The 119,474-nt window shown below is 37.8% G+C and overlaps 1 protein-coding gene across 1 annotated transcript; it reads right to left on the bottom strand.

Annotated features, from left to right (window-relative positions):
* Positions 1-652: 652 nt before the first annotated feature.
* STK39 (serine/threonine kinase 39) lies at positions 653-86,506 on the bottom strand. Its single transcript, XM_030454288.1, has 17 exons — positions 86,183-86,506; positions 68,169-68,281; positions 63,158-63,266; positions 61,747-61,888; positions 59,497-59,552; positions 57,708-57,817; positions 57,515-57,616; positions 57,186-57,319; positions 54,154-54,202; positions 53,982-54,047; positions 38,049-38,171; positions 37,888-37,920; positions 34,913-34,980; positions 21,332-21,384; positions 19,296-19,364; positions 5,130-5,194; positions 653-1,107 (listed from the first exon to the last, which is right to left on the bottom strand). Exons 1-17 carry the CDS (start codon positions 86,295-86,297, stop codon positions 1,033-1,035), a joined length of 1,482 nt encoding a protein of 493 aa, XP_030310148.1. The 5' UTR covers positions 86,298-86,506; the 3' UTR covers positions 653-1,032.
* Between the last annotated feature and the right edge of the window lie 32,968 nt (positions 86,507-119,474).

Here is a 119,474-nt window from a genome sequence, read left to right on the forward strand (position 1 = left end):
ACAAGAGTTTTGCTTGATCATTGCACAAAGCCCTATTATTTTCACTCCACCTTGGTATTTTGCAGAACTTCAAGTAAAGCTTCAGTTTTGTTCTTCAAGTTTTATCACCTGTATGAAACCGGTTTCTATCATTAAGGATAAGTCAGACCAGAGACAGACACAGTAAGCAGCTTACCTTAATGACAACAGTTCAGAAACAGTTCTCATAGATTCCCCATTAAAGCATTGACGAAATACTCTTAACACCTTCACTACTGTATATCCTCTCCTTGCTCAGATAACTATATATATTCATATATATTGTACCATATGTGTGGTACTTCTAGAAAATGGAGATTACTTATTTAAGCAGCCTCAGGCACATTCTTGAAACATAAATATCTGCAAGGCACCTCCCACTCTGTTAACAATCAGTTTGTGGACTGGCATTTAGACACACAACCAACAAAACCTTGCTAATGCCTAGGTAATTAATTAATTTTAAAAAACCTCTAGGAGTTAAGATGAACTTGAAACTTTTTTAAATAATGGGAGATTAACTGCAAATAGCATATAATCAATTCAAATAATTTTCTTACTACTAGGATATGTAATGCATAAATATATGAAAAATAAACTTCACAGTTTTAAAACTAGAATTCAAGTTTGGCTAATAATTCTTATATATTTATGTTAATTTCTAAATGTAACAGAATAGAGGCAGTATCATCAACCACAAATACAGGTAAAATAGTATCACTCGAAGTTTATGAAATAAGTAAGCTTGATAGAAAATTCCTTTTGTAACCAATAAGTACAGCCACCTGAGTGCATTTCCACAGGCTTTTCACTTAGGGGGAATCCAAATCATCTGACATTTAGTAGCATTTTGAATATTAGCAGCAGTGGTGTAGCTGTGGGTTTTGCTGGTTCTGGCTTTGTGAATTGCTAGAGAATGAAGCAGAACTCAGTGTGTGGTGCATTAATTTTCCTTTGCATCTAAGCTGGCCTCTTCGCAATCTCACAAATCGGTTTGGGGTCAAGGGACAGACATCAGCTGACACTTAACTGAGCAAACCCAATCAGTTTCACTTCATCAGGAATCTCAGTGCCATCACAGCCAGAAGCCTGCAAGTACAAACAGAAACATTTAGTATCACACTGCACAAGAGAATCTGACAGCTGGGCAATGAATTTTCCCCAAATTGCCTAGTCAAACAGCTTACTTGAAGGAAAGCTTTCAGAATGCTTGGTGTATCCTCTGACAATGTCATCCAACTGCATCCTTCATTTTTGCAACCTCTTCTAATCAATATTATAATTTAAAAAAATACTGGGAAATGAACACTTAAAAGACCCAATTTCTTTAACCCAAGCTTTCCAGATTGGAGACAAATTTGCTTCTCATGTGAGTGTTCTGTTTTCACTCTAAAGAGCAAGCACCCTACATGTATGGAATCCACCATTTATTGTTGTTCTGCAGACACCAGAAGTCTCACAAGTTCAATTATCAAGTCTCTTTGTAATAACAATCCATTGAATTTTAAAACAAGACACTGAAGCAGTCTATGAAGAGTAAATTCTAGTATTTAAAAAGGACATCTCCTTTCTGACAGTAGAATGTAGTACTTAAGATTGTATCATTGAGATTCTTCAACTAAATATGGTCATGGTACAAATGGCCACAAGTAGTCAGTTCATTATTTTCAAATAACAGTAAGAATATAAAACTACCTTGCTCAGGACTGAACTGTTACTTTAGGTCTGCTATAAAAAAAGTTTACACATGCATTAGCCAAGATAGTTTTATATTTTGACTTCTAAATATAATAGTTGCTCCTGTAGGACAGAAGTGACTACATTTTAAATAAAGGTTCTAATGCATTCTTCATCTATGTGGTAGATAAAAACAAAATAACATTACAATTTTATGAACAGTGTGTAATGTTAAATTACTTAGATGCCTTCAGACTCTTTGGTATATTCCAAAAAAGCATCAGAACTATTGGTTCACCCTATAAAAGTGCTCTTGATCCTTTTATGCATTAGGTTCAGTTGAATCTTTCAGTAGAACTGACTAATAAGGAAGAGAGCTCCCAGACTGAGTACATAAAGTGCACTGAGTGACATTATCCATGGAGCTTCCATGATCAAAAATTACTTTCATCACTCACTCGATACTTGTGGAAGCATTGCATCAGGCTACCCATTCAAATTTACTTTGATCAGACAGAGAACAGAAGTTATCTCTTCTGAGAGGTCTTATTCCATCGAAGCAGCAAATTAAAGGTCTGAAATCATTACCATTGGTTTCTCTTACAATCTCATAATGTTTTGTGGGTTAGGAAATAACTAAATAAATGGAGTTTCAATTTTTTATTTAAAATATCATGGTAAAAAGCGCTAATATTAACATCATGCTATACTCTAGCTAGCTGTCATTTTTCTCAAAGCCAACCTAAGTAACATATCTAGATGCATCAGATTTTTAAATGCTTTCCTTATCAATAAAAATTGTCTAACATTTAAAGCACCTGGAACATATTAGCTTATATTTTGTGTTTAACAAAACTGTTATACAAGGTGCAACATACAAGACAAACTTTTAGTACTTGCAATTCATAATTTTTTTCATGAATGTTTTTTTTCTTTTTTCATATGAAAAATCCTTACTTAAAATGCCAATTATGCTGTGCAATAATTTTGTGTTTCCCTGAGTGTTGCCAAGATTACTTGTGTATTAAAGCAGCCTCCTTCCCAAAGCATAGACAGCTGGATCCTGCAGGTAAGTCATTATTCTGTGTTAGCCAAGACAATTAATGGAGGTTTAGTACTAATTACATTCCATAAAATGATACCACTGTAAGATCAAAGATGCACTGGTAAAAAAGTATGCAAGAAGGACATCCAACCTATCAGACACCTCAATTTTGTAACTTTCTTTACTATTTCAGCAATCATTAAATGTAATAATAATAAATACCTAAGCTGTTCTTTTTCCTCAGAGATGAAAATGCTTGCTATTTGAATAGAAACAAAACACCAGCAATCTGAAAGCAGTGAGATCCTAATCAGATTTCTTGTCCACAAATAGCAGTAACAATCCTAGACTCAAGAGCACTTTTCAGTTGAAATATCTGAATGGATATGGGATTAGTTACATTTAGACTTTGAATCTCTATGTAGTATTTCCCAACAAAATGCGTTTTAATCAAGTGGTATACAAGTATTCTCAAATTCCATGAGACCTTGCTTAGAGGTAACAAACATTCAGTAGAGTATACAAACAAATGGCAGGGTTCTCCTAGGTAACGATTTGCTTAGTAAATCTACTATATAATATAGAAACAGTCAGAAATAGAGCAGATATTAAATTAATCCAAAGATAAGAATTAATTAGGATACTTTTTGTGGTTATGTTCTTTTCCTGTGAAGTAGGGAAGTTATGTAGGAAACAGGTTAAAAATATCAGAAAAAAACCTTTAAATTAATCCTAGGAATTGTTACCTAGCCAATGGAACTTACCTTGAGAAAAGACAAAGTCATTGATTTCAGATTTTCTATTAATTTTGATTATAACAGCAAGATTATAACAGTAAGATTATAACAGCATTCAGTGACTGGAAGCTGAAATACTGTGTGATATTGATTGCACTCCTGCAATAAATCCAACTGAATCACAGGTATATGCCGACCTAAATTTTCAAGTAGATTTGTTTTCAATATATATGAACATAAACTGGATATGATGCGATATTACACTTTGGAATCTCAAGCCTCTATTATAAGTGTGTGAACTAGAAACTCAGACTTTGGCAGAGCTTTTGGAGTATCCTTACATCTCATTGCTTTTGGTGAGATGCCATTGACAATAAAGCCAAGTCAGATGTTTATACAGCAAGAAGACAGATCATCTGCAAACAGAGAAGCATCAGCCTTTAAGATATATTTAGATAGGAAGGGCCACAGAAACAAAACAATGTGAGTAAAAAAGGTCCTTATTCCCCAGCCTATTCTCAAAAGAATTCTTTAGGTTCTGGAGATTTTGCTGGAATCTAGAGAAAAATTAGTCCAAAGGATATGGCCAGTTAGAACTATTCAAATCTGTATTTCAAAAAATGGCATGTGAAGAACAATGCTGAATTAATGCATTATCATCAACTAGGTCACTTATACTCAAAAAATGGCTCATCTGAAGCAGGTGCTTTCATAAACAAAGCTGTGATTCTGGAGACCCACTTGTCTAACAGACATACAGGTTAGTTTTTCATACACAGCTGAGTCAGTCAGCAAGAGGGGCTGAAAGCTCATTGGTTAAGAGCTTAGTATTTACATAGCTACATATCAATAGCTATAGGTATGCAAAAATTTCAAGTTAATTTTTTATAAAATAAAAACAAATACAGCACATCAGCTGTGAGTTAAGTTTTTGCAGAGTAAAGTTATTAAATTAAATCTATCATTATAGCATCAAAATCAAGCAAAATTAGGACTTATGGCCCCAGGTGCAAAATGCAGAACAGAAAACAGCCCCAGGTCCAAAACCTGTGTCTGATTTTGTATAAATAGAACACAGAAAGAGGTGGGGAGGGAGAAACAGTAACAAAATACAGTGGGAGCAAGATTAACTTGCAAGTATGGATAGTCAGTTGAAACAAGGTTCAAGGAAAGAAATAAATAGAAGCAAGCAGTGGACAAGAAAACCTACATCTAAGAAATACAATAGCAGGTGCTGGAAAAAATAGGACTGGAAAAAAATGTCCATTAGCAGAAGACACTTCAGCCAGGGCAGAGATGAGGGAGTAAGGGTAATGGGGAGTTAACCTAAGTACTACAATTTTCTCTGCTTTACTTCCTTCTGCAATGCTTCCCAGGAGATTTCTCCCTGCAGTTTCTCACCTAAGCCTCCAGCTTCCTCAGAACAAGTGTAAATGAACTTCCTTTGCCCTGCACAGTTATGGAGCTCTGTGACTGTATATATCCCAAATGTTCTGTCAGAACGGGATTTAGGTTTTCTGCCTTCTATATGGCAATCTCAGTCATCTTACCCATAAACACATTTACTCAGCAAAATAGCTGTAAATGAGATAAAATCCAAACTCTGTGTGAATACTGACATAATTGTTTCTTCCCTTCATGCTTTTACTTACCAGTTTAAAAGTCAATGTTTTCAAGGCCTTTGGATCATCTACTATCTTCTGTAAGTTAGCAGCAACTGTAAAATAAAGTATAAAAAATTCAACAAGACATTGAGCCTTATGTTGAATTTTTACTTAATTCTACACACACATCTGTAAATTACTGCTTGAATCATTTAATCATTCTCTGGCTGTCATTTGAAAGTCAGAGGGTGGTTGAGTTGCCATAAGTCCTGCCACCTTTTCTTTGCAGTCACTGAGAATTTGTGACTATGCGAATTGATTCAGGGGAAAAATCTGCCTGAAAACCAAATGATTAAAAACAAACAAAAAAATTACTTTTCAGTTCAGTGTACTCCACAAATTTGCTTAACAATCACACAAATGCAGGTGCAAGGAAAATGGGAAAATCATGCAGCCACGCATAAGCTGGTGGTTGTAATGATTTTTATCACAGCACAAGTTTCTAGGAGAAGGCTGGGATCTCTGTCCCCTCTTGACTTCTGTTTTGCCTGGCTGTATGTGTCTTTTTTGGGCTGGCAGTAGTACCCACAAAGACTCTTAGTGATCTGTTACTTCTCACTGAACCAGAAGAAACATAAGCAAAATTAGAGACAATACAAAAGGAGCTGATCTTTAAAAATTAATCTGTCAATAGGCATGACTGATTTATGGTGTAACAGCAATAAGCAGTTTAACTAGATCCACAGAATTGGTGTCCAGAGAAGGAAGCTGTATGCCAGAACAGAAGTAGAAGGAAGGGAACAATTTATTGCTTGAAAATAAAACAGAAAGCAGGAAAAAAGAAAAAGCTTTTTCGATCAAAACTCCTAAGTCACACTTCTAATTGGTCAATTTTTTAACAATATTGCTGCCTTTTATCATCACCAAAAAATATGGCTGCTTTCAACTTTGTACTTTCGCTAAATTTGCTCCCCAGCTTTGCACAGTTATAGGTCCTGAGCTAACTCAGTACAAAACCTTGAGAGCCTTTGCTGAAGGCTGACTTATGACCACAAGATATCAACAGAACATCAGCAGGAGATACAGGCTCCATGCTTGGCAGAGCTGTTAAGATTTTTAAAAAGGAAATAAACAGTTATTAAATAGTAGACATTTCTTTGTTCATGGAATAGAGAAGTACCATAAAGCAGAGAAGCAACAAAAAAGACGTTCTCCGTAAGTAATAGTTTTCATAGACTTCACGAAGTGGATGATACACAACAAATAGTTGCATATTGAATGTCCCACCACTCCAAAATCAGGTTCCTACTTCATGTTCTACCATCATGAGGATAAAATTTTCATTCTTAATGTGCCTATCATATATAATTCACTGTGTAACAGAAATTGGCCTCACTGGGGAAATACAGCATTTTGCAAGGAAATTTAGAGAAGGAAAAAAATTGTGCCAAACTACCACTGTTAAATGCATATCAATTTAGAGGGGGAGCTGTCCTCATTTTCTTTATGATGCTGAAATAGCACTAAGGATTGTTTATACATACCTAAAAAACTTGACAAGGGATGAAAGGATGTATGAAACTAAAGCCTTAAAAGCAAGCAGAAGGCACATATTGTAGAGAATACCTTTTATAAAAAAAATTACCCTTCACAGTTAAATGAACTCCACTATAGGAACTACAAGAGAAAGTATTTCCATTTTAAAACGTTCATTATTCATATTCTTCTTTATTTTTATGATTACAATTTTTATTTTAAACATTCAACTCACTTCCACAATCAATAGGGCAATTTTATTGCAATAACTCCTACTTGATACATGCAAATGCAAGTCATGCTTTTAATTAATTAATTCTTAGAACTTCGTACATGGGCAAGTGCTCAGCCTCATAGCTCCTGAAGCCAGGATAGAAGCTCCTATATTTTATGTCTTAAAAAAAAAAAAGTCTATAAAATAGGATCATGCACTCAAAATCAGCTCCAGCTTATCCAAATCCCTGTCAAACATACAGTGGGGAAAAAAAAAAAAAAAAAAAGAAGAAAGAAAAGAAAAAAAAATCTCTGGCTAGCATTAGCTGGCTTCACTGAAATGGCTACACAGTGCTACAAAATTTATATCCAAAGATTTCTAACTTTGCCTATTACAGAAGTCACAAAAAAGTGATCTTCAAATGTACACTCATCCTAAGGAGGGGCAGCCTTTCATTCAATGTTGAGCAGCTGTTGAACAAGTAAGGAAAGTGAGCATGCTGCTTGGCTATTCCACCTGAATGCAGAGAATTCCAGCTGGCTCTAGGCAAATTTACTGTCAAAGTTACTATTTTAGCACTTGCAAACAGCAGCCTATTATCAGCAAGTGTTTTAATGAGCTATATCATACAGTGGATAGGAACACTGAGGATTTCACAAGCAGTTATCTTAAAATCTTAAAACCTCCTAACCTTCCTTTATGAGAGAAGAAATTAAAATTATCAAAGCAAAAATAGCAAAATATAAACTAACAATATATGCAAATAGTTAATTCTAATTACCTTTTTTGTTTGCTAAATAAACATCATAACAGAAAGAACTGATATTTCTGATGGATAACATTCTTCAGGAAAAAGCTTTTCAAAGAACAGAGCTCATTAAAATGCTACAGTGACACAGTTTTATTTGTTTACTTGTCTTTACTTGTAATATTAACAGAAGCCATTTTATGTATAAAATGCCAGAGAAACAACTGAAGCAACCATATGAAATACGTTTTATTTTTGCTTCTCTGATGGGCCATAAATAGGGTGGGACACGTTTAATCAAACAGATTAAGGATTTAAGGGAGTAATGCCAGATGTTTTCAGGCTACTCCTGAAAATGAATAGCAAACCTGCAAAGACTCCATAATATCAGAATACAAGTTTACATAAAAACCAGCCATATCTGCAGTTTCTTACAAAGAACTCTTGATTTCATTAATACACATTCAGTATTTCTTGAGTAAAACTAACATTTCATCTGTGACTTCTTATACTCTGTCTTTTAAATTTTCTGGTTTTCTGGCAATAAAAATGATTTTGCCAAGATAATGTCATTAAACCCACTCAGTCAAGCCCCTATGAATGTGAATTCCCCACAGAAGCCTGGTCTTTCTGCATTATTTGAAAGTGTAAGTAATAAATGCAACTAAGAATCAAATACATGCATGTAATTACCTAACAAAGCCATGCAGTCCCATTGGTACAATTTCATTTTTCCAACTCCTTGTTTTTAGTAGATGTTATCCTTTTTCAGACTGTGAGGCCAACAATTAGAGGTCTGAATTTGGATTCATTAGGTCTGCATTTCAGGAAACTACTTAAAAGGACTACTTACGACTACTACTAACCCTATACAATTTGGACGACTAAGTATTCAAAGTCTCCTGAAAAACACTGAGAAATTCATGCCAGATATATGCTCCCAACAGTAAACAATGTTCTCACATACAAGCAATTGCTGTATGTTCAGCCCTCTTCAGAATTACTGATCACATCAGGCAAGACAGAAAAACACTTACTCTTAAGTGGAACTGCTATTAGGCTTTACTGATGAACATCTCCTCCAGATACTGAAGTTAGGCTCTTTTCATGAAGGAAAATTACTTACTAGGTCAAGATTCACTAACCTTCTTAGTACAGTTCAAGTACAAAACTTCAGTTTGTCTTAAATACCAAAAATGAGCCTGAAGTTTCTTAGTGCAGTTGAATCCAACTACATCTGCAAAAACTAGGGAGGAAAATAATTATCCCACTCTTATCACTTCTCCCTCCCGTACACTCCCAACAATTCTTCCTCTGTAAGTCAGTGAACAAAGTCAATTCAATACAGTAATACTCTCCCTCAAGTTAAAAAGAGTTTCACATTAGGAGTTTTTAGAGAGGTAGGAATCATTCCACTGATAGTTAAATTATTTCAAAAAGTGAGAGAGTAGTTAAATATATGTCTCTGGAATCCACTTTACAACTTTTCTGTAAGATAAGTATACCACAGTTCCTATTGACAAAGCCATTTTTTTTTTAAAGTACTCTGAAGTCATGCCTTGCGTGTTGTACTTCTGAAATTCATAGCAGATTAGTTTGCCTGAAAGCAGCACTAATTGACAATTTCAAATCCTCTTGGAAATTCAGTTTCTACAAGGCCTGGCTATACTAGACTCAACTTTATTTTGTAATGTTTTCTCAAGATGTTATGGTCATGCTTATAAAAGTCAGAAGAAGAAACATGAACAAGGTAAGTGCAGAAAAAATTAAGTGGTGATGTAAAAAGCATTGCCAGCAGTAACATCAAGGAAATAGAGTACACTTCAAATCATGCTTTGGAGCAAATGCCCTCTCCAAATGTTAGCAGCAGTTAGCACAATAGGCTTTTTGTTGTTTACAAAGATAAATGAGGTGTTGGTCTGCTTTCTTCAGAAGGCTTCTGAAGGACATATAATCAACCTATGTATCACAAATCATTCCACGTTCCTTTGCAGGTTATGCAAAATGACAAATGGTTGTGCCACTCTGTCAAAGTAAGTGTCTGCACTTGCAGAACATGCAATTGGATAATAGGTCAAATCCAGCATATAAATATGCATAACTCAGGCTGATAATTGCAGATTTAATAAACCTCCGCACAGATAACTACAGTCCTCTAGCATACATATTTCTGTAGAATATACTATGAATCACTCTTTGCCTTATGACAGTTATGGCCAGGCATATCAGTTATAATTTTTAACTAGGGGATCAATATAAACAGGGGGTAACAGAAAAAAACAGACCATCTTCAAGATCATCCTTTGAGCAGTCTTAGATAGCTGTCCTCATCCCATAATGTGACAGAACCCTTCCTAGCTATTTAAAATACTTAACACAGCATGAAACCTAACCCTAATGTCTTCTGAATAGGGAAAACTTCTGGAAAAGTTAAAATTAATGAGATAGTAAATAAAGCTACATGGAGTACAGGAGAACTATTTCCAGTACAACGGCAACCCAGCCAACTGAGCTGGAGCCATCTGGAATAAACACAGACACAAACAGAATCTGAAGCTTGAGATGAAATTTCTGAGGTGCTCTCAAAAGAATAATGATTCATCTGCTTTTCCATTTTGAAAACAGTGGATGAGGAACTTTTAACAGTGTGCTTAGGTTCAACAGTTTGCAAAGCTATTGCACGGTGTAATTCAGTTATGAGGAAGGGAAAAATATTATTCAAGCACAAAATTACTGTCACAAAAACCCCTGATAAATTATAAGCTCTGTGAAAATGAAAAATATTTTTAATAAGTGAAAAGTGAAATAATTTTTATGTAGTTCAAAATTCAGTCTGTAAGAAATAGCGACCTTTGACTGCTCCCCACTTCATCAATGGTATTGCTGTTAGAGAGGCCAAATTCAAAGCTCCACAGATTTATTGGCTTTCATGCTGATTGTTTCAAATATTACCTTCCCCAACTGTAGGCAGTTATTTTGCCATTTTCATCTAATACATACAGTTCTACATAATTAACTGCCTTGGGAGTCTGCTGATTTGAGGATTAACGCTGTATTTTTCAGTACGAGTCTTAGGAAGCAGGATACCTGAGTGACAGGGAATACTTTGGAATGGAATTATCACTCCTGAAAATTCAGCTGCTGATAGGTCTTTCCTCCAAAGGGCTAAATTTATTATGCATGCTTCTGAGGTGGCTTCACATATCGGAGGAGGTTCATTGCAATGCATACATTCATTTATATTTCATACTGCACAGTGGTTTTTATGCATTCGCAAGTTCATTAAAAAATCCAAACTAAGTTTTAAAACCTAGCTAATACTGGGTTATAGTTTATTTTGCAAACAATAAGAGTAACCAACCTTCAGAGCTTTTGGTAACAATTCCTCCAGATCTCTTTCTTATCATTATCTAATATGAGCTAATCACTCACGAACCATCTGCATGAAAGATTAAAAGGCTTTTCCAAGAGAGGTCAAAAAGGTCTTTTAAGTGCAGAGAGATTCCATTAGTTAACCCAATAAGGATGGCAGTCATAGTCACTTTTGGTTATGTTGCTTAAGAGCAGTAGGAAGGGAAATATTAAAGCAATTTGAGATCTGTGATAGCTAACTAACAAGTGTTTACTGCTGGAAGGCTGCAGGTATGACTCTTACAGGAAAGAAAAAAAAACAAAACAGATGCACAGCAAGCCTGTCTTATCTTCTGAGGGAGCTATTGGACACTGATAAGGGAGAAACATTAAAAACATTTAGAAATTTATTATTTATGGCCAGAAAGGACAGGGCTCTGAGCAACCTGATCTAGAGGAAAGTGCCCCTGCCCATGGCAGGGGGGTTGGAACTACAGGACCTTAAAGGTCCCTTTCAACCCTGAAAATTCTACAGTTCTGATTCTATGATTTATGAAGAGGCTGTCATTAGGGATTTATTGAAGGAAGATTAAAGCTCACAAATTTGTCTGAATTCTCAAAGTACAGGGATGAATCGCTACATATAAAGACAATGGAGACTATCTCCATTTCAGCATTTGATGCAGTAGCCAACAGCTTCATTTGCAGCTTCACAATCAGAAAACACAGCCCGAAGAGGACAGCTACTGGACAACAGAAGGCCAAAGCAGTTTTCTCTTGAAAGGGACACTGAGAGACTGAAGCAGGTCTTCTATAGCATCTAATGAACAGGAATACTATTTCAAGCTGCAATTCCCACAGCTTAAAGTAACCATTAAAGCCACTTGAACCCTGTGGTTCATATGGGTTTAAAAGCATGGTGAAGCCAGGAATGTATGCTGATTCACATGTGCATGAAGTACCAGGCACAAGGAATACATAAAACCAACCTCACCTCCCAAAGCATGGCCTAACATACAGCAAGAGTAAATAAAGGAGGCAAGCAATACTTCAAATCATACAGAATACTTAGAAGCACAGGTTGTGCTACCATTAGTGAACACCAAATCTGTGCTGATTTAAGTTACTTATTAATTAATTTATTCTATGCAGAAAACCAAGGCTTAGGCTTGTTCACCTCTTTTTAGATATTTTTAAGGATATACACTAGTATCTTGGCATCAGGGTATGCTGTTCCAAAAAATAAAGTGAGAAGTGTGGCCGAGTGGGATGAAAACTTTAACAACAAACCAGTTATATGCTAGTCAAGAGTGGAACAGGTGAAGACATGGAAAAGAAATCACAACAACAGGGACATATATTTCTAAAGACCTTTCATATTTATTCTTGCTTGAATTGAAAAACTAAAAGAATAATGGAATAATAGTAGACCTCAAATATCTTCATATTAAGACCCATTGACATGAAACATTAATATCCAAAGGTCACAGAAAGAAATTGGAAAAGTAACAAATAAAGCAATAGATAAGATTTCACTTTTCTTTAGGTATCTGATGATGGAAACTTTACCACTCAACAGAACTAGTATATTTTATGAAACAGGAGCACTATATCAAAACAGAAAATGAAATATGTTTATGCTAGAAATATAAATATTTTAATTCTAGTAAAAAATTAACAAACTCCAAAATTCTCAATTATTTAGCATAGATATCTGATCCCAAAGTAAAGTTTTACATTCTACAATATGTGAGGAGGCAAAAAAAAGAAGACTGAAATTCTGATAACTTTTTATTGATTAAAATATCATTATAACTGTAAATTGTACCTTTTCCCAGAAACTTATGAAAAAATAGAAGGCTGATATTTCAAATTGATTTTTTTCTTTCCGCCAGAGTTTGTGGAGAACACTTAGGCTAAAAACCACACATTTGAAATAAAGTGTTATAGAAAGGTAAGTAGAATATATTTGGATCCTAAAATTATTGTCTATTTTAGACCTTAATTTTGCATGTGTCTGATGGGGCAGATTACCAGGAAGATGAGGGAGGAGTATATACAGATGTCATAATTTCCCCTTCATTTAGAGAAGATCATTCTGATGAAACCAAGCATTTTAAATCTCAGTCTAGTCCTGAATGAACATTTAAAATAAAAGTTCAGACCTGCTGCCCAACACTGCTAGTAGAGATATTTAACAAGCCTGAGATACTACAGTAAATTATGCTCATAAATGCTCTATACAAAAGTATTAGTCAGATTTCAAGGTTGAAAAAGCATTTGCCAGTGACTGAATATGGGTAGCAAATGCTAGCTTTCAGATAAAGGTTTTGACAACAGTTTCATACTCATTGAGATATTGAAGACAGCTCTAATTAATACCTTCATTGAGCTGGATTAAAGTTGAAATGTAGGTCTATGCAAAAATAAGGCAGGTCACATACTGCTATGCATGTTACTCCTTGGTTATCTCCTCTCCCCGTCACATCTTCACAACTCCTCCTGTCTCAATTTCCACTATGAATTATAGATACTGTTCTGACAAAACTATTAAGAAGATGAAATAGCATCCAGGCTACTTCAATACCCTATATCTGAAACTTGAAACAAGGGAAAATATATTTATAAAAGACTCCCTGATGTGCAGGAGTTAGGTTCTGAAATGGGTTACCTCCAGTTTGAACAACCTCAATAAATCTTTATTTTGACATACTAACCACTTGCAGAGAAGTGAATGCCAAGGAAACAAATAACAGCAACTAAATTACTATTGAAAAAGGAACATTACTCACATTGCTGTCTTTGCAATTTCTGATTAAAATTCACTGTTGTCTTTTTTTATTATTATTTTTTTTTTAACTAGAAAGGAAAGACCTCACCACTACAATTCAGAGCTGTAAGAACAGGGAGCACATTTCAGACCTAAGAGCACCTACTCTATAAAGCAAAACTCTAATCCACTAATAAGCAGATGTATTTTTTCCTCATTTACACACGGAACTGGTGTACTTCATTCAGGAAAAAGTAATTTCCTTAGAAGGCAACTGCCAATACCAGCCTTTTTTTTTCCTTAAAGTAACTAAAAATTATCTACTTGAACGTGGCTGTAAGACAAGCACATTCCTTATGATACACGAATAATTTGTGTGCTTGGAGAATTTCTTACACCCTATATTTATAGTTCTGCCACATCCACCATTACACCTAACAAAATACTGGGTTTTTTTCACCCTGAACCTCTAAGTTTCCACCACACTGAAAATTCAGCACGGTGGAAACTTGCATGAAACTTGTCAATTTCACACAGAATCCTTTCCCAAGTGCACCTTTCACATACAACGCATACAGCTAAAATAACTTTGATGGCAAAATTAGATGCAAAGCTTGATTACCTGTGAATGTACCTCAAGGTTCCATAACTCCTGGCAGTCTACTCATTATGAGTCACCCTTCAGTGGATTAGCTCTAAATGAGCCAGATGTGCTGAAATATTTAAGTCCTTAGTTAGACCCTGGGGATTTTAGAGATACTCTCCTATCTGTAATGCACATACAGACCTTACTAAATAGATACGCTACAGTTATGTGCACACGTTTAAGTTTCTGCAAAGTGCCTTAAACATGAAGTATTTAGTCTATTGTTTGAAATTAATTGTTAGAGTCTGTATGTCTGCACAGTCTCTCATTAGAAAGTTTATGGGTACATTGAGTTTTGGAACACATAAAAATGGGATACACTTAACTAAAAATTCTGTTATTTCACTCAGTTTAGACTACAAGAATAAACAAACACAAGAAAAAACAAAATTTCTAACAAATTCCTTCAAAGAATTTTTTGCATCTCAAAATATTTCTATTAAATGAAAAACCTACTCTGCCTTCATGTGGCAGTGCTATCAAAGTCACCTAACCATAGCACCATTATGTTGCCACCACAGCAACATTACTGCTCTTTGAGGGGATAAATTAATGCAGTATGTTTTTTACTCATGCAGCACTATCCCACTTTCTGATTACAATAAAATCATAAGTTGCAATTAGTTGAACAAAAGGCATAACTTCATTCCATTTCAAAGTTAATTACAAGACAGCCAAGTAAACTAGGTATAAGCAAATGAAGAGCAAAACTAAGAAAAAGCAAAAGGTTATTCACTGTGCAACTCTATGAATTGTATTATTGGTGCTGCTATGAGTTAAGATCTTACAGACAGTATGCTAACAAACGGGGCTTCTGCATTTGATCTTCCTATTTTAACATCAAAGTACCCTTAGCAACAGCAGACCTGATAATGTAAGACAGTCATCTGTTTCTGTTTCAAATGCCTTTTTAATATTGTGATTGATTGGGAATCATACATATTACTTCCTGTTAAACATCTGTTGAAATCATGTAATTCTGTATTTGGTCAGAAACATGTTCTCTCCACTTACTCATGAACAAATAACCTACCCACAGCCATGGGTTTTCTTATAAGTTTTTCAGAGGACAATTTCAATCGTGTCTACTCAGCACCATAACTGCACCAAATCAAAAGACTTATTTGCATTACACAAAAAATGTAAGAATACAGCAACCCCCAAACCTTTACTCAAACGATTATAGTGTATTCACACTTCTAAGAAAATATTCAAGACACTGATGAAAAAGCTTGCAATCTCATTTCAAAATACAATCTATTCAGTTTTCAGATGGTTCTTAACATGTCAGAACTTTCAGCAGAAAGCTCTTTTTTTGACTGACTAAGATACTCCTCTGGTTACTAGGTGTATGAATCTAGCTCCAACACCCAAGACAGGTGCTCATTTACTTGTAGTTAATATCTGCTCTATCTAAAAATGAAAGTACATCTTCCATTTTGGTCAAGGTATTCACAGATTTTTTTTTGACAAAAAAATAAACTAAAATAAAGGAACTTTAATTAATATAGTGGAGAGCAACTGCACACTTCTTGATGACTTGGAGAAGGGAAATATTTTTTTCGATATACACACTGCAATTTAATATCTGTAAATAAACCTTAATGTTCTAAAATTTAGGCAAGACATCTAGAGGATTAAATATAGCCTAAGGCTTTGCTGAAATTACATGAACATTATATACAATACTGAAATAGGATTGCAACTGTGATTTTCAACAGAACTGACTGTTGATATGATCTGAATTTCCTTAGTGTTATGAAAAATATAATAAAGCATTACTAGATGAGTATTTACTAGCTAATGTACACGCATTGCATGCACACAGAGACATATTTCATCTCCAAATGTATTTTGAAAATATTCCATATTTGTATATGATTTAACATAGCAATCTCAGTGCTGCATAAAAATACCTCATCAGCTAGATCCCAATGCATACATATAAGCTCCAAGCCTCACTACCCTCTCCAAACACAAATTCAAGTCTACTTTTAAACAAAATTCTCTCCACTGATTCCCTTCATCTAGGGACCTCCTGTGAAACAATGCTACTGCCAATAAAAGTAAAAACCAGTCAATTGTAGCCAGAACTGAACATGCAAGAGGGGATTTTTCCTTTTCTACCGAACAGGTAGCTGAACTTATTGCTTATCAGAATGGAAACCTTCCTGGGAAGCCTGTGTTAAGTGAAGTGAATCCACCAAGTCTCAAAAGGTGAAGAGTTTAGATGCTTAGCAACAAATTCCGTAGACCTTGCACATCAGCTGGTGCCCACAGAAGCTTCAGCTCACATAGGCCATGGCCTTATTTTCCTCAACAGCTTTTGCTGACTCCTGTTCAAATGTCCTTTCAGAATATCAGCTAATATGCCAACAAATTGTGGACTTCAACAGAGGCACAGGTATTTTCACCTTATTTTTTTCTCCAGCCTCTACACTTTAGAATAGCCACTAAAAGAAACTACAGGATCAACTTTTATGAGACTATCTCAGAACTTTGTTTTCATTGATGTTATAGAGGCTGAATTTCTGCATGCTTCAGCTGAAAAGCGAAAGGTAATTTTTCAACTATTTTCAGTCTGAAAGCTAATGAAATCCGTTCTTCGGTGATAAAGGTTAACTAAGCTCTTCTATACTTTTCTCCTCTTCCTACATAGAAAGATTTTTAACCCTTTAATTTTGAATGAACAATGTGGCAAAATCATTTTACAGAAAAAAAAATACTTTTGTAAGTATTTTCAGCACCATCTGCTCTGTTATTTAACTTATTGCTTTAAAATAAAGAACTGTAGAATTTTCTTAGGTCTGCACTGCTACAGCGAAATCCTGAGATTTGCAATAATTTGCTTCCAGGCAAGTTGTTTAATTCCATGCCCATACACTTTTAGTCACTTTTACCAAAGGAAACCACAAACATATCCTAACTTAAGTCCAATTTTTTTTTTTTTTAATTAAAAGTAAAATCTCATTTAGCAGAATTTGTTTTTCAGTAACACATGAAATCAAAAGTCATTTTCTAGAAAGACAACAATGTCCAAACAAGTTTGAACACTTGAACAACTTTCCAGGTGAAGCAGACAAATGAAAATTGTAGTATAAGGTCATGGAGGAATTTGTGCCTCTGGAACTTGAGGTAAGTTACAACACACAGAAAAATGAACATATAAACTGTTCATAATTAATAAAGTTAGATTTATGTTGAATACATTCATTTTATACAAGTAATTTGATTTCCTTACTTTTTTTAAAGTGCCACAATAAAAAGATAAACAGGAAAGAACAGAAAGGACCATCATCATAGTGCTAAAAATACAAGTTTGACACAATTCAAGGCAGGAACTAAGCAAGGAAATAAAGTTCATTATTGACTAGACAGTGTTTCTAATCAAACCGGTAAGGAAAAACCTTATGTAAATATTTGTGTTTCTTAGACAGCCAAAGTCCCACCACTAAAGCTGTGAGGGACATTATCTTCATTTGCATTTCCCCCATCACTTTTCCTGCAAGATAATAACACATCTCATTTATGGTACCACTTCCATGGAAGTATTGGCACTTGGCACTGGAAGAGAATTTTGCAGCAAAAGGAAAAGGGGCCTTAGGGGGTTCCAGAAAGACTTGAACTGCAGCATCACCAATCATGATTCCGGCTTCTGTGCAACACAGTGTTAGCTAACTCCCCAGGAAGGAGGAATAGCCAACAGATAACAATCCTTCTCCTATCCAGGGAAAAATTATTTATTTAATATTTCTAAACTAAGTAAGGAATCTCATGGTAACAAAAATTCTAACAAAACCACGATGAGCAGCATGGTAATGACACTTTCCATATTGGATGTTTAAAATGCAACAAATTCAGGCCAATGGACCCCTCTCCTCTGAATCCTTATATTAAGAGAGCAGTAGAAGTGACTTTAAGAGAAGACTGCCTGCTGGCCTGGACCTTCTGCTAACTTCTCCTAAGTAGTTTTTCTTTAGAAATTAAAATAAAAGCATAGGTAAGGCTTGTGTTTCTCTTATCAGGTAGAATGAACCTGCATTCTAAGCATACAAAAGCAAAAAATATTGGCTTCTCTCTGATATACTTTAGCTAAATTTCAAACACACTGGAAATGTATTCAGACAACTTCCCAGGCAAATAACATGAAATTATGGATTAGTAAAACACTGTTCATATCATCAAGGAGTTTAGTAATGGTATCTGAACCAACTAATACAACCTCTTTGACCACAACACAAAGACTGATTTGCTACTATTCCTTTATTCAGTTCTCACACATTTAGCATCTACTCCCCTCTGATTTTGGTAGCAATATATTTACTGGTTTTGAGCAACCAGAAGAGAAGGAACTGCAGGGAAATAAGCAGGGAAATAATCACCTTTGCCAGGCACTGAATTTCATTTTAAAAAATAATTTAAAAAATACTAAAGCACAGAATAGAAAAATAGAGAAGTATCTTTCCTCTCCGCAGCCAGAAAACATCACTGATTGTCCTTTTTGACCATAAAAATAATATCTGTAGGTTGATTTCCATAAGATTATCAGCTCTCACTTGTTTCTACCCCAGCAGAATACTAGCTAGCTTCAGAGCTACCAACAAACACACACTTAGCAAAATTCTACTGACCATATTATTATTATTATTATTATTATTATAATACAAAAAAATTAAGTCATCACGAAAATGATCAGTCATTAAATTGTAAATAATCCTTCAGGAGATCTATATTATATCATTCCTTCCAAAGTACTAAACAGTTCTGACTTCCAAAAGCAATCCTTGGACTGATATCAATATTGGCTTTTTTTTTAAACTATACATACATGAAGGCAATATTAGGAAAAAAATGATTTTGCGAAAATCAGCATTAGAGAAAACATTTTTCGCATCCATTTAACACAAAATTGTCACAAGTGCATAATTTCAAACAAAAATGTAATTTACCTATAACTACATCATGGCCATCAACCAGGCCTGCAGAGAACAGCTCCTGAGAAACGCCATCTGCTGTGTCTGTCCAAAAGGTGAAATGAATAAGAGTGAGAGTTCACAAAAACAATAAAAAGTATCAGTCATCCAATGCAATTTTCCAAAATATATTTTAGTTCCAAAATACCCATGGAAACAGACTTGAATTCAAAATTATCTTTAATTAGGAAGAAAAAAGATAATTATCTTATCAGCCTCTGCAAAGCAAATCACAAGGGGATGATTTGACTCACTGCAAACCCTCTACAGACCTTTCCTGGCCACTAGCGTTTCTCCTCTATTATCTAATACCATACCCATACACAGTTTACAAGTTCAGTATCTTCACCATCAAGAAAACAGATGTTTTGGTGGTGTTTTCATTGTTTTCTTTATCCCTTCCATTGTTCTGCATTTCTACAGAAGTACTATGCAGGCTTTCTGGTTTGTTACAAGTGGGGTAAAGTAGTTACATAAACAGTTATTATTTTGAGTTCTAGGCTTAAATTATCTTTTAAGTACTGTAATTCAGGAAATTCAGAGGATTGGATCAATTTTGCACAAACTGCTATACCCAAGTGGGTTAATTCCTAAGTCTCTGTGACTAATATCTGCTACTAGATAATGACTTTATAAGGTTTAGAGGTAAGTAGGAAAAAGCAGGAACAAGCCTAAATTCTACCTAAATCTCACCTACACTATGGCCTCAACACCAAATACCTGTATGGAGCATAAGCTTTCAGGCAGTGACACAACTCTATCATCTCCTAAACAAACACAGACAGATGTAGAACAATAGAGCTGAGTGAGCTGCAACTTCTGGAGAGCTCTAAATATGAGACTGACAGTCACCTTCTGCCTGCCTCGAGTGACTGCTACAGTCATAGTGTACTTTACTATGTGGTATCATCCGTGTTTTGAACAAGTAAGAATTCTCAAATGCTTTATGCAACTGTTTAAGAGATATTTAAGTAATTTTTTTGACAAGTGGCTAAACCAGAATGTTCTCTGCCCAATTAAGTAAGAGATATCTTTCATTATTACCCATTCAATGAGAAATGCAGGCAGACAACAGGGAGTACATCCATACACAGACTCCTGCCCATGAAGGACACGATGATTTACAGGAAAAGAGAGAACTCTTCCAATATGGATTAATTTTTATGTGGAAGCTCTTCGAAGGCTACTCAAAATATAATATGAACTTCTAAATAATATGAAATGTGCTCATAGCTCAAAGGGTTGCTATTTAACAAGGATGATACCTTCTTACTCAATGTATCAGCCTCTTGGTTTTTTTATGCCAGTAATACTTGTTTTTCATATAAAATTAAGTTTTATGAGTTCTTACAAAACTTAGCACTGGAAAGTCAATCCAGTTCTACAAGCACAAAGTAGAGTTTCAGGTTTCAATTCCACATTTTCTTTCTGGTTATTATACCTAAACTAGAAATACAACTCAACTTACAGCCGAAGACGGCATTTGAAAAATGGTGTGCACTTCATACTTATTAACACAACTTATTTTAGTACAAAGGGGAGAGAAACTTAATTACCACCATCACCACATTACCACATCAACCACATATGCTTTCTATAGATACTATTTTCTATTTCCCACAATGTTTTCCAAATGTGAAAATGGAAATGTCAGTCATAAATATAGCTATGCTAAATCTTATGTACCACATAGATCATTTTATAAAGGCATTAAATTAATAACGTATACTGTGGATCAAGTCTTCTAATACATAAAACTATATATAGTATATACAACAATATAATACTATATACAATAATATATACTATACATATATTTTAATATATACATTATGCAACCTTGCCACTAGAATTTGCGTACATATGCTATTCTTATTCAAGCAGAGTTCAATATAAAGCTCAGCACAGCAGGAAACATTACAGAGAGGTAGTCTGTATTAATAGTAAGCAGTAATCACTTCTGAAATACCTTTTTGAGCAATAACAGAAGAATTCAATTGAAGGAGCCTTACCTCTGCCTGGAGTAAACTCAAACCGTATGTCATTAAGCTCTTTCCTGGAGTTCCTGAAAAACATTCCGTGTGCACATTGAAATGTAACAAAGAACAGAACAACCATACAGTTCCCATACCCCAAGAATATCTATTGCATTGACAGATGCATTTTTGTAGTGTGGATTTTTTCAACTTGAAAAAACACTGCTCTCCCAAAGCACACAGACAAGAGAGACTCAACTGCATTATCATAGCGGTATTTTGGGAAAAACTAACAGAAGGATATGCTTCACCTGAAAAACAACTTGAGTAAACTTAAGGATAAAATAAGGTCCTCTGATAAGTGTTTTCCTTTTCATCTTCAAAAGACACTCTGCTATGCTGACTCTTCTAGTTCAAAATAGTCTGAATTGTATGTATTACCCTCCTCCAAGAGTAACAAAATGCTCACTTGGACTTGCTAACATGTATGCAGAGATGCTCCTTTAAGAGACAAAGTATCTAGCAAACATTAAACACCTGAAAATCCAAGGAACTTCTTCCACTGACAACCACTGTCTCAGCAGTGGGGTTTCATCTACACATTAAATAAGCAGAATGTGAGAGTCAAAGGTTTGCCACTATTAGTGCTTTAACACAGTCACAAGGGACTTAATACCTGTGTTAAAGAATTCCTTTACAGTCTCATACTGTGCTCCAAACTTCCATTCCTTCTGCTCTCCAAACCTCCATTCCTTCCTTGCATATTCCCAGCTTCAGTTTTAGTTAATAATTTCTACCAACAATAAAGAATTAGCCTCTTTGTAAAATAGATGTCCATCACATTTTTGGAAATAGCAAACCCACTGAGCATAGGGATGAACTTAATTGCTGTAGCACACTCTTTTTCCAATGAATAGCTCAATCCATTTGAAAAACTAATAGAATGGTTTTTTGCAGTCCATTATTCTTCTCCTCAGCAAGGAAATTGTATGCAAGCCCATATTTCAGCATATCAGTCCATGAAGTCTTGCTGTGGGAAAATTACATCCAATACATGGGCATACTCAGCTGTGTTTTATAGCTATCACTTGCTAAATACTTAGAAAAATATTACAAAGTCAAAAAACAGCAACACACAGGAATACAAAACGTAAAATGATTTGCAGAACAGACAAAAGCAAAATATCAAACCCTGAAAAATAAGTCTGCCCCTTGCAGGGCTTAATATGAAAAACACTCACTTACTGAATGTTTCAAATGTTTACTGAATGCTTCAAAGGTGAAGGCATCTCAAGACCCCAAGATTCTATTCTAAACAATGGGAGTTTAAGATCACTAATACAAAGCTGCAGATAATGCACCTAGCCAGGTGCAGATTTACAAGGCTCATTTACTTTTATTGTAGAAATCTTCTGACATTAGATGGAATATTGCATTGTCTATTTTTATTGAACAGAGTTGTTATGAAACACAGTTCTTCTCTCTCTGTTCCCCCCCCTCCTTTTGCCTAGAAAAACCTGGATGGCTTTCCCTAAGGTAAGTGTAAGAGTGCAAAACCTATCTAGAAATTAATAATTATGCTCTCAGATTGTATCTTCCACAGATCTCTTGTAAGTAGAATATCCACCATATAAAAAGGCCCTAAATAATTATGAACTGTCATGAAAATTACTACCTTTACAAAAGCTTGATACAGCTATGTGAAAAGAGCAGCTCCACCTGATATACCCGTTTCTTAAGCAGGATGCAAAAGGGATATGGTTTACTTTGGCTCCAAATGGCAAAATGTCCCAAACAGAAAGGTAATGAGTCAAATTTGCTCACTTACGTGAGGTGGAAATTCAAGGAAGGATGGTATTTATTCAGCCATCCAACTTTGTTATCTGGAATTGTTACACTCTGAACCATTTGGAGCTTACTACACTGCTGCTACCTCTTTAATGGTACACTACCATTCAGGAAAGCAAAACAAAGGAAGTTTGGCAAAATTAATTTTCTAGAAGACTGTGAGTGCTTTTGCTTGCAGTTCCATTACCTTCCAGACATGTATTGATTTCCATAAATTATTTATTCCATTATATATTCCAACAAATAGAAGATGCACTCAAGTTCTCTAAAAGCACTACTCATTCTCTTCTCCGGTCTTCAGACTCTGGCTCTAGTTAGTGTCACTGCTACTGCAAATTAGTTTGCTAGTTCCCTTGATACACTTCGGTGACAATTGTTTGGATTCATTGATTTATTTTTAGGCAGAGTTTCCAAGCAGTGTTTTATTTGTTCCATTGGAGTTCACTTTTTACTTACAGCCATTACACTCTTATGCACACACATACTTTATTTCTGCTAAATAGAAATAGGATTTGAAGAAAAGCACTTAGTATCTTTGTGACTGATAATTTTATCTTCATCAACTCATAATGATCCGTAGTTTTTCTAATGCATTTGTGATAAAAGTTATTTCTATTTTAACATGCAAACTCAGACTCTTTAGTCATCTCTTTTAATACCTCTTATTTGCTTCTTGTGCTGTGCCATTACAGACTAATATAGCTTGATTATCATGGATAAAAACAGCCCATCTCCTTTAAAAAAGCAGTAAATTCTAAATACTTTTGTGCATTTTAGCACACAGCACTTTATTAATTTCCTGGAGGATGTTCTTCATTATGCCATCATCTCCAACAGGAGAAATTGCACAGAACTGCTTTGAATAAGGGTATTCTCAACACGCCACACTAAGAGATTTTGGCAGCCATCTTTTCTTGCAAAGTAATTTCACAATTTAAAATTCTACAATTCACAAAAGCATATTTTTGCAAATCTTTATTATTATTTTGTTTTTGTCGGGACCACTTAACGTTCATACTTCAGACTGCTTGGTCTGTTTTTCTAGGGAATAACACGTCCTCAACGAGAAAAATCACATGGGCTAATTAACTTCAGCATTTAGTCCCCCAGACTTTATCCACTATTTCTTATGCTACAAATTACAGCACCTTCCATATAGCCCTTTGGGAGAGTATGTATTTCTGGATGAGATTCATCTAGCCATAGCTATGTAACACTATATTCTTCCTTCCCAAAATCAGAAAAAAATCTCAAGGTAAGCCAAAAGAGGGGTAAATTCATGCATGTAAGTACACACTTTTGTCTGCATTGCTCATTGAATTTTCAGACTTTAGCCACTCAATTGTCATATGAGGTTTACAAAGTTGTACATATGGAGATGTGTGTACAGAGCTGAGTGTCCAAGAATGCAGTGCATAAAAAATGGTAATAAACAAATCTGACTTGTGAACTAGTACAGGGTACATGTACATTGCATAGAAACTGCATCATTTATGGCTTTTGATTAGTTACACCAGAAGAAAGATTCCGTAATCTTGTTCATTCTTTTCTTTCAGATAGAGTTAGAAACCATAAAACACAGGCACTTTCCCATCACCACCTATCATGCAGACAGTGAGCACTATCTAGATGACATTGCAGCACTACAGAAATCCATGCTTTCAATCAGTGGTCACTTACTTCTGCTAGTATTTCACAACTACATTTCCCTCCATCTTTTTTTCTATTTTGTTAAGCAAATGCTACTTTTTAATTCAAATTGTAGTCATTGTTTTGCATCCCTCCAATGGAAAACTACTGGAGGTTCTCATCATCCCCATTGTCATCTTGCATATGTAAAAATTCACTGCTCTACATCAACATTATCTTGGCTACTAAATATTCTTTTAATTAGTATATAATTTTACTGTTCTATGGTTATCCAGTCCTAACAAGACACAGCAACATTGTTCTCTACTGTTTCTATGGACTGACAAGTGAAAGCAGCAAAAGACTGAGTTCTCTTGGACCAATGAATGTTCACTCTTATTAGCCCATTTCCTCACCGCTTAACCTAGGACTCCAACATACAGATGCTGCAGCTCTGCCCTGAGGCACATTCTACCTTCTCTTCCTATTATTTTTCCCTATTCCTGCATGACTAAGATTAAATATATAAATATATTTAAATACCTATATATGAAAGAAGGGATATATATCCATCTCTATATATGACTTATTTCCATGCATATGGATAGACAGATGTATTTATTTTCCTTCTTTCATCTCCTTTTTCCTGAGCTCCAGTGGAACCCAACAGAAGCTCTTCCCAGGCAAGGGTCCTTGGTGTGCCCATGTGCAGAGGCAGTTAAGAGGGCAGAACTCCTCCACAATTTGTTGCCTTTCACAGGGGTCACTCGGTGCACTTTGAAGTTCTGAGCAGTATTGCAAGAGAGCATTCTCAGAAGTCAAAAGAGCTCTAATTTCTTCTATCCACATTTAAGATCATGACTAGTTATAACTCAGCCACAGAACAGATTGACATGTTAAAAAAAAATCTGTATAAGGTGTGCACTCCTTAAATTGAACGGTTTGGCCACAGCTAATTTTGTCAGACCTTAACAATTCCGGGTACTGGAAGAGACAACATCAGAGTTTTTATTTAGCTTTACCAAATCTTATTCAAATACAAAAGCTCATTGTCCTTATCACAGTAACTTGTCACCAATTTATCCCTTTCTTGTGCTTAAGGCATAATGTACAAGCTAAACACGGTTCCCTTTGTAACCTAGCTTTTATAGCATTACTTTCTTCCAAAGTGTTTATTTTCCGTCAGTATCTTGTGTATTACACATGGAGAAAACTGGTCAGAGTAACAATAAAAGAGATGGAGCAAGCACCACTCCATGAAATAACAACAGTGAGTCATTACTTTCTTGGTGGATTATAATTTACTGATTTCTTTTTTGTTGTTTTGTTTTGTTTCATTTTTCAACATCAGAATTTACTTTGTGGCAAGCTAGAGAGCTCAGCTCAAGGAAAATCCAGAAACCCTTTTTGAGTACTGTATATCAAACACCTGTACTGAAGATATGTAGTCCCTATTTCAAATCTCAGTTTTGATTAATTAAAACTTTGCTTCAACTATATTTGCAGAACATGGTGAACATACACAAAACAGTGAAATGCAAATTGGTACTTTAGTTTCCATACTGCAAAGAAAACGTGGGGTTAGAATCGTTGGAAGATGATATATCCATGGGGCCCTAATTCAAGGTTTGGGCCGGTATCTAAATCTTCTGTCCCTTTACTTTCCTTGCCTTGCAATTTTCTTATCCTTCAGCTATCTAAAGGGATAGAATTTATCCCTTCAGCTAGGTCGAGGAAAGCAAGAACCAGCTCCTACCCTCACAAAAATCACACCTTACTTCTTTCCCATTCCCTTCTGCCAACCTGTTTTTTTTTTTTCTTCTGAAGCTGTGGTACCTTGCACATTGCAGAAGCAAAGCAGTAATAAGAGGAAGTCTGTTTATTAAAGTAGTTTTGTGATTCAGAACTTTAAAGCTCCTGTGGGATCACAAACACAACAGAAGAGTGCATTTTCTATAAAGAAGCATTAGCCTCCTGAGGATTCACCACGTTTATGTAAATCCCTTTCTCTCTAAACACTTCCATGCTCAGTTGTCATTTACTAAGCATTACCCAGGCTCCTCTGTTACACAGTCATACTATCAAGAGTAGATCATGTTTGTTCAGATCATCAGGAAAGAGATGATCCTTCTCAACTTATTTTTTATTACTTCAGATCAATTCTAAATAAAACGGAAGTGCATTTTGGTTAACCTTTGGTAGGAGCACATCAAATCCCCAAAAGAATAATTGTCTCAAAACAGCAGCCCTGACAAAATGGACATTGTGCTCAGGTGGAGGCTTCATTCATAACCCATCTGGATTCTGTTTCTCAAGGAGAGACCCTTATTTGGGTAACCTCCCTAATAAACAGGGCCTTGGTCTTGCAAGAGCAGTCCCTGCTTCAGTGGTTGTCCCGAGAAGCTGAAAGGGAAGCTCTGTTTGATGGCCACCCTGACAGGCAGGACACTGTCCATAGCTGACATAGATGTCCATGGGCCAAACTTTCTCAAAATTAGCTTTATGATAAACAGGCTTCACCAGCAAAGGTTGCTCATATGTCAAGTTCTTGTCTTGTTTGTGTCCCAGTGCACCTGTTGTGGCCATCCACTTGGGGTGTGAAACAGGATAAATGAAATTAGTGCAGTTAAAATTTTGCCTCCCCCTCAAAAATACCAGAAATCATAAACCCAGCAACCTTAACCTGACTGCTTTATAGAGACACAATAGGGTCCCAGAAACACTCCTACCAGTGCTAAGTGGGAACAAGCAGACAAACCATACAAAATTATTTTAAATTATTTCAGCCCCCAAAAAGGTACTATGGCAACACATTCACAGGCAACTCTAAAGTAGGCAGATGAAGATGAAATAGTGTGGCTGACCAAGGTAAATGCAGTATCTTTAAATCTATTGGAAAAACATCTAATTAGAATTAAATTTTGATTTATCAAAATTTAAGCCCTATCACAGTTGACCATTAATATACATGCCATTAATAATACAAATAATACATCTAACACTGAGGTTAATTCAAGATTTAAATTATTTACTTTAGCATAAAGGAGATAAGAGGCTGTGTTTGGGTTTTTTTGTTTTTTGTTTTTTTAATAATACAATAAAAAGTCAGAATGGAATTTAAAAAAAACAAAAGTCTAAATGATTTTAAAAATTCAGTATCAGCATCAGCCTCAAATTCAACTTCCATAATTTACAACCACAGCTCTGCAGGTTAAACACCTAGTTCCTTGCCATCTAAATATTCAGACATGCAAATCTTTCTGATAACCAAAATGTAATAAGCAGAAACAACATATTGATTCCTTGGCTCAATAATTATCTATTTTACATACAAAATTTGTTTTGATAAACAAATATACTGGTTCTCTATTGAATAAGGGATGGCAAAGCACTTGTATGCAGGATTATTTAGATCGTAATTAAAAAATTAAAATTTAAATGTTGAATTTAATTTCAATAGAAATATAGCAAGGCAGAAAAACAGCCTTAAGTAATGAATAAGAAATGCATAATTTACCATTTTTAAGGAGCAAGTTTTGAAGGAAATCATAGAGGTAGAAATGGAAAGCATGATTAGAATCAATAGTTCAATCAAGTAAGCACTCCTGCTTACTGATTTCAGTCATGATTTAATCATGATTAAACAGATTATTTAAATGAAGTCTCCACACTGTGAAAATAAAATTCAGTTCAGTTAGCATGTCCCCACACCTCCCTGATTCCCAGGGCAAAGCATTAGAGGTGACTGCAAAATAAAATATATGACTGTGCTCAATACTGTAATTACAGGTACATTTATTTCAAAAATTTTACAAATGGTCTTGTTTATCATGTTTGTTACTGGATCGATTCCCAGTCTATAGAGAAGTTCGGTCACTTTCCAATTGTAAATCTACCACACAGTTGAGTTTATTTAATGACAAAATCTACAAACATGCTGGATAATAGAAGCCATTTAATTAGCAAAAATTATGAGAAATACCTTGGTGAAGGATATATATCAATCCCACTTCTTACAAAAGAGAATGGAATTATAGAATTTTTCAAAGATTTAAAAAAAAAAAAAAAAGAAAAACCAAAAAATACTTGAGAGCTCTGCATTATGGTACTGAGCCAGTCACCAAGCTCATTCAATCTCTAGCCAGAACAAATTTTGGGGTTTGCTTGTCTATAGGGTTTTTCCCTCCTAAAAATCTATGCCTCATAATCAAAAACTAACAAGAGTAGCTCTACTGGGTATGTCCAGCCAAGTACATTTTTTCTGTAACTTCACTTGTAATTAGGTTTTTTCAAATTTTTAATTTTTATTTTTTAGAGGACAAAAAAGCAGGCCTACATGAAAACAAGGAGATAAGCATTTGAGCTTCAGCTCAGACCAGTGAGTGATAACTCATCATCTCTGTTATGGCATGTAGAGGGAATCAGGAAATCCCAATTTAACTGAAGTTCTAACAACTCTCCTGCTGTAGCATGGCATACTGGCTACTCCTTGGACTTGTCATTCTGAAATATATCTCTGCCTAGATCCCCAGGAGAAACATTCCTCAAAAAGGACCAAGTGACACAGTTTAAAAATGTAATAAAGCAGCTACATTATCTGAAGAAATGCTTTTATAAGAAATACAGACACACACAAATGTTTCTCTGTAAATTATTCGATCAGAGTGCCATTACATATAATTCTACCTTAGCATTTTCTCTACACACTAGTTTAAATAAGATATGCAATAATATAACTACTTGCCAGTGCATCTCCATTTGCCCCTTTTGTTCTTCTATAGACTTAATTCAACTAGTGCAGAGGAGCTGTATCACATTAGGTCCTGGGACGTTCCATATTACTATCAGTAAATTACCTTCCTGTCCTAGGAGCTAATTTAACCATCCTAGATTGCTTCTGATAATTTGCAATTCTTAACTATTAAGCATTAACAAGTCTCCTAATTTAACACGAAATGTCTCTGTTATTAATCTAAATAAGTTAAACCCTCTGACAGTGACCTTCCTAAATCTATAACAGCAACAACTTGGTGGTTAGACTGGACATTTCAAATCAAATGTGCTTACTCCTTCCCATCCCCTTTCCCAATTGATATGAACAGCCCAGTCAGAGGACTACATCACAGACAATTGCCTTAAAACTCTTTTTGAAGAATTCCTGCCAAGAGCCTTGGTGTGTGCAGTCTCACAGGTAAAAATCTGGATTACAGATTTCATTCCTTCACATTGCCAAATTCCTCTGTGAGGCTGAGGATACAGAAGCATCAGCATTTCACCATAATGATCACACAGCATGGGTCATAGCTACAAGCTATGGCAACAGATCAGGCAGCAACTGAGAAGCATTATTTTCAGTTCATTGCAAAATTCAAGAACAGTCTCCTAATTAAAACTGAGCATTAAAAACCTAATGGTATGTATTAAGTATTTAATACTAGAGCCTTTCAAAAATGTTGCATGGAATTACCTAAAACACACTGTTGCTAATTCCACTTCTGGGGCAATCTACTCCAAGACATAACATGAAAAAAGGTAGAAAATAAATTGGAAATTGCATCTCTAACTGAAGAAGAAACTCCGACAGTAGACATTATTTTTACAAGTTATTCCCACTGAGAAAACTGTGAAAACAAGAAGGCATTAATTACAAGTTAAGCATGGAAAAGTTAGATCTGAAGTTGAAAATCATCCAGACTAACAGAGTTAAATACCAGCACTTTTATAAAGAGTGCCATGGGATTCTTTTGCTTCTCATCTACAACAAGGCATTTGCACTAAATGGAAGCTGGTATAAATTTGGCATTCCCTACTCAATTACTGAATTAATCCAAATCTGCTCTGCTTGGGAAAAACAAGAGAACCCGACCATCCACTGAAAGAATTACAGAAATACATTTATTAGTGAAATACATTTATTCTTCCTCCTTTGGGAAGTAATTTTTTATTTTTATGGGTACTATTATCCTTTTAATTTTTATGGGCATTATTAGCCTTTTTTTGGAACATACTATGAGGAAAAAAAATGAAAAACTATAACCTAGAATTTGATGGTTTCTGATGTAGCATAGTCTCACTGTAAAAGGGAGTGATGGGTGTGGGTGTCTGGAAACAAGCTAGAGAAGCATTTGCTTTTCTTTTTTGCTTTTCTCTTCTTTTGAAAGTTGCCCATCTCCCTAGGCTTTGTCCTGTCCAAAATCTTCAAGACATTACTCTTCAAAACTTTTGCCCACACTCCTGAGCCGCTTAAGTTGTTTCTACTCATCAGGCTCTAAATATTTACACCCACTTCTATAAAAAACTCTTGGAAACAAGGATAGTTTCCCAGCTAAAGGCTCAGTAGTACAGTAAATGCCATCAATTTTCTCTCCACCATCCCTTCTTGCCTCAGGACCCTGGGAAAATGCATTTTCCCCTCAGGTCCTAGCCCAGCTCCATCACAGGGGAAGGGCTTATTTCCACCCGAAAAAATCACCATTTGCTGTCACATTACCCCATGGCCCCTCTCTGGGAAAGCAAAAGGAAAGCAATGAAGAGACCTTCCTGAGCCTTTTACTGAAGTGTTTACTTCCCTTTCCCTCTCATCCTCCCCCCATCAGTCGATTCATTCCTCTTATATTTTGCCGTTATTTACATTTTTACCCACATCAGTACAGAACTTTTTTTTTTTCCAACACTAATTCTCAGCATCTAAAATCAGTGTGTTTTGAACTCATCAAGCTACTGCAGTTTATATAATTTGATTGCCTCCAGTGAATTACTTCAAAAGAAAAAGCTTCCAACACTTTGGATGATTTACTGAGCTTTGAGTCTTCAAGTCTGGCATCTAATGCTCACAGTGTTTATCTGAATATCAAGCCATGCTTTAAAAGCTATAGAATAGTACCAGATGAAGCATCACAGGAAATTGTTTCTGTCCTAATACTATAGCTAAGTTGCTTCATAATAATATGTTTCACAGCTTATGGTTCACTTTAACAAATCCCATAAAAATCCTCTGATGTGCTCAAGTCTCTATCAGCTGTATGACTTAATGATCAATTCACCAAAAGCCATCAACGGAACATTTTAATATCTGGAGTGGAAATGGATAAAAACAGAAACCCCAGCAAGGATACATGCTGTTTACTACCTTGGAATCCCAAAGGAATGCTGCATGACCCAAAACAAGTCATCTACAATACTTTTGTTCACTTAAAAAAGCAGAACTATCAGTATTTTAACTTTCAGATGCTCAAAAAACTTTAACTCAGTAAGTTAATTACAACCAAAGAGAGCAGTTAGGGGCCAGAACATCTTTCTCCATATATAGCTATCCTAATTGTAGGGTCTTTCATCCTGAAATAATCCCAGCATAAGGATAGCTGCATATGGCTGGAATGCAGGGAGTGGCTTCTTTTGAAACCAAGGACTGACCATGCAGGGAGGTCAGAATTTGATGATTTTTAAGGTCCATTCCAACCCAAACCATTCTGATTCTGTGAATGTCTGAGGGCTTCCAGGTACACCCTATGATACAGGAAACTTATTTTTCAGACTTCTGTGAAGGAATGCCACACAACTGCCCTTCTGCTAACAAAACAGAATAACCAAATTGAATTAGTGCAAAACAGATAGCATCAATAGTTCAAGCACTAACACTTTAACATTCCAAACACCAAAACAGCACCTCTTTAGCTTGCCACTTATACTACCCAGTGGGGCACAAACTTGTCAAAACTTAGGTGGAATGCCAGCCTCAAACCTACTCTAGCCTTTGTTTAGCAGAGGGATAGTGTCCAAAAATCACGACTTTGGTCTGGGGAGGAAGAATCCTAATCCTATGCCCACACAGCAGCCCTACACTGTTACCACAGTCCCTGTTTGTCCAGAGCTGGCTTTCCTGAATTTGCTCACTGCATCTAGACCTAGGCTCAAAACTGCAGAATCCAGGAGTCCTCTGACTCTCAGGTGCAACCACTGACTGCCAGGCCCAGGCAACTATTAATATATCTAAAGTAAAATAAGAGATTAAAAATTTTTAAAAGAATATACTGACATACTTAACACTGACAGCTAACTCCCCCCAGGTAATCAGATAATGGAAGAAACTTTTTTTTTTATTAAAAAATAAACAAATAACCATCAGCTCTAATTTAAGACTTCTGTTAATTTACTGAAGAACAAGACATTAAAATATAATTGTTGACAAGTAAGACCAGACTGCACAGCCCTGCTATGCTCACAGCAGCCTCAGCTGTGCTCCTCCTGGGGTCAACAGTGGAAAGGAAGCATGACTCTCCAAATGCCATCAGTGGTACCTTGATAAACACAACATACAGGAGCCAGTGGGTGGCTTCCCTGAATTTCTGTGAATGTTCCATAGACAAAATAACTCTTGCCTTTATGGTAACAAAAACAAATAAGCACCTAACTCTAAATGCAAACCATATGTGTAGGTACAGGGAGCTTGTAGCCCTTGCTCTCAGATAAGCACTTTGCAAAGTCCCAGTGAAAGAAAATGGTAAATGCCTCAGAGCATTTGTGTTCTTCAAGACTATTTTGTTTTGTTTAGAGGAAACTAGAAAGAATTTTAAAATGAAAATTCGTATTTCTTCCCTCTCTACCAATGACCATCTACCCTCCTAAATGTAACACATTAATCCCTACAGACTTTCATTTGGGAAGGGGAGGGGATCCTCAAATCCCTCAAAGGGGATTTGATAAGGAGAGGGAATCTTTTCACCCATTACATTAGGGGATTCTTGACAAGAACAAAATTTCATCATGCAAATAAGGAGTTTGGAAAATCAAGTGTCCTAGGATCAATCTTGCTTCACTTCTGGCTTAAGGGCTGCAGAAAACTGAAAGCCTAATCCCTGACATTTCACTGTGCTGTCAGGACTAAAATGTTTGCCCTGTGGATATGCCAAAACTGCAAGTAACTAGGTAGAAAGTAATCACTCTGTATGTTTCACTGTGATTTAAGAATACCAAGAAAACCTCACTATTATATTCACAGCACATATAAATTGGTCTGGTTCGTAAATGTCTCTCTGTTTGTCTCTGTCAGCAGACAGATGAAAAAGCATATTGATAGCATAACTGGGTAGTTACATAAACTGGACAACTAAACCAATTCTACATGATCGCCAAGTCTTTTCTCTTTTATTACTCCTCTCTTCAGTAAACAACCCTTGGCAGCCACACAATTTATTGTAGTCAAAGAAACAGTAAAATAATAGGTTTTGGAGCTTGGCACTCATTTAGTGTACATTTTTTTAATTAATTGCTAAGTTTCTGATGTTACTGTTCTAATGCTACTTGTTAGGCATAAATCTGCTATTTGTTTCTAACATATTATTTGTTTTTCATATATATTTCTCTATTTAACTTCTTCTCTTATTGTTAGCTTAAAAAAATCTGTAACATTTAACTTTTCCCAATAGCAATAATTAGGACTTTACAACCTCTCACAAATAACCTGCCAATACAAACTGGAGGTAAGCAAGTTTTAAACTGAGTGGCTGTAAGTTTTTAAACCAAGTTAGCCATTTAAGGAAAATGGTTGTAAATACATAAAAAGTTATCAAAGCTTCTTATGAAAAAATACTTTTATCAAAAACCTAGATCACATAATAAAAGAATGAAAATCTTACTTATAAACTGAGTTTAATTAAAGTTAATCTAAGTAATTCTAACTAAGTATAAATTTAAGTCAGACAACATATTTGGATCCATTTTCTAAAATGTCTTTCTCTTCTCCACAGTGGTTGTTCAAACTTGCCAGTGAAAAACATTTTTTGAGTAGGAAACTTGTAATACAGCTATAGTTATTTCTGTAAGAGGCTGACTGCTGAAGTGTGAAAGAAACTCATTAAAAATCCCTCACTGTGATCCTGCATTACAGGGAAAAAAAGAAAGAAAATACTTAATGAAGGGTAGCCTGAAGCCACATTCATATTCTGCTTTCCATTTTACACTATTTCAGTAAGCAATTAAGAGACAGCAATTAGTCAAAGAAACACTATTCATACTGGTCATACTGGGATATTAAAGAGGTTAATACTTATTTTATGTTAATATTATGAAAGTAATGAGGTAGATCAAGAATAATATAGCCAACTAAAAAGAAATGCTAAAATAAATAAAAGAATCTCTTACCTTAATCTTAGGACAAGATTCACTGCACATGGAACTTGACTATATTCGTCACCAACAGCAGGCTGAGACTATTAGAGAAAAAGAAACCAAAGTCTTATAATGAATGCTAAAGGAAAAAAAAATATTCTGAAATACTTGCCACCCTAACAGTTTGAAGTTAGCACAGAATATGTTACACATCCTTTAACTCTCAGAAATTTTTTAAAGACTTTCAGTAACACTGTCTAAAATATAGCTGATAGAATAAAACTGCTATGTTTCAGTCACAGAGAAACAGATGAGAAGACATTAAGGCATTAAAGCACTGAATGTAAGAGATTTTAATCCACTTTGCATCAAAGCTCCAATAACCTATTCATACTATGCACACAGTGAGAATACCAAGATACTATTCACATTATTTTCATGTAAGTTTTGGTTGTGAAGGAAGTCTTGCATCTACCCATCTGTAAAGAGCTAGTAGCATATCAAAGTGGGCATCACAGTCTTCCACAGAGAAAAACCAGGCATATGGATATGTCTCACACTAGCATTCCTCCCTAGCACTATGATATCCCTCCAAGCCCTCAACTAAGATTTACATGAAGTCTCAAGCAAAAGTGTATCCTCGATACAGGGTAGCTCAGTGTCCTCCAACTTACTATGCCTTCATACCTAATTTAGCATATTGTCACCACTCACAGAAGCCTGTACAAAGATTATAGTCAAGCCCCCCCAAAACAAAGACTTGTGTCACAAATCTCATTTGATTGCTTTGTAACGGTATTTCACCTCAAAGCTATTTTTTTAAGTGTTACACAATATTTTTTATCTACATATTAAAAGAAAAAAAGTTACTGAATATTTGGAAAATTATTTAATCACTAACAGAGGAGATTTTTTTCCTACTTCAATTAAATTCCTTAAACTCATATAAACTACTACTGTTATTTTTGCAGCTCCAACAGACCTGCTATTTCAGTGTATGGGAATGTGCAGCCCAAAGACCAACAGGTGCATACTGAGAGTGACAAGCTGCACTGGTTTCAGTTCCCAGTAAGCTTCTTCAACAGAAGAATTCAAGCAAAGGTTTTTCCCTTGTTCATAAACTACAGAATTCATAATAAGAGCTGCCTATATGTACTGAGTCACAAACTAGAGAACTCCAGGTCCTTGGGACATCTCATAATGGGATCAGAAGCACAAATAGTGTTCTTCTCTATCCCTCCCAGTTGCAGAGAATGGTAATGGAAGAAAACAGGAAGAGCCAGATCAATAGCTGGCTTCCAGACTGATGTCACCAGCAGGATTTTAGGTTTTTTTGATCATGGCTTGGTCTACACAACACCAGGCCTGCTGTCGACTGAAAGGGTATATCTGATCAAAGGGCAAAAAGGATTTTAGCACAGGAGTTAGCAGGGCTCATTAACAGATCTTTAAGCTAGGTTTGAAGGGGGAAGGGATAAAACCAGGCTTGGCAGAGATAAGCCTGGGGCACAGCACACCAATATTTGTGGGACAGTGTGCAAGTGAGGTCCTTTTGGTCTTCTGTCATGACAGAGAGTCATGTGACAGCAAAGAAACCAGAGTTATTGATAGGTTAGAAACCATAGACGTGCCTGAGAATGGTCAGGTATGAATCAGGGCTTCTTACCCCAAAAGGGTGGCAGGACCAACAGCCCAGCTGAAGTGCATGTACACCGATGCACACAGCATGTGCAACAACCAGGAGCTAGAAGCCACTGCCCAGCAAGAAAACTGTGATACAGTTGTGCTGACAGAAATACAGTGGGATGACTTGCACAGCCAGAGGGCTGCAATGGACAGCTCTAAACCCTTCAGAAGGGATAGGCAAGGAAGGAGAGGCAGTGGGGTGGCCCTGTAGATTAAGGAGTGTTTTGATTGTCTAGAGCTTCCTAATGGTGGCGGGAGGCAATGGAGGGAGAAAATCAGAAGGGCTCTTCTCCCATGTAGCACAATAGAAGAAGAAATGGCCGGGGAAGCAAGTTGAGTTTTCATCCCTAGAGGTATTTAAAAGAAGATGTGGTGCTTAGGAAAATGGTTTAGTGATAGACACGAGTTATTGGATAAATGGCCAGACTGGATGATCTTAATGGTCTTTTCCGACCAAAATGATTCTGTGGTTCTTTGAACTCTCAATTTCTATGACATGAATAGTGAAAGCCCATTTTTTTCTGTACTCAGCCCACATAAAACATCTCAGATGCTGAAGCACTATGTAGACTAGTTCTGCAACAGAAAGACTGGGGTCATATCATGAGCTTAACAGGACCAAACCTAGCAGGAAGCTGTTAATCTTTTATAAGATTTCTATGACACCACTGAAAACCAAGAGGATCTGAAATTGCAAGTGAAATGGCAAGTGTCACCCAACCTAAAAAAGAGACATTTTTAAAAGAGCACCTTGGCTATAAGCCAGTAATCCTATTAAGCAATTATTTATTGCAGTGGTGCTTCCCACACTCTCAGCACTGGGCCATGAAACTCAATATGGTATTTTATTCCTCTGAATTAATCTACTATGCTGCAGTACTGAACTCTTTTACTGTATCCAGGATGAAACATCTTAATTGCAAGCTACATGTTATGATACAAATACTAAGAATGAAAAATTGTTTGGAGATCTTTGGCTATTATGAAACGGCCATCATTATTCTGACTAAAAGACAGCAATTAGTGTGACACATAGTTAAGAAGATTAATTTTTAAAAGTCAGATTAGCTATCTTGACCAATTCTGCTGGGTATGAAAATAAAATTACTTTACATTTCCTATCCATCTTATCCAGTGTGTGCTCAAGTTAACTGTTAGAGGCCCAACAGCATACAGCTCCACCCTCACAAGTACTTGCCAAACAAGGCTGCAGAACAACGTTGCCACCAAAATTTACATTTAAAAATTTTAAAAAAAAATAAAAATCTGTTCACTCAAACACGTGGAAGAAAAAAAAAAATTAAAAATTAAGACTTTTTTACCTCTGTGTTCTTCTCTTCTTTCACTCTTCGTGACTGGAAAACAAATGCAGTGAGGTATGAGCTACGCAGCTTTATTCATTTAAGATCCAGAAATATTAATAGTTAACATTAAGATAGAATATCTTGCATAGTGTAAATGTCTTGACACAAACAAAAGTTACCTTTTCCTGAGAAACAGCAGCTTTGCCTTCTACACTCTTCTCATCCATTTCATCATCACTCCATTCCCAGTCCCCATCTTCTGTTTTATGAAGGTGACCACTGGAACCTGGTACTCGTCTGACCTATCAAAGTGTTCACAATTACACAGACACCTTTAGCTGTTATCAGTGTTCTGATAATCAGCAATTCATTATTTTTATTCTATATTTTTCCATTAGTTTTATGGAGGTGTCACTGGCATACTAGAATAATATCTGAACTCAGGGGTCATCCTTGAGCCAGTGGGAATAGCTAAACTATACAAAATTTTGATTGTTCTGCTACGAAGCTTTAAAATGCGTAGGGTGTTAAGGATACATTAAAAGTAAAATTATCCTTATTAAGGAATAAAATAGCAAAGCAGCTGCATGCAGACTGAGAAGGTAGAAAAGGCACATGCCACACCAAACTAATTCGGCAGACTCCTGTAGATCAGTTCTAATGAAGCTTGATACGAGTATCCAGCAGCTAAATCTGAAAATCAAATGCTCTTATGATACCATTTTGCTCTTTTTCAGAGCCTGAAAACATGCTTGTTTTTCCCAGATCATGCTCAGTCAATTTGAGCAAAACAAAAGACCATCCAACAAATCCTTCCCACACCTGGGTGTGCTGGAAGCACAGGACAATCAGCAACAGCCCCACTGGTGTTTAGATTAGAATCAGGTTCTCTAATTGTTTCACATTACTGAATCAATATATAGTCCCCACTGCACAAATTCAAATGTTCTTACAGGTAAGCTCCCTGGTACTATATATTTGTAAGTATTAAAGCAGAACCTTTTCACTTATAAAAAAGGAAAACAGCCTGTATATTGTGGAGAGAACAAAAGGAACAAAGCATTAACTGCTCATAGCACAAAAAAGGGAGATATAACTTGGTAGAAAAGTAGTTTCAGGCCAAGAACTGCCGGAGAAGACATCTTTTAAATAACTTTTTTTGAAAGTTATGAACTAGATCTTCTTGGCTCAAAAATGTATATCCTGTTTGCCAGTACCCATGGTAACATACAACACCCTGGTTCAACTTTAGTTTCACAGCTTTCTGTCTGTGGTGTTTTGATGTCCTATACTAAAGTATACTGAGTGATGAGTAACTTGGTACTACCATTTTTATGTTTTGTTGTGCTTCCTACCAGCACAGCTACCTCACAAAATGAGAAGTAAAATAAAAATAGAAATAAAAAACATTCTGGTTTCCAACTAGAAAAATTACTGGTTTCATTATGAAACTTATATAAAAACTAAAATGGTATTAACCTTGCTCTGACTCCTCTAGTTGCTGCAAACCACAATGTAGGGAGTGATGCAGCATGTGACAGATTCCAGCTGCTTCTACATCCCATCAGGTGGTACTTCAGCAAAATGTGTGTGGCATGAAAACAGTGTAGAACACTAGAAGACTAAACTTGTGAGCTTCCAGAAAATCATGTGATTCAGATATTAATACAATTTTTTCTACAGCAGCTTTTCAGAGAGCTGGGCACTTAAAACTATTTTTCTATGTGATTTGGACTGAGCACAGTTTGGAGCTGGTTGGCCTGACACCGCAACAGCAAGAGTGCACATGAACTTAGGGACCTTCTTTCAAATCCTTGTGCACAAACAAATAAGGAGGTATCTTGGTGTCTCTACCTCCCTTCATTCATTCCCCTAACACCTACATTCTTTCCCTTCCCTTTTGCACATAAACTAAACTAGAGGAAAGGGTGAAGATTCCAGAACTTCAGCATGACTCTGTATGGTTTTTACTCCTTAAGATATTTTTCCTTTATATTTCTTGCCCACACAACTGAAGAAGAGTGCCCTGCACAGTTTCTACATATTTTGTACTCCTCTGAAACTGAGAAAAGAAACCTATACAGGACACCAGGGGAATATCCTGACTTACTTCCCAAGGGACAAATTCTGCACTATTTTTCCTGTTTCTCATACCAGGTCCCTAATGCAAAATTTTAGCCCTGGCTGCCTCAGAGCTTGGTATAAGAAGCTTGTGTGCTTTTGGGAGGGAGGACCAAGCAAAAGTCAACAGAAACCTGGTGCTTGTAGATATAATTAATTATCCTTCAAGGCACAATTCTGATGTAGCCTTTTGTTTAATAGCACAAACATTTTCCCAACAGGTATATACTAACCTACGAGATAGCAACCACAACCAAAAATAAGATTTTCAAAAAGAACAGGATAGAATGGTTTACAGATACATGCAACACTTGTGCTGTAATCAGAATCTCTTCTGCATCCATTTTCACTTGTTCTGAAGACTTACTCTAACTAGAATGATTTTAATGGAGCTTAATGATGCTGGCAGAGAGTTATGGGAGAAAGCTTTAGTGATTAAGACAGAGAGCATTTCAAGTTTATAAACAGATTGCCTTTTAATAAGCAATAAAAAATGCCTTGAGGAAAAGAAAATAAGTTACTGTAAAGTAAAATAACATATTAAATTGAATTATTTTCTTGAAAGGTATCTGAAGGCAGAAAAACAACAGTTTAGATTTGTACTCTGTTTCAATCAGACCTATTCATACCAGCACATATATGCACAAGAAAGAATAATTTCAGCTACAGCATAGTACCCAACCTATTCAACCTTCAATAATGTGAAGCTGTTGTCTTTCTTTTTCTTTTCTTCTCTCTCTCTTTTTTTTATTTTTTTATTTTTTAATTTTTGTTTTGTTTTTATTGGGGCATATGGTTAACACTTAGCAAATTAATTTGTACAGTTTTTGATCAATATTGGCTTTGCTCAGGCTCAGGTCTGGTTAAAGACAAAAACTTAGTCACATAGAGAGGGCACATACTCTAGGTGCAGGACTGAGCAAGAATGTCATACCATGTATGCAAATAAATCAATTGTCTTTTCACCCATCATAAGCCTGGGTAACTCACATCACACACTGGACGGGAATACATAAGTTTAATTTCTGTTAAAGACAGTCTGCTAGTTTGCTGCCATGGGAAGAGACAATCCCAAGAGGTCCATCAGGGCTGCACCAGGACCTACTTGGCTGTACGATGAGCAGATTCAATCCACCAGCCTGGGAGAAGAAGAATTTTTTTTTCTTTTTTTCCTAACAAGCCTTTTCTTTTTTTTTTTCTTCTGGGGTTAGTCAGCCCATCTTGAGATTAAATAGCAAAGACTGTAAGCAAAGAGGCAGAAACAAAAGCAGCAGTGAAAAGATACTTGGATCGTCTCATTTTGGCAGCAGCAATCCCTCAGGATCCTCAAAATCACATATTCTAAAATGCCTGCAATGCAGCATCATGACTAGAGTGCCACACCAAGTCTCCTCAAGCTTTCCTTTGTGCTCCTACATCTGTGCAGATGACCCAGTTGAAAAATTAACATGGAACACATCTTGCAGCCAAATCAGCTTTTTAATGTAGCTTATCATGAGCTAGCACAAGTGCTAGAGCCTGCACAAGAAGAGGAGCTGGAAAGTCATTTTCAGTAGTTGCACCTATTATCTGTGGTAAGAAAGCACTGGAAACTCCTAAATAGTGATACAGACATAAATATGAACAGGGAGCAAATATATTCAGACACTGCATACATGTATTTCACCTGATACCCTGCTACAGGCCTCCCATATTACAGAAGGAAATAAAGAAGTGGAAAAAGGACCAGAGGAAATGGGTTTAAATTGCGCCAGGGGAGGTTTAGGTTAGACATTAGGAAAAATCTTTTTAGTGAAAGAGCTGCCCAAGGAGGTGGTGGAGTCTCCATCCCTGAAGGTGTTCAAGAAGCATTCAGATGTAGAGCTTCAGGATATGGTTTTGTAGTTGTGGTAGTTGGATTACAGTTGGAGTTTATGATCTTCAAGGTCTCTTCCAACCTTAATGGTTCTATTGAAAAAGGAAGTGCTTCATCCAAGACCACAAAGCAAAAAAGAACATAGAAATGAAATAAACTCCTACCTCTACCAAAATAAGGAGGATGCTCTCTTACATTGCATGTGGTACCTATACAAATGCAATTTCTCCTTTAGCTTTAGTCAAAATAGAGAGCATCGGCAGTTCTTCATGCTAGAATTACATACCGCTCAGTAGATATTTCAAAAAGAAAGAGAAACAAGTTAACACAACCTCAAGTATAATTTGGGTTCTATCACTTGAAAAACCTAAATGCTCCTTCCAAAACAAGACTGAATCATAACAACTGAATCATAACAAATTAACACGTAATACAAAACATATTTCACATAAATCAGAAGAGCATACAACAAATAAGAAATGAATGTGAATGGTCAGCACTTAAACTGCATCCAACACAAATGAAGCTCAGAACAGAATCTACAACAAAAAGTAGTTTGTCAGAGGAAAAACTTATCAAGCCATTGAGAAAAATACCACTGCTAAGAAAGACATTACAAACATGTGCAACAGAGAATGCTTGGACATTTTGGTGAGGGAAAAAATCATAACTACCACAAAATTATTAAGCATGATATTATTATAGTTATATATACTGCTGCTGGTTAAAGCTTTTTCCAGCATACACTGGATAAATTAAGATGCTGACAGAACTATTTGTTGTCACCCTTTTAAACTAGGATACAGATAATTTAACATTTGCAGCCTGCAATAGCATGCATCAGTTTTCCAGAAGAATGTCTGCCTAACCAGATGAACAGGGCAACTTTAAATCCCATCCACTGAAGATTAGCCCAAAGCATCCTGACAGAGAGAGAACTTCAGCATCAGAATGCAGATGCTGCCCACATTTCCCATAACTTGATGAAAAGGAAGCTACAGCATAAGGAAGCAAAACATAAATTGTCTTCTAGGCACTGACATGCTTGCTGTATGTAGATGTTAGAGACTGGGGAAAGAAGAATCTATTATTCATCACTGATTCTTTTGCTGCTTCAGTCTCTTTACAAGTTTAGTTTTGTAGGATGACAGGGAAGACAATTAACATTCTCTGAATGTTAAAATCCTTCTACTTCCTTATTCACAACTACTCACAACAGCAAGAACTGGGTCCACTGAAAGGTTTAGTATTCTATTTCAGTACACCCTGTGAGATACCAATGCATAAGAATATGAAACATTACTATAGTTCATACATAGTACAGCACATCACCTAGACCACATTAAAAATCTATTATTTCAGAAAAAGTAATATGCATCTATTGTTTTTCTCAGTCCATAGAAATATGACTAAAGAAATAATCTCGATTTTCCAACTATCTCAATTTTCTGAGCTATTCCTATTCTAGTTTGTGGCAACTGAGTATTTCGAATGGAATCCTGGGGAGATTTAAATCAATCTTTTAATCTTTGGCTCCATAAGAGTATGGTGACCTGAAAGTAAGAAAACTTGAAGACATTAATGAGAATTAAACATTTCTGTAAGATGAAGGTGCCTAACCACCCTCCACATATAGGTAACTTAAAGCCCAAATGTAATTTGTTCCTGAAGAGAAGCAAATGTGTAGACCTCACCTATTCAAACACATCTGAGGAGCTGTTGTAGAAATCTCTTGCTGCTCTCTATTAACCTAGCTAGAGAACAGCCAGTGCTGTTGCCACTTTTTTGCACTTGCATATCTACAAAAGACAATCCATATAGTTTTGGGGGTTTGTTTTCTTTTAATCACACATTCTGGAAGTACTACAGCCCAATAAATCAACTAGCTCAGTTTTTTGTGGCAATAAAATTGTCTCTTATTCTACCACTGATGTCCTTCAGCTACGTATTCTAGTATTCAAGTTCAAGATATGAAGAACCCTATGTGACCCAGAGATCAGAAATTACAAGTTATTTAAATCCCTCCTCTTTTTCGTTTTCTGCAGCCTGTCCAGTAAGAGCACAGATGTGACTTTCAGGCAGAAAAGGGAAAGACCCATCAATGGATACTGTGTATCTTCACCTTTCCCTAAGACTTTGGTAATACCTCTTAGAGGAGACAGGACTCCTCTGCTAAACAGACTCCAGAAGTTCTTAGAGAACACGTATGCTGAATTATGCTTCAGAGTGCCAATCCTACTTGGTAACTGACAAGGTGAGAGTTTCTTTGCATCACCCTTCTCCTGTCTATTTTTGTTCAATTTGGGGTTTAGCATGAAATTTTGCTCTCATTTTCTCAAAAACAAACAAACAAACAAAGCCAACACCAAAAACACAAAAAAACCCCAAAAAACCAAAAACCAAAACTAGACTAGCAGTTCCTTCCATACATATCTTAAGTCTGTATAGCAGTCAAATTTTAGTTTTCACTTAAACCATCTTGCAAACCTTTCCTAAATGTTTCTTAAGATACACAAGCAAATTTCAATCACCACATCTATGCATTTATTTGCATCCCAATGCAACAGAGGAAATCAGCATATCTTCACATATCCACTCCTGGCACAAGCCTTTTCCCTTAAAACACACATTTAATCTCAGCACTTGAGGTAAATGGCAGACCATGGAAAAGTCACTTTCTACTGTATATTTTCTCATTCAAAAGAACATCCTTTTTGCATAAGAACACTTACACTGTCATCACATTTTTGTGGGTTTTCTTGAACAACAAAAAATCTGATTTAAGGCTTTGCAGTTGCTAGTATGTATATGTGAAAAAGAACTTTTTGACTGAATATAGGGAATGTTCTAGGAAGTAAACACATTATTTGGTGTGCACATCTCCCATATCCTACATTCTCAGCCTGCAGGGTTTGAATTTCAGTAGGCCAAGGATACCTTGCTGTGGGAGGAGATGAAATGTCATTAGCACCTCAGGTGGCATGTCCTGAGTAAGTAAAAGCAAGAGCAGAGAATATTCTTTCATATATATGTTATCTCACTAGAAAGACACAGGAATATCAAATCCTTCAATTCCAAATCAATTCCAATTCAGTTCTTCAATTCCAAGCCAAATGCAACTGGTATCTGCAAAACATGGCAACACTGCGAATATTCCATTTAAAATTTTGCTTTAGAATAAATGCAAAAAATATTTCAGTCACTTTAGGACTGAGCTTTCATAAATCCTATTTTTATCTCACAAACATTTTTTTTAAAAATTCAAACTGTATCTTTGCTAGAATTAAAATATATATTCACAGTTATCCAGCACACCCTTCTACAGAAGCTACTCATTGTTTGCTTTGAAGAGTGCAATGTCGTGTATATGGAACATTGATAATTGCCTTCAATAAAATAAGTTAGTATGGAAAATCTGAATCACTGATGCAAACTTGCATATATTTGTTTCTTTCTTCATGAACACAAAGTATTGCAAAAACTGAAAAGGCATCTAAGTCATTTAAGAATGGGAAATACAAGAATCTTCATCATTTTTGTAAATTCCCAACAAATGGAATCAGTTACATGGGCAACATAAGAAATTAAAAATCATTACTTTTTTCAGCGAAGAATACCGAATAAAGGAGATGATAATTCTGCACTGAAGAGAATTCTTCAGCTCTCTCTGCTGGTTCTCGTCTAGCACCCTTTTTAAAGGATAACACACAAGTCAATAATGAATATATATCTGTCAACAAACCTCCATAGAATACCATTTTCTTTAAATATTTACGATGCTGTACACAAACAGTATCATGCTCATATGTTTATGTGTGTGACACCCCAGGGCCATCAGTTGAGATGAGGCCATGAAACTTACCTACATTCACAGTTTAGAATGGCATGCATTGGAACAGATCAGTGAGAGGAAAACAAAGCCATTAAAAGCTTAAGGGAGAACTGAGGAGGGAGCACATTCCTACATCTCTAGAGGAAAAGCTGAAAAATAGGTACAGATGCTCAGTACTTCAACTCCCCACTCACTCTTGGAGATTACCCATCCATAGACCTCAGCCTTTTCACCAAGTCTTCTCTTGCTAGAATGCTGCTTAGAGACAGCAAAATGTAGCAACTTCAAACTAAAGACACTATTTTGTCACATAAACATCTTGTAAGAAAATGCAAGTAATTCCTTGCACTCTTATTTTGCTTTCCAAAACCAGGAGGTTTTACATAAATACTGCAACATACTTATTATCCCTGCTCCAGCCTGACTCCAAAATACAAACCTGATTTTGTTCTGTAGAAATGTCAGTAACACAGCAAATGTACAAGTTTAGTAATCCAGTGTTTTTTGTTTTCAGACATTATTTCTCCATTTACTACTTCCACTACATAAATCTAATCACTGAATGTTGTTAACTAAAAATAATTCTCTAATTCATATTTTAACAATTGTCCTTTCAGGCATGAATGTGCCGAGGAAGATGTTTTCAATTAGTTGTGCATTGTTTCTCAAAAACAAACACTTCACCTCAAAAACACAGTATCCCCAGTGGACTATCAGGCATGACCTGATGGCTAATTCAGACATGCAGAGAGTCTTGTTCTCCTCCCACAGTCAAGGAAATGTGCCAAGGCCAGCAAGGTACCTGCAGGCATCAAAAGGTGCCATTCAAAAATACAGCAAATTGGCAAAGTAACTTGATACTCTGAAAGATGAAAGACAAAGATCCAGATCTTTAGAGCTTCTGGTTATCTTTCCTGGCTGCTCAGATGAACTGGCATTATGATGGTAAATCACTACTAAAAGGCTTTCTGTTAAAGGGATCATTGATCCTTTTTCTATAATCAGCATTTTCCAGTTTCACCATCCTTTTCTATCATCCAAGCTGTTTACTTGCTTGAAATGACCAGAGGTAAAAAGAAAGAAGAAAAATACAGCCTCACGTAGAGCTTTCATTGCTCAGTAAAAGACGACTCGTTACAAGATGGGTTTCACTGTCAGCAATATGGTCATGTTAAAAACTGATTAGGAAGAAAGTTTACTATTGCGGATTTAAAAAATATTTTACTGTGATTTTTCTTTATGTTAAAGCTCAAGGGCTTGAAAATACAATTTCAAGGTGAAAATCTGATTTCTTCCCTTTCCTATTTCCTACAAGGTTTCCTTTTATTTATGCACACGCAAAAAAATTATTGTAGTACACAGTCTTCATTCCACACATATTTTAAGAGACCTAAGCTTACTCATATTTTAAAAATAAAAATAAAAATTAAGGCAATCAAAAGTAAAATCTGAGGGCAGTTCTCCAAAAAGTTACAAATTAACACGAAAATGCTGAACATAAGCATGCAACTTTTATGAAACCCAACCTTTGAAAGCCACAGTGTGTGTATTTCAGCTGTATATATGTTTCAGTGTATATATCAAGAAGCAGCACGCATTCAATGAGGCTTTGCATTTCAAATCCCAACCCTGGCAGTGCTCCCAGCATGAGGAGTAGCTGCCCTCTGCTGCTGGCACCTCCACAGCTGGCACCAAACAGCTAAGGCAGCCCCTTAACTTCCTATCCCATCCCATCCCATCCTATCCTATCCTATCCTCCCTTGGCTTCACGTACTTTGCAACTTCTTTGCGTTTACCAGCTTGGATGGAGATGCTTCACTGAGTGAACCAGAAACTGGCTTCTGCATACTATTACTATTTCAGTCCATGTTTCTGCTCTGCTAATCCTAAACTACTTGTTCTGATTAAAACCTTGATGTTTTCAACTCCAATTGTAACTTCTGGAGCCAAGAATGCTTTTCAGTTAAACTAAGTCCCCTGTGATGCCACTGGGTAGCACAATCTTAAGCATGCTTCACCTGTACTTCTCCTGAAATTCTCTCCAGGAACTTCAAGAATTTCACCAGTACTGAGCACAAGAGTGAGAGTTAAGTGTTTGTTTGGGTTTTTTTTTTCCTTTAATACACAGTTTTTTTGAACTAAGAAGGATTTAACTTCTCCATACAAAAGCAAAAATTCTCACATAGCTATTCCATGCTCAAGACAAAGAGAGCAGATGAGGAAACCTTGGGACACTTAAACTAACCCTAGTAAGGTAGCTGTGTCTCGCTGCACTGACAAAATACTGATCTGGCCTATAGACTGGGAACAGATTTAACTACTAATTGCACTGTGACATCTCCTACTTGAGGACACCATTTCAAATCCAAGAGAGGCAATCTGGTTCTCGATGTCATGCAAGTGAAGTGTTTGAGGCCTCATTTCTCAGAAGGCGAGAAGCTAAAACCAGTATTTGCTGCACATTCTCATCAAGAGCCAGAAAACTAAACCATTACAAACAAGAGCAATAAAATTATCTTCTGGTTAGTTACAGGACTTATTTCCTGATCAAAGAATCTATCATCAGCATCAGACACAACTGGATTGCCTTTTTCATGTCTTGGTTCTTTACCAGGACTCCTTCAACAGCACCTTTAAGAATATACTACACTTGAATTTCACAGTAATGAAACTCAACCTTCAGTATTCAAAATTTCAACAGGTTATATTAATGAAAAATATTTAAAGATACTTGCCAAATCACAAAAGTTCTTATTGTACACTAACTTCATGTTCTAGACATTTTTGGACAAGTCAACAGGTTACAAACATGTTAGCTACTGAGTAGATCAATGCTGTTATACAAGAGACAGTGACTTATTTATTTATGGCACAAATGAATTCTGAAGGTGAACCATGGTTGGCCATGAACTTTGGAAAGCACTATCCAAGTGCTTTGGATTGCTTTTTAATGATTAATATGAATCATGTGTGAGCTATTAAAACCCTGCAAGAAATCAGTACTACAAGTTACTGAAGAGATGCTTATGGCCATTGGAAGCAGAAAAGACACTGAACCAGCTATTCCACAGGGTTTTTTTAAAGCTCATCTATTCTGTACTAGATTATCTCCATTTGAGAGAGCAGAAAGTTCAACCTCACAAACTCTATACAGATGGTAAAAGCACCCTATGACAGAAAGGATGGACAGTCTCACATGATGCATCAAGTTCCTTGTATCTTACAGCACAATCGCACTGAAGCAAGCACACCTTGCAGCTGTGCTGACACAGTGAGTGACAGCAATCATTCTCCTTTACCAGAAATGTTAAACAAAGTTGATGCAATTGCATGTGTCTGCCCCTTAAAGCACTTTCCCCTTCTGCTACCCACTGAGGCAGGAACTGCTTTCTCTTTATATGAATTTTTGTCTAATATGTATTTTATGGAAGTAGTGTTTGCATTAAGTTTTACTTCCAACAACTTTTTAAAAATAAACAAAAAACCAAAATTGCGTGAATAATGATTTACTATTTTTTCTAGTAATATCCAACAGCATAAAAAAAGTTACCCTATTTTTTTTATATGTAGCAGTGTTCTGGGTAAACTGAACAACTACTCATCTGTGATGGAGGGGCATCACCCACACGAAGCCTTGCCAAATATATACTTATAGTTCAGCTGCCGTTTTCAAGAAAATGTGTTCCTGTACAGCACCTTGCTTCTCTTTATAAATTAACATTAATGATGTAAGCATTTTTTTAAAGTTTAAAGAATGAATATACATCAGTAATTACTAATCATGTGAGCTCAAACTAATGTTGCTCTCTGCTTGTCACAAGGTCTGGAGTCCAACTGTACTGACATCCATCTATGGTGAGGTGTATGATGAAATCCATTACTGAAACAAGGAAATGCTGCCTATGTACATATTGTTGAATTGAAATCACTGTTAGAGCTGTTCAGCAAATCTGGGATCTAATGATATTTTCCTCATTAAATGTAAGGGATTGTTAGTTCTATAAGGTGATATGTTCATTTCCCTGAAGTAAGTCCTCCAGAGTTAAAATTCTAACCCATTAGTACCGGTATTTTTACTGAAGTTTTAATAAAAATTGATATAACTCACACTAATTATCTCTTCATACTGTCTCGGGTTTTTCCCAGCAACTTAAAACTCTGAGTTCTAAAGAACTTCCATTAACAGTACAAGCAATACCACATTTCCAAAACCAAAATTCAAGCCCAAATATTACTGAGATATTTTTTTTTAACTAGCAGCACTTCAGAGTAATAAAATGAAATGCAGACTCATGTTTTTTGCCTGTTCACATTGTAACAGTGGCAGTCACACAGGAGATTTTCAAAATTAAAGAAACTGGATTATAAAACCACAACATGGACCCAGAGCCTTTGGGCATTAGAGTACTTACAGATATAATTAATTTTTTAGTGTGACAAGATTTCAAAACTGACTCTGGAATTCTGGAAGCTGTTTCAAATTTTCTCTGTTCCAATACAGCAATTCTAATCACAAACCGAAGGACTTAGCATTCAGTTCAAAATTAAAACTACTTCAACAGGTGTTAATACACAGTGTTCTCTAAACTCTTGCTAAGCTGTTGTATAACAGAGGTGTCCATACAGCACCAGTCCAAGCAGGACAGGGCTGGCTGCTCTACCAGCTGCACCATTAAGAAAGCAGAGGCTGCAATCAGGGCTCCCACACCTCCCAATGACAAAAGTGAGGCCTCAGAGCATGTCCCAGTGCAGCAGACTGCACTGAGCTCACATCATTCAGCAGTCTTTTCTCCAGTTCCTCTTGACACCAGCAATGCTCTCACAAGTGAGCAGTCACAATAACGAAACCCAGAAATACCAGTAAGAAGTCACACATTGTAACACACATTTCTGTGGCTCAGCACCGGTATGTACTTAAGGAGGTTCTGTACAGAAAGAGGCAAGGTAAGTCAACTCCTGGGTAAGTCAACTCCAGACGTGTTTCAGTGTTATCCTTAATTACTAGGACAGGGCCAGGAAGAAGGGCATCATGTCCAGATTAAGAGAATTAAAAGCAAATAGAGAAACACTGGGATGGAAGAATAAGTGTACAAAGAGGTACTTTACAACCCTGATGTTAATCAGTATTTTAAACACAAAACGTAGGTGTTGTTTATCAAATTGGGTTTAAAGAAGGACACATCTTCACAGCATCAACTGTTTTACTCACACATACAAGACCATGTGTACTCACTTTCAGGACTTCAGACTAGGGCTCAGTTCTAGTCAAAACAGTTGCAAAGTACAAGTTGTAAAGGCAGAAGCAAAACATGAAAGTTAAAAAAAGGTCAAAAGCATTAAAATTAAAAGTAGAGTGAATCTGGAGTTCTGAACAACCAGGCAGAGTAATTATGTGTGTGGTAAACATAAGTAAAATTAAATTACTGCAAGGCAGTTATGACATCTGTTCTAGAAGCAGTGCTAAAAATCATTAATTATAGGCATTTCACACCAAGTGCTGCAGAAGATAATTTAAGCAGTGATGACACCAGTTCCTTCTCGTCTCTTGCCCTAGTGACATTATTTTTTCCATTACAGGGGTTACTTCTTCCAAAAGTCATCTTTTAGACATTTTACATTTTAAATGTTTAAGAGACCAAACTCTGCTTACACAAGCTATTTTTAATTAAAACCCCACAGTTTTAATATGAAAATACATTTTCATGGTATCTTAAAAACTACAGCTGCACGCAAAATTGTAACAAATTAATTAAATTTTAAATCCCTGATTAATTTTAGTATTGTGTTCTTTCAAAGTATAAATAATTAAGTATTTTCACTAGCTAAAACCTAAATACTTCTTCTATTTATTCTGTAAATAAAAGAGCTATTAATTTGTCTCTAGCACTGCACAGCCTTGATTTCGTAAGAACCATTCCTTTTCCAAATTAGAAAAAACTGTCCAAAAAGTCACTGTGAAAGCTATTTCTGGTGATGGATGGGAAGGTACACTGCATTAGTTTTGCAACTCCAGACACTAAGGTATTTAAACAAATAGGTACATGGACACATGAATTAACATGCACTCTCTGAAGTCAGCCTGAAGGACACAGCTGGGATACGAATCGGAAACTAGCTGGTACAAGAACATGCCTAAATTACTCCTGTATGGCCCAAAATGTAGAATGAAAACAACTGATGTTTTCCCCCCAGTGGTGTAGGTTTTTTATATGGGCATTGCTGCCACCACATGGCCAAGGGGCTGAACTACGCCTGCCCTTCTTCTGCACCTTGCAGATGTAACATACCTGCACAGCACACTACTCCTACAAGCCTTTTCATCCAAGCTTTCTACTCCAGCTTCTCACGAAGCCTCACCACTGCCACTGACTTCCCAAATTACTTCTGCCTAAAAGAGGATTAGAAGGAAATTAAAGCATTCGGACCTGTCTGACACTCTCTTCTAAGTATAGGCCACAAATGTATGAACAATTTTACAAGTGATGTGCAATTACACCAAACCAGTATTCACAGTGACAACAGACAATCTTAAAAGCATCAATACCAAGTAATTAATGCCTACTCATGGGCCAGCAAAAGCTGAAACAGCTCCTTTCCTGAAATGCTTTCCTCAAAACAGTCTCCCAGAAAGCCTGCTTTTGATGCAGCACGCTACCCTGTCACTGCAGCAGGCTCCTTGTACTGAGAAAATTTTGTGAGTTTAATCACTGCAGAAAAGAAGTTGCATAATTTCTCACACACAGCAATCAGAAGTTTACACTCATGCCTGTTTATTAGCTCTCATGAAGAGAAGTTTGCTTCATACTTCAGTTTAAAAACACTTACCTGTTAAAAATTACTTTTTCAGTTCTACAGCACATGAGCCAGTCAGCTCCTCCACACAAATGCCAAAGGCACCACAGAAACACCAGCACATGCCACAGCTGCAGGTTTAACTCCATAGCTGTGGGATAAGGCTTCACTGGGCTGAATAACTCAGCAGCACTCTTGCAGAATTTTTACCAGACTTCCATACATTTGGATGCCACATTTGAAATAATCCCAAAAAACAGGCAGTCCTCAATAAATACCACTTAAAAGTATCTTTACACTTTCTCTAGATGATCAATGAAGACATGAATGCTTCAGTCTATGAATGTTCAGTGCTTCAGTCAGAACCTAAACTGGGTGGAAGTGTTGATCTGCCTGAGAGTAGGCAGGCTCCAAGAGAGATAGTAATCTATGTGCCAAGTTTCAACAAGGCCAAATTCCAGGTCCTGCACCTTGGCCACAACTCCCAGCAGTGCTACAGGCTTGGGGAGGAGTGGCTGGAGAGCTGCCCAGCAGAGAGGGACCTGGGGGTGTTGATCAACATTCGGATGAACATGAGCCAGCAGTGTGCCCAGGTGGCCAAGAAGGCCAATGGCATCCTGATCAGTATCAGGAACAGTGTGACCAGCAGGACCAGGGATGTGATCTTACCCTTGTATTCTCCCTTCTTGAGGCTGCACTTTAAGCACTGTGTGCGCTTTTGGGTGCTGCAGTATAGGAAGGACATTGGGGTGCTGGAAAGGGTGCAGAGAAGGGCAGCTAGGCTGATAAGGGGTCTGGAAAACATGTCTTATGAGGACAGGCTGAAGAAGCTGGGGCTGTTCTGAGGAGGTTGAGGGGAGAGTCTACTGCTCTCTACGACTAAAAGGAGGTTGTAGTGAGTGTTGGGGTGCAGTGAGGTGGGTGTTGGCCTCTTCTCCCCAGTGACCAGTGACAGGACAAGAGGAAAGGGGTTCAAGTTGCACCAGCAGAGGTTCAGATTAGATATCTAGAAAAATTTCTTCCCTGAAAGTGTGATGAAGCATTGGAACTGGTTGCCCAGAGAGGCGGTGGAGTTGCTGTCCCTCAGAATATTCAAAAAACGGGTAGATGTGGCACTTTGGGAGATGATTTAGGTGGTGTAGGACTGACAGCTGGACTCAGTGATCTTGAAGGTCCTTCCCAACCATGATGACTTTATCATTCTATATGTTGACAGATCACTTTTTATTTGCACAACCATTTCACTTGTAGCTTTCTAAAAGGGAGTGGGGAAAAATCTGTATCCCATATCATGACAAATACCACATATCATTTTGGCAAGGCCAGAACGGAAGGCAAAATGCCCTGGAGCTTCCTGGAGAAAGCTAGATTGCAGAAAACATTCATTAAACAGTCACTCTTTGAAGGACAGCATATGAGAATGGCTCAGGCAGACAACTAAAATGTAAGATAACTGAATAATTCCTGTTTGTTCTTGCATACCAGTAAAGACAAAGATGTGAATATACTCACCCTCTTAGCTCTTTGTGCTATATTAGGCGTTCTAGTAAGGAGCTTTTCAATCAAGTATTCTCTGTTCTGCAAAACCAACATTTGCCAAGTTAAAAATCAAGACACGGAAAGAAGAAATTTCATGTAGATTTTAAGGCAGAACAAAATTTACTCGTAGGGTTAAACATTTTACCTTGGCTTTCTGGAAAAATTTGCATTTTAAAAGTTCTGCTGCTGTGGGCCTGAAAGATCAATAATAAATTAGAACAGAAAACAAAGACCCCTCTCAGTGAATACAGTACAAGACGTTAGTTAAATGGTACGTCTCTAATACTTCTGAATTAGTACTGTATGAATGGGGAATGAATGACATAGCTATTGAATTAATTCACATGTACTCACTAACCACACACTAACCACACATGAAAAAATTAAGCCTCTCTACAGCAAAAATACAAAAAATAAATTAAAAAAAATTAAACCCAAAACAATCTCTAAGCTGCTAATTTCCCCTCTTTTTCTTTCAACATAAATCCATTATACCCTTAAAACAAACAAGCAAATAGTCAGGTATCATATTCTTCCACAAGTGACTATAAATGCAACCTTGCTACACAGCAATAAAAGAATAATTACATTTCCCAAATTTACTTCATTGTCATCTGCAGGAATTCACAAGAAACCACACTGACACTATTAACAGAATGCATAGACCAAAGAAGGGGTCATCAGGTGCATCTTCCAACCAAACAGACAAATAAAAATTAAAGATACAGTTTTAAGGTCAAAACCTAGGCATTTCACTTTTACTTGCAGCTCTGTTCAAGTCTTTTTCTTCCCATCAAGTTTATATTTTTGATGTTTTCAACTGATAATCAAGGTCTCACAGCTACTGAAGTGTAGGATTTGTTTTCCCTAGATTCAAAGATACAAAAAGCTAATAACCTAGTCAAAGCCAGACTCCAGTACCAAAGCAGACTCTGGAGAGAAACCTAAGCATGTCTTGAGATGAAATTAAATCCTCCAGATTCCTTTCTTCTTTTTCATTAGGAGCACATACCCCTATCCAAGATTTTTTTTTACTTAATTTAGAGAAGCCAAAGTCTCCAAGATTCACCATGTCTAAATGAACCAACATCTGCTATGATTTTCCATTTGAATTAAAGCAAGAGATTGAATATAGCACTAACTACATATGACAGCACAAAGGTTCAATTTGGAAACTTTCCATCTCAAAAAAATACCCACAATCTGAACTAGTTTATTTCTCTAGAACATATCTGAAGACTAAGTGAAGAAAAAAGGAGTAATAAGTACTGTGTATGCATATATTAGTACACTCCTGCTAGAAATAATAAAACAACTCCTGACATCAACAAAAAGCATCCAAATTAGATTCATAAAGTAGTTCCATAGAGCACTTATTTTTCTTCCCCTCCAAAGCATCAAACTCTACAATGAAGCAGTTCTTAGTGGTATTATAGGGACCATCAGGCTCAGCAGTAATTCACACATAAACCCTGGATGAGCAAAAAGGAACCAGAACAGTTTTAAAGGAGAGGGGTAAAAAAAAAATTAGTTTCTGTGTCAGTTTTAAAATTCTGTCTCAATTTAACTCTCAACCTTAAGGCAAGATTCTGCATACCATCACATCTAATGACACCAATATGCAAAGTTAAAAACTAGAGTGTTAGTAAAGTTTTATTGAAACAGGTGTTTCTCCATGCCTCTGCCAGTAATTATGCCAAACACTTCTAACCTGGTCTGGACATGCTCTTTAGGCCTGCTTTCCACACAGACAGCAGCAGTAAATTGCAGATGGGAATAGTAAGGAGCATCCTTGGCATTGAGGAAAAACACCCACAACAGATCCCCAAAAGAAAGCATCATGGTCTGAGACAACAGTGCAATGCCAGTCCTAGAATTTGCCACAAGGAGCAAGCACTTATTCCACAGCTGACATGACAACTACAGAGGTATTGCCATGCAAAATTCTGGCTTGGGAGTAACAAATAAAACTGCAATGACCCCACAATATAAGTAGTTATAGATTAACTGGAACAAAGATCTTATCACCTACTAGTCTAATTGTTCAATTGAAGACAATCTAGAGTATTAAGATATTGCATGTGTATAAATATCAGTGTAATTAGTTTAAAAACTCCTTTTTCAACAATGATGTCATATCTACAGGTGAGGTAACTCAGAACTGTGTATTCAAGAAGAGAGAGAACACCATTTTAATTACTTTTCATTTTTCATACCAATTTAATCTTGCTCTGAAAATTGCTAGACACTGGAAACAGAAAGAAGTTTGATAATCCAGAACACATTTCATTCTTAGCTGTAAGCAGCCCAAGCAACAGTGCTAAGCTTAAAGCTCCTGACTTTGGTCTGAATACCTCCAATTGTAAGGGAAATCCAAAAATGGTATACAAATGATCCTGTGGTGAATAAAAGAACTTGAAGGGTTTCAAGAACAAAGATGTCACCACATAATCTTTTTTCTTCATCATACTTGCTCTATAGTATTTCTCCTGTCACCTTTCCAACTTCATTCCCTCTAACAGTATCCTGGACTTAGGTAACACAGCATCAGTGAAGTACACATTATAGAAGACCCACATAGTACTCCATCAGGATTGCTGTCTTTGTTCTTTCTTTCTCCAAATACCATCTCTGAAAACCTTCAAGAAAGTGATATATTAAATAACTTCTGGAAATAATGTTAATTAGAAAGTGCCTCCTCCAACTCTTCAGTAAAAGAAACCTATAGAAATGGGTCTGCATAAAAATTAATAAAGGATAAATAAATAAATCATTCTGGAAACCTGAGACCTTAGCAGTGGTTTTGGAATATATGTTTAATATTTTTATCATCTTGGCTAATTCACAAAACATTGCGAGACAAGAACAAATCACAAAGATACTATGACATGCAATGAGAAATTAAGATGTAGAGCAAGGACTTTCATTTGATAAGATTTTAATTCACTAGCATATTTAAATGTTTTATAAATAATTTATAAATGAGGTTAACAACCCACAAGAAGAAAATTTAAATGACAGTTAGGAAGCAATTTCTTCTCACCAGGTGAAGATGACTGAAGGCTGCTACTTACAAAAGTTAAAAAATACAATTAAAGATGATGTTTAAACACTGGAATTTCAAAGAGTCGGTACATTAACAAAGTAATTCCAGAGTATGTGGCCATAATGACCTACCTTTTGGAAGGATCTTTTTGAAGGCATAATGAAATTAGTTTTCTAAAGGATTTGCCATACTTTTTCATCATCTCCTTGTCCTCTACACCTGTCTCTAAAGTGGGAGGATCATTTTGAAGGGTCAGCATTAACACCTACAGTAAACCAACACAAAAAAAAAGTATTGTACACAAAATCAATTCAAAACATGTAGAAATCAAATAAGAATAAATATTTCACAGAATATACATATTTAAACATTTTGAGTTGCTACTGAAAATGCAATGCTAACTACCTAGCAGCATTACTAATACAACTAACATAATTAAGTAATACAAAGTGATTGTTACTTTCATAGGAGGGTATTTGTGATAAGGTGCTGCTCCTGTTGCTAACTCAATGGCTGTTATCCCAAAACTCCACATATCAGCCTTGAAGTCATAACCTCGCACCTGGAATAGAACCAGAAAGGAAGAACAAGTTGGTGATTTCTCAATTTCCAAAAATTAAAGACTGAATTTTTTTTTTTAACATTAGGAATACCTGCTCCATTACTTCAGGGGCCATCCAACATGGAGTACCAACAAATGTTTTCCTTACTTTGTTACGAGTAACATCACCTCCCGTTGCCAAAAATGCACTAACACCAAAATCTGGGAAGGAGGAAAGTTGGAATCTGTTAAAACTCCCAATAGCAAATCAAAAGTTTTACACTTTATAAATCTAGTAAGTTCATAAGATCTACTTATAGAAACTCTCCAATGCAGAGCTTACCTTTACTTCATGACACACTGTTCTTGAAATGCTATGGAATAAATAGTATAGTTTTATCTGGGAGATTTGCACTAGGGAATCCCTAGGTTCAATCTCCTAGTATTGGGTGTTCTTGAATACAGTTACAAAGGCCTCCAGTATATCTGTCACTAAAGGTTTTCATATGTGCACTTTGAGCCAAGGTTTGAAAGATTTGCATCTGCTGTTACTCAAAGATAAGGTGCTACTTCTTTATAGCTACTAAATTTGAATGCACTGAACAAAAAGAAATACCATATACATAACCTGAGATATGAATACCATATACATTACAGAGATTTGACAAATAAAAGATAACACTGAAGAGAACAATATGAATGTATTAATAGACCATGATATAAAATTTTATTATTTTTTCACTGAGCAAAGCATTATCTGTGAGCCATAGCCCCTTAGAACCCAAAAACGCTAATGGACATCTGTGTCTCCAAATATTACTCCCCATACATAATAGTAGTATGTTCTATGGATACATCTTTTCATTATAATTATAGAAGCTTCAGGTGCAGAAGCATGAACAGTCAAAAGAATCAATATCCTTCTAAAACAAAAACAAAAAAAATTATCAGTTGAGGAGATTTAACTTTGACATGGCAAAAAAATGTGAACAGGATGAATTTCAGTCACTTTAACTCAAAATTCACTTTCAGTTAGTGAGCAATGTACAGCTGTCCCAACTCGAACAGCCTCACACCAACAACAAAACAACCCTGCCACTGCTGCATTTTTAACTTGAAGATTTGAAATAACCTGGTATTGAAAAAATGCATTACAAAAAGACAATTCCACATAGCTGTCCAGCCACTGAAATTCCTTAGTCCCACATGCACTGAATGCCAGAGCAGCACAGTTAAAGCCTCACTCATTAAGATGCCTACAGCAAAAAAAAGGAAAAGGTCAAGAAACCAAGCCCTGAAGTTGAACTAGAAAGGAATAAATGAAGCTGTTGTTTGAATGTTACCTGATGACTGAGAGTAGATTTGTTTGTGTAAGTTATATTATTAAGTCAATAGTTCATTTCAGATAGCTCAGGAGATTTTCTGATTCAACTTTTTAGTTATTATTCTTGAAAAAACCCACACACCTATAATCTCAGCAGTTGCCCAAAGAGCTATACAAAGCAAAGACAGCTGTAGGTCATAAACCAGTGAATAAATACTAAGTATCTTATTAAAATTAAGTTATAGTCAAGGTCCTCATGAAGGGCAGTATATACAGATTTCTGAATTCCCAAGAGCTATTGCAATTACTTGCAGAAGTATAAACTTGAAGAGAAATGAGTTGCTATCATTTGCAAACTGTTTAAGGTACATGGGTGATTCAAAAGGAAACATTAAGAGGACATTAAAGGACAAAAAAATATTTAATAATTTCTAAATCATGCATCACTAATAAAGAACCGTGAAATCTGATAATTTGCAGCTGCTGCACTCCAAAAGAAAGTTGAAAGCCAACTAAAAACCTCAAGCTGCAACTATGCTTTTCTTTTACTTAGCCATTACTCTACCGTTACCATTACCTGCTATTTGTACAGAGCCATCTTCACCCAGAAGAATGTTGCCAGCCTTCAGATCTCTAAAATGTACAAACAGAGGTTACTTTCATGTATGAAAGTACACATGTGAGCATTTTATGTAAATAAATATAGCATACTTATTAGTTTCAAAAGAAAGCATTTTAAAATTTAGAAGACAGAAACACTAACTAAAGTATAAAAAAATGAAGTATTTAAATAAAGTACAAAAATTACAACAAAATAGAACGCAGAACTCCAATTCCTACAAACTCTCTCTCTTGCAAAAAGACCCAAATCCTACTTTGGCCTAAAATGAACAGAAATCAAAGATAGATTTTTCAAGCAGAAATGTCTAGGTCCAAAGTTGGTTTTACCACCTTTTATAAATACATTCTCACAAACTGAAAGCTTTCAGAGCTTTAAAGCAAGAATTAATGCTTTCTCACATCCAACTGCATCACTAATAAAAAAGAAAAGCTGAAAAGTTGTTCTCCTCTTCAACCTCTTCAAGCAAGAAACTCATCTTCAAGACAGGCAAATATACCATAGATTTCTACCCAATTAATTTACTAAATCTCAGGAATAGCAACCATATTTTGCTGCAGGATATCGTGATGAAAAGTTAATTGACACTGAATTTGTCAAAAACTCAGCATGCGCTTAACAGTCAACCATATGCATTTAACACACTATTAGAGCATAACGTTAAGAAGAAACCTTTCTGGCTGCTTTCGGTGGGGTTTCATTGTGGGTTTTGGTTTTGGTTTTTTTTTGTTTGTTTGTTTGGTTTGGTTTTTTGATTGGTTTTGTTGTTTGGTTGGTTGTTTTTTTAATACAAATGTGCATTCGATTCTTAAGAAATACACAGGATGTTACATACAAAATATATTACAAACATTAACAAGTTGAGCAAATCAATCTTTGCAATATATACTGAAAATTAACACATCAAAACTATAGAACAATATCCTTGAACAACTTTGGAAACATCTCCAACTGGCAAGTACCACCTGATACAATGTTCTCTGAACTACCCAGCTTTTACCTACAACACAGGAAGGGAAAGGAATGCACACTCTATGGTCTTGAACCAGACTTCTGTGGTACCACACAATTTACACATTAAACCTTATAAAAATGAGAAATCTAAGCTGTAACAAATAGATATATCTTTTATCTTTTCTTAAGGAACTTTAAGTACAGACAAGGGGAACTCTCAAATCCGACCTCAAAGGGTCCTGTTATCCTTTAACGCTAGTGAATGTTCCTGCTGCAACAATATCAGCTTAACAGAAGACTATGAATTAAGGTTTGAGGCAGATCTTTGGCATTCCAGACCAGAAGTCAAGATAATTGTTCTTTATTTCTCCATTTATCTCAATTTTCTCTCTGCAAAAGGAGGAAATAGTTCTTGATTTACATCAGAGGCAGATCATTTATAATACTAGACATAAGAGGTACACATAAAGAATAATTATTGTGCTACATCTGCACTACCTCCAGTCTGAGTTCTGTCTGCAGTGAATCTGATTCTTATTTAAAAGATTCCCTCATAAAAGGCTAATGCCTAAAACAGAGAGAGAGTCTGTTGTAGGCACCTTCCTTAGAAGGCAAATTCCTCTCAGTAAAATTAACTAGGGAGGTCAGATACACAGCACTTCCAGCCTTTCAAATAGTGGAAGCAACCTGAGGATTGTTACAGCAGATACATATAGACCACTGTGGGGGATCTGCACAATTTCCATTGAGGAAGACTGTGGGGAGAGAATATATAAAAAAGAACAACCAACAGATGCCTGTATTCCAAGATGCAATTTCATAATACCAATTCCAACTTCATATGTGCTCATAGAGGTCTGTAGAGTTTTAGTGGCTATTAGCTATTACCAGGTTTAACATGCAACACAGTAACCAAACCACAAACCATATCACATACACTAGATTCAGATTAGGTATCTGAAGTACCAGCAGGCACAGGAGACCACAGTCCTGGCATACTTAGTGCAGCACAGACCTTTCCTAACTATGAGAGAGACAGACAGGATAAAGACCAGGCCAATCTTAAGTATAGTGACAAACTACAGTCAAGATTGCAGCATCTGCCCGAGAATTAGCATTTTATAATTATCAATCACATTTACAGCATGTTAAAGAGACAATACAGTTTGCTTAGCCAAGTAACTGTAGCTGACCAGAATCAACAAACTCTATACACAAATCTGAAAATGCTTTTCAATGTGTATAAACTCCTACCTGTGAATTTGCCCATTTCTGTGTAGATAGTCTAAGCCCTCCAAAACTTCTTTAAGAATTGTTGCTATTATGGGTTCTTCAAGGACACCATTTTTATGTTCTCCTCTGTTCACAATATACTTTATTATATCGAGCATTGAACCTACATTGCAGAACCAGAAAAGAAAAAAGCATACATACAGCATTATCGTATCAGATTATTGAGAAGGTTGCATTTCTTCATTCTTCCAGTCTCTCATGTAACTGCCTTTCAGAATAAAGCACATGGCTATATCATTCAAATGAGAAACAAAGCACTGGTTTTTGTCAAGAACACTGTAAAACTCAGTGATCAATCAGAAAGATCTGCAAATAGCTTGCTAAGCTACCATTTATTAAAATTTCTGGAGTATCTTGCACTTTTAAACAGACATGTGCAGCAAAGATTTTGGTTTATTATCCAGCATAAGTTATGGCTCATGTGTTCATAAAGTAAACATGCAGCTGCAAGACTGGAAGGAGATATTCTCTGTCAACAAATGATGTCAATATCTCTAGAGACACCCAGTTTGACACTGGATTTCAGTTACTACCAGTTTCAAGGAATCTAACAGTAACATTTCCTTTTTATTCAAGCATTTTTCAAGAGTTCACAATAAATTTCTTTCATGATTCAATGGTTTCTCTCAGGGTCTATGCTTGCTTTTGAATGAATGGAACAATTCATGCAAATGTGAAATAACAAGTGTTATTTTATGAGCACTTCCTATCTTTGTTCTCTAGCATGATGATGCAGAAGTCTGCTGCCATCAAGACTCATCTTGAAGAGCACCATGTAGCAACCAGGACCACTATATCTTATTTTGGAGCCTCACTTTTCTAAGCCACAAGGCAAATTCAGTTCAGTCCCTTTTTCCTCTCCCCAAACCAAGTAAGATTTTGTAATTAATCATCATTGAAAACATAATGATTGTTTAGTTGATTTAAGCAATAAAAAGGATGCAACATGAAGAAATTTTTTTCAATAAGGAATGAGAAATACTCATGAAATTAGAAAAATATGTATGCATTTTTACAAAAATAGAGTGGATTCAAGAGAGGCTTACAAAAAGGCCACACATACAGATGCTACTTAACTTTCATTAGTTTTCCCTACATAGCCTAATAGAGAATTTTAATATATTGATTCAGAATAAAATATTGCAGTACTTGGATCAGCATAATTTTTCTCATTAATTCTTAGCCCATACCATCAATATACAAACTTTTAAAACTTGCACATTCCTCCTTTAACACATGTATGTTTTTCAAGGTTCATCCTATACAGTCCCTCTCCTCCCTCCTTATTTGGTCTAGGTCAATTACATGAAAGAAAGTAGATTAGGAAAAAAAAAATACGATTTTCTTGAAGCTAAACAAACCAGGAACTTACCCCCACTTAACAGCTTCATCACCAGCCAAAGTTCATCCTTCACCACAAAAGACGTGTAATAGGTCACCACATTGGGATGATTGCATTGACTCATTGCTTGAATTTCTTTCTGTAAGAAATACAAAGCCCAACATAACATAGCCAGGTATCACTTCCGCTTGTACAGGGGAAAGTTTAATTTCCAAAGTGAAATAATGTAACAGAACTGAAGTATGCACAAAATATGCATCAAGGCACCAAAATATTTCAATTTACCTATAGATCTGCATACAAGACACAACACTGTTACAAAGAAAATAAGGGCAGTTGGTCAGGAGATACACGCACAACTACAGTAAACTTCTTTTGAGAGCAGAAAATAAATCACTGTTAGAAGTACCACATTCAGACTGAGCAGTGAAGAATTAGTCTCCAAGAGCTGAAGATGTGGGTACAGGCTGGACAACAAAGAGCAAGGGAAGATCAAACCTTACTGCCTGTCCTGTTCAAAAGGGATATGAAAAATGCTCTCATTATAGGGAGCAAGTGGAAAAGGAGGAAGGAAGCTGTTGCACAAAGGATACAGCACTATTGGCTCAGCTACTGAGGGATGGACAGCTGGACACCAGAACCACATAATCAAAAACAAATGCAAGAGTAAAAAACAATGCTACAGACCAAAAAACAAAGGAAACAACTGACTAGAGGACCATGCAGTCACCAACAGATGCCAAACATGGCACTACCAAGTAACACCATATAAGACACACCACATCTGTATGAATCAAGAATGACTGCCTTGTATCTGTTATTTCAAGCCAAGCCCTTTTCTATTCGCACTTTCACATAATTGTTCTGTAATACTTTTCCAGCAGCAATCACCATCCTGTCAATCCTTTACATAGGTGCACTCGGGCCTCCTCTGTACCTAAGGGTTTGGTTGCACATCAACTTCAGCTCCTGCAACCTGACTTCTCCCTTCCCACTTCTGGTCACACAACCTTGGTGCTAAAGCTCATGGTCCAGGGGGCAGCTAGTAAGGGAACCAATCCAGCTAAGAACCAAGGTCTGCTACCTCCTCTCCCTCCCTGAAAATCAACTGCTTTCAGATGGACCCATGTTACACGTTGACTCAGCAGCACTGGTGCAAGGCAGTCCCACTTAGACTCATTGAAGTTATTGAAGTTGCCACAGATACCACTTTCAACTTTCAACTTCAATTCAGTGAGTGAGTGAAATTGCTTTTTTTTGCTGTTTTTATTTGTAATGAACTTGAGATCACAGTTGCTTTCTAATAAAAGTTAATTTTATGTATGAAACACTGACTTAATTTAATGATGCCTGTTGGTGATAATTATTAAGTCAGGACAAATGACAGACATTTCAGCTAGTCATACTGTCAAATGTCCTCCTTCCTAGACAACTTCTGAGCCTGTGTCACAGAAACATGAATGTCTGGATGGTCATGCAATGAGAAAACAGAAGATACATATGGGGGGCTTATTTTCCTTTTCAAGCAGATATGTCAGTGGTTACACAAGCCAAATTACTGCCTCGGGTTCTTAATTCAGGTACCTATACCAAATCTTAACAGTAACTCTCCTGATGCTTATTACTATTTAATTTCTTGTATTGTTTTGATGTTTTCCTATGCTGGTAATATAATGAATGCTTAAAAAGTCTACCTGCCACTACTGGGAAAAAATACACCTCAACTATTTTACTTACCCATTAACAGTGTACAGAAATGTAACTAATTAACTGAGGTAAGCTTCATTATCTTTGACCAGAAACTGCTTTGAATATTTTGTCTGCCTGCATCAACTCCTCAGCAAAAATTGAGCTATCAGAGGGCCAAAGGCAGCTTGTGTCTCAGATTTGATGATTTTTTCCAAAGACAGTCTTTGCAAAACAAAAATAACAAACAGAAAGCACCCCATGACAGATAAGTATTCATTTCAGATTCGCAGTTCTAGAGAGTCCCTACAAACAGAATGTTAAACCTCTGTATAAACATTCCATTATTGGGCTGAGACCCATGATATGTACAGGTGAGAAATAAAAGCATTCACTTAAAACACACTGTCAGAGCAACAGCTTGCAGCAGGACATCCAGAAGAACAGCCCAGAGAATTCATATTTACATCAGTTTATACATTTGACTGCACCAAAGCTGTAAAGGTTTCTACTTTATCCCTTTTCTTCTCCCATCTATTGTGCTAGCAAAAGCGTTTGTGCACTGCATCAGAAAATATGCCCAGGTTAAAAGATAACTTCTTTTCAGCCAGGTTATTCCTCAGCAGCTGCTCAAAAATGTGTGTCAGCCTAAGGGCAGGTGGGTGACATAGTTAATAAGCAGCTGGGTGACAGCTCCTTTTGGTGCTCAGCTGCAGTACCCACGGGGCTGGGTCCAGCTCCCAGGGACCAGGCAGGTGCTGGAGCTCTGAGGATGCTTCCCTGGGGCCTCCTCCAGCAACACCAGGGGCTATGGCTGTGTCAGGGGCTGGGCAGAACAGCCAAGGGGCTCCCCCAGAGAGCCTTTCTCAGCAGGTTATCCAGAGCAGAAATGAAAACAGTTTTGAAAACTTACTCAATCAAATAAGCCATTTTAACGACTATTCTTTGGTTTGGTTTTTTGTTTGTTCTTAAAAACTGCAGGTAAGGAGGTGGGGGAAGATAGCCAGTCAGGACAATACCAAGGACAGAACTTTTTTCCTTGGCTCATGGGATTAAGTTACATTTGGCTTACAATAGTGAGAAAGCAGGACATTGCAGGAAACAGAGTATTGAATTTCAGGAGTCTGGCAGTTTGTGTAACCTTAGTATTATTTAAACTCCATCCCCCCACTGCCTTTCTATTTTAACTGACACTGGCCCAAATCCTAAGTCTGGTTATGTGGGCACCAGGTTTTTACATTTTCCATTTCTCTCAAGGCCATACGGCTGAGAATTTGTGAAGAGTAACTTTGCACACACCATCCATAAGCATTCAGCAGCAGGATTTTGCAAAACCAGAATATTCAGAGGGCAGGCAGATTTTTAGAGCATACTTGTGCCACTGGAAACTGATCTGATAAACAAGCAACTGAAATCTGAGCAGCCTCAAAAACTGTGTTAAAAAACTCAAAACACAAGAGCATCCTACATATTATCAACTGAAGTAAAAATGTTAGTACAGTTGTAACACAAGTTTTGAAGGTCAGTGATGCTCTTTTGCAGAATAATATCTCTATTTTTTAAACAAAAATTTTAAACCTATTAGAACTGGGTTGAAGCATACTTCCCCTCACAGACAAACAGAAGGAATTAACTACATATGTGTATACATACACGTGTGTATGCACAGATGAAAATAAAAGGAATCACACGTGGCTCTTTTTTTTCTATACCTTCCTAATCAGCAATGGAGAAAGCAAGAATTTATGTTCAGATCAAAACAGATTAACAAATATAAGAAACACAATCTGAACATAGAAAAGCAGAAATCAACTTAGGTTAAAAAAAAAAAGATGATATGCACAGTTGTCCTTGTTCCAAAAGCAAGCAATATTGGACTAAAAATTCAAGACCTATTGTCTTGGTTGTCACACAGTGGAGATGTCAGCAGTAAAGGTACTTAAGCACTTGTTAAGTTAACTTTGTACAACCTGGCTCAAGATCACTTGCGATCCCTCTTGCAGAGTTTTGGCATTTTTGTCTGGTTTTATTTCTTGTAGCTTTTTAATTTTAATTATCTTTATTAGTTCAAATTCTAATAAAAAAAGACCACATTTTCAACATTTTCTATTACAATGACTTCTGGTTTTACAAAAATGCTCTTCTTGGACTATAGATGTTAACACATCATGCACAGCATCTCACCTTGGGCTGTTCTCTCTCTAAACACAGTTCAGAATTTTATATTTTAGTTGACAGGAGACTCACTACTTCAGAGGCAGCTTCCACTACTACAATCCTCTTTTAAAAAACACAACAATATCCCATACAAGCTGTTACATCAACTGAAGGCAAATGCTGTCAATCACCAGGGGAAGAGCATTTTGGGTCCTCCACTGTAAAACAGCCATTTTATCTGAAGAAACTGGATGGACCATACCCTCTTTATCAAATTCAAGATATCTTTTGCACTGTCAATTCCCTGCTGAGGAGATCATTTCCTTCAGAGGCAGGAATTTCTGCATTAGAAAAAGCCCACAGTCTCTAGGCAGTAGTATAACCTGTGGAACAGAAGAGAGTGTTCTCACTTTTAGACTGGTTTTGTGTCCTTCAACTCTTGTTATGCTGACTACATATAAATATGCATTAGTCTTGTAAGCACCTGATTAGAAGCATTAGAAGCAATAGGCTTCATTTTTTTAACAGTTCGGTGCAATTTTGTCCAGATTGACATAACCAGTGCAGGAAAAAACTCTTGCAGTCCCTTTTACAAAGGGCCTCTTATAGGTCCCTTCCTCCTCTGATCAGTGACCCAAACAAACAGCATTCCTCAAATGACTTGTTGTGGCCAATCAGATAAATGCATTATGAGCTTTAACAAGAGTTTCCTTGTGTAGAGAGTGTAGCCATTCCTACTTTTCCCCTCAAAAGTTATCATAACAAAAGGATCCAGCAATTAGTTTGTGACATGTTTTGGTGCTTTCTATATTTTAAGGAGACCTACTAAATTTGACTATTATATTTTCAATCAGTATTTAACAAAACAAAACAAAAAACACTATATCTTTTCTTGCTATTAAAAAAAGACAGAAAACAAACAGTAATCGCTTGACAAGCTTCCAGAAAGTAAAAGTAAGGTTCTTACCACAGTTCTCAGCAGTTGGTTACCCCACAATTAAAATTTGGTTTTGTGGCATTAGAAAATACACATTAATAAATATATTCTAGGAGAAGTGCATATGTCTTGCAGATTATTTTCAAATCTTTCTCTCCCTATTATCCTGCATAAAAATCTGCCCTTACTTGCAGACCAAGAAAAAAATAAAATCAAAAGACAGAGAGTGTCCATGTATTATGTCCACTCTGTTTTACTTACAAGTAATTCATCCATACTGGTCTGGCATTTTTCTAAGTTGATCCTCTTTATTGCTACACGTTCTTGCCTGGGTTTGCATAGCGCTGCCTGGACAACTGCTGTAGCACCGCTACCTGAAAAAGGCCAGGACAGGAACACAGGCTTAATGTAACAGTTGTTTAAACCAGTGACCAAGCTAAGAATCCCACACAGCTGAAGAACTTAAAATGTGATGTTTATCCTTTTTAGTGCTTTTCCCACATGTGTACCTTTCCACCAGCAAGACAGCTTGCATACTTCTGAAATGGAGAGAAAACCCAAGTTTCTGTTCCATACTTCACAAAAAATTCCCAAACAAGTTAAAATTATGTGTTCACTCATCAAGTCACACCCACCATCTAAATGCATTCCATGTAGATTGAGTAGCATTACACTTTTGTCTTTGGACACATCCATTTTAATAACGAACATGACTTGCACAGGTAATACAATTAAAAATATTGGGGGGAAGTGGGATGAGGGAGAGTATACTTTATATATTGTTATTTCGTTCGTTCCCACTATGCATTGAACACAAAAATATGAGTAAGACTGAACATGCCAAGGCTACAGTTTCACCTGCATTCCTGCTCAGTCATCATGGTTAGGGTAACATCCTACAAAACCCACACTGATTATTGTAAGGAGCATGGGAGGCACAAGTAGCACACTAACAATAAGGTAATGCACACTGATGAAGGGCCCAACAGAGTCAGTCATACTTACTTGACATGCAAATCACATATGGTCATACAATTGCACTGATAAAAAAGGTTGGTGAAATTGAACTAATTTGGGGGAAAACATCAGAAAATTTTTCTTTACTATGCATTACTTGCAAACAGCAGGAATCTTGTTGCTTCTTTTAACAAGCATCCACTCACTGTCTTAACCCATCAGTACTGCCTCACTAAATTAATGAAATTATTACAAATAACATTCATTTTGCCCAGATCCCACATCTTGCAGCCACACCAAATACAACAGAGTGCCTCCTCAACATCATTACATCATAATTCATGCAGAAATCTAAAATCTCCCAACTTATAGTTGCAACTATTTTAATATAAATTATGGATTTCTGGTAAGCCAGAAACTGAGCAACATGTTATATTGGCCTGCTCATACACTATTTTCTATTTATGCTTAGTAATCCACACGTCCTAGATGAATACAAACTGTGAACAAAAAGCCTTTTGTTTCCTGCTCTACAAATGTGGATTCAGTTACCAGCGGTCTTAAGAACAATTGAGAGCTTTTCCCTCTGCACATCGGAAAACAGCACAGACAATACCTCATGACTGAAAGTTATTGTTCATGTTTTAATTGCTATTTGCTTAGCTATTTGCATGTATTGTTTGTTCACATGACGTTTTCACTCAAATGACAAAGCTTTTTAACTCAGTGTACGAATTTCATTCTGAGCTCATCTTAAAAAAAGTCTTAAAAGAACTAACTAGTCATGTTTTTGCAGGATGTGGTCATAGACAAATATTGACATATTCTGTTCTGTTTGCTTACAGAACAAAGCCTTTAAAAATCCCAATAATTTAAGTAATAAAATAATTAAGAGAGATTTTTAAAATTAAATAAGACAACCCAAAGAGGGAACCACCAAGTCAGCACAACTCAGCTAGAGTAAGACTCATCCATGTCACTTAAATGAAGATCTCAGCTGGCAGACATAGACACAAATCCTCTTGTTACTTTGAATACACAACTGTAGGTGGAGGCAGAGGTAAGAAACCATATTTTTAGCTATTAAGGACACAAGAACAAGCACCAAGATATTCTTTAATGTATCTTTTTCATCTATGTCAGTAGTGCTATCTACATGCAGGTAAGAACCAGACCTTCACTTTCAAAATAGATTCATAAACGAAGGCCACAAAGGTTGGATTACAAAACTAATCCTGAGCTATCCTTATGCACTAGTTGAAGATCTGTTCTTCTTTTGCCTACTGAAAGAGGATGAGATGTGAGTAGAACATAAACTACAGTATGAAGTGTATTTATATGAAAAACCCTTCAGTGCATTTCCCTGTGTTTTTGCCTCAGAGATGACTTGCAGAGCAGCATATTCTTCACCACAAGAATGAGGCACTGCCAATGCAGGAAGCATTCTATATTTAGAATAAAGCAAATATACCTTGGTTTCTTCTTTCTTTTGCCTTTTAAATACTCTCTGCAATACAGTGTTGTGATAGTAATGCAAATCTTTGCAGCCTGCATTCTCAGTGGGACCTATATATGACACCCATTTGAAAAACCAGTTTCAAGTACTGAAGCAGGAGCCAGGCACTTAGCGGCTATGTGCCTCCTTCCTCTTAAAAGATGTTTTTGTCTCCTCCTCTGGCTCATAAGTTTAACAACCAGGGATAACAATGAGGAAAATCTGCAGCTTTCCCATCTGGTCAGAAGACTCCTTTTGTGTCAGTGTAAAGATGCTCTTCTTTAGTCTATGAAACATGCAGAAATGTGAAGTGATCCAGAGAAGTAGCTGTTTTGAACAGGACTACCCTGATAAGCATTCCAGTCAAGAGATGAGACTACAGCTTTATGCACTACCATCCAGTAAAACAACATTGTCACAGACAGCCATTTAGAGTAATACATTAGGATTACAGAAAATAATTGCACAGAAGAGATTATAGTCAATCATTCCTTGTCGGAAGCATCATTTCTTCAGGTCTGCTCAATCTCAGAAGTTCTCCAAAACCCAACCCTCACAGAAGATAACACATTAACTACAGCACAACTAAACCCCAGACTGGTTTTAACATCCAGTCTCATTTTAGACAACTGATCTGCTATAATGAAAGTTTCAAGCTGCATAAACCATGAAGCCTTTACATCCAGCTGTCTCTTGCAGTAGAACAAAACAAAGGCTTAACAATGGTCAGACTCAGAACACCAGCTTTGTAAGAATTTCCTCTACTGGAAAAGATGTACTACTATAGACAAGTTGTCTTTGCCAAATTCAATAATTAGCAGTGAATTAACATGATTTCCATCCAAATCAAGTTGCCTATTGTGAAATGGAGAAGTAGACATCAAGTCACAGAGTTTCATACAGTCCTCACATTTTTGACAGCCACTTCTCTCTAGTGAAAGCATGTACTTACCTCCAACCTGTTCCGTCATGCTACCAACCATCCCTGCCATCTTACCCTCAATGCAGCATAACCATTATAATTATATTTAATTATTTTGGCTTTGCAATAGAAATCTTCTCAAGAGCTATTATTGTACATGCCCACATAACGTCTGAAAGGACATAACCTAAAAGCAGTTTCCATCTTGCGTTCCACTTAACACATGCTTCACAGAAAGCATATGAAAACCCCACAAGCACAAATAATTATCCAGGATTTAAGCTTAACTGACTAAGTTCCTTGGAGTTGTTCTAAAACTGACAAAGATATTTATGGGGTGGCAGCCCCATATCGCTCGCGCGTCACGCATGTGTGCGTAACCTTCTTCATATAACTATGTGAACTTCATTTATTTCCTGTCTGACACTTTCCACTCGTTCATCACTGCACAATAATTCTATTCAAAATAGATATGGAATGATTCCTTGCAAAACCAAAAGTTAGTAACCTCATTCTCATTATCTCATAACGATTTACCAAGCCTTTTTTGGGTACCTCAGTGTTATTCTACAGTATTCTAACACAAAATCTGCTTTAAAGATTTCTGCATTTATTAGGCCCCTTCAGAGACTCTACCCAGTCTCTAATCTGTTTTGGATTAGACACAGATTTATTTAACAGTGACTGTGTTCAGCTTTGAAATAAAGTATCAGCCTAAACGATGGCTTTATGTTTGTAGACACTTTTTTGGTAAGGAGAATTCTGCCTTCAGCCATACAGCTTGATAAAATTCCAATCTGTTTTTAGTGTGTTGATGGCAAGTCCAAGATTGACCAATATTATATTTAGAGCATTCAAATAAACCTGGAACTACGCACACAGTTTGGAAAGGGAAGAAATTAAAGCAGACTATGCCCGCTACCTCTGTTCCCATCATGGCTTTCCCAAAGACCAACACAAAGCGCTGATGTTAAACTCCAGCACAAAATTTTAATTATTTTTTTTTGTCCGTTTCCAGAGAAACTTTATTTATCACAACCCTATTGAAATGAGTAAAATATATGAACCACCAAAAATGTAGTCACTGGGTTTGCTAAGCACTTCAAATAAACAATAATGTAGATCAGATGTTCTATTGAAGCTCAGAAGAAAAAAACACCTCCCTAGTAGTGAAATACATCCTGTTACCCAGTACAGTCATGTCACATGCTGCACACAGCCTTGCCTTTGACAAGTCCTGTAAAACAGCTACAGGAGTCCCAGCCTTCTTACCAATTTTTTCAAACCAATATGTGATAGTTAATGCAGAACATGGTTTTATCCCCCATGATATCATGATTAACGTGACAACAATCAAAGTGACAACAATGTACAGGAGACACAGTTACAACCTACCTGACAGTCCCACAATTCAACACTGGAAAACTTTTAGCCCTATTAATCACAAAGATAAGGTATATGACAAAAAGATGTTCCTGCTTTTTGGAGACTAAATTCAAATCTTTTGGTTCATTAAGGTGCTAACAAAGTTCAGAATCAACTTTTAGAAGTGCATCAGAAACAGGCAGTAACCACAACACTTCTTCTTTTGCCTATCTTTGAGCAGAAAGCTGCACATACTCCTAACACTTGACACTAAAACTTGGTTCTTGACACTAAAAGAAAAGTGTACATGTGCTGCAAAGTGGAGTGATCCCAAACATCCCAGCAATTTGATACCTATCTTTGTGTGTCATCACCAAAATTATCTTTCAACTTTCAATTACTTTCAACTCCATGGCTTTGAGAACTCTTCAGTGCCAGTTGTGGAGTTGACAGGGACCCTGGTACATACATTTCTACATCTCATTTAAGAGCATCTTCCCATTCATTAGTAGTCTACACCAAGGAAAGGTCAGCATCACAGCAGGTGATGCAGGACAAAAGCAGTCCACTTTCAGCAGGTATTATATTTTCCCTAACTTGTCATTTAAAATGAGTCATCTAAATAAAGAATCTGAAAGGGAACTATAGCAACCAAACTTTGACAATATAAACACTGCACAAGATTAAATTCCTTTTGCTGTGCTCCACATCTCAAATGTCTTCATAAGAAGCATTATTTATAAGTGAAATAAGTGTATATTAAAAACACAGTCCCCAATCACCACTATTTCAGACTCTGCAGCCACCAAAACTAGACTTTGCCTTGTGGAGGTGTCAGGGTAAAGCCTGGTGTGAGCAGTATCCATGGCTCCTGATCCCTAATAACGTGGTTAGCATATATAACACAATTTCATAAGGCAAGCAGCCATTCTCTGTGACTGAGCAGGTCACATACTTGGTTCCCTTTCCCATCATTACCAGGCCCTGAAGGTCCTGAGAACCAAGTAGACAAACCAAGGAGATTTTTAATTCCCCTCTCTACTGGCCTCCAGAGTCCTGGCTGCCAGGCTGATTGCCACCTGCTTTACTGGCCTTGAAGGCCCCAGGTAACCAGGTAAGCAGGTAACCAGCTAACCCAGTGGTGGTGATGACCCTCTCACAGCACACTGAGCACTGTCCTTAACATCAAGCAGTTCCAAGTCCTAAGGGGGGAACTTGGAGTGAAACTGCGGCTGGCCAGTGAGAACCCCAGTGGCTATGAGTGCCTCCACCATCATCTGCTTCCTCTGAGGACAGAGTGACTGACTCGTATGCTTTAAATATGATTTTTGAGTCTAGATTATGATTGTTATATTGAAACAGAAAACCAGATACTAAGAATTAGCCCAATCTGCAGAGGGTCCGGGTGATTAGAAATAGTAAATTAAGTTGTATTATGAATTCTGTATTACTTAGGTTATTAGAAACCTTAAGTTAAGATCTAGGTGATTAGAAATTGTAAGTTAAGTCGTATTATAAATTATGTGTTATGCTTGTAATGATACATATGCTTGTTATGATACATAAATTATGTATCATATTAAAAATTATGCTTGTAAAATTTACAGGTTCTGCTTGTAGAAATCCTGTATCATTCTAATCAGGTTTTGTGCTATACTACTAATAATAGCTTGTTAAGCTTTAACTGTAATGATGTTATTCTTGCCATCATTATTCTGCCAAGGATCCATCCCTAAAAAACATGCCTGTCCCTGTAGTGTCAGGCAACAACTGGTGCCCTTGGTTAACAGATTCTTGAGAGTAAATGTTTTATATGTGATAAAAAAGAAAGGGGATGGGAGGGAACAACCAACACACAGAGACAGCAAATACAGCTGAACTTAAAGCAAATAAGATGGAAACATTTGGTTCTGATCCTAAATGACATCAAAAGTCTTGTAAAATATGCTACTAAAAGCCTACAATACATCAGTTTGAATGGGAAACAAATATGAAATGCAAAGAAAGTATCTCTGTCCCAATTTGTTGAACTTACATTTTCCTCACAAATCCCACACCTTTCAGGTCTTCTTGGGGTATCTTATCATCACTTTACATACCTAGTCTTGGTTGTGATTATGAAGCAATATAAAATATTGCATTTTAAGAGCATTTAGTCAGCTGCACAAAAAAAAGAACACTGGGTAATAAATATCGATTTCAACCGAAGAAGCTTATCTAAAAGAGAAAGAGAAAGCTGACATCATTCTTCTCTTAAGATTTTGTATCCAAATTTGTTTGTTTCACAGGTCTAGAGTTTTACCCTAGAGTGAACAGTCAACACAAAATCTTCACAGGAAAATCTTAACAGTAATACTTCAGACTCACTGCATTAAGAAGACCAATATGCAATTTAGAAATACATTTACTAGGATGTAATTCTTACTCAAGGGTAAAGCCTGCCATAGTACGTAAGAGAAACTAAAAATTTCAAGAGAGTAGAAAAAATAAATAACCAACAGAGGATGAAGTAATGGAAGTCAGAGAGAAATACAAAAAAGAGCACCGACCTGCACTTAGTACTATTTGGTTGCTCATGAATTTGCATTTACGTGTAGAGCAACAGGGCAGTTTTGAAGTGAATGAACCCTCCTTGATCTTTCTCACAGAGCTTTAGTTTGCTTTGCAGAGTGGCTTTTATGGGTGCAAAATAAACACCTTTTGCAGGAGCGTGAACTGGAAGTTCTGCTCCAAGAGAACAGGCTCTAACTCCTGGAAGATGTAATGGTTCAGACAAGTCTTTGGACATTTTTGAAAAACAAGAAGAGCTAGAATATTTGGTCGAAGGACTTAGTGTGTATCTTGTTCAAAGTAAAACTCCAAACCCAAATACATTGTTTCAACATTAACTAAAAACTTCAAACCCAAATACATTGTCACAACATTAACAGATTCATTCCCTGTATCTGCTCCAATTTCACCAGAAAGTTACAGATGTAACTTAGAGTTGCAAACACAATTAGAACACCAATGAAATTCCAATGTGGAATCAATTTGTAATCCACAAATATTCCCCAAATCTACCTTTTTGGCAGAGGTACTTTTGTCAGACTTGCTCCCCAAATTTAACAAATTTTCTGCTGTTCCACATGAAGATAACACCAAAAAATGTTTCAAACCATGGGATCACAGAACCATTTAAATTGAAAGCTTTCTCTAGAGTAATCATTTAGTCCTATTCCATAGCTTCAACAGGGTTAAAGAAGGTTGTCCAGCCAGGTTTTCTGTATCTTCATAGGTGAAGACTCTACAAGCTCTTCAGGTAACCTGTTTCAGTGTCTGACCTCCTTCATGGTACAGGTTCTCTTGTGTTAAGATTGTGATTTGCTTTTAATTTGTGCCTATTGCCTCTTGTCCTGTCTGAAGGCACTATTGAGAAGAGTCTGGTTCCCACTTTTTTGTTCCATCCCATCATGTATTTATACCTATAAGTACGAATCCCTTGAGCCTTCTTTTCTGCAGATTGGATAATCCTAGCACTTGGCTTCAAATGAAAGATACTCCATCCCTTAATAATGTCTGTGGCCGTGGAAATGATGAAATTTTGCAAGTTTATGTTTGAAGTACAAAGCTAAGGAAAATCTTTGTTAAGAAAGGTTCCCTGAACAGGATTAATTTGTCTAAGATGAGACAGGACCAGCAGGGCTCAGTTTTCTACTGTTTTACATCTCCTTCCTATCTGCCTGCAGAAACCTCACGCAGCTGTCAGTTTTCAGAATACCACAAAGACAAGCCCTAGAATAATATACCCTGAATAACATATCTGGAAGAAACAGCAGCTATTTTGAGCTTCAGCTGTTTACACAACAAAGATCTATACAGAAAAGAAAAAAAATTAATAATTACCTTTCATATTTAGGAAGAAAAGAGTTAACCTACCAGTTAATTTTAATCACACTCTACAATAACAATGGTGTCTTGTCATACCAAATATAGAGGCATGACACTGTCCCAGAGAGTGGGGAGCTTCTCTTTGAAGTTCACAGTTGTAAGGAAACTTCATTGTCCAGCACTCTTCCACTACAGAACCAGTTCTTCCTCGTGAAATGCAAAATAAAAACAAATCTTCTTTCCTATCCTATGTTCTACTACAATCTTTAAATACTCTGTGATGATAAACAGCTAGATATTTTCCCCCTAAGATAAACTGCAAGATCTAATTCTTAGTTAAAATGTTTTCAGAAAAGAAACATGGATTGTGATAATTTTACTCTCCCTGTTGTTTTGTCATCAATACAGAAGCCATTATTCAATATGCATACAAATCCCACTACCTGGAAGGCAAAACTCACACTGGAAATGGCTCTGCATAACTGCACAAGAATCTAGTATCTGTTATTCGCTGTGGAACCAAAGTTACCTTCCCAGGTTTTATCTGAACGCCACAGAACTCTGCTCAATTCTACCTTATATAAGCAGGGTAAACTGCTATGTGAGTGGCTATGCTGAACCAGATTTCCTGCCGAGGAAAAAGCTGTTGAGAGAGAACTACTGTTCACTTCTGACGTAGCACTAGAAACAAATGCTGGTGTTGATTTGTTGGCATATTTTATTGTTTTACATTTAGTTTGAAAGTAAACACTTGGAACAAATCTAATACCATGAATGCAATATTTGCTAAGTCTTCCGGATGTCACCACATAGTGCACCATTCTCTTCTGAGAATGAAGAACAGTCATCTGTCTAAAACAAAGGCACTAGTGCTGGTGCACTGCCAGGAAGATCTCTGATTAATACTGCAGTGTTGAGCTACAAAGCATTGTCAGCCAGTTCACTCCAACAGAATATGCCTGCTAGAATTTGAGTCCACTGTGTTCGTACTCTACAAGGAAAAAAAACAAAAAACCAACAAAAAAAAAAACCAAACAAAAAAACCCAACCAAAAAAACAAAACAAAACAAAACAAAACAGACCTGTTCCTCTTCTTGCTTCTCATAAAAAAATATGAGATTTGGAGTAACATCAATGCTTTTATATCATTAAATTTTCATCAGGTGATTCTAATCTAAATCTAATTAAATCTGAAGTGGCTCAAAGGCTGGAATCACAAGACCCTAACAGAAATAAATTATAAGTTTAAATTAATTTTCTGTAAAAAAATGTCTTCAAAGCAAAGAAGTGAGAAGGGAAAAGCAAATTTTAAACTGAATTGTGATCCTTCTGAATCTGAGTATGTTTCTTCTCAGAAAGCACTAGCTCAAGCCTATGATGTTTTCCATAGTACTTCTACAGGACAGGAACCACAAACAACAGATGAATACTCAACACGTTTCTGGTCTGATAAATTAATTATTTTTATACCACTACCTTGAAACAGATATATCTGACACACTGTTTGCTTACATCTATAATAGTTATTTCTTCCTATTAATAAAACTGCCAAGACATTAAACATTGATCTTGACCTTTGAGACCTCAAAGTTCACACTACTTCTAAAAGCACGATGAGCAACACAGAAAACCTTTTAATTTTCAGTCTGCTTACAGTCCTAATTTCACTTTAACTGTATTAGCACAGCTCAGCCTAAAAGCTGTGTAACATAACCATTACATCAGCCTTACAGGTCATCCTCCATTTTCATCTATATTTCACCTCAGGGGCACTTAAACATCCACAGGAATAATTAAGGTAGTAGAATGACAACAATTGTTAATTGTAAAGACAAAGGATTCAAGGGGACAGCTAATTTATCTTACTGGGATTTCACACCAAACTGTTGAGTAAAGTCACAAACATAGACAAATACCTAGGGACAAACAACTGGAAATGTTACCTCCACCAATGCCACAAACTTCTGCTAATGACAATGACCAAACACTTAAAATTTTTCACTGAGCTTCTCTCAGGATCAAGCTGCTGGACTGTCACAAGCAGCAACCCTGGAAAATAATATCAGGGGGACTCTTTAAAAACCCACCACCTTCATCAGCATTGTGAGCACCTCATCCATGCCATGGAAACTTTCAACAAAGCAGTGAGCAAAGCAGCCAGGAAGCATGCATGCTTCTCCACAAGGATGAAGCTTCTTCATCTTCACTGTCACCCCCCAACTATCTATAGAATCATAGAATTTTCAAGGTTGGAAGAGACCTTTAAGATCATGTAGTTCCAACCCCCCTGCCATGGGCAGGGACACCTCCCACTAGGTCAGGTTGCTCAGAGCCCTGTCCAGCCTGGCCTTAAAATCTTTCAGGGATGGGACTTCCACCACATCTCTGGGCAACCTGTTCCAGTGTCTCACTACCCTCATGGTGAAGAACTTCTCCCTAACTTCCAGTCTAAAACTACCTTTCTCTAGTTTGAATCCACTCCCCCTAGTCCTCTCACTACCTGACATCCTTAAAGTCCCTCACCAGCTTTCTTGTAGCCCCCTGGAGATACTGTAAGGCTACAATAAGGTCTCCTCAGAGCCTTCTCCTCTCCAGACTGAATAACCCCAGCTCTCTCTGTTTGTCTTCCTATGAGAGGTCCTCCAGCCCTCTTATCATCCTTGTGGCCCTTCTCCATGCTTCAACACATCCATGTTCCTCCTGTAAAAGAGGCTCCAGAACTGTATGCACTATCAAGAACTACATGATTGCTTGTTTCTCACTGTATACTGAAACTGCGGGCTTCCTCATTACTACTTTTTCTGTTCCATGGCAGGGTTTGGTTCTTGGTTTTTTTCCCATCTTATTAGTCTAGCTCTCCTAGTCCCACAGGCACATATTAAATACCCCAATGTGTTCTCCAGTCAGAAGCGCTGTGCAGGAGGAAGCAGGTGGCAGAGAGAAGGAAAAGCTGAATTGCTACAACACAACTCTAGGTTAAACAAAGTAGAATGACAACAGCCAAACCCCACAAAAGAAGGAAAAAGACATGTACTGATTCCTACAGTTAGAGCTGAACACACAACTACACAGAACCTAGTATGGTGTATATACAGACTGAGAAAGAAAGAAGGAAAAATTAAAGTTTTACACCACATTCTTCTCTCAATGATTTCACACCATCGTTTCATTCTGCCACTTCCAGCTGATAATGTTCTTACATTCATGAGCTCCAAAGGTGCTACACTTATGGACACCCAAAGACCTTCACACTTCGCAAGAAACAGTGTAACCCAGCAGAGCTGTCAGGATTTCATCCTACCAGCAAGACTGTACAGCAAAAGGAAAAAATAAGTAAAAATCCACTCATTCAGAAAAGCGAATTATTTATTTACACAAGGTAAAAAGTCAAGTGTTACTTTCTTTAGTTGGGAAAAAACTTTTTTTTTTTTTTAATTAAAAATTAAAAATAATCTCACTTTTAATTTTGGGCACCCGCAAATTTCCTACTGACATATTTATATTCTAAGTTCTGCAAGAAGACTGCTCCACTGCTGCTGCTCAGTAGTATCTCAGTGACTTCAGAAAACCCAAGAACCTAACAAGAGTTACTAACTTCACTTGATTTTCAAGGTTCATTCCTTAAACAGCAAGAATTGCTATTATTACTGGAAATAAAACCAACTTCTATCTACTGTCTCCTTGTAGTTCTGAATTATGTTGGGGGTGAAGAAGGAACAAGGAACAAAAGGGTCACACTAAAATTAAATGTGGCCTATACATGTAGCCAGTTTATCAGCCACCCACATCTCCTTTGCATGGAGAGCTCACTGGCCCTCAAGCCAGTCAGAATAACGTGGTTTGTTTCCCTTTAACAGAGAAGCTCCATTTCACAAGCAGATACTGGAAAAAACTCATCTCTGACTTGAGAAAGTGATTCTCCACTGAAAGAAAAAAAAATTTCTAATTTCTAAAAATTTTCTAGACCAGCAGATAAGCCAACCTAAAACTGCTTTCTCAGGTCTGAACTTGGCCCTTGCTACCAAAGTACCCTTGCAATGCTGGTTACAAGCAGCGGTCCCACTTTGAAGACACAAAGCTTTGCTGTTGTATTGCTTGGTGAGAATCAAATTCATGCAATCCCTTCAAATTTCCACAGGCTCACCAGCAGAACTGCTCCTCTTCTAGCACTCAAGCAACTCCTGTGGAGCCAGGACTTCCCAAGTCTCCGAAGTTTTGCATCTTATCTGCAGGAAGAACTTGGATGAGGGGAGAAAAGTCATAATGGCAGAAGGTCCAAGTGCAAAGGAGGTAGGCAGATTCCAAGAGCAAGAAAGCTGTAAATTATGATTACATAGCACCAGACAACTGCCTGATAAGTTGATTATGTGCTCCTTTTGTTTACCCTTCTAGGTAACAAATTAACTGTAAAACAAGCTTTATTTCCTGGTTATTTGCAATCACAACAAACCCAAAGCAAGTTACGCATAATTTTTTTTCATGCCATTCATGTTCTTGTAAAACATAATTTATCTTCCTGACAGGTCTAAATTCCAATTGCATGAGTTATTTTTTTAAAAAAGACACTGAATTATATAACCAAGTTTAATCATTGAATCACTTAACGTCTAATCTCTCTGAAGCAATGAAAACTACAGCCTTGTCTCAAACCTAGGTATTTCTAATGCAGAAAGTTAATTTCCTTTCAAAAGCCAAGACAGAGCTCTCTTTCCCAACACTATTACTATAATGTAGAGACAAGGTGAATAATTAACAACTATGAGCTCTGCACACCCTTATTAGCAGCACAGCAGTGGATGTTCTAAAAGGAATTTTTAAACTGCACCATTACCATCCTTACTCTGACAACTGAATTAAAAGCCACTCCTTATAAAGATGAGATGGGAACTTGTCATCTCTGCAGTTTCCTCAAATGATTACTAGCAGACAGAAAGTCCTGACCAATTATTTCCCAAAATACGTAATTATAATTTACAAAATAATAAACTATTCCTGTCAACATACAGATGTATTAAGTTATGATTCATTAAATAGAGGCTATATTTAACAAGTGCACGTACAATATGCTCAGGCTGTTGTGGTAACTTTTAAGAATGGTAAGGAATGGCATCTGTTTTGAAGCAGAATTAAAGCAGGCATATCTTTATACACAAAGTTTCAGTATAGAAATCCTAGGTAATGTTAAGCATTAGAAAAATATACAGCTTCTTATCCAAGAATTACATGAGTTTCACAAATAAATCTCTGCTAGAACATTGCTTTAGTTGCTAGTGTTCAATCTAATCTGCCTTGTATGTAAAAACTTCAGCAAAAGCCCTTCAACTGCTCTTTAAAAAAATTAAAAAAAAAATTCCTGATTAAGCACTGGGATAAGAAATTGTGAACGAAAGTGTGGACAAAACACAAATATTTGATTAGCAGAACAACACAGAAGCATAATTTCATATCTAACCATTGAGAGGCTTTTTAAAACAGCATACACCATGCTTACACACTTGAACATCAGTTCTGAACATCATCATCAGGGACCTCTACAGAGTCAAAGATCTGTGATAACAACACATAGGAGAGGCTATTCTCTGTCAGACAAAAGAGCCATTAGCAACATACAAGCAGCAAGGGAAGAAAAAAAAACTGTAAATAGCATTCCATAAAAACACCAACAAAGACCCTAGAGCCATGAACAGAGAGAGTGCTCATGGGCAGCTTACAGTAAGAACTATAAGCAGAACAGTCTCAAATGGTAATCTTTTCTACCCAAAATCCCAATACATTCCACTTAGGAGCACTGCACCTTATGAGGCAACAAACCACAAGGTCTTTTTGAGCTCCAAGTTAGAAAGGCAAAACTAGATGTAAAACGCAGTTCAATGAATGTCAAGTTTTTAATAAGTTGCAGCAAATACAGATAATACATCACGTAGTAGTAACTCTTTATTTTCCAATTAATTCTGGCTGTTTTCTAGCCAAAATGATTTTCAAAGTAGGTTGCAGCTTTCATTTTATAATGAAAGCTAGCACCCTGCCTAATGACAAGATAATCCACTGCTTCTCCATAACAGAATTTTCTTTTCAGAACTACAAACTCAAAATGACAAATACTAAGTTACATCTAGCAGAAGACCATCAACTCCAGCATGGTTTTCCAAGAACCTGGTAAAGCCACTTGTTCTTATCAATTTAAGAAACCTTAAAAAAAAAAACCCAAAAATCCAAAAACAACAACAAAACAAACAAACAAACAAAAAAAACGCAATAAAAAAATAACCTAGCTTGAATGCTGCTATGCTGCTTTGTCTCATCCATGTGATGTAGGGCTCATTATAATTTGAAAGGTACAAATACAATTTTAACACTATTTAATTTTCATCTTTTTACACTGATTACCATTGAAGTGTTTGTTCCATGAAAAATTTCTATTGCTTTTGAGAAGGGAAAAAAAACTCTTAAGTGGCATAAATTCAGAGAAATTAAGCTCCAGAAAAGATTTATATATGGGCATTAATAGGAAGAGCCTCTCCCCTGCATCAAATCTATCAACCCCACAGCCTTGAAGCAGGAAACCTGATCAGACAGAAAACTAACCCAGCAGAAGAAATAGTCCTCTGTCAATCAATATGATCCTTTCAACACCTGCCTGTTAGAGCAGATTAAATGTATCATGAAACTGCACACCAAGAGTTTACGATAGCTAACCAACTTAAAAATAAAGCAAATATGGAATAACATCTCATAAGAAACACTTTTTAAAGCCAGCATTTGTTCTTTAACAGGCACTTGAATGTCCCAACCATCATCACATAGGAAGCAACAGAGAAGGAAAAAAGAAAAAAGCTGTATAGTTTGAAATACATATCAGGTGGCCTTGGTTTTCAAAATAGTATTTGACTAGACACAGATGAGCAACAAGAAAAGTATACAGAAAAAAAGCTGAACTTCTCCAACCTGCTATATCCACAAGATGAAGACAGCCCACTTGACTAACAATTATTTTCATTTTATGATCACCACCAAAACTTTGAAATGCTCTCAAAAAACAGGCCACTGAAGCTATTCTGCATCTGTGTTTTATTTACCACACAATATAAAGCCCACTCTCTTGGGAAGTGTAATAAACCATCCTGGTGTACCTCACCCTCTGTACCTTTCCTCCTGCAAAGCCCACAGAAATGCTTCAATATGTTGATATTTTTCATATTTAACTACCAAAGGGCTATTGTAACTGAAGACAATTCCCAGATCCTCAGGGAGACATATGTAGTGCTTTCCAGAGGTGAAGGGCTCTGTTTCAGCAAGTGGTAACAACCCATGTTCACAATGCAATTAACCCTGCCATGGCTAATGCAAAGGGTAGAAAATGCTCCTAAAATTACAGTATCATTCTATCTTCCCTCAGGTATAAAAAGATGCTTTAGGAGCCTTTTAGATTCATTAAAGGCAACAACATTCATCTACTGTCTCCAAAATTATATCCAGATTTAGTCAAATGCATAGAATTTATAAGCAGGTTGTTTGTTTTGTTTTGGTTTTTTTTTTTTTTTAAGAGGAAGTGGAGTGGGGTTTGTTTGTTTGTGCTTTTACTATTTTTATAATATTTAGTTTAAATTTTAACCTCATGGTGAGTTTCCTATAAACTAAGACAACAAATGCATAGTGTTATTGAAAGACCTATTTGACTAAACACAAGCTTTTTAAGTCAAGTGGTACAAAATGTATCTTGATGAGTTTGAGTCCTGTAAGCAACCTAAACTGAGTGAAAGTTCAACAACTGGTCAGACAAGTTCACTGTGTACAAGAGTATTATTCAATATAACCTGACCTTATTTTCTGCAGTTCATTTTAAAGAAATAGTATCAATGTTTAATAGCACCAGTAGGCAATTAGCAACAAGGTTTCTCTACAGATAGTTATTTGCTACTCCAATTTAGCATCCACCTGTACAATGGATGCATGATTATATATAAATATTTAGAAATACATTTTACATATCAAAAGATACAAGCTTTTAAGTGGAAAGGAGAAAGTGAAAATTAGTTTCTAAATTAAACTCTCACCCAGGCATTCTACAGGTACTGCAAGAGAAAATAACTACTAATTAAATAACTCATATGACTCATGTCACACCCTAGACAAGGATTAAACAAACACCTTTGAGGCCTTTTTTGCCTTAAAAGAGGGATTTGCTCCTCACCAAAGATACAGTTTATGCTAGTAGAATTGCTTCCACGTGACTAAATAGATCCATTCCCTCCCCAGAATGTGTTAAGACCAAGTCCTCTGGTCAGCAAACCCATAGCAGGATCTCTGCTGGCAGCTTCTGCTTGACACAAAGCACCAGTCTGGTCCAGGCCAGCCACCTCCAGGGACCTGATCCCTCATCTCTCTCTAGACCCTTTCCACAGCACAGGGAGTGCAAACAGGAACACAAAGGCACCACCTGGCACACCAGAACGCCATCCCATTTTAAAGAGAAGCACTTTTCTCAACAATTTTGTTTCTGCCTGTAGAAAATAAAAAGCTTAATGACAAAGCAGAGTACACACAGCTTGCAATGGAGATCAGTGACACGTAATTATGGATGTCATCACAATTAGCTATTGCTATGTAATACCGAACATTACCAACCAGCAGCAGACAAGGTTCATGGACTTTTTTTCATTTGTGTGGCCTTGTTCCTACGAATAGCAATCAATACCTTCGAGTTGTCTTTTGCCATCTGCACTATCTGCCGGAGGTTTAAAATGTTACAAATAAAGGCAAGTTTTCCCAAAGTAGTTCATTAGCAACAAGCAACATCTAGGTCAAAAGAGAAAAAACTTTCCATCACACTCTGTTAGGAACAGTCACCTTTTCAAATGGAATATTCAAAATAATCCAATCCAAATGTAGGGGATGAAGACCAAACACATCTGATCCGCATTAGCTGCACACGTGAGCAAGGCTCCGAAGTGCAGTGCCAGGAAGCCCCCGGCCGACGGGGCGTGGGGAGGGTGCAGCAGGCGGGTGGCACCGCACACGGCCAACCGCGACAAGAGCGGGTTGGGCTGGGGGGAAACGGAGCTGGAATCCGCCGCCGGCCTTAGGTGCTACGGGGAGCTGGGCAAGATTCAACTGTGAGGGAATGTAGGGAAAGGTTGAAAAATATATTTTGGAAAAAAAAATAAATTAAACAATGAAAAGGCATTCACTAGGAAAGCAGCAGTTCTTGGAGCGACAGTTAGCTCCCCTATGAAACCACCGGAAAAATGCAGAGTAATCTGAGAGGCTCCATGCACATGTGTGCATCCACAGACAGGCTCAAGCATAGCCAGCACACAGAGCGCGTTTGCGGAGTTGCCGGGTGCTACCTCAAACCAAGAGGTCAGGGCTGAGGCAGCAGCTGCCGGTGCGGCAGCACCCTTCACCGGGCCGCACCGGGCGGGGCGCGGCGGGTTCTAGAAGGAGCCGCCGCCCCCCGGGGCCGCGCCGCCCGCCCGCTGCCGGGCGGATAAAGTTTGCAGCAGCCGACGGCGGCGCCACTGCAGTACTGGGCGCATCCGCCGCAGTGAGCGAGCCCCAGCTTGCGGGAGGATGAACCTCGGTAGGCCTGGAGCCGACCGGGCTGCCGCCACGGCACCCCCTGCCTGCGCCCCACGGCATCCCCAGCCGCCCTCCCGCTTCACTGACCGATAACCTCCTGCAGCTCGTAGGCGTCCCTGCAGATGGGCCAGACGATGGCCGGAGTGGCGGGCGCCGGCTGAGGCTGCTGGACGTGGACCGGCGATTCACCCTGCTCCGCCATGATGCTGCTGGAGCGCCCAGGCACCCTACGACCTTCTTCAAACTTCCCTTCCAGCAACACCTTTTGGCCGCGCTCCCTCCCTCCCCGCGCAGCCGGCCGCCCGGCGGAGGGAGGAGGCAGGAGGCAGGGCACCGAGGGGGAGGAGGCAGAGGCGGGCACCGCCGCCGGCCGCGGCCGCTCTACCCGCGCCGCTGAGAAGAGCGGGAGAGCGGTGGTTGGGCCCGTCGGCTCGGGCCGGTCCGGTGCCGGTAGCGCGGGGTGCTCGCCTCCAGTCGCAAGCCTCCGCCCAAGGGAGAGGCGAGGGGTCTGTCCGAGAGAAGGGGATCAGCCCCGCTTCCCCCGGGGTCTCGCCGCCTCCCGCAGCGCTTTCCAATCTGGCTGGTGGCTTCTCCGGCCATCTTCCAGCCCCTCTCATGCCACTTGGACCATGGGGGACCCTCCGCTGCGGGAACCAACGCGAGGCCCTGCTAAGCCCTGGAGGGTTGCAGCTGGTGCAGGACACGGCTCCGCCGGCAGAGCCCCGGGCGCCCCCTTGGGCCCTGCCAGGGCTGAGCACGGAGACCAGGAAAGGGCTTGAAGACAGCATGAGGGAGCTGCTGGAAAGCACCTGTTATGCTGTTAGGACGGTAGCATAAGCACCCAGGCATCTTGTGGAGCACTGCTCTCTAGTAGGCAAATGTTAACTGCCGAGGGGACTGCGGCGAGATTACTTGTACTTAAATCTAATGATGTGAAAAAAACAGTGGCTTTCATCAGGAGTGAGGGCTCCATCCCTGCAAAGGGATTAAGTCACCACTTGAGTATTCCTTACCAAGTGGCAGAGCTGTCCCACATCGCCCAAGTGTGCTGCAGCCTCAGCTCAGGCCACCAGAAACAACCGTGAGCTATGCAGAAACGTTCCCCTTGACTAACTAGAACCTAGTGATGTAAACAATTCAAGACAAGAATAGTAATTAAACTATTCTACTGCTACAAGATGAGATTATCTGCGGTTAGATGACCCCCTGCTGTCAATTCATTTTTGGTTTTTTTTGTTTCTACCCTCTTAGTGTCAGTCTTGTGTCATATCAGCTTGTCATATTGTGACTTAATATGAAAAAAATGAGAAAATTGCTATTAGAGCAGTCTATGGTTTTCCAGGCTTTGTATTTGAAGATGTGTGGAGATTTGGGAGACTAAAAAGATTTGCATAGATTTTTGAATTTCACCTCCCACTTCAGCAGGAATTTAAGGTAATTAGAACCGTGAGCATGATAGCTTTCTAAGTCAGCACTAACTAAAAGCAGAATGGAATCTCATAAACCTAGGAAGTTTGAAGTGTGATTTAAAGTAAAAAAGATATCCATAACACAACTGACACTTTACTTAGTCCTAGTTCAGTTCAGGATAACCCTTTTTTACTAACAACATTTTTGTGTGGCATATTCCGTGAAGAATTACAGTTAAGGTTTTTCTAAAAAGCAAAGCAAGTTACCTCTGTTTTGCTGTGTTGCTGATAAAGCTGAAGGAAGAAAGAGCTCTACATTATTGCTTAACATTTCATCAGGTGTATCAGCACCTGGAATAATTTGTGCACTAAACTTAGCATTTTCTTATGTGCAACAGTTAAACCCAGTAGAGGCTTCTAGTAGTAGAAAAAATTGTGCATTTTTGTGCTGAATTAATGATGATTCCTCTCAATCTTGTTTTTAAAAACTAAGTGATTAATTTTTTTTCATACACACACATTATTAATTATCTAAAGGTCAGCAAGACTTGTAAGAGGAAGTATTAAATTGTCATTCAATATTAAGCTTAACCCCAAGAGTAGACAAACTTGTTAGTAGAGAAGACCTTTCTGTCAGCAATAGCAGGGAAAAAAAATAAGACAGCAATAGCACAAGCCAAATCAATCAGCACAAAAAATGGGTTACTCACTAGTGATGGAAAACAGCCAACTTCTCCATCTGTACTCTGTTGTTGTGTGTAGTGGCAGGGGGGTGGGATTGGTTTTAGTTCCTGGGTCATGAATTTCTGCTGTATCTGTCATATCACCGTTTAAACTGCTGGTTTACATATGATACCATTGCAGTAATTTGTGTCCCAATAACTGTCCCTTTTCGTCTCACTAATCCTACAATTTTGAATTTTTAGAGTGCACCTGCATTCGGCAATCTTTTGAAATGAGCAGCTTTTACAGGAAGAATTTTTCAGGAGAGCGATTTTATAAACAGTGGAACCTGTGGGAAATGTTCCGTGCATTCAGGGCATAACTCAAAAAAAAACCCAAAAACCAATCCAAAACCAAAAACAAACTAGCAGAGCCTCAGAGGCGGGTAAGATAATAGAAAAGAAAGCAACAGCAAGACCTTGAAGTGGTTGGTCGGTGCCCGGAGGCCAAGCTGCCTTTGAAAAGCAGGTCCCCTGCTGGAGACACGGGAGAAGAGCCCTGCGGTGCCGGCGGCTCTGCTGGTCGAAGCTGAAGGGCAGTAGTTTTTCCACAAAGTTGTTCAGACACTGGAAAGGATAGCAATTTGCAGATTTTCTCCGATTTTAGAGAAAGAGCTAGGACTCGCTTAAAATCACTGTTCTCTGCATTGATACAGTTGTGCAGGTTTTGGCCGGCATAGAGTTAGTTCTCCTTACAGGAGCTGGTATGGGGCTATGTTTTGGATTTGTGCTGAAAGCAGTGCTGATGATACAGGGATGTTTTGTTATTGCTGAGCAGTGCTCACACAGAGTTAAGGCATTTTCTGCTCTTCACATCACCTCAGCAGTGAGTAGGCTGAGGATGCACAAGGATTCCCCCCTGGCCAAAGGGTTATTCCATAGTGTATGGCACCATGCGTAGCATGTGAAGGTGGGGGAAGAAGGAAGTGACACACACACACGTTTGGAGTGATAGTGTCTGTTGTCCCAAGGAACTGTCAAATGCTTGCTTTCCTCGAGATGGTTGAACACCTGCCTGCAGGGGGGAAGTATTGAATTAATTCCTTGTTTTGCTTTGCTTGCATGCACAGCTTTTGCTTTACATACTCCACAAATTTTCTCACTTTTACTCTTCTGATTCTTTCCTCCATCCCACCAGGGGACATTGAGTGAGTGCTGTGTAGTGCTTAGTTGCTAGCTGGGGTTTAACTATGGCAACAGAACGGCCCTGTCTGAACATGGTTTGGCTTTCCCCAGTGCTTGAAGGACAGGGCTCGAAGACATGTTCTGGGCTACTGAGTCCAATCACCAAACAAATTATTACAAAGCTAAAAAAGGCCTTACATAGCCAGGCTACAATCAGAACTATAGGCCACAATGGGAGAGGTGTTAAGCCAACGCTCAGATCTTTCAATACGCCCCAGCAGCACCCTCTGCAGGTAGTGTGTGTGTGTGTGGTGTGAAGTAGAAAAGTTTAGAGCAAAGTAACTCAGACTTCATTTCTGGATTCATTAGCGCTTACAATGACATGTCAGCCCAGTTAATTAGATTTAAATATAAAGACAAGCATGAGGACTGGGGATCCTAAGTAATGGTATAAACGCTAGTAGTATGCACAAGAAATAGCATCCACCTCCTCCTTTTTTTCTGAGTACAAAGGCAGCAGGTGCAAGCTAAACAGCCAAGTAACCTAGCACAGACTAAACCAGTGACAGGGAACTATTCTCTCTACTTATACATCTGCCTTAGAGAAACAAGTGAAATAAACCCATCCTCACTCTCCAAAAAAGGTCTAATATTGCTGTTATGACTATTAGATGGTGTAGCACAGTTCTCTGCAATTATGTACATAAAGTTTGAAAGCATCTAATTAGCTAGCAGTGAGGAATGGCTGTGCTTTAAATGACATCACAAGATATGAAGACTGACACAACAGCAGCTGGTGCTGGTGGAAGTGGACTAAATGCTTTTAACCTCCCTTACAGTCACTAGAACAGAATAGTTAAATGGGTAAAATGCCCATCATTGTCACAAGGAAGCTTACTTTCATCAAAGCTTGCAGCTTTGGTTATTTTCTGCTTACAGGGAAGACAAAAGAGTCTTCTTGGTAATTCAGATTACAAAAAGCATCTTACTTAGTAGACTGGAAAACCTTCAATTCAGAAGTCACTGTCAGCTGTGTTCTTACCAAATCTCACTGAAGTTAATGTCTAGCAGAGTGCAATGACCTTAAGAAACCACTTTTATTTTTTCCCAAATGGAAAGCCTTGATGCCTTTGTCTCTCTTCTTTCCACTCTCCTTGTAAACCTTTGTATACTGTTCCACCCTTAAACTCAGGTAGGAAGATTTTGTGTTCTGCATATTAATGACTGATGAACCAATAACCATTAAGCTATCGGTTAGTGTTACATAGTCAAATGGGCTTTCCAATTATTTCCTTATAAGCCATTCCCCAAGATGTTACTGGTCCCTGCAGAATAGAACTTTCCATTGCCTTTCTGGTAAATACAATCAGTGCCACAATACATGGTACTGCGATTATTGGCTCTTTCTATTAGAAACAGAAGGAAGTAAGAGAACACCAAACAGTTTTCTTAAGTATTTTCCTTTTTGACCATCCTATTTTTCAGGCTACAGATACAGGAAATGCTCACATCTTTGTGTCACCCACTCTGAATGTGAAGGGCCTTGGCAGGCACATTGAAGACATCACTTAAAAGAATAGTGGAACATATGTGAACTTCTCTGGAGAGCTGAAGAGCAGACATGGCCTCAGTCTTGATAGAGCACTATCACCAACTTAAAAACAATGATCTCATTCCAACAGGATAAGCACCAGTGGCTGATTACTGAAATCATGATGACACATCAACAATTATACATTTCAAACATTCAAATTTAAGAAATGCATACATTTAGTATATTTAGACACAAGCCCCTCAGGTATTGACATCAAAGCTTTTCTGTAACAAATGGCTTTTGGAATCTGCAGAAATCACAATTTAGGCTGTGATGATTTGAACTATTTATAATGCATTCACCATGAAGGTGACAATACACTAAAGAATATTTTTGCATTTGAACTCCAGTTTAATATCATTAAGATCTTGTGGTCGTGTGGCCTCTGAAGCTTTTATCAGGAATAAATTCTCTGTAGCTCTGAATGGATAAAACTCAAGCACATAAAGGAGTTGAACTAGGAACTTCCACAGGTTTCATCACTGTAGGATATGAACATCTCATGCATATTAATAAATTAATCTTCACATGCCAAAAGGCTGGGGAATATAAATATCTCAATCTCACAACTGGACACAGAGAAAGCTTAAGGGATTTGTTAAAGGTCATTTAAGAAATCTGCAATATAAACCATATTTCCTAAGGACAGGATTTCACACAGCCTCAGCAAGATCAGGGGCATATTCTGTCCAACAACAAATTCCTGGTTTAGTTCAGTTGAAAACATTGGCTACTTCGCCAGGCAGCCAAACAAGTGGTAGAATAAACAGGAGAGACATGAGAAAAACGTGGCAAATAGAAGAAGCAGTTGTAGCTTTGTTAGATGGTCTTGAGATGCACCAACCTTGAAACAAATACCTTAATCACAAAAGGCTATTCATTTGAGTAAATGGCCCTATCTTTTCCTTGTTTTCTATTTATAGGATCAAGAAAGGAATAAGGCTCATACTTTACTGGAAAGCTACAGTCTTCAATGATGTTCATAAAGTGCATGTTTATTTAAAAACAAAATAATCCTTGGTTGTATTTTGTGCTTTTTTTCCAGCATTATGGTTTGCAAATGAGAAATTAAACTGTCCAGAGCTGCTGGATAATTTTCCCCTCAAGTACTTCAACAACATTCCCAGTCTAACATGAGCATTATAAAAAGCTCAGGCTCCTATCTCTCAGGGCAGCTTGCTCTGCTTTCACAGGGCTGCCAGAGCTCCTCAGCCCCGGTCATCCTTGAGGAAGAAAGCTGTTTCATGGAGAGCTCCAGCTTGAGCAAGCAGGGTCAGGGAGCAGCAAGGGCTGGGTTGTCCTGGGCTGCCCTCGGCTGGTAGGTGAGCCAGGGGGCCAGTGGCCACACTGAGCCAGGAGCATTCAGGCAGGAACGGAGCCAGGAGAGGGGGAGCCAGGCCCAGGGATTGCAGCCAGGGTGGGTGACAGTGATGACTGCCTGCTGAGTCTGCAGGGGCAGGGCAGGTCCGTACTTCGGCTGGTTCTGTTTGCTATGCTTGCATAATAGTGCTTATCGTATTAAAATGAAAGCCTAATTTTGCCAATATACAGGAAAATGTATTTGAAAATTGTGCCAGTAGAATGCAGTTTTTCCTCTGTTGGTAAACAAATCCTAGCAGAGGCACAGCTTTGTCTTACCAGTGATTACACCAACACGTGACACGGTGCTGGTATCAAAGTACTCTCAGATATAGGTCATACCACTTCCACAAAGCATCAGCTGCAGTGGTGCAGTTCTGGGATGTGATCTTTGAGTGGCACCAGAGAGAGCTGTACGGGAAGGGGAGGCTATGAGCAAGTGGAGCAAGTACAGATCTCTTTGGGATGTGAAGGGCCCAGGGTGAATATTGCTGGGTGAAGACCAAAAGGCAAGAATAGTATTTGATGGAAAGAATGAGGCAGCTGGAAGCCCTGGGACATGAAGGCTCATGTACATCCAACAGTACAAAAGACAACAGGAAGGTTGTTAGGCAGAGCTTTCATCTGGATCTGCAGTGTTGGTGAAAAAAACCCTTGGATTACCACCTCATTTCCTATAGTAACTAAAAACTGTTTAACGCATCATGCACGTCAGACATTGTTTACTTGGAATAAGTTTACTTCAAAATTGTATTACAAAGACTTGATCAATGTGCTACACATAGAATTGAAATCTTAGTGTGTGATGTCTTTTAACCGAAGGAAGAGGAACTATAAAGGAATATATAACCTCTCTAAGCTGTGCACCTTTAGGAACTTACTTTGGTTTCCTACAGTGAACTGGGTTGTGGCTGGAATTGTTAACACAGAACTTCATTTCCAGACTTTCAGTAGTCCTCAATCTTGGAGCACCTGCTGGCATACTGAGACAATTTATGTTGTCCACTACAGGAAGAAACCTGCAGAGAGTGGAAAAACTCTGATGTTCCACATGGGACTGAGAAACAGCACAGCTTTGAGAGGAGGAAGGTGGCAGAGCTTAAAATCCAGCACAACTTGCTGGTAGTTCTAACAGCAGCACAAAGGAGGGCAATACCTAATATACACAAAACAAACAAATACTATGATTCTGTGAGTGAACAAAAGGAAAAGCAGGTAGATAAATTATAATTAGATTTTTTTTTTTTAAATGATTGATTTGAACATAACATGGACTGTGATTGCCAAAATTATACCTGAAGAGCAGACCCTGCAAAGGCCATTACCAGGAGGTTGGGACAGGAGGTGCCCAGTTCCACTTAGTGATTCTGGAACAAGATCCCACTCCTATGTCACCTTTGGTTTTAGAAGACAGCAAAGTGCTGATCTCTAACATGCTAGAGAAAAAAATAGTAAAAATTATAGGCTATGTGTAGATTTTAAAAAAAACAAAATAGTTTTGTATTGTGTCATTGTAGTTTCTGTGATATCAGATTAGCTGTGGAGGCTTGTGATATGCCACAGACAGGACTTCCATGGAGACAAAAGAGTAAAGAGTGTGTTCTAGTGACAATAAAAAAAAAGGGGGCATAGGTAAAATCTTTCATGCAGCTGTTTTGGTGATGTCAAATATATATAATTTAATACTCTCAATTTGCTGGAATAAATACTCAAAAAAGGGTATCTCAGCTAAGTATCCAGTTGCCAAAGTCATACTTGTTTGCCTAGATAAATATTCTAAGTTGCAGTTTATGTGGCACAAGTTTGAGCAGGTCACAATGAAGTTGGTCAAGTTTTTCCTTGATTCAGTGGGGTAACTGTAAGTTATTTTAAAGTAATACCATCCATACTGAAAGGGGTTGTAGTGAAACACTGTCAGATTCCATTCCATTGATGCCATATCTTGTTATTTAATAGTGTAAAGTATAATTTAACAGTTCTAGGAATGAATCATTGCTGGTTACTCGCAGGGGGTTTTGATAAAAACCTCCAAACTAGAATACTAATAATGAAAGAAGCTGGAGTCAGAAGAAAGGATGGGGTGTGCAAACCTATAAAGACATAGAAAATCTCAAATAACAAAGGTGGTGAGTAGCTCAGAGTTAATGCCTCTTAAAAACAAAACAAAAAAAACCCAAAAAAAAAAAAAGCTCCACACATGACAAAAATGAAAATAGATCATCACAGATATCAAAGATGACAGACAGGGTCATCTTCAGCCAGAGTCAGAGAAAAGAACATATGGTAACTAAACCACGACACCAGGTGACCAAAGAGAGGGAGACCAGAGTGGTGGTTTGCAGCAGAATTGAGGCAAGACCACCAAATCCCCTGATGCAGAAAAAGCAGAATAAATGAATTTTCCATATCAACATTGGCAGTGATATTTCATCTGAGAATCACTGCCATTTTTATGTTGCAAGCCATCCAAGTCCTCTGTATTTGTCACCTGAAAATTTTAAAAATGCCCAAGTATTTGAAATGTTCAGAAAGAAAGCTGAATCACTAAAATTGGCTAAGGACATTCCTGTGGTCATTCACACCACCTCAGCTGAAGGGCATGGACTCCTTTCTCTGCTACAGGCTTTTTAGCCAGCAGCTATCTGAATGTATTCCAAGAATCTATTAATATTGTGGTTACAGAAGACCAAGCAGGTTTTCTACTTTCTCTTACATTTGATAGTTCTTCTCTAATAGGCAGAAACATGGCAGCTTTGAATAATGGGAGAGGAAATTAGTATTTCCTCCATGTCTTTGTCAAGCAAGGAAGAAAGTATGAGTTATTTTTTGGTGATTCACCCAAGACTCCCAGCAAGTGACAATACATAGAGAGCTTTTTGCTGTCTCTCCTTTAAAGGGACAAGTTTATGTCTCTTCTTTGTACTTCTGAAGTTATATACAATTATTTTTCACTGCCTAAAACAGTGCAATATGTAAACCCAAAATATGTAAGACCTGCAACTTTTGCAAGACATTTTTCTCCTGCAGTAAAGAGCTATTATTTATTTTTAATGAAACAAACAACAGAAAAGGTTTGTTTTCACACTGATTGTGTGCATATTCATTGATATTGTCTGACAGAGTTCATTGTATGAATACTGTATTGAACAATTAAGTAATAGCAAACACACATTAGAAAACACAAATTAGAAAACATTTATTTTTAGATTCAGATCTTGTCTACCAAATGCCTGAGATAATAAAGACTTTTTAATTAGCGCCTCAGACTCTGGGCTGTAAAGCAAATTAAGTACTCCAGGCTTACAGAAGATTTTCTGGCAGTATAAATAAAATAGTTTTGATTTTATTTGCTTAAATTAGCATTTGTACTGCAGATAGTACTAGTCCTCTTCAAAGCTGCTTAGAAATTCTGACCAGTATTTCGGTTTGGGGTTTCTTTAAGAAAAAAGAAAGAAAAAAAAAAAAAGAAAAGAAAGAAAGAAAAAACAAAAAAAACCCACCCCAAAACAAAAAACATTTGCTAAGCACATCTGCAGAGTACGTACAGGTGACTCAGCCCTAGTGTCTAAGGCTCACTGGCATTAGTAAAAGTGAAGCATCAGTACCTGAGTTGTGAGATCCTTCAGGAAACTGCCTCTGCTGACTGTGATTGACCCTGAGATGGAAGTAGTGCTGCTCACTCACCATTACCATTGGGACTGTTTTCTTAGGGCACTTATCCAATCACCTTTAAACATGTATGCAACCCAATGATAATGTGAGATCTCTGAACAAGCCTCAAGGTTCAAAACTCACTATTACTTTTAAATAGAAATCTTATATTCTGCAGAGCTGGGCACTGATTCAAGTACTAGATGCATATATCAGGCTGGCTGTCTTCAGCCAGAGGAATTGCAACCTGACACATGCATAATGAATCAGGAAAGTAACTGTATTGATTTGTATTAGTGCTGATCTCTTATTCCTCAGCAAAGTTCAGTTGATATTTTTACTTTCTTGATGAATTATAAGTTGTTATCTTTTGCAGAGGCAAGTCAGACAAACCCAAAGAACTATTACTTCCAAATGGAAAATTTCATAACAGAGATTTCTCAAGTTTTGAAGTATTTTTAACCTTGTGCTGCTGAAAGTTGCCAAGCTGGCTAGCCTGGGATGCTAGAACCACTTACTTAGTGGAAAAAGAGTAATATTGCAGGCAGAGACAGGCTTCTTCCAGCTGCAGAGTCAACATGAGCTCAGACTCCCATCACTCTTCAGTCTCTGCAGAGAAAGCTACCAAGCATCATTTAGCAGCAGCCTCAAACTGCAAGGAAGCAAAGAGCTGATTTCAAATCATCTGCCATTCACTCAGCCAGGTAACAGTGCCAGGTACACCCTATGATCTGAAAGGCAAAGGGAGCATTGGCTTCTAGATTCATAGGTTAACATTTAATCCCCACTCCTGTCAACTCTTTGCTTATATGTTCAGCTATTTAAGCAGTTTGCAAAATCTGAATTATTTTTAGCAGGTGGATGTACACATATTTATTCTACTTACAGTCTGTTCAGAGTCAGAGAGGTTTTGTTAGATTATAGTTTACACATTACTTCATACTCTCAAATACAAAATTTGGGGACGGAGTAATCTCGTGATTCTAATTGATGCTCTTGAGGGAGATGAGGAGAAAAGGAAAGTTTTTATGTCACAAGTTCTTCAGTGCTGAAGCAGAAGCATCAAGCTTGAAGATGGGTCCAGGTCACAACTAGAGAGAGCTGGCAAGGACAGAAATGCCTCTTGCTTTCAGGGAAAAGCTACTGCAACTCTGGCCTCTTAGTCTAATCCCAGGGTGTTTTCCGCAGACAGGAACCTAGGGAGAGCAAAACAATTTATTTTAGATTATTTTTTAAATATCTTAAAATATTGTATTTTTTATTAAAAATCATAATCATAAATCAAAGTAAGAAATTCAATGCAGATAATTTTTGCCAGACTGTGCCTGTTGTTCCAGAGCTGCTGATCCCACAGCACTTGCAGCTTCCCTGCTTCCCCTTCTTGCTGTCAGGCATCTGTGTCTCTCTCAGAGGTGCCAATTACCCTATTCCCTCAACTTGTTTAAAGGTTTTAAATTCCAAGTAGTTTCTCCCTACCTGTGTTTTGCCTGAAGCTTAGTGATTCTGTCCCAGGACTGAAGAAAGTCCATGCTTTTTGAGCACTCATTCTTTCTGGCAATATCAGTGCTATACAGAAGATGTGATCTCTCATCTTTATCCTTCCATAGCTTTACCATACCGCTCTTCACTCTTCCATATTCCTCGATTACTTTTCCCCGTGGACCATTTCTGAGATTTATCACAAACCAAGGGGATGAGTACGTGTGCAGTTGGGTGTGTGCAAGGGGGAAAGCACCTTGTGTTTGGTTTCAGCTGTATTGGCTGCATTCCCAGAGCTGGAGCTTTCTGGGAGGTGACGGTGTCCAAGCTGTGTTCATCAGGGAGCAGAAAGGCCTGGGCTGCACCGTGAGGGCAGGTGAGCCAGGGTGCCAGTGAGGCAGGAGGGCCAGTGGCCACACTGAGGCAGGGGCATCCTACAAGGACCCCAGCCAGGAGAGGGGGTCAGCCAAGGTTGGCATCCAGTGTCTGCCAGGCAAATCTGTAGGGACAGGGCAGGTCAAAGGTTGGGTGAGAATGGGGAATGAACAAGCTTGGTACAGGCAAATCTACAGCTTAGGCAGAGGTCTGAGGTTAGTCACAGTCTCCAGAAGCCTCAGGCAAGGTGTCTCACAGCTCTTCACAGTGGGCTGGTCCATGTCACCAAGCTACGCTGTATTGGAGTGGGCCTTGAGCACAGGCAGCAAAATCCCAGTAAGGAAACATTGTCTGGTGGTGCACTCAGGGCCCTGGCAGTCCTACATACTCAATTCAGTTTTCTCCACCAGGAGTTTTGCTTTGCAATGGACAGAGGCTGCTGATGGGACCCATGGGGAAAAGAAAAGCAGTGTTCCTTGATGTGGGTCTGTCACATGATGGAGCTCTAAAGTTGAGGACCAGGACCTCCCTGATGCAGTAATATTTGAAGACAAGCTAATGCAAGTTGACATTTTGTAACAACTATGTTATAACTTTTCACAGTGCTCAAGCTGACAAAAAAGGGATCTAGGCAGGCCATAGCTGTACCTGATTCTTCTTGGGTCTGGAACATGACCAGGTGAGATGTGAAGGGTGGCTAGAAATTGTGTCAACTTATTTCTCCAATGTGTATTCACTGCACAGCTGTTTTATTTATTTATACTCTTTATTGTATTCCCATCATGCCACGTGTTTTTAAGCTATTGTTCCTTCTCTTTCCAGGCATTTATTACAAAAAAAAAAAAAAAAAAAAGCCAGAAATTAGTAGGAGTATGAGTACTGACTGAGAACTATCAGCACTAAAACATTTTCCTTTAACCAAATAGGGAATCTAAAGTTTAGATTTCTTTCAAACGAGCCTTACAAAAGCCCATATTCAAATGTCAAGAAAAGAGAACAGAGGGAGGGACAACCTCTGAAGATTTGCTTCTTCAAGAAGATTCCATTGTGTTCATTTGCAGCAGCTTTAGTGTCTGGTGTTTATGTGCATGTGTGATGAACCTGCAACATAACAATATATTACACAGTAAACAAAGCTCTCTGTAAGAGACCTGCAAAAACCATATGGATTGCTAATGGGAATGCATTCTGAGAAGCTGCAAATTACTGGAATTACCCTACCACTTTCTGTTCCTAACATTCATTTTGAGGGGTTAAATAGTTCTTTTGCATAGCTCTTTGGAAATGTAAAAAAACCCATCTCACTATCCCACTGGCATACTAAAAAGGTAAATCCTCCCACAGTTTATCCTTCTTCAAATACAGTATTTGGCATGAAGAGTGATTTAAGTATTTCTGATGCTTTGATTTTTCCCTTCAAAAAGATACCCCATTCTAGAGCCTACTCTCAGATTTCAAACACTCCCCTGAGCTCAGAGGGCTGGAGAACCAAGACACAAGTCTGCCTAGAACAGCTCACTTCTACTTGTATGAACAAGGGGCAAGCTGAGGCACAGGCAAGTGAGACAAATAGAAAACAGAATCACACAAAAATACCCTATTACCACTCTCCTATCGTATGCTTGCTGAGATATGCCTGTGACAGCTACTGCAATTTTAAAAAACTATAACTGAATGTAAGAAAGAGAAGAATCTACCCAGTATCTTTGCTATTGGAATACTTTCGACTGCATTTTGAAATCCCTTACTGGATCAACTTCTTCAGGCCTTTGATCTTGTTCTTATTCTGCAAAACTCACCAACACTCCTCCTTGTATTCTATTTACCCTATTCCATCAGTTCAGAAGTCCTATCATAATTTTATTACAGCCTTTGTGGAATACTTGTCTTCTACAGTGAGTTCTTTAGGATTCTACTAGAAATTATGTGTTAATTTTTACAGAATTAATACTGACACTGGAGCTGAAGAGTGATTCCCAGCTCTGTGTTCAGATGACAGCTTGATGCAGGTAAAAGCAGTGGTCTCAAAGGAGCAGCAGCACAAAAACTGAGGCAAATCTACAATCAATAAGATGTATTATTTGGATGTGGGCAAAATATCAGCTCTTACAACCCAGTGGATTTTATACTTCAACGTGACAGTTCCTATATGCAAAACATACTAATTTTTTTAATGCATCCTTGAAATCACTGAGGGAAAACTTAGTAAGTATTTTTCTTGTATTACATAATATGTAGTTCACCAGCCATGAACTGTGGTGCAGCCATCACATACTACAACACACTTATTTACTGGCAATTAACATCCTTACCTGGGTGACTGCATGGGCAAGATTCTGGTTGTGTACTTCTACGGTTTTAACCAAGTCAATGCTATTTCATCCATGGTACCATGCCAAGGAGATAGAAGTATGCTTTCAGTATGCTTTTCGTCTCTGTCTCACATATTCTCCTTTTCTATGCTTTGATCAAGCTTTACGTCTCTGATAATGAACTGACAGGGTAAGTGAGCTTTTGCTTTTCCTAGAAAACATAAATTCAGTGGTGGACATTTTTGTCTTTACTCATAGTGAAAGCTGATCAACCAACATAGAAAAATGGTGTGGTGCTATTGGATTCCTAATTTTCTATGTCCTGTTTAACTATAATTTATCTCTTTTATTTTTTCTGCTGTTGATTTAGTACTTACTGTGGTGGATATATAGAGACACCGAACCTCTGCAGTTCTACTAACCATTAAAATATTTTAACTGCTTAAGAGAAGACTGAAAATGCTCACAAGAAAAAAACAATTTTAAAAGAGCTTATTTTCTCGGAGACAGAGCTTTTACTCCTCTTTTTACACTTGGAGCTCTCCCATACATAAATAAATCATTTTTGCAGATGCCCAGCAAAATCAAATTGTAGTGACAATTTAATCTGGTGCATCCATCACTGGGACTGCAGTCTGTCCTTAAAGCAGAATGGACTTGTTTATGAAATAGATTTTTCTGTCTCCTTCTGCTATGATTATCCACTTTATATGCCTCAATGCCAATAGAAAAGATTGCCCTAGTTCAGAAAATGTTGGCTGACAACCATGTAGAGAAGAGAGACTACAGAATGTCTGTTCTCCAGGTCTGAAACAACTTCAACCAATGCCTGGTCCATACAGAGGAACAGATTTGTCTGTAAGAATCCAGAAAACAAGAGAGTGCACATCTGAATGCAGATTTCTTGAGGATTTTAGAATTATTTTTTATGAAGTTGAATGCTTCATCTTGTTCTCAAACTATAGCTATAGAGAGTAAATTCTGGTAGAAGCAGCATTTGATGTTTTGTGTTGGATTTCCAAATTCTACTTACTTATTATAGAATGTCAGGTTGCAAGGGAACTCAAGGATCATCTGGTCCAGCCCTTCTAATACTATGGTTCAGATAAGATGTCTCAGTACCCTGTCAAACTGAGACTTAATTATGAAAATAATTATTTGCAAGAGCCCGTCCTATGTGATGTAAAACTGTGCCCTACACAGCATGTAACATGTAGAACTGTTATTAAGATGTGTTTTTTTATATTAAGGTAGTGAAGTATAATTTTCCAGGAAACTTTCCAGTGAGATGTAAAAGTATCCTTCACCAAAGATGATTTAGCCACCACTGTGGCCAGTTCTCCCAAGCAGCTCAGCCTAGTACCATCTGCCCTCATGTCTTTCCAACCTGGTTTTCAAAACTGTGCTCCAAGCAAGAGAAGTTAAATCTGCTGATGTCTTGCCCTACATTCCTCAGGCATTCCATATGTCTCAGTGTGTAAGCACTTTAGTGGTGACTTTCCAAACTGTACAGTAGCACCAAGAAATTAAAAGAAAACTAATTCTTGATAAGTCATCACAGCAACACGTCAGCAGCTGAAGATATAAAATCAGCCTCCTGTCTGCCTCTGTCCAGTTGATTCTACTGTGTAAAACTGATACCATGTAGGGGGTTGTATCTTTAAGATTAGAACATTTGTGAAAAAGTCAAATTCTGCTTCTTGCCAAGAAAATATTGCTGTTTTATAAAATGTGTCTAGTACAGAAAGTAATCAATGTTTTATTCTGTCAAGATTTCCATGAAAGGAAACAGAGGGATGCAAAATGTCGTACTCTCTTACACAGGCCTATTGCACTACAAAATCAAAGGAAACTAGCTGACACCTCACCTTCTAATCCTAAAGTGTTGGCAGAAAATGCTGGCTCCCAGGAAAAGTCTGTGCAAATGCAGCTTCAACTTCTTGTGTAGTTCAGTATTCCAGATGTGAGTCATCAAATCCCTCTATATGAAGAAAACCTTTGGTGGAAGGGGGAGTGAGGTTTGGTACCTGCTGTGCTCAAAAGTTATGTGTTAGAAAGAAACTAAGATGAATACAAGCATTCCAGATTGCTGGCCAAATGCAAGTCACAGGTCACAGCTAGTAAGCAGTAATTTCAAAGGTCTGAATGGGAAAAGAGAAGGAAATCTCCTCACAACTTTTTATAAATGGGCGAAGTCAAAGCTATAATGTTGTTGGTTCCATCTCAAATATGCTGGAAGATGCTGTTCCTTCAGGATAACCAGCTGAAGATAACCAGATAACCAGCTGCTCACGACAGGGTGTTCCCCTTCCAGGTGCATGTGGGCTTCTCAGCCCCAAGTAGGAGGTACTGGTGCAATGGAATTCAACAGGGTAGATACAAGAGGAACTCACAGCTGCAAGGCAACTTTTTTCTCCCTAGCTCTTCCCAGCAGTATGCTACATTTCATGTCTGTATTAGGATCTATCTCAGTGAAATTAGGTCCTAATTAAAAATATTAAACATTGAATATAGATGTAATTTTGCAATGCCATAGAAGAAAGAATACAGAGAATTCCTCCGCATTACGTTAGGTGATTTTCAAATCAAATACATTTTCAGCCTATACATCTATATTGAGATCAATGAGCTTATTTTTTACTGTGAAAAAAAGAGAAACTTTCTTTAAATAGCAGTTTGCCATTATAAGACATAATAACCTTGAACATTCAAGGTAGTGTGAGATTTTTTTCATTTGATCCAAGTGGCATTAAGTTCATGATCTTACTCAGATACGTATTCAGCAAAAAAATTGGAATCTTAATGCACAGATAATAAGGCTCAATCTTGCATCCTTTAAAGATGACAAGATGTTTCTGTCCCAGTAGTTTCCCAGTAGTTAACTGCTGCTGGGCAGTATCAGAAGTTTGCTCATCAAAGGCAGTCAGTGGATCCAGCTCACAAAGAAGGTAAGAACAGCCTCAGTGGAGTATGTGCTTCTGGAGGACTATGGGACCTTTATTTTCACCAATTTCACTTGGTGTAATTATGCTCCTAACAAGTATCTTGGGGGGCCACTACTCTTTATGATCAAGGAATCTGGTATGACTGAGGGTTACCACATGGGGCAATATTTCAGAAGGACAAACCTGTCAAACAGCTTGTCAGTCAGAGACTGTGATATCTAAGGTGGGTCCCAAGAGTGGTTTAAGAACAGAGAAGAGCTGAGCTGCCAGGTCCTCTCTCCCCTGAAAATCCTAGAGACTGAGCCTCTGCCTAGACAAAGATGATTTTGATGCACATGGCATCCAAAGTTTAGGTTAATTACCAAAAATCCTAGTGACAATTAATTGAAGGGCTCTGCCAGTTTTGTACTACCACTCTCCTGAGTCTGGAAATGACTGTATTTCCATAATTTTTTCCTGTTCTGCAGACTAAAATTTTCTCCATTTAACAGCTGGAGAGGAAGCAGAACCACAGCAATGTGAAATTATTTGCCTGAGGCCATGTTGTGACTAAGGATATGAATTCTTATTTCTTGGTTTTCAAGCTAGTTCTAGTCTCCATTCTTATTCTCACACCTTAACCAAGTGATAAATTTCCTGTTTTAACAGATTTTCCTCCTGACACAGCAATAAATGGGTGCAAGCATTTAAGTAACTTCCTAATCTTTGATTTTGAGATGCCAGTGGAATATACTTAAATTAAAAGCCAAATCATTTTTTGAAAGACAAAATTAATCTAAAGAAAGAACTTACTCTTCTGATACAAGTACTTCTGTTATCAGCCGTTAGGCAGCCCTGCTTCACAAAAGGTTTTCATAATCTATTCATGATGAGAAGTGCTGCTGAATGGTTCATTTTGTGGAGAGCAAAACACTTGACTTCCAGGAAATCTTTGATCAGATTGTTCACAAGATACTGAAGACATGCCATGGCTGATATGTCCAGGAAGCATCAAAGAAGAAGGATATGCACAGATGAGCTGATAGTACTGAAATAATCAGAATCTTCCCATTAATATATTACTAAAGCAACATAATTATATTTAAGGTAACTACTACAGTTATTTGCCATATACTATTAAAAGAAATGTTGAAGAACATTCACTTAAAGGAATGTATTGACTTGCCAGAGTCCCTAAATACATTTTTAAATAAGGTTTTCAAAAAGTTACTGCAAACAGACTTGTTCCATAGTTGCTTGACAATATTAAAATAGTTTTTAAAAAGTATCCAAAAATCTTCCAAAACTCATCATTTTCTTGCACTTTTAATACTGTGAAACTGTGGCATAATAGTGAACAGAGAAGTAGTAAAGAAACTGATGTGTGCTTTTTATCATCCCAGTTTACTTCTGTAACAGAAAGGAAGCTGAAATTATGTAGGAGGCTGCAGAAGAACAACGCGCAGATTATGAAGAGTGGGAAATTTTAAAAAATGGTCTCTTTGAAGTCCACCAGATAACCTAGAGCAGATTTTTCAGTGTTGAGATATGGACACTAATATAGATTGGAAAGGAAAAATTAAGATAATCACATTTCTGATAGGAATCTAAACTAGTTTAATACTTAAAATGAAGCATCACTGCTTCATTTCTCAATGGGCATCTGTGGCTGAAAAAGCAAACAAGTCACTAAAGGGAAAGAAAAGAATAGATGATATAGTGTAATGGAAAAATATCTGTCATTGTTTGCATTGACATTGCAGCATCAGCTGTGTGGTCATGGTAATTTCATACCAAAAAGGATACCACAGAGCTAACTAGACTGGTTTCAGAAAAAAGAGGGGAATCGGAAGAAGCTGAAAAACTCCCATGCACACAAATTGAAAAGATAAGAACTGTTTGCTTTAATACAGAGAAAATAAAAGTATTGTAGATAAAAATAATATTATAGCCTAGCTTGAAGCTTTCTGTCTGCACTGCTTTTATAGACAAAATCAAGGCAACATACTATCAAATTCAAGCATAGGTATACAAACGTAGTAAGTCTGTACACTCAACATCTAATGTAACCTTTGTATTCACCAGCATAAGAAAAATGATGAAGGCTGACAAATGGTAGTCAAAGTGCTACTGGATAACAAACATCCAGAGTTGTGGCTATAAACCAAGTTCTCTGAAAGGAACTATTTGGGTATTCACAAAAGCTGCATTAGATCAGGAAGAAAGCTAAAGCATGCGTAGGGAAAAGCAGAAGACACAAAGCTTCCCTCGTCTGCTCTCTGCAGAGTTCTTATGTATTCTTCTGAAACACCTTGTACAGAGGGCTGAATTTTGGGGTCTGAGCACAGATCCTATGAGGAGAGGCTGGGGGAGCTGGGGCTGTTCAGCCTGGAGAAGAGGAGGCTCAGAGGAGACTTCATCCCTCCCTACAACTCCCTGAAAGGAGGTTGGAGCCAGGGGGGGGTTGGCCTCTTTTCCCAGGCAACTCTCAGCAAGACAAGAGGGCATGGTCTTAAGTTGTGCCGGGAGAGGTTTAGGTTGGACATTAGAAAGAATTTCTTTACCGAGAGGGGGATCAGACATTGGAATGGGCTGCCCAGGGAAGTAGTGGATTCTCCATCCCTGGAGATATTTAAAAAGAGACTGGATGTGGCACTCTGTGCCATAGTCTAGTAACTGCAGCAGTAGAGGATCAGGGGTTGAACTTGATGATCTCTGAGGTCCCTTCCAACCCAACCAATTCTATGATTCAGCTGTGGGTTCTTGGTTTGTTCTAGGACATAGCAAAATACTGAGTTTTTGACCTTAACTTTTTGCAAATGCATTAATTGCCCCAAATGCATTGGTAATCAATCAGTTTCAATGATGCAAAATACTAAAATAGCGTGTGCATGATGATGAATTTCAGACAAGAGTTTACAAGGCTGGAACTCTCCTTCCAGTCCTGCTTGCCATGACCTTTTACTCTGCGTCAGAAGAAGAGGAAGAGATGCAGAGCCTCCTCCCATGCCACCCATGAAGGTTTTAACTGCTTGGAAATCTCTGGGCTGGATTCTCAGTAGGCTTGACCCAACATACATTTGTTCCTTCAGCCTCCTGCAGTCATCAGCTCTGATCCAGAGCCTCTGCTGCCCCAGCAAAGAAGCATTTGATAGGCAGTAAATGTCTTGAAGCCTCAAAGTGTCAGGAGAGACTTGTGTAAAACCTTTTCTAATTGAAGTGTCCTCCAGCTGTCAGTGCTTGAATTTTTTGAGGTAGCTTTGCTCTTTTTCCACAGGGAGATTGCTTCCTATTTGGAATAAAGTCAGGATGTTGGGACAGTACATTTTAGTGACGAGCAGGCTAGCCAAGCATAGAAGGAAGTAGTTTGTGTTTCTCAAATTAAAACACATCAAAATACAAATTGTTCTGCTTACAACAGTATTTCAAAACAAAGCAGTTACTTATAAACAAATACATTTCATCCAACTATAATTATTCCTAATGTGGCACTTAAATGCTGAACAATCACTCAGTGACTGCTTTTGTTCTGATGCAATGACAGTCTGTGTTTTATCACGTGTTAGCTTCCCAAGCTAGACCCTGGGCTTCATGCAAGGGTTAATTTTAACCAACTCATGACTGCAAACTTTCAACAGCTTGATTTACACTGGGATTTGAAAAGGTGTTAGTAAACAGTGCATTAAAGCTTTTTCTAGCAGAGCCTCAGTGGGGTAAGCACAGCCACAGGGTATACAACAGCTGCCAAGTGGGCTGAAAGATTTTTCGTGGTGGGGTATCTTTTTCTCCCAGTTCCCAGCCTGGCAAGATGGGTATGATCTGGCTGCCAGCATGTGCCACTTACTGAAACTCCTGCATGCCAGAAAGCTGACTATTTCCAGCCCCCACTTTCGACACAACATGTGTGCAAGAAGGCCAGATTTCCAAAGAGCAGAGTTTGTCTCACAGGTGGGGCCAAATCACTCAGACTTCCAAGAAGTTAGGCAATATCAAGGATTCATTTCCAGATTCCTGCCAGAACCTGGTCACCAGACTCCTTAGGGATCATTGCTTGGCTTTTTGTAAATTGTGGTCTCAGTTCTGTATAATACACTCCTAGACATCTGGCTCTTGGGTTAACTTTAACATATGGTAGATGTTGCACATTCCTTAGTAAATTGTCTGCTAGAGTGAATCCAGGAGGAATGCCCTAGGAGAAGATTGTGTATTTGCTACCAGAATGTATGCAAAGCAATTGCAGTGAGACTGCTTCTCCCCTGGGGAATCTGTTTCAGAAAAGAGCTTAACCAGTGTAATGACACCTCCAAGAGCCCATCAAATGAATGGCTGAGACTCCTATTGTGCTTTCCAGAATGATGGGGCAGGGTGGCAGCTGCAGCCATTGCTCATCCCTGGGGCTCATTTCCACACTGGCATGTTCACACAGGTGGCATGGCAGTCTGCAGTTTGTTTTGGAAGGGTGTGACTCTAATTGTTTACATCTAATTGCTATATTCCTCTTTCATCAGCAGCTGCAAGTGACCCCCACCACCTCAAACCTTTCCCCTGCTGGTGTATCTGCCACTAGTGCAGGAGGCAAGAAGGCAGCACCCACAGAAGCCCGAGGGGCAGGGTAGAGGAGGGAGGACATGGCAGGGTGGACAGCCTGGCACCAAAGCCATTTCACCAGATGCTCTTCCAGGGCCACCCCTGCTGTGGGGCACCCTGGCAGCAGCACCAGGTGGGAGTCACTCAGGAGATTAATTCTGTAGAGCTGCCTGCTCTCCTCCAGGTTATGGCAACAGAAGACAAAAAATTTAAAAGCTGCATTAAATAGATTTTCCTCTGAGTAAATCCCAGTGTCAGAAGCCCGAAGCATAATGGAGCAGCAAGGCAATTACTTTTTTCTCCAACAACTAATCTTCCTTAGCTTCTGGCCTGTCTTTCTGCTCATTGCCAGAAAAGGTGATTTGTAGGTGTTTATTACTGAAATTTGAAGTAATTTAAAAGTAATGTTTAAATGTTGTATGACTTTCAGAACTAAGTTATTCATACATTACTAATTTTCTAAGCAGTTAATACTTTTTAAGGACTCATAATTTGTTAGCACACTTCATATTTTATATTTTATGCAGAAATGTCAATTAATGCACACAATGTTCAGTACAGATAGGTGAGGATTAAGGCCCTGCAGCCACAGGAATAGCAATGACCTGAAAATTGTCTCCTTAGCTCCCTTGCCTGTAATTAATATAAAATTGCCAGTGGAATACCTTTCTTCTTTTTATTAATCCCTTATCTCCAGTCCTGGATCTCTGTTGCTCAAGAAATTGGACAGATAGGTTATACTTTCCTGATTCTTGCACATCTGACTTGCAGACTTGCAAGTGCTGCTTGACCAGGCTTGAGAAACCTGGGGGCAAAGGATACAACCATCTCTCATGTGTGCAATAAATGTCCAGCCATGCAGAAAATCCCAAAGCATGCAACCAACCAGCTCTCCACCTCCTGCCTTGTGCATTTGTTGCACATTTCTGATTATGCATTATGTATTCTCTTCTTTACTCAGTGTCAGCCCTTCCACACTTGGTTTTGTTCTTTTGCTGCCTACTAGCCCATGAGTACAAGATGCAGTGTAGGACTACCAAGGACAGCCAAGGAGGGCTTCTGTGTGGAACAGAAGCTGGTAAGGAGGGACTTCTGGCCTGGCTGGCAGTAACAGGGGCAGGGTTCAGGATAGGATGATCAAAATATTTTAATAGGAAACAGAAGCAATTGCTTCACTGCTGCCCCCTTGTTTCCAGAGGAACATAGTGAAGGTAGTCTGCTGTTTCAACTCCACTTACTGTTGACTGGCATAAGTTTTGACACACCTTTTGCTTCGGGTTTGCCTTTCAGAGGTACACAGCTGTGGCTGGAGCCAGGCAAAATGAGCAGAGCTGCAGATTCATGAGTAGCTGAGTAGGAGGATATTTGAAACTCCTCAAGTCCTGATAGGGCTACCAGCATTACCACACAACTCCCCACCATTAGAGAGACAGGGACACATAACAGAGACTTTGAGAGACCTCAGGGCCAGCATTAGATGGTTGTGGCAAATGCTGAGTAATGCAGGAATTCAGGTTGGTAAAGAAGTTCACTAAGATACTCTTTTTTTTCTCTGTGAAGTTACTTAGGGTTTAGTCTCAAAATAAAGAGGAATAAACACAGTTGTGTGTCCTTGAAAATGAAAAATACACTATGCTATTTCTGATACAAGTGTATCAGAAATAAGTGTAAAAATAACGGTTAAGGGAACCAGCAGGTCTTCATTGGGGCAACAGGAAAACTTCAAAAGCAGTAGGATGCTTATGCTACTGCTCAAAGTTGCAGGAATACTAAGCTATGTTTTGACTAAGAAATCTTGCCCCTCCAGCTGAGATGTCCATTATATTATGCTTATTTGTGCATCTCTTCGACTACAGCTCATTTGTTAAGTAGGAGGGGGTCTTAGAATTGGTAAAGCAATTCCCTTATGAGTCCTGATATCAAAGACAGCTAGAATCCTACAGCTAAATGAAATGATGGAGAAGGCAAGAACTAGAGTGCTAGGAAATAAGGCCATGAATGACAAAAGGATCTATAGAAGTGACCAGCTGACAGGGTTATAGCAGGTCTGTGGAAGAAAATACATCTAGAAACTTATGGGCAAAATTGATAGGATTAGAGGGGTATTGAGAAGAAGTTGATTAGAGCAATATGTTTAAAACAGAATTACATTAAAAGTAGAAGGTCATAGTATTTAAGGATTAGGAATTTTAAGCTTGGAAAAATAGCAGACTCAGAAGTCAAAGCTGCTAGACAGTCTTCTTTGTCATATTAATAGTTGCCAGAGCAGAGGAAGAATAGTGGCATGCAGTTGGCATAGGTATATAGTTTGTATTTTGAGCCACATAGAGAGATGTGTTTATTCTACTTTTAAAATCACTGAAGTATCTTCAAATTATACTTTTTTTCCCTCCCCTAAAAGACCTTTCATATCCACACTAGGGAAGCAAATGTTGTTAAAGATTATTTTTTCAACATACATCTTAGTACGTCATCAGCAACAGACAAGAATTCACCAGAAATCACTATTAGAAGGTTGCTGGATACTGCAATACCACCCACCTGAAATGTGTTATCATTTATACAGTGACACAGGAAAAATAACTTCCTAATCTAAGGTGGATCTTGGTTTTTGTTATAGTACTTGCAGACAGCTAACATACATATATTGCCAGCTGGGTCCATGTAACCTTGGCATAAGGAGAGGTGTGGGTGGGAGCAGATTATTTTTGGCCTCTCCAGCAACTTTGGGTCCCAGTTTTTACTAAAAGAGGAGTTCCCCTGTCATGGTGTTGTGACTCCAACCTGTTGTTATGGCATGAGCAGCCCAAGAAATGGTAACTGGTAATCACTCTACCAGCAAATCTCACTCACAAGTGATGGTTAGGTAAAATATTTTTCAAATGTTTTGAGATACTAGAATGGGAAATGGCCTATGACATAGCTCTTAAGGTGTGTGATTGTGCTGTGGACAACTCACTGACCTCTGCTACTGCCAGGAAGATCATAAATCATCCTTAAATAAGCCATTGCTAGGTGCAGTTCCTTCATAGATGGTTCACCTGATCCCTGAATTAGTCACAGGTGTAATTTGAGCTCAGGCTCCCTCTGCTAACACTGTCCTGCTCCTCTGAAGTCAGCAGCTATAGAGTTCTACTGGAGACAGTCTTTCTGATGGTCCTTTCAGTCACCCTTTTTCTCCTTTCAGTCACCCTTTTTCTCTGTCACCTTAGGTTTTTGCAGAATAAGTATCAAGCACTGAAGTAGGTGAAGAATAACAATCAAGGGTTTGGGTTTACTTTAAAACAAACAAAAAGACAGAAAGCCACAAATCCATTTATCTCCTTGCCACTATGCACTCCTTATGCTGGTACCTTTGTCAGTCCATAAAGTTGAAAATCTTTCCCAGTTTTTCCAGATCCAATTGGTACTGGTAAAATCCTCCCTTGTGCTTATATTTACCTTGCACCATACCTTGTTTGATTAGATGTCTGCCCATGCTGAGGATGTTGTCATAAACATGCTGACTATCTTCAGTATTTGTGGGTGAGTAATTTTTAAAACATTTTAGTACCATCCTAATTCCTCTTTGAAACAGCCTTTGCCTATGTACTCTTTGCTGTTTTTTCTCCATTCCTAGGTTGATTTTGTAATCAAATTAGCATGAAATCAAACAGAACATCATAATTCTGTGAGTGCACTAATAAATAAACTTATTAACCATCTCAAATAATACTGTGGTAAAATACACATTTTTACATCTTAAATTTAGTGAGCATTGCGTTTGAATGATAAGAGAGGGGGAAAATACTACATAAGTAGGAAAGGACAGAAGAGAAGCAGACAAGTGAGAATGAAAAATGGCTTAGAAAGCAGTAAAAAGTTTGCAAAAGGAAAGCATTAAAAATCACGGATTCAGAAAGTCAAAGAAACAACTGCAATTAGAAATTTTAATACCCAATTAATATTACTGTGCTACAAAAGAACACCTGCAAAGCATTGACTACTGGGTCATTTACAGTAATTGATTGGTAGAAGAAAAAAAAAAAGGAGAAAATTGCTACTGCCAACTGCAGTTAAAAGGAGCTGACAAATTGACACTGAGTTCTCTCTCACATGGTGACTATTCACACTGCTATTAACTCAGCACATCCTTGCAGATTTGTTTGGTGCTCAGTGTTATGGTTCTTAACCCTTGGAACTATTCTGTGTCCTGCAGAAGATTCAATAAAACACAGTTCCGTGTGATAGATTAACTTTACTAAAGGGGAAGCAGTAAAGTATTTCAGAGCTTTTATTTTAAAAGTCACTCAAATCTCTATGTTATGGACACAGACCACTTCTGATGTAGACAAAATGCTGGTATTTGTGAAGTGGCCTTTTCCTTCTTTTTATAATGTTACAGAGCCTGACTCATTATACCTTATGGTGTAAAACCTTACAGGATATGTGTCAAAGATTTAAACCCAGGCCATTTTTTAGACCATCTGCTTTCACAGTGACATAAAATTATTGTAGCAAAATAAATACATCAAATATGCTATTATGGCGCAAGGGAAATCATACATATATATTGCAACTAGCAGGGGATTACAGCTGTTCTACTGGACTTTACCTGCTGACCAATTTCAAATGGTATTTAAACAGCCCTTTAGCAGAAGGCACAACGTATGAGCCAAAATAACACAATGGGGAGTGTCTATGTTGCCTTACTGTAGAAATCTAAGCTAGAAACTACACAACTTTTTCACTAAAAAACGGTAGAACTGCTCCCTTCCCAAAGCTGTACTCTAGAAGACTTAAAAGATATAACACAGTGGGACCTATTGTGCTTTAAAGAGGCATTTATTTAAAGTCAGGCAAATTGAGGTGTTGGGGTGTATTTTGGAATGGAATGCGGCTGTGTGTGTCTGGCTCTGTTGAATCACGTCACATGTGAAGAGTTTTTTCTGTGTTTGAAATTAGGCATCTCCAGCACACTGCCTCCCTTCCCCCTTCCTGAAGAATCTTGTCATCATGTCTCTGGTGCAGGAAAATTTCACTCCGCAATTGAGGCAGCAAAGTATAACCCAACCCAGTTTTGTTCCCTGTTTGATAAGAGCTCCAGCTTCTTTTCTGCTCTGAATCACAGCCATGAGATTTCACAAGCAGCAGAAACTGACCTCTAAAGAAAATAGACTGAAAAACCTGAACTTGTGGTGGTGACACTAGAGAGCACCAGCCCCATCCAAGTTATTCAGGTTCAGCTGGAAGCATGTCAGAGCATTTCTCCATTCCATGTCTGCACCTGAGGGCAGAACAAAAATATGTTGTACGTCGTGATCAAATCCACTGGAAGGTGCAACAGGATAAAGAGAGATAATACTTCCCTTACTTTAAGCTGTATCCCTAGCTCCTCCCACTAGCATTTGGGGCCCCAGCCAGCTGGATCTTCATCCTCTGTTGATATCCTAAATGCATAGTTAGAAATGAGTGTGTTGTGGTTTGCATTATTACACTTGTTTGTTTCCATAATGAGTTCTTCTTTCTAGAAGCAGAATTTTCTTCCTGAGGTTTATTTACTTGGGGCTTTAGTAAATTAAAATCTTGTTTATCAATAAACAGTAGCAAATAATAACAGTGATGAGCATGTTAGTTAAAAGGCTATAAAAGGCTATGTTTACCATTTTTTTTTCCTGTGGAGTATCTGTTCCAAGAAAATGACATTGTTTTTACCAAAACTTTGGAAAAAAATCTTACGTGTTGCTTTTTTTTTTTTTTTTTTTTTTAAAAAAAAAGAAAAAAGAGCCTGCCAATGTTAATTGATATTATTCAGCTACTCTTATTTGCTTGGTTTGGAGTTCTCCTGTTTAATTTAGCTGCTTTGATACAGACCTCACACACCAGGGAAGCTCTTGAGCTTTTGCAGCTGTAATTATTCTGGTCTTTTATAAAGTAGGTTGGTGAAAGAAAAGTGGTTTTCAACATACAATTTATGTTTGTAAAGCTCCCAAATTATAGCCTAGCCCTGTTCACTGTGCAGAAGGACAGACTTTCTCAGCACTGTAACAGAGGCTGGAGTGCAAGGAGACAGCACTAGCACAAGTGTTTTGCAGTGGTGCCATCCATCCATGGAGTTTGAAGATGCCTGAATGTGGTTACCTCAACAGTACCTAATATTAACTGAGAAATGAATGAAATAGTGCATTTACTTTACATTGCTGAAAGGATGCCTCCTGGCAAAAATTATGTTTTCAGAAAGTTATTCATGAACACACTTGATTTGTTCAGGCCAGTTTTATAGAATTCTTTTGATGATCAGTTTAATCAGTTAAGATAGCCTTCACCTTATTTTTGTTTCTGATTTCTATGGACTTCAAATGTACACTAGTTAAACAGACAAAACTGCCCCTGATTTTGGAGAGGGACTATATGCAAATGATATAAAGCCACAAAGCCACTAATACCTAATGGTTTTTTCTTATCTGAACACTATATGCTTTTAGGAAATCAGGCTTTTAGTTTAAAAGCATAAGAAACCTTACAGCTTTGGAACATTCTTTAAAAAGAATATCTCAGCTCTATATATATATGTAGAGCATAATTAGTTATGCTAAAAATATGTTTCTAATAGCCACTTTTAATTTAGTTTGGTAGAATGCTTATGTAGTTAGATCATAGTATGAAGATTATAAGCTTAGCACTGTATGTCTTTGCAAGTACTTCTGGGGTTCACTAAGCTTATTTGCAGACCTCCATGCCATTCCATGGGGTGTCTGTCCATATGTCTCTGATGCACCCACTTTACAATCAGCTTTAATTCAAAGAGCAGGAGGAGCACTGTAAGGGGGAAGTACTCGTGGCAAAATTGCCAGCATCTGTTTCTTTCTTTTGCTGTGAAATGCAGTAGGGGGAAAAAAGAGACAAAATAAACACCAACCAATGTAACCAAGTCAACCTGTTCAAGACTAAGCATTAATTCAGAAATTCTTACAAATAAGAAATCTTTGTAACAACAGTCCAGGAATAATTGATTGATGGTTGATGTTGTCTGGATCTTTTTAAAAAATTGGTGTTTTGAGCATATAAAAAGCTAGCATTGCAAATATGTTTTTAACAAATCATAAGTGAAATTGCCAGAAAACAATTCTAGTAGTTAATTTGGAGCTCTGTGAAATGTAAAATCCTTGAAAATACTTAGAGAAATTTGACCTCTCTTTCTGGTAAATATCCCCCAACTGCATTATGGTATTTTCCCTTGGGCTTCTGGAAATAAATTATTAGTGTTTAGATGTCATGCAGCATCAGTGTGCATATACCAGTTTATTTGCTGTGAATTATTATGATCTGGTGGTACAGTGAGGTAGTAACTACTGCATGGAATTTTCAGGCATGTCCAACATTAATTATACTGATTACAGAAAATTCTGTGCAAATTGTCTCCCTTACTGCAAACAAAAGAACAGTGAAGTCAGCTCTGATGCTCTGCAAATCACATCTGTCATGTTCAGTGGATATAGGAATGGCTGAGGTTGGTTACCTCGGCCAGCATGGGACAAATTCACTTGGATTCCTCAACCTGTCTACTTCCAGATGAGGAGGCTCACTGGTCTACTACACAAACCAACCTGCACATTCTTCCTCTGTATTTATATTATATAAATTGTGCAGCCTTCCTTCTACATAAGGCAAGACAACAACAACAAACCCCCTCATCACCTCTGCTGGATGCTTGGACTGGTGTTTGTAAGTTTTTACACCTTTTAATTAAAAAGACTGTTGCTAAACAAGCCCCTATTTATCCCAAAAGGAGCTGTGGGTGAGAATGATAAATCCCTGGATAGATTTTTGCTGGTTTGTCCCTGTTGCTGTGACCAGACACAAAGCAGCTATCAGCTTGGGCTGACCAGCTGACTCAGCAGGGTTGAGGGCAGCTTTTGGTGACAAGAGAGAGACAAAAGCTCTGGAGAATACAATTGAGCTGCAGCCACTAATTTGAATAAGAGTGTAGACTACTATGAGAGGTAAAATGATGACACTAGCTAAAGATTAAATACAACTTTAATCAATGTATTTAACTGTTTTATATAACAATATAGTACCTATATACACCAGACAAATTATCTGGCAGACAAATTATGTTGGTTTTTTTTTGTTTTCCTGGGATGAATAAAAGGAATCCCTTTTTCATAATCGGTGTGAAGAAAATCCTCTTATTTTTCTATTGATTTTTTATCCAGCATGAACTTGAAAAAGAGGAAACATACACTGGGGCAGAAACAAAACTTTGAAAGCTTGTTGTTCTCAGTGTTTCCTCTTCACAAGTCCAGAGAAAACAAAGAATTAGAGTATTTTATTTCTAATTCAGAAAATGCTTAAAGCCATATCTAACTAATTTACTGTGGCAATGCCTGTAATAGCTATGCTTTGTAACAGAAGGAGGAGACAAGATAGTGTGTCAGCTTCCTTTTGCAGAATTATGACTACATTCACAGGATGCAGTAAGTTATATTTACTGTAGAGCATAAGCAGTGCTAGAGTTACCCCATCAGGAAGTGTGGCCCATTGAGTTATTGGTCCAGTTTTCTGGTACCTTTTCCACTTAACTGATTAAAGTGCAACAGTATGTGACCTATAATCTGGACAGCCTTGATACTGTCAGCGTAGCTAAGGGTAGCTTTAATGACTATCTAGAACTTTAGAGATATACCTGTATCATACAACTATGATGGGTCTGATTTAACTCAATCCTTTGATTTATATTTTATTTCCAATTCACTTAAAAATTGAAATAATCTTACTCGTGTAATACCATTACAAAATAAAAAAATGAATGCTTTGGTTTGAAAATTTCAGAATAAGGTATTTATTTGGGGAAATGAAAATGCTATTTTGATAAATGCAGCATGAATTCAGTATTTGTTTCAACAGTCAATCCAAAAGTATATTTTTGGTGAAAAGAAAGATTCTATCCAGCTCTTCCAGCTCAGCTCTGAAGTACAGAGAAATTCATAACAAGGATGTTTAAAAATACATAACTTTAAAATAAAAATCTATTGCCAGCAAGTTACCTGTCATCTAGCTCTGAGGAAACTGATAATTTACATCTACGTGGGGTCTTTAAACCAAGTAGCATTGCTTCAATCGAGTGTAAGCACAACCTGTTTACCAGATGACTAGCAGATTGTGGCAGTGATGTTAAAAATAGCTTTGAATAAAAAGCTGAGATGTCCAGGTGAATGTTCTTTTTGACAGACTATAATTACTTTGAAAGCTGTCTGAAAATGACCAGTAAGTGGCTTTGGTTCTGACAGTAATCCCTGGAGTTTTCAGGATGCTGGTTTGATAAGGCAGTCAGTAACTCCTGGGCTACCAGCACTGCAGCACAGCTGGCGGTCAGGAGATGGGAGGTGCTGGTGTAGCAGGAGCTCACACTGGACACTCAAATTCCCTGTAAAGAGTCTGACTGGTTAACATTGTAGTAGCTGACTTTTTATGTTGGATTAGCACTCTGATTGCATGGAGGATCAGGTATTGTCTGTCCCATCACAGATGACACAAAGCTGGCACGAGCTCCAGATTGCATGTTCTTAGTTGAATCGGGCATGACTGTTCTTTCAGTGCCCAGATTTCACTAAGCATGGAAACAAGGCCTGACTACCTAAAGTCTGCAGTTCCTCACAGCATCTCTGGGTGCTGATAAGACAAGATCTGTGTAGCTCCACACTGGCCAGTACCCTGAACAGTAAATTTTGACCTCTTGAAGGTTTGAAAAGTTCCTTTGCTAAGTAAATTATAATGCAACTGTAGCTCAAACCTGGCCACAAATAGGAACAAACTGGATGTTTCTAAAATGCCAGTTGAAGTGTAATGCAGTCTATCTAACTGGAGAGAAAACCAGCATTTTTTCCAGCCATCTACCTATGGTAAGAGTGTGCAAAGCTCATTAGAAGTTTTCTTTCAGTATAATTTAGTTAAAATTGGTGCAGAAGATTCTGACAACTCTTACCATAATTTCAAAACGGTCTAGTTCAGTTTTGCATAAGTTTGGGTTATTAAGCAATGCTGAAATCAAGCGAACTATGAGTGTATCATAATTAGGCTGTACTCTGTGGCACACTTTCCGTAAATCTCGAGCAGGAAGCCAAACCAAAGTGAACAGTGGAGACATACAGGTACTCAAGTGATCCCTGCTCCTCCTCCCCTTCTGACCAGCCCTTACAGAGCACTTCTGCTTCAGGTCTTCACTTTAATTGGAGCCCAGCACAAAGCACAAACCCTCCCAAGGCTTATAAACCCTTCTTTCAGCTAGAGCTACTTGTCCATTCATCTTTTCATGACAGCCAAACTAATTACCATTGCATGTCTTTCCAAAACTTATCTTGTCTGCCAAGACAAAAAAATTGGAAGGCTGTGAAGTGATAATAACTTGGGGACATGTACTGCACTGATGTATTTTAAGCACCATGAAGTACAGCTCTTCTAGTGATTTGAATTCAAGGTACATAGTTTGATAATTGGGTGAAATCAGACTGGTCTCTTCAGAATAATACAATCCCATGCAGGAGTCAGGACTGACTGACTGGCCCAGCACAGCTTTTGTAATGAGGACTGCTGCTCTGTTAGTGTGATTTTACTTCTTAGGAGAAATTATTAGACTAGCTGACTAAACTAGCAGCACAACAAACTGGAAGTCACCACAGCTGCTGGGTCCAGCAAGTAGAAGACATGTCAGAAGAATGCCAGCTCATCATCATGCCATACTCTGCCATCTCCCCAGTACTTATGGAGAGCACAGAGCTGTCATGCAACACCAGGCAGTTCTTGGCCCTTCTGCTAAGCCCATCGTTAGTGGTCTAATGGTATGGGCCTTTGCAAATGATTTTGCACAGCTCAGCCATAGCCAGTCAGTACCAACCTGGCTCAGATTTGTATAACAAAAAATGAGTCTCAGTGGATTGTTGTTGGCACCTGTACTGTCCAGTCCATTAATTGAACTGGCCTGGCCCAGAGTCTGACTACAGTTTGCTGTGTGTTAGCTTGGTTCTACTCCAAAATTTTCAGCAAATCAAATGAGGAAAAAAAATTTGGCTGCTTGCTTTCAATTCTTTAGTAGTGTTTTAAAATCAAGAGTTTTTGCTGCAGCTTTTCCTGTTTGGGTGGAGGGACTCCTCCAGGTTGCCACCAGTATGGCGCAGGCATGTTTTGCTAAAAACTATATACATTACCAAACTCCAATGAGTTTAAAGATGTAATAAGTGCTGCTGTTGATGGCAGATGGAAAAATAAACTATGGCAGGTATATAAAAACAGTGGGCCCACTGTCAACTAGTAAAGCTGCTTTCGAGACATCCCCCCAGTAGGAAATATGACTGTCAATATTCTTCAAGGAAGCCTCCAAGATTTTGTTATGAGCTTGTTACATAAGCCATATTTGCAGCATGAATGTAGGGCTCCAAAACATTAAATGGCATTTATGTGCTGAACATCTGAGTTTAAACAGAGTGCGGTTTTTCTATGCAATTTTTGCAGTACCTGTTGGAACACTGTTGCGATATGCAATATGGGATATGTGTCCCATTTACTTACAGCAACTTTACCTTAGAGTAATGTCTAAATACTTATTTTTATTTTTACTCTGCTTTGCGTGTGTGTGTGTGCTTTTATCTGTGTGGAAGCCTATGGCAGCACAAACCACTGCCTATTTTAAGCAATATTAATAGAAAACAAATTTATATTTTCCAAACACTTTCTGAGTTTTCATGTATTAAAACATATCTACACTGGAAGATGCCATACAGTTTATTCTGATCTGTGAAGAAGTAAGGACTAGCAGTCTCCTAATCTGATGTGAAGAGGCTACTGGAAATTCATGGCCATGGGC

Source organism: Calypte anna, chromosome 7 (genome assembly GCF_003957555.1).
Source record: "Calypte anna isolate BGI_N300 chromosome 7, bCalAnn1_v1.p, whole genome shotgun sequence".
In the NCBI taxonomy this organism is placed as follows: Eukaryota; Metazoa; Chordata; class Aves; order Apodiformes; family Trochilidae; genus Calypte; species Calypte anna.

Bases quoted from the DNA above. Each gene is read 5' to 3' on its own strand.
- STK39 (XM_030454288.1), bottom strand. From the start codon at position 86,297: ATGGCGGAGCAGGGTGAATCGCCGGTCCACGTCCAGCAGCCTCAGCCG. The intron at 37,921-38,048 runs GTAACTTTTGTT...TTTGTTTTCCAG, and splicing joins CTGCTGTTTCTCAGGAAAAG to TCACGAAGAGTGAAAGAAGA. The intron at 5,195-19,295 runs GTAAATTACATT...TTTATTTTACAG, and splicing joins TGGCCATGATGTAGTTATAG to TTGCTGCTAACTTACAGAAG.